This window comes from Sphaerodactylus townsendi, linkage group LG07 (assembly GCF_021028975.2).
Source record: "Sphaerodactylus townsendi isolate TG3544 linkage group LG07, MPM_Stown_v2.3, whole genome shotgun sequence".
Taxonomy (NCBI): domain Eukaryota; kingdom Metazoa; phylum Chordata; class Lepidosauria; order Squamata; family Sphaerodactylidae; genus Sphaerodactylus; species Sphaerodactylus townsendi.
Window position 1 is genome coordinate 121,591,462 of NC_059431.1, and position 134,730 is coordinate 121,726,191.

The 134,730-nt window shown below is 46.6% G+C and overlaps 1 protein-coding gene across 1 annotated transcript; it reads right to left on the minus strand.

Moving 5' to 3' along the window:
* Positions 1 to 12,100: 12,100 nt before the first annotated feature.
* CCDC180 (coiled-coil domain containing 180) lies at positions 12,101 to 110,712 on the minus strand. Its single transcript, XM_048504458.1, has 38 exons — positions 110,611 to 110,712; positions 108,736 to 108,852; positions 107,600 to 107,793; positions 107,121 to 107,209; positions 105,833 to 105,942; positions 103,198 to 103,326; positions 99,349 to 99,459; positions 98,215 to 98,310; positions 96,660 to 96,823; positions 94,997 to 95,116; positions 94,231 to 94,310; positions 91,237 to 91,325; positions 85,666 to 85,788; positions 81,797 to 81,970; positions 76,155 to 76,270; positions 70,898 to 71,024; positions 66,677 to 66,743; positions 65,575 to 65,882; positions 62,409 to 62,626; positions 59,844 to 60,019; positions 56,692 to 56,872; positions 56,255 to 56,401; positions 51,042 to 51,186; positions 50,828 to 50,944; positions 50,251 to 50,349; positions 49,176 to 49,268; positions 45,433 to 45,623; positions 43,632 to 43,762; positions 42,227 to 42,338; positions 29,041 to 29,124; positions 26,226 to 26,298; positions 25,350 to 25,491; positions 21,320 to 21,480; positions 18,683 to 18,820; positions 16,343 to 16,454; positions 15,961 to 16,066; positions 14,890 to 15,028; positions 12,101 to 12,346 (listed from the first exon to the last, which is right to left on the minus strand). Exons 1-38 carry the CDS (start codon positions 110,710 to 110,712, stop codon positions 12,215 to 12,217), a joined length of 5,013 nt encoding a protein of 1,670 aa, XP_048360415.1. The 3' UTR covers positions 12,101 to 12,214.
* Between the last annotated feature and the right edge of the window lie 24,018 nt (positions 110,713 to 134,730).

The following is a 134,730-nucleotide window of genomic DNA, read 5'->3' on the forward strand; positions in this document are numbered from 1 at the left end:
GGCATCAAAATTCAAGAAGGATATTGGCAAGCTAGAACCAGTCCAATGGAAGGTGACCAAAATGTCAACGGTCTGGAATCCATGTCCTACGAGAGGCTTAGAGAGCTGGATATGTTTAATCAGGAGAAGAAAAGGTTAAGGGGTGACATGATAACCATGTGCAGCAATGGCTTAGTGATTAAGAGCAGGTGCACTCTAATCTGGAGGAACCAGGTTTGATTCCCAGCTCCGCCACCTGAGCTGTGGAGGCTTATCTGGAGAATTCACATTAGCCTGGACACTCCCACACATACCAGCTGGGCAAACTTCAGGCTGACTTCCCGGAGTATTTTTTGCCGCAGCACAGGTCAGACATCCCTGCACGTACGCCTTCATGTCCTTGCGGAGCGATGGCCACCAAAACTGCCGTCGGGCCAAATGGAGTGTCTTCACCAACCCATAGTGTCCTGCCGATTTACAATTGTGGCACCCGTTTCGTACCCTAGCCCATAGGTTCTTGGGTACATAAACCTTGTCGCCCCTCCACCACAACCCCCCTTGGTTCGTAAGGTTGCCCTTCAAGCGGACGTTGTCAGGGACCGAAGATGCGGCACCCTGTAGATCTGCCTCCAGTTGTAGGGAAAACCTCTCCAAGGTAACTCCCCCCTGCATGCCCCGCGCTTGAGCACAAGTGACAGCTTGCAATCCCAGTTGGTCAGGGGAGAATACCGTCCCTGTGGGCCTAGGTGAGACCTGGGCATCCCCGGAAGGCGGGAGAGGGCATCTGCTAATGAATTGTTTTTCCCTGGGAAAAAATTTACTACAAAGTTAAACTTGGCAAAAAAAATCTGCCCACCGTAACTGTTTGACTGTGAGTCGGCTGGGCGTTTTTAGGTATGCTAGATTTTCATGGTCTGTCCACACTTGAAAAGGGTGTTTAGCCCCTTCTAGCCAGTGCCTCCAAGTGCTTAATGCCCGCCTAATAGCACATGTTTCTTTGTCCCCCACCATCCAGTTCAATTCTGCTCCTGTAAACCTCTTGGACAAATACGCACACACGTGTACTCTCCCATCCCCTCCCCGCTGAAGCAAGGTGGCCCCTAATGCAACATCTGAAGCGTCCACATGTACGATGAATGGTTTGTCTGGATCCGCATGTACCTGGAGTACACTACAGCACTGTTTGGAGGCAGCCGCTGGTTGGTTACAACAGAGCAGGTTAAAACTTAATCCATCGAAGACGGAGATCCTTTGGCTTGGTCAAGGAGGAGAGATTGGGGATTTCCAGCCACCGGTGTGGGAGGGGGTCACATTGGCGCCGACCTCCTCCGTCTGCAGCCTGGGGGTCCACCTGGATTTGTCTCTTTCACTGGAGACCCAGGTGGCCCATATAACCCGGGTTGCGTTCTTCCATCTTCGACAGGCCCGTCAGTTGGCCCCCTTTCTCTCCAACACTGATCTCGCCACTGTGATCCATGCAACGGTCACCTCCAGGCTAGACTATTGTAACTCGCTCTACGCGGGCCTTTCCTTGCGCCTGATCCGGAAACTGAAACTGGTCCAACATGCGGCGGCCCGGTTGCTCACAGGGGGCGCCTTTCGAGAACATATTCACCCTGTGTTGCGCCACCTGCATTGGCTACCGGTCGAATTCCAAATCATGTTCAAGGTGTGGGTATTGACCTTTAAGGCCTTACGCGGCCTGGGACCCTCGTACCTTCGGGACTGCATTACCCCATATGTCCTGGCTTGACCTCTGCGCGCAGCAGAGGCCAATCTACTGGAGATCCCTGGCCCCTCAATGACGTGGCTGGCCTCCACACAGGCCAGGGCCTTTACGGCTCTGACGCCGGCCTGGTGGAACACCCTACCACCAGCTGCGGGACCTTGGAGAATTCCGCAGGGCCTGTAAGACTGAACTGTTCCACCAGGCCTTTGGAGAGACCAGCCACTGATAGTGCCTCCGCCCCCCCCCCCCGCCTACAGGGGCCCCTAACATCATTGGGACCCATTCCTTTTTTCTGGGGAGGATTGTATATGGGTTTCGTGGTTTGCTATTTTAGAACAAAATTGTTTTAAATTGTACGTTTTATATATGATTTTATACTGTTCACCGCCCTGAGCCCTTCTGGGATAGGGCGGTATATTAAATCCAATAAATAAATAAACAAATAAACAAACAAATAAATAAATTAAATAAGACCCCAGAAAGGACTGTAGTTGTCTATGAGTTCGCGGGGCTGGCCAGTCCACTACTGCCTGTATCTTGCTGGGGTCCATCTTTATCCCCTTCTCTGATACCCAATATCCTAAAAAGTCTACTTGGGTTTTGTGAAACTCACACTTTGTCAACTTAGTGTATAATCCATGCTTGATCAGTCTACAGAGAACCTCCCTCACCAAACCAATATGCTCAGGTAAGATCTTGGTGTATATTAAAACATCATCGAGGTAGACGACCACCCCCTTAAACAGTAGGTCATGGAACACCTCATTAATCATGTTCATAAAGACTCCAGGGGCTCCACTCAATCTGAATGGCATGACCAAATATTCGAACTGCCCCAGAGGTGTATTAAATACCGTGAGATGTTCCTGGCCCTCTGCAATTCTGACTCGATAGTATGCCTCCCGCAAATCTAATTTGGTAAAAATCACTCCCCTGCCCAAATGTCCCAAGAGGTCTTTGATGAGTGGCAAAGGGTACTTGTTGGTCAGTGACACCGCATCTAAACCTCTGTAGTCTGTGCATAACTGTAGGGAGCCATCCTTCCTCTTGCGAAATAACACGGGGGCCCCATGTGTGACTTGGTTGGCCTAATAAGCCCCCATTGTAGATTCTTATCCACAAATTCTCTAAGCGCAGCTAATTCAAGGGGGCTCATTTGATACAGCTTACCCTTTGGGAGTTGCGCCCCTGGGATAATCTCTATCAAGCAGTCCAAACTGTGGTGAGGGGGTCACACTCCTTTTCACCAAATGCATGAACCAAGTTCCAATACTGCTTTGGGAAGGGGAGAACAGCATCATGGGCCGTCAATGCCCCTGCTAACAGATTAACCCCCTCTGTAGTGCCCCCCACCCTGAGGTGAGTCGCAGTAGGGTCACCCTTATTTGTCAAAGCTACTGTTCTGGCCAATCACCCGATCTCTGGGTCATGAGAAGCGAGCCAGGTAATCCCTAGCACTACTGGGAATCTCCCTAATGTGGCCGCTACAAACTGTCTTATTTCCGTATGCTCTTTATAAGTCATTAGCACCCCCTCGATTTTATTTGTGGCTGCCGTTCCTCCCATGAGGGGCCTGTCCATTTGTTCGAACGTGAGCGGCCATTTTAGTTTCTTAAGCCTACTCCCCAACACCTCCACCAACGTGGGATGAATAAGACAGTCTATAAGAACTTCAGCCCGCATAGAGATCTGAGATCCTGGGAGTGCAAGGGAGATGGAAATAACCACTGGGGTAACTGAAGAAGACTTTATTTACAGTCAATGACCAGATACATTACAAAACTCCAAAATATCTACAAACAAAAACAAGAATGCAGATCTCTCTCCCGCATTCCAGCACTATCCATCTATCCATCATTATACTTTGTAAACACACCAAACAGCATAAGAATACTAAACAAAATAAAAATATCTAAGGGGGATACCATATTCAGATCATTTTTTCTTTTTCATAATGAATAGACAGAATTTTGCTACCCATTTAGTAATATTCTCCTTCTTATCTTGTAATAGTTTTTCACAACAAACTTTATCAGAACAATATGTCATTTTGTGTAGTAGATGTGACAGGCATTTTTTCCTTGCCTCCTCATAAAGGGGACACTTTAATAACATATGCTCTACAGTTTCTACAGACTTCAGAGAGCAAGAACATAACCTTTGCAGCATAGGAGGTATCTTTTGATATTTCCCTTCTAAGACAGCAGAAGGTAAAAAATGTGCACTTCTTGCAAGAGTAAAAAAGCTCTCCTTGATGATGCTTTTGTTATCCAGATAGAAGTTAAATAAGGAGCAGGGGCAGGGATATATTTCTGTGTGTATTGCATAGAGGGAAATCTGCGGAATATGCTTGCCAGATCAGACTGTTCGTGATACATCTTTGATTCTTTGGAGTAAGTTCTCACTTTTTAAAATGATCCCAATTTTTGATCATATGGATGTTGTATGGAAGGCCACATTTATTAAGGCACTTCTCCATCTCTTGAGCCCACCTAGGTTTATAAGGATCTTTTGCTAGAAAGGGCCAGAGACCATTTGAATCAGTGTGTAACTGTATCCATTTATATGCCGTTGTTATTATTATCTTATCCTTCAGGCTCATTACTCCTGTTTCAAGCCTCATGAATGTATTTGGGACTCCTGGAGGGAGCTGAAGGATTGCTCTTAAAAATTTGGACTGTAGCCTTTCTAGCTGTGTCATACTCGATTGTGCAATCCCCAAATAGACACTGTATAGAAGTTGTGTCAATATTTTAGCTTGGTATAATTTTAGTGCTGCTGGTACATAGAAACCCCCTTTAGTACGGAAGAACTTCAGCACTGCATATATTGTCTTTTCTACCCGCTCAGTTATCATATTACAGTGAGTAACATGGCTCCCTGAAGCTTGAACCACGACACCTAAATACTTAAATTTGTCAACTTGTTCTAGTCTGTTTCCGTTTATTGACCAAGATCTTTTGGGAGGGCACTTTCCACATGCCATCACTTTTGTTTTATTTATGTTAATTGTCAGTTCTTCTTTTTCACAATAAGTTGAGAATGCACCTAATGCCCTCCGCATCCCAACTGGCCAGCTGAGTTCTCTCGATACTAGAACAGCATCATCTCGCGTATAATGTAGAATCGGAGGAGGGATCGTGTATGTTAATTTAGGTGGATGTGGAGGTCTACAGTTTTCATATATGTGCTATTATACCATTTATATAGAAATTAAATACAAAGCTGGAGATAATATACACCCCTGTCTGACTCCTCTATAGGTCCATATTTGGTCAGTAAGGTATCCTTGTGTGTTGCAATGAACTCTCAAGGCAGATTGTTCATATAGAAGACGGATTAGGGAGTACAATAATCTATGTTAGTCTCTTCTAGTTTCTGCCATAGTTTTCCCCTAGAAATTGAGTCAAAGGCAGATTTAAGATCAATAAAGGCAATATATAATGATGTTACCTTGCCAGTTGTATATTTTTCAACTAGATGTTGTAGTGTTAACGTATGTTCATCTATTGATCTACCTTCCCTAAAACCTGCCTGCTCTAGAGCGATCGTGTCTTCGTCCCTTAGCCATTGTTCAAACTTTTCTGTTAGATGTCTTGCATACAATTTGCTTATGACATTCAGAAGACTAATGGGTCTATAATTCCCCGGTTTATTTTTACTCCCTTTTTTATAGATAGGGACAACAACTGCTGTGTTCCACGACTTGGGTATGCTACTGGGGTGACTGAGGACCCACTCACTCTCCCTCCAGCACCAGCACTGGCGACCTGGTCTGTGGCGTGCTTCAGGCCAGGTCATACCCATTTCCTGATGTCGGTGTTGCCCTATGGTCCTTCTCCCTCTTGGAATCAGACGAGTCACCGGAGGAGTCACAAAGCTTGACAGCAACTTTAGCTGAGGCTGGACGTATGTGTGCCTGGTCTTTCGAAGACCTGCCTTTCTTGGTTGGGTTGAAGTTCCCTGCTGCTGGACCGTGCCATCCTGGATAGGTCGCCCTTCGGTGTCCTCCCTCCCCGCAGTGGAAGCATAGTCCCCTCTAACGCCGTCGGGTCATGAGGGATTCCTCTTTGCTACTATCTCTACCGCTATGCTTCACCATGGGCAGGGTTTTCCGTATTAAGTTCCAACGCGTTTCAGTTCGCTCCACCTGCTTAATCCGTACTTCAGCCTCCCCAGCACATCGAATCCAATCCATCAATGAGTCAGGGTCCCCTTGAACCAGCGCCCACTGTAGGACTCTCGGATGGAGGCCGTCTTTAAACATTTGCACTAATACCAATTCAGGCCACCCCCTAAGCCTGCTTGCTAACCTCCAAAATTCTGCTGCAAATTCACTGAGGAATTTCCCTGCCGTAGACCGTGTAGCCTAGCTCTAGCTCTCTCCTCTGCCAGCGGGTCTTTGAATCTCCTACGTAGTGCCAAAATAAAAGAATCTAGATGGTACAGTTCAGGTCCATCAGTTTCAACCAGCCTGACCAGCCAGGTGGCCGCTTCACCTTCAAGCTGGGTCCCCACCTCAAAGACTTTCTCCCGTTCTGATCTAAAGCTTGGCCCATAAACCTCCATATACGATCCAACCTGAATAATGAAAAAGGCAAGCTCCTCTGGATCGCCTGCAAATTCTGCCTTCAACCTCTTCCTCAGCAATCGCAAGTCAGGGTTTTGTATGCCACCTGGGGTTTGGGTGGAGCATTCCCCACTCCTTCCCTTGGAACCCTGGGTTTGGTGGCTGTTACCGCCAGTTGTCTGCGTGCTCTGCCTCTTCCATGGTTGTGCTTTCCCCTGGAACGTTTCTTCACTTTCCCCAGTCATGGCAACATCCGTTGCTGCAGCTTCACTCTGCATAGGGGTATTCACTGCTCTTTCATCCAGAAGAAGCACTACCTGCTGCTGCAACATGCCCAGCTCTTCCCTCAGCTGATCTCTCTCCCAACTCACACTTTCGGTGTGCACTTGGAGGGCTTTGTAATCTCTCTGTAGTTTCTCCACCTCCCATGTAGATCGTTTTGTGAGTGGCTGAGCCGCTGCCAGACCTACTGTCAATTTGGCCTGGTCGTCATCCATCTCTGCGTGATATGTCCCCACCCCCATCCAAGACATGTGGTGGCCTGGAGTGTCCGTTGCTACGTTCCTTGAGGAGCTGTTCACCAAGGTCCCTCGCCCTACTGGTGAGAGTCCTGGGTTGCGAAAATGCGATTCTGGCCCAGGCATGACTTTAAGCGATGCTGGGTACTTTATCAGGAGTTCTGGCACAACGTTAGGATCAATTCCACTCAACCACGCTGCTTCGTTCTCAACAGCTTTATTGAGTTGGTGAATCCAAGGCACAAGGTGCCAGGACTGAGAGCTCCGCCCCTCAGCTCTGACCTTTATATGCTAAACGTCACGATCACCACCAATTAGTGATCGGGCTCTTCTGCTTTGACAGTAATAGGACCCAATGTGGTAGCCTAGCAACACAACAACAGTTCCCACCAATCACCATTCAGCTCTTCCCCACTCCTCCAACTGCCATAGACTGCAGTCCAGCTCCTAATAGCTAGTCAGCTCTCTCAGCTCCACCTACCTCACAGGGTGTCTGTTGTGCAGGGGGAAGGGAAAGGCGTTTGTAAGTTCCTTTGAGTCTCCTACAGGAGAGAAAGGGGGGATATAAATCCAACTCTTTTTCTTCTTCTCCAGAGACTAGGACATGGAGCAATGGATTCAAGATGGAGGAAAAGACATTAGGAGGAACTTCATGATGCTCAAGGCTGTTCAACAGTGGAATATGCTACCTTGGAGGGTGGTGGAGTCCTCTTCTTTGGAGGTTTTACAGAGAGGCTGGATGGTGATCTGTCGGGAGTGTTTTGATTGTGTATTCCTACATGGCAGGGGGTTGGCCCTTGTGGTCTCTTCCAATGCTACAATTCTATTATTCTAGATCACTTCCTGGGGAGAAAATGGCTGCTCTGAAAAGTGGGCTCCATGGCTTCACTCCCCAATCAAGTTCTTCTCCTCTTCAAATCCTGCCCTCCTGAGCCTCCACCTCCCAAATCTCCTGGTATTTCTCAACCCACAGTGGGCAGTCCTCCCCTGATGCTCCCTTCTGGCCCCAAGAAAGCAGGGAAGCGGGGACAACTGAAGGGAACCCACAAGTCACTGCATGGAAAACCTCAAGTGCCAGAAACAGGAAGAGAAGAAGAGGTCTGGGGAAGAGAGGAACAGGTTGTCGCACAAGATGGCAGCCAGCAAAGAGCAAGGCTGGCCTCCCACTCCTCCTTCCAAGGTGGCCTTGAAGCTTTATTTAAAACTTCCAGCACAAGTGTGAACAAGAGGGGGTAGACTGGGCAACCTGGTCTTGTTCCTCTCTGGATCTCACATAGTTTCATTAATTCTCCATTAACAATTATTTGTTCAGTCTGTAATACACAAATGGATTTCACCCATTTTATACAGTTTTCTCCAAAGTTCATATTTTCCAAGATGTTACACAAAAATGCTTTCAAGGTGAAGGGATGCTGTCGCCCTGAAAGAAATTGCGAATGTCCTCAAAACCAATGTTGCAGTGGAGAAGCGCCTTTATTGATTCTTGAATGAAGGAGCTCACCTGTGCTCCATCGCATGCCAGGTCCGTAGGTTGGAGTTCGACCGTAGCCCTATTTCCAATCAAACATCCACTGGGAAACCAGGTCAGCATAGGGAGTTGCCAAAATTCAGGCCACGAGTCTCGTGTGGCCCCGTGTTCCCCGTTGGCTCTTTCGTCTCTCTGGCAGGGAAAAGTATTTTCTAACACCTGAGATCGTTTTAACCTGAGACTTCCCCCCTCTGCAGCCCGGCCATGCCCCCTCCACTGTTCTGCCCAGGACGACGTGCCCCACCCCCACTCATTGGCGCTACACCACTGGGCAGGGCAAAAGGTAATAGTACATCTTCATTCATGGGTTCTGTGTCAAATACTATTTTGCTCCACTCCCCCAATTTCCTGGTATCTCCCAAGCAGGAGTTGGCAACTCTGGGGCTTTTAGAGAAGGTCTGCGGGCAGAAGACCCCCCTGGAAGACCATCCCCCTGGGGTTTCTCCCCCAAGTGCTTCCCAGGTATCTGGTAGGAATAGCAAGTAAAAGGCAAGGCAAAAGGCCTCATGTCGGCTGGATCAAGGCCAGATAGAGTGGGTGAGTGGGCTGCCTCCCAATTCCACATGTCCCGTCACCATACCCCATGATCCTTGGGTGTCTCCAAACGCGGGTATTTCTTGGAAAGATGTCCTCGACTCAAGTTCCCAAAAAATGGAGGAGGGGAAAAAATCGCTGTTGTGAATTGTTAGAAGTTCGGGTGCAGAGGAAAGGGTCAATTGGGACATTTTTCTTTCAAAAAATCTCAGTCCCTGGATGGCAGCAGAGATCACCGGATCAGCAGCTTTGGGGAAGTCCAGAAGAGGAGGCCTTTTTTTCTGAAGGTGGGGTGTCCAGTGTAAAAGCAGTCTGATCACCCCTGAGGCACAACTCAAAAAAGCCAACATGAAATCCCCAGAGATTGATGCAAACTTTAAGCTTCTGCAATGGAAGATGACACGCATCAGTCTCCTAATGACCTCCTAATGACCTCCTAATGATCTCCAATCCGGAAGGATAAAACAGATGATCTCAACTTTGGGGAAATGAGGAGATAGTCAATGACACTGCAGCCACGAGGAGAAACAAAGGTATAATCTTGAGCGTGGGCATAGCACCTTAAGCCGTTAAGCCAAAGTTTGTTGTGCTTGATGGCCAAGTGAATGAGATTCCTGCCAGCAGCATTGGAGTGAGTATCCTTGGCCTCATGAAGGGCAGGAAGTAAGAGTGAGTGGTAGGGTTCATCATCAAAACCTTCCTGCTCAAGAAGGGAAGCTAAATTTGCACCTACTCTTGCATTAAAGTCCCCCATTAGAACAGTCTCAGAGGAGGGATGGCTACATTCAAGCTCCTCAATATAGACGGATCGGTTATCCCAAATTTCACACAAAGTATCTTTCTGAAGACCAGGAGGAACATAAACATTAACAAGGACTAGAGAGAGATCCTCCCAAAGAATTTGAACAGCCTGAGCTGTCTGAGCGAAGGGAGGAAGGGTCTGTGACTGGATTGACTGTGAAACTAGAATGCAGAGGCCCCCGGAATAGTGACCAGACCTAGACAATTTGGTTGCTGGAAGGCAGAAGGACTTACAGCTCATAAAGCAAATACGGTAATTGGCCCACGTTTCCTGAAGGAGGATCACATCAGCCTCTCTAAGGTAGTCACAGAAGAGAGGGTTTCTGAGTTTGTTCCCCCATCCTGAAATATTCCATGATAGGATGGAAAGGCCAGCTGGAGGTGTGCGTCATTCGGTGTGCTCTAAGTCCGTGATTCCAGGAATGTCAGGGAGGATGCAGCCATTTCTGGAGGGTAAGGCTGTTCTTGTGATAGGGTCTCAACTTCGGCATACAGTTCTCGACCAAGATGATCTCTGGAGGGCACAAAGTAGAAGGTGCAACAGAGCAGAATGCTGAGGCCTGACCCTCTAGAGTCGAGGACAAAGACTGCATTAGCTGAATGAGTTTGGAGGTAGTAGAGCCTAGATTAGCAATGACAGCTTTTTGTTCTGAACTTGGGAGGTCCTGAAACCCTGTAAGGACCTCCTCTTCCAAGGATTTGGACATATATTGGGGAGAAATATCATGATTCTCCTCACAGCACAAACACTTAACAAACTGAGCCACAGCTCCCCTTATAAATGAAGGTGGGGGAAAAGGCATGTCCAGGCAAAACTAACACAGTCAAACGGGGAAATGAAGCTCCGTTTCCACGTCCTGTTGTGTTTTATGCTGGCTCAGTAATTCATTCACTGCTGCCTCTTCATTCATAAATTCATTCATTCACCAGCCAGACGTTGCTTCGAATCGTGGATCTCAGCTCCACATTTTTTTAAAAAACAGTGAATGGAAGGTGTTTAAACTGTGCTGGGGACAGAAACTGAGGGGATTCAGGGTGGTGTGTTTTGAGTAAACCCGAATGACAGTGGGACCAGTTGCTTTCACACTGCTTTCAGCCCAAACAGAAGAAACTTGTCCTGTTCAAAAATCCGCCCCAATTCCTTCATACACTTTTTTTTTAAAAAAGACTCATTTGAACAGGACTAGAACTGGCGAGCTTTCACACTGCAGCTCAAGCAGACAGAACACTGCATTACCTAACTAAGCCAAAGAAACTCTAATAGCAGATAGAGAAAAATACTAGGCTTTCAGTGAGTGCTCCCTTGCATTGCTATATAAATGACCCTACGTTGCAACGCGGGGTCAAATACACGTTGATCTCTGTTCCCCGAAATAAAATAAAAGGGTGCTCGCTTGCGCACAGCCCACTGCTTCCTTATTAGGCAAAAGCCTCCACGTCACTGCCAGGGGCAGGAAACTCAAACCCGCAGTCACCCCCCCTTCCCCACCGTTTTTCCAAAAAGCTCTGTTCCAAACAGAGCCAAAAATGACGCGCGCTGAGGGGGCGCGAGAGTGGCAGAATCGGGCCTGCTTTGTTGTTGCCGCCCCTGTAGTGGGGAGTGCCGCTGGACCCCGCGTTACATGGCAAGAGTAATGCGCAACAAAAGGTAAGTGGGAAAACGGCCCCTGATGTAAATGCTATTTCTGGCCACTTGCTGAAATAGCCTATTAGAGTAATAGCATAGCGACACTCAATAGGGGCATTCTCAAAAGGTCCCACAATATCAATAGCAAGATTCTCCCATGCAGATTGGGGGAACAGAACTGGCTGCAATGGTGCTGGGTGCGTTTTTGCTGTTTTGTCATGAGATTGACAAGTAACGCAAGCCTTGATGGCCACTTCAACTTCAAAATCCACCCCAGGCCACCAATACAGATCCCTCAATCTCTGCTTAGTCCACACAATACCCTGATGTGTATCATGCGCAAGCTGTATCAGCGTAGGCCGCAACGATTCTGGGACCAGCAGTCGATGTGTTCCTTGTAATATACAGGCATTTTGTAAGGATAACTTCTCACATACCCTAAAATAGGGCAACAATTCTGGCTCAAGCCCCTTTTCCTTACTAGGCTATTTGGTCATCAAAAACCCTCTTAACTTCTGCTGGATTGAGCATGTTGAACATGCAGCCTGAAGCTTTTCCAGTGTAACTGCAATTGGACTACCTGAAAGGAGTGCCACTACTTCTATATCTTCCTCTAGCAATGTCTCTGAGGATGATTTTGTCTAGATCTGCAAACCACACGAGTTGCTCCAGGAAATCATCATAAGACAACAGAGACAAGACAATCAAAAATGCCCAAAGAGACCCAAACCTGCAATAACTGAAAGGACATTAAGATGTAGGAAAACGTCAAGTGCTGGGCCATAATTATTCCAAGAACCATGAATCCAAAATGTTTAAAAACACTGCAGCTTTATTTCCATTTGCATGAGAGAGACAGAGACAGAGAACGACAGAGAGCTGTTACCAACAACATGAGGAAGATACAAGTAACAGGAAAGTGAGGGACTCAGGAGTATAGTTGTTTGATTTTCTGCATCGATTTCTTCCACCAGTCCGTCCAGTGCTGAGCCTTCATTAGATGGGCTGTGTTCTCCTCCTTGGTTCTGCCAAACTCCGTTTCAAGCACTTGTTTGAATTTCTGCACCAAACACACAACCACAGAAAACACAACGTCGCCACAAATTAGTGTTTGGCATCTCCCACTCTTTTCATTCAGACAGAAGCATGAGATGGATCAGGCCCCATCACTTGCGAGGCTATCCTTTGCCCATCGTCGGCTCTAGATATTCAAATGGTAGGACAGAGACTGGCACTCTGAGGCCCACGAAGAACCTGCACAGGATGTCTGAAGAAGTTTGGCACCTCCCTAGTTGTCGCTTACTCTTGGTGCCCTGGCATTTAGGCTGACCAAAGGGTTTGCGTGACCAAGTCAGATCACGGCAAACGGCTTGGCTTCTTTGCAAAGAGAGTCCTCAACTGAAGAGAGTCCTCAACTTTGGCCGATCATACACGAGTGCCCCCCCCCCCCACGCTGATGGGAGATTCTTTTCGGGGCAGAGCTTCTGTTATGGACACCTTTTCCTCCTCTCACACTCACTGCGTGGCAGCTCCCGTAATCTCTGCAGTTTCTGAGAGTGTGCAAAGAGTGACCTTTTCCCCTGCTTCAAAGGGAAGACGGAAGAAATGGACCCGCGTAATTCTTTGCTTCAGGTTTTTGGGCTCCACCCCACCTCCCTGGCTCTACTTCCACTCTTCCCAATCAGGAGTTTTTGAAACCTTATTTCAACTTCAAGCGTTTTCACTTTATAATTATATTGAAATGATACTTCTAATACAGGAATATCAATATACCAGGAAATATCTAAATAAGAAGCTGTCAGGTGGCCTATTATTATGGGGATTTTGCTATTGCTGCTTTCTGTATGCTGAGGGGTGGTGGAATGGGCTAATGGCATTTCTAACTGACTTGAAACTGTCTTTTAAATAATGTTATACTGTACCAGGTGCTGCTCAAGGTCAGTGCCTGGCCGTCTCTACTGTTATCTCTTTCACAGTTCCTTTTGGGCGCGCTTTTCCAGGAGGGGGGTGCAAGCTGCTTTAACTACTGGGTTTTGCACGGGCAAACCTCAGTTCTGGCATGACCAGAGAAGATCATAAGAACATAAGAACTAGCCTGCTGGATCAGACCATCATTCTCTTGATCCATCACGTGCATCCGATCGTTTCAGAGGGCAGCCATGCTGGCCTGCAATTGAAGAGCTACAATACAGCCCTGCAGCTGCTTAGAGACCACTGAGATTTGGAGAATCGATTCTCCCTTCATTAACAAAGGAAACAGTGGGTAATTATACGCTGCCGCTCTGCTCTGCAGTAAGTGTACAGTTCCTGCAGGGCATAGAATCCTGTATTGGTGCCATTAAAGTTATATCACCGGAGATCCCTGACGCCCGGCCGTTTGCGAGAGCGGGGGAAGGGCAGGGCTTCCTTTCTGCCAGGTGGCTGCAGAGGCAAGATCGAAGGTTGTCTGTTTTGGTTTTTTGAAGCCCTTTAAAGGTAATATCAGTATTGCTTACATCAATATTGTGGAAGATGCTTTCGTGGCCTTTTCCTTAAAATGCAAAAGCCACAAAAGCAGCCTCCACAATATCGATATAAGCAATACTGATATTTCTTTTAAAGGGTAATGTTGATCTTTCCTTTTGCCAGGAGGCAAGACTGGAAGCGGAGGCAGGCGGGTCTTTTGGGCGGAGCAACGTGGGGGCAGGCGATCGCGAGCCCTGGCCAGACAGTGGGGCAACTCCTCAGATTTAAACAGGGAAGACCAAAGAGATCCCACTCCAGGGGGACCACAGGCTAGAAGCTCGGCAGAAAGTACTCTGTGCATAATGGTCCTTTGCTGCTCAAAAGCTTATACCCCCAAAATCTGGCTGGTCTCTAGGGTGTTTCTGGACTCAAATCTGGCTGTGTTCACATCAGTTTGTGTTGCAGGCTCCAGGAAAGATATTCTTCAGTCCAACCCAACTGCTAGGTGGACAGACCTTTGCTTTCCTCCTCCTGTGTCTCTCTCTCCCTCTCTCCCGGCAGCTTGGGCGGGGGACACTGCCCCCTCCCCGCTGGCAAATCCACCCAGGGGCTTCATCCCACTCTTCCCCCCATAGTTTATGCCCCTGAAAACAGTCCTTCCTGCAAACACACTGCAGAGAAAGCCACGTGAATGCATCCATTCCGTTCCATTTGTTGCCAGGTATGGATCTTCAGAGGCTGGGCCTTTTTTGGCCGAGGGGAAGGGCCATGAGTTGCAGTTTTACCATCACTGTGAATATCCTAGTGGAATTCTCAAATCCGTGTGACTCTGAAGGATTCCAGGAGCCTTCTCTGAGGACGGGCCCTGCATCAGTGTCTAGATCAGGCGTCTTTATGATTTATTTTGAAAAAAATAATGAGCTGCTTTATTACGGCAGAGCTGCCAATACACATGCTCCTACAAGGTGCCTGCTCTTATTAGAAATACTTACTGCAGTTCACCTGGGACTGCACAGACAAACTCAGGAAGCTCCTGCTACTGGCAGTGTAACCACACTCAGTGAGGGGGTGACTTGAACTTGCTGCCATTCTTTTTCCATATGCTCGAGCAGCTCCTTTTCCAAGACATCCACATTCCCAACAGCACCAATGCCCTACCAGGTAAGCAGCATCTCTTTCTCGTACAGCAGCCACGTGGCCCAGGGTTGTCTTGGCAGTCGTTACAGCAGCCGTCTCTCCGCACAGTATTTGGCCTGGGAGGCCCGCCAGTGCAGTTCTTGGGATTCCAGGACAGGTCCTTAAAAATTACAAAGAGATAAACGATTGCCCCACCCCCACCACCAGTCAAATTGTTTAGTGATAGCCTTATTAAAATCAATCACTGTCCTGGAGGAAGAGAAAGCAGCAAATGTTACCCCAATTTTTAAAAGGGGATCCAGAGTGGAATGAGAGAATCACCGGCTGGTTAGCCTAATGTCTGTCCCAGGCAAATTAGTAAAAACGGTTATTACAAAAATTATGCATCGGGAGGCCAGAATGGACAGAGAGGCTTTTCTCCCTCTCCCATCGTATCAGAACTTGGGCACTAGATTCAGAACAATCAAAAAGAAACCCTTGGCCACTCAATGGGCAACTGCTCACGGCTGGCTCTGCCCTGCCCTTGCCCCGCTCTGGGGCAAAAATCGCACCAGAAGTGCTCTCAGCTTCTGCGGGGAAAGTGAGAAGAACAGGCAGGGCAACAGGGAGAGCGCTGGCGTGGGAAATCTTGCCCCGACACACTTCTCCTCTCAGCATGCTGCAGGGACGAAGTGCGCCAGAACAAGATTTTTTCCGCCACATGCAGCCGCTCCTGGTGTGTGCCAGGGAGGAACTGTGTAGGGAAAAGATTTCTTGCCCCAATGCAACTGCCCCATGGGTAATTAATGAGTAATTAAATTGTGGGATTTACTGTCACGGGCATAGAGGAAGTTAGATGCACAGAGGGACAGGTCTGTCAGCGGCTACTTGCCATGGTGACTAAAGGGGTCCTCCATGTACCAAGGCAGTGCACCTTGAATACCAACATTGAGAGGCCATATCAGGGGAAGGTTTGGGCCCCTGAGCCCTGCTGGTTAGCCACTACATGGAACAGGATGGTGGACCAAATTGGTCTGATCCAGCAGGACAGCTCTAGGCGGTGCCTGGACGAAGAGCGCTGCAAAACCTCGCCTAATGGTTCTACGCCATTACCTGCTTCCGCGTTCAGCCACCAGCTTACATTCTTCCACTGCTAAGGAAAGGCCTGCTTGTTTACGGCGGAGCAGGGTGCTTGTCTTCTCCCTCGGGATCTCTTTTTCTGGGACAGGGCAAGATCAGACTCCAAATCAGCCGGACAGGGTCAGCCTTACTTCTTGGTTATTATCTCAAAGTGCTACTAGTCACATTTATTGCACGGGGCAAAGGCTAAACTCAAAAGTTAATGCATCAAATGCTAATATTAGGAACAACCAGAAAACCAAGAACATAAGAGCTGATTACAGAAGTGAGGATTTCCTCGCCTACAGCATGCTGAATTAAGCACGAAGCAAAGTTTGGCGAGGATTCTCTACACCTCCGGGACTCTGGGTCTTACTTCCAGTCTGCACATCGTCAACGGTGAGGCTGTTGTCCAGTTCCCCAAGGATCTTCTCTGTGCAGGCAGCCAATGCGGAGACAAACCTCTGGGCACTCTGGATGACGCAGGCCTGCAGGGGAAGGATTTGCGCTGACGCCTTTTCTGCAAACATGACCTTTCGAAGGTGCTCAGGCTCACCGTGGTTTCATCAGAGGACCTCTTGGCCTCCCCTTCACAGAGGAAACCAGTGACTCTCTAGCACAGAGGCAACAACCTTGTTGGTTATAAAGGCCAGATATGACAGAAATGTGGCTTGGTTGGGTTGGGACGGGGAGGGGAGGGGAAGGGGTGGCTGCCTCAGCGGGTGTGTCCCTAGGAGGCTGGCCAGCCCAGATCAGCACTGGGGTGTGTATGTGGGGCGGCCTTGCAGATCAGAACCCCTTGAGAGGACTTCACAGGCCTACGAGACAGCTGAGGCAAACCCTCTACCCCCAGAATATTTTATAACCCACCTTTCTCTCCTGTAAGGATTCTCAAAGCGGTTTCCAGACTCCTTTCCCTTCCTCTCCCCACAACAGACCCCTCGTGAGCCAGATGGGGATGAGAGAGTTTGGAGAGAACTGTAACTCGCCCAAGGTCAACCAGCAGGCTTCACGTGCAGGAGTAGGGAAACAAATTCAGTTCATCAGATAAACATCCGCTGCTCACATGGAGGAGTGGGGAATCAAACCCCATTCTCCTGATTAGAATCCACCTGCTCATAACCATGAAACCGTGTGTGTGTGGCTTGCAGGTGTGTTTGCAGGTGTGATAAGTCCTCTCAAAAGGCCAGATCCGCCCACCCCACCCCCACCCCCACCCCCACCCCAGGACTTCATGTTTCACACCTCTGCTCTAGTACCTGGTACCTGACAAAGGGAGCTTTGAGTCTCATCAGTTCATCCCCCCCAAAACCTTGTTAAGCCTCTCGGATGCTCCTCGCCTCTCCTCCAGCGCTTCTGCTGCAGATCAACACCGCTGCCCTCTATAACTACTCTAGCATCTCGGTAACTCTTTGTTGCAGGTCTCCTCTGTTTGCTCTACCTTGTAGGCAAGCTTGCCCTGCCCTTGGTTCAAAAGAAATCACCTGTTCATAAGTATTTCTAAGCTAAGGAACCTGTTAGCTTAACAGAATTCATGCTAGCAGCCCAGTCTTATTTATACTGACACAGAAGGGAGGGGCCCCCGGCCACCTTGGGGGAAAAGGAAGTGACACCTCAGGCCTCATTCATCCCAAGGTAAGCAATTGTGGCTGCCAGAGAGAGAAAATCCCACTGAACTGAATGGGCATGCTCCTCACCCAAAGGGACTGGCATTTGCCGCTGATGCCCCAAAGAGCTGGGATTCAGAAAACTGAAGGGAAACTTGATCCACGTACCCCAGCCCCCCCCCCCCCCCCCCCACAAACAAACCCACGCCAGTTGGGGACAACACTGGAAGGCCTGTGTCAAGGCTAGGCAGATGTGAAGAGCAGCACGCACGTGCACACGCAGAACTCGGTGCCAATCAACTGTTCCAGTCTTTTCAAAAAGCTGGCTGGCACATTCAGGTTTTGAGCTGCTCAGTTTGCTTCCTCAGAACATCTGAAGGACTCAGTGTCACACTGCGCCACACTTGGCCTGGCAACTCACACGTCCACCACTCCGCCACAGGTGGCCCAGCTATCATCATCGCCCAAGGCCACGGGGCCTCTTTCTGCTGCTCATAAGTAACAAGCTCAGTAATGCTCAAGTGTTTCTCCTTGTCTGCCTTCTTGAGGGAGTGAACTGTCTTGTCCCACAAACAATGTCCCTTTCCCACTGTCTTTTCTCATGCTGACACTTGGGGCATGCGAGGGTGGGGGGATGATGGGCTGAGTCAAACGGTAACCTACAGGTATATACCAAGGGCCAGAGAGCCAAACCCCAGTTTTGGCTATCTGGCCATTGGGCTGAAACAGTTCCAAATAAAGCTCTTGAGCCTTCCTTGAGTCTGACTGTTGACTGGAGTACCAGACCCTGACACTTTGCATCTCATTGTCTGAACTAAAATGAGAGTCATTTTTGTCTGCTGTTTTATTTGCTGCCATTCAGGTGGCATCGTCCTAGATGTGATCCTTGCCATTCGTCAGCTGCCCCACAGCTTTGGTGGTGTAGAAACTAAAACAAAAAACTTACGTTAAAGCTATAATGCTCCCTCGCACGCCAAACCTTCTCCAGTGCTGGGAGAGCAGCTCAAAGCTTCCTGAAACATCACTTCCAAAAGGCCCCAGGAGGCAAAGTCTGAACCCACCTCTAAGCAGAGTAGCCCAGGAAAACCTGGCCTGGTTCCCCAAAGTACCTCTAGCTTCTGCGTGCAGAGACGGATCCCATCCACTTGCTCCTTCTGCCTTTCCTCCTCCTCCTGGCACAGAGCTTCCAGCTGGGGTAAGTTGTCCGGGTGCCCCAGAGTTGGGCGTAGCTTGTTCTTGTTCTTGTTCTTGAAATTATTAATGAATGAATGAATTAATTAATTGCATTTCCAGGCCGCCCTTTCCCTTGCAGACTCAGGGTGGCTTACGACATCTAAAATCTAGAAAACCAGAAATCCAAGATGGCGCTAGTATCCTTTCCAATAAATCACCCTACCCCTAACCCTGTTAAAATCCCATTGAAGGGACCAAGCCTCGACCATCCTAAGCCACCCCCGTAGCTGCCTTGACCCTACTAAGCTGGGCAGACCAGCTCTGTCCTCCGGGCCCTGAAGAACTGCATTAGGCCCCGCGGGGCCCAGGTCTCACTAGACAGAGAGTTCCACCAGGCAGCAGCCAGAGCCAAGAAAGCCCTGCCCCTGGCTGAGGCCAGCCAGAACTATTTCAGGTCAGCACTTACTAGCAAGTTGTCATTTGCTGAACATAATGCCTGTTGGGGCACATATGGACAGAGGTGGTCCTGCAGATACGCGGGTCACAGACCCTTTAGGGTTTTAAAGATAAGCACCAAAACCTTGAATCTGATGTGGTTCTCCACTCGCAGCCAATGCATCTGGTGGAGGACAGGTTATGTCTGCTCACACCTGCAAGGGACCCCACGGCTGCTGCTCTGATGAACAGTCAAGCTGTGAGGGGTCCTGCCTGCCCTCCCCAGGCCACTGAAGCGTTGCGGTGCTGGGCTCTTGAATGGCTAGCAAACTGATGTGTGAGTTTTGCCCGGGCACACGGTCTGAGAGGCCGGGGGCTGCTCTCGGACACCAGGGCTCGCTAACCTTTTCGAGCCCTCAAATAGTTCTAGAATTCTGACACAGCCACAAAATGGCTGCCAGAGGAGCCATAACCAGCCGCAGTCACACAGTGAAGCTCCTTCGTGGTAGATGTTGACAAAGGTACATTTTAAAAATCTGCACAGCCAATCAGAAGCCTCTCTGGGTGAACCCTCCACTTAGCCTTGCCCATTTTCATGGGCTCTGGAAAAAGGGTCAGCGAGCACCACAGTGCCCCCTCCCCGCCACCCCGTTTTGCATGGTCCCTGTTTTCTAATGCTGGCTGTTTGCATTCCCAGCTCCAACAGCCAATAAGAAAAGCGCAGAGCCGCAGGCAAGGGTGTGCAAATGCCCGGACTTCCTAGAAGTGCTGAATATGCGAGCCGGGCCATGTTGGCTGCAGAATTCAGCTTCCTGTGAACCACAGTTCTCATTTTAAACTGCCATGGATTCCCTCCTCTTACAGCTGTTTGTCTCATGCCAGAACAGCTGCCAAACAAGAAGTCTCATAAAGTTTCAGCTTTGACTCCCTTAACTAGGGGATGCAAAATGAGAAAAGCATGCAGTCCAGGCTTTTGCAATATGGTGCTGATGGGTGCTAAGGTGACCACCAACACCTCACCTGGCACCTGCCAGAAAGTGGCTGAGGCCAGGTGGGGCTTCTGCTCAGCTGGGTTTCTGATTGGCTGTGCCAATTAAAGTAAGGTTGCTTCGGTGTCTACTGCGTTTGGGCTTCCTCTGTTTGTGGAAGTCTAACTCCGCCTCTTGTGGCAGCCATTTTGTGGATGTGTCCTCCACCCTGTGCCAAAATTCCAAAGATACCCACAGGTGTAAAACACTCAGGGACTCCTGACATACTCCAATGGTTTCAGGGAAGGCGCATGCAGCTCTGGGCATAGAGCACTGGGAGGCCATTGGGCACTGCCCTGTCCTTGATTTGGAAGTCAGAGATGCAAGGAACGCTAGCTTTCCCTGGCTCCCTGGTGTTCTACATGTGTATTGAGGAGCCAGGGGGGCGGGGGGTAGGGGTGTCTGCAACAGCAAGGTGCCTTCAGGTACCAAGCACTGATCTGCACGGGGGGGGGGGGGGGGGGCCTTCACCTGGGAAGGCAGGACTGCCATCTGAACACATCTGGACATGTACTTCCCATCTGTTTAACGGGGCTGGAGGTGAGAAATCTTTCACTACATTTTAGGACTGTCGCCAACAAGCCTCAGCCAAGAACCAGCAAGCAAAACCCCTCCCCCAGCAAACCCAAATCGAAGGTGCGGGAGAAGAGTCGAGGTTATCGTCAGCAACCCTTGAGCTGTGAAGACACGACCCAGGCGGAGGAGTCCCTGCCCCAGACTGCAGAGAGGAGGGCGGGTGGGAGAGGCTGTCTTCTTACATCCCAACCTGATTTCTCCTGCCTGGCCCTGCCTAGATCTCTCCCTCTGAAAGGAAACCTTTCTTTGAGGCTCTCTGCCTGCTTGCTGCACGTTAGCCTGCCTTTCTCAGAGTCACACTCCTGTCTGCAACCCTCACCTGATGCCGCACTCTGCCCTGATCCCAGGCTGAACCCTACCAGGATGTGGGTGACCTTCCAATCTTCAGATGCTCCTCTGCCTATGGCCCAGCATGGCCCAAAAAGCTCAGGAGGAAATAGCCCTGCTCCCTGTCACAGGGGCAGCCCAGAGAGGTCAGGTGATATGCAAAGGAAAGGACAGGCCAGAGTATCCCAGGAGGCTCACACACGGTACCTTCTCCATGTCCCACTTTTGCAATTGTTCCTGTAAACCTTGCCAGATCTTCTCTGTGGCATTTAGAAGTTGTTGCTCGTGGTCTTTCAAAAGCTTGCCAACCACCAACTGGACAATGTCGGGGAGAAGCTCCTCAAACTTCTTTAGCTGATCCCGGAACTCTGTTAAGTTACCGAAACAAAAAGAGAGGCCCAGTTGCTCCACCCAGATGCAGAACGGGGCTCCAGCCACCCGTTCAGGCATTCCGAGAGGCCTGCATTATGCATTTGCAGTTTTAGAACACGAAGCAAGTCTCTCGCTTTCATGACTGGGAAGAAAACAAACTCACCAATAAGGATGCCAGAGGATCCGGCACAGGTGTCAAACTTGCGGCCCTCCAGATGTTCATGAACTACAATTCCCATCAGCCCTTGCCAGTATAGCCAATGCTCATGTTGGGAGGGACTGATGGGAATTGTAGTTCATTAACATCTGGAGGGCCGCAAATTTGATACCTGGAAGGAATCCAGTGGTGAAGGGTGCCTTCTGACCTGGGTTTTCAGTCCTTTCTAGGCAGTGAATAACCTCCAGCCAAATGTATTCAAAGTGCTCCTGTCTGCATAATTTTAAGGTGTGTCTGCAGCACACACAGTTCACTCAAAGGACTAGTGAGACATTAAGTTGACCAGCGTCAATGTGTGTGGAACGGAACACACGTCCCAAGTGGATTTTTGTGGGGATTTTGCAAGTGTCTGTCACAATTCAGTCACAAAAGGGTTAACTGTTTGTATGTAAACAAGTTGCTGATGTCACTATTTATGACCTGGTCTAATGATTAGCTACTGGTCAGTCAGACAGCCAATGCTTGCAAGTTACAGAAGTTATAAAGGTAACTCTGTTTCTTTGAGAGGATGAAGACATGAGAGAAGTGAAGCATGACAGCAGCACATAATTAGCATTGTACAAAACTTTGGGGGCTGCCCTCCTTCAACGGAATTCAAATAATCATCTCCACCCCTGTATGTATCTCTCCCGCAAGTTTTCAAGTACTGAACTTAATTAAACTATTAATAATAAAAAACCCTATACTATCAAAGTCACTCTTACTGTGTAGAGGCATTTCTTTAAAAAAAGCAGAGCACCCCTTCGAGATCTGGATTGATCATAAAAACCTGGCTGCACTTTGCTCTCCGGGCCAGCTGTCTGCTAAACAGATCCATTGGGCGGACTTTTTCGCACACTTTCGTTTTACAGTTCATTTTTTCCCGGGGAAAACCAACCATTTGGCTGACGCCCTGTCCGCTTGCCAGAGGGGGAGGAGCGCAAGGCGGATCCTGCACTATCCTTTCCCCCACCCACTTGGGCTTGGCTGTTACCTGGCTGCAGGCAAAGGCGGAGCCCCCGCCTTCAGTATCTCCTCCCAGACACCTTCTCTCCGTCTTCTTGGAGGCGGGAAAGTCCCCAGTGCCTCTTACGGAGGGAGGCAATGGATTAGTATTAAATGACGGCATTTGGTGTCATGGCTCGCTGTTGTATGTTCCGCTCCATCTACGTTCTCAAATCCTCCACCAGGGGCACAATTCCAAGTTGGCCGGTCACTTTGACTTAGTAAAAAGCTTGCATTTGCTTCGTAGACAATTTTGGTGGAAAACCATGCATAAGGATATTGAGGCTTATATCAAGGGTGTCCTATCTGTGCTATGGCAAAAACAATTCCGGGCAGGCTCCATGGATTATTGCAGGACATTGCGTTGCCTAGTGGGCCCTGGCAGGTGATCTCCATGGATTTTATTACGGACTTGCCTTTGAGTAATGGCAAAACGGTGATCTGGACTGTAGTTGATCTGTTCTCTAAGCAGGCCTATTTTATTCCTTGTACCTCCATTCCCACTGCTCAGAAGCTGGCTGAACTGTTTATGCTGCATATTTACAGGTTGCATTCTGCCCCCAAGAAAATAATTACGAATAGGGGCTCGCAATTTGTATCCCGCTTTTGGAGGACCTTTATGAAGTTGTTGAACATTGAACAAGGGTTGTCTTCGGCCTACCACCCCCAATCTGACGGGGAGTCTGAGAGGTCCAATCAGACTTTAAAACAGTACCTGAGGTGTTATGTGAACTATCAGCAGGATAACTGGGTTGATCTGTTGCCCTACGCAGAATACGCTTACAATAACTCAGTTCATAGTAGTACGGCAAGACTCCTTTTGAAGTGGTTCATGGTCGTTCAGCTCTCTCTCTGCCCACGCTTCAGCCGGGGGACGCCCCTGGACCCGAAGTTAAAGAATGGATGCAATCCATTGCTGATCAATGGTCTCCTATCTTGAAAGCACTTCAGGAGGCTAGAGACTCATACAAGCAACAGGCCAATAAGCGCAGATGCGACTTCCCCCTGGTGGTGGGAGATATAGTGTACCTCTCCACCAAGAATCTCCAGGACATACATTGGCCCTCAAAACTGTGCGAAATATATTAAGCCCTTTACGATTGTCAGAGGAATAAGCAAAGTGACTGCCGAACTGGAATTGCCTAATGCTTTGCATAAAATACACCCTGTGTTTCATTGCAGCCTGCTGAAGAAGACATGCTCCCCCGATGTCTGGCATCCAGAGAAGAAGGTTCCTCCTCCGGTCCTGATTAATGGGACTAAACATTATGAACTATCTGACATTCTTGATTCTCACATCTATCGAAACTGCTTGCAGTATTTGGTCTCTTGCAAAGGTTGTTTACCTGGACAGAATCAGTGGATTTTTGCTGAAAATGTTAAAGCCCCCCGTCTCGTCAAAGCTTTTCATCAAAGTGACTGCCGAACTGGAATTGCCTAATGCTTTGCATAAAATACACCCTGTGTTTCATTGCAGCTTACTAAAGAAGATGTGTTCCCTGGATGTCTGGCATCCAGAGAAAAAAATTCCTCTTCCGGTCCTGATTAATAAAACTAAACATTATAAACTTTCCAATATTCTTAATTATCGCATCTATCAAGATCGCTTGCAGTATTTAGTCTCTTTAAAAAGTTGTTTACCTAGGCAGAATCAGTAGATATTTACTGAGAATGTCAAAGCCCCCCGCCTCATTAAAGCTTTTCATCAAAACTGCCCAAGCAAGCCGGGGGGAGGCCCCTACAGGGAGCGGAATGTCAGGAGGCCTGTTATTATGGGGGTTTTGCTATTGCTGCTTTCTGTATGCTGGGGGGTGGTGGAATGGGTTGATTGCATTTCTGACTGACTTGCAACTATCTTTTTAAAATGTTATACTGTACCAGGTGCTGCTCAAGGTCAGTGCCTGGTCATCTCTACTGTTATCTCTTTTACAGTTCATTTTGGGTGCGCTTTCCCAGGATGGGGGGGGGTGCAAGCTACTTTAACTACTGGGTTTTGTGCGGGCAAACCTCAGTTCTGGCATGACCAGAGAAGATCCTCAATACTCAATAAACTACTTATACATGAGTTTGTTTCAGTTTTTGAGATTCTGACAGCAGGATTGTAAACAAATGCATAGCAATGTAGACAAGTAACAGGATTTCTTATTTTATCTCCATGTAACCCTTCCTGGTAATTAGTAAACTTATATATAAAAAGCAACTGAGAATCTGTCTCTTCTATTCTACTCTGCTACTCACATCTATATATCCTCTAATTTTTACTGGACAACAAATGATGAAAGTCTGCTGACAGCCACAATAGGCAGATGAAACTGCCATGTTTAGAGGCAGCATACCTCTGAATACTAGACATTTAGGACAAACAGATACTATCTCCATACCCTGTCGATAGCTACTGGGAGGCATCTGTCTGGCCACTGCTGGCGTCAGGTGCCAGTCTAGATGAACCTGTGATTCCAATTCACAGGGGCTCCTTTTTATTTGTAGGATTTAAATTAATTTGTCACAATACACTTGTTCCCCTGGGCTACTGTAAATCATGCAAAGGTACTTCACACAAATGATGTTTTTGCTGGGCTTTTGGGGGGAGTGGGGCCAGTTTTGGTACAATCAGGTTACCATATACCTGAAAACAAAGCAGGAAAAATATAGCCAGGGGTTTACCAGAAATGCAGGCAATATGGTATTTGTTGACCTGCTCCAAATACAACAGGAGTTTCTGACCCAAAACCTCGATACACTGGTCATAGGTTTCTTGCAGGTATTCTGGCCTTGTGATTGGGTGCTTGTCCTTCCTGTAGAAATCCTTTGGAGGTTGGAGCAGGAGACAGATGAGAAAGAAAAGATAAAAAATACATGGATGAAGATTTCTGAGTACCAAAGCAGAGGAGCAGGAGGGAGATGTATTCTGAATAACAGTTCAGAAAGGAGGCCGACTAGGTCAAATTAAGGTCTGCTCCAACACAGCATCCAGCTCCCATTAAGGGCCAGCCAGAATTCCTTGGAAATTGCATTTGTGACATCATTGTGACACACGCATACACTTGTGCATTCCAAGGATTCAGTCACTGGACACAGGCACTGCCTCCGTGGAAAGTCTTATCAGGACCACTAGTTTATTATTCATTTATATTTATAAATTCGGTTTCTACCCCGCTGTCGCCCAACAAGTCACGTCCGGGGCAGCTTATAACACAATATGACAATTTAAACCACTATTAACATTGCATTAGCATTATACTCAGTGGTGCCCTAACATATACAAAATGGGGAGACCACTAGAGTGGAAGGGAAGGGATAACTAAACCACTAATTGGTCAAAGAAAAAGGAAAGAGGGAAAAGAGAAGGTGAAGGAAAAGGAAAAGGGGGAAGGGAGGCCAGTGAGATGGAACTGTCTTGGAAGGGGGGATGCAGTCAGGAGGGAGGGAAAAGGGGAAATGTCTTCAGATGGGGAGTCCCACCTGAATACCAAGGTATCTACGGAACAGTAAAACAAACAACTCTTCATTTGTAGCACCTTTTTTAAAAAATGCATTTACCTCAGCAACACTCATCAGAACATCAAAGTTATCCCAGAGAGTAATGAAGATGATCCCTTTGAGGTGGTGGCAACTGCAGGAAAAATTAAGCAGAAGCACTAGTGCTGTAGAGATTATCTACACAGAACAGCAAAGGGATTCCCGCGATGGTGGGATCAACCGGGGGAAGACTCTACCCATTCAGAGGTACCACCAGCATTGTGGAGAAATCTGGCTTTGGTTCAAAACATCCTTTTGGAAAGCTGGTGACATCTGGAGTCCAGGCAGAATCTGGGGTTTCTATAACAACACTCAAATAGTAGTCGCCAGGCAGGAATTGTTAGGAGAAGGGAAGCTTGAATTCGGCAGATGGGTAGGGGGTGGGGAGATTATTGCTTTTTTATTTTGCAAAATGTATTAGTGACTGGCTGCAGATTCTGCGTCTAAAAAGGAGAAAAAGCAATGCTTTATCAAGCAGTCCGTTTTATTATGATCCTACATCAGCTGCAGTTGAAAAATATTTAAGCTGAAAGTAACATGCAGGATAACAGGGCAGTAATGGGGGGAGAAATGAAGGTCAGGATTTTCTGTGGGTGAACTGTAGGGCTGCCAGCTCTGGGGTGAGAAATACCTGCAGATTTGGGAGATGGAGCTTGAGGACGGCAGGGCCTTTGTTCTGGGCATAATGCCATACAGCCCGCCCTCCAAACCTCTAGTTTCTCCAAGGGAACTAATCTTTATCATCTGGAGATCAATTGTAACAGCAGGAGATATCCAGGTAATGCTGATGAAATGTTCTTCGGAGGCATCAAGATCTCTGAAGATGCCCAGACCAAACCTGTAGATGGATCCTCTTGCTCTACTTAGCTACTTGTAAAGCCCGGCTCCAGTCCAGAGAGTCTTGCATTGGACCAGGGCTCCACAGTACAGTTGCCAATGTCCAGGTGGGGGCTGGAAACCTCCTAGAACTCAAGCTGAAACTCAAGACCTTCATTGATATATGAAAGGCTCCAATGAAATAAAATATTAGTAGAATAAAACAAGATCAATAATGTATTGTCGAAGGCTGCTAGAACACGGCCATACAGCCCGGAAACCACACAGCACCCAAAAGATCAATAATATTCAAGGCCTAGGCATTAAGAGAGTGATATACTACATTCATGATTTCTCATTGCTTACTGCAAGAACTCAGCAACTCAGTCTGTTATATCCGCATCCTAAGCAGTCACAGAAAAAATACCTTATGTTCATCAGGGTGCCATTTCTTACTCTCATGCAATGGGGTTATGAGTTGGGACTGGATTACTGGGTAGAACAAGCAGTAAAGGAACACACGCACAACCGATTCTATATGTGCTAGCTACCACAAGGGCACAGACTAGTTGCGGGCAGAATTTTCTGGAATCTCCCATATAATATTGCCAAGGGTAGCAAATTTAGTCTTGCTCGCGTGTACGCCCTACGTTGTTGGGGATCAGTCAAATGGTAAAAATAGGTTGCCAACAACTGACTATTTAGCAAGGTCCCCAGGCTCCAGGAGGAAATGTTTTAGGCTTGACTGCTGAGTTCTTGAAACTCTAAGAATCTGTGTTTAATTATATCAAACATTGGTCTCATCCCCCAGAGTTATACCAGATTTCCAGGCAACAAGAGTCCGTTCCCCTGGACAAAATGGAAGGATGGAGTCTATGGCGTCATGTCCCTGCTGAGCTCCCAACGCCACAGCTGGCGGTGCGGAGTGGTAAAATATAAGCCCTGCACCTCCACTGGGGGGAAAATAGCATCTGGATCAGGGGAGTTCAACTCTGGCCCTCCAGATGTTCATGGACTACAACTCCCATCAGTTCCTGCCAGCATAGCTGGAGGGCCAGAGTTGGACACCCCTGATCTAGAATATCAGGAAACGTGAAGACAATTCCCATGCTAGTTTACAGAAGGCATTATAAACTCAGGAAATGACTTTGAGATCTAAATTAAGTCACAGGGAGGGAGAGGGGAGAAGTCCGACATCCTTCGAGAAATTCTAGGGCCCGTCCTTGAATTTTCAGTTTTTGGTTTTAAAAACTCAAGCTTCCAGGCCCTCCCTTATCCAAATGTATCGCAAACCATGCAAGCTACATTGCTCCCAATTATTCCTCTTTCTTTTCTTGACTTCCAAGTGCTGGCTAAGAAGAACAAAGGGTCTGGCATAACCAATAAACTCTGACTTGACATTTCATAACGTTCGATACAAGTCTAGCTATCACATCCCGATCGCTGTATTTTTCTTCCAGAACTTGGGGCAGGGTGGCCCTTTATCCTCACAAAAGCTCCACAAGGTAGGTTAGACCAGCCCAAAGTCACCCAGGGAGCTTTATGACAGGGGGGGGGGATTTTAATCCAGCCCTCTGTAGCCTTAGCTGGACCCCCTCGGACCCCACACTGAATGTCAACGTGTTAGAACAGGCAAAAGAAGAGAACTGCAGGGAAATTAAGACAGAAACACACACGAAGCTGCCTCCGACTGAGTCCGACCATCGGTCTGTCAAGGTCTGTATTGTCTACTCGGACTGACAGCATCTCTCGAGGATTTCCAAGAGAGGCCCTTCTCAAGAGAGGCCCTTCCCATAGAGATGAGAAGATAAGGACTGAACCTGGGACCTTCTGTACGCAAAGCAAAGGCTCCTTCGCCCAATTACAGCCCCTCCCAGAAAGGCAGCCTCTTGCCAGCAACAGGCCAGAGTAGGTCAGCTGACACCCCCCCCCACCTGCTGTGCCCTGCACTGTTCAATAACAAGACTCTGTGTTCGAACGATTTCTTCTATTGAAAACAGTTTTAAGCATTCAGACTTACTCTGTCTCTTTTGGCCGGTCCCCAAAAATCAGGAATTTCTTGTCCCACTTTGTTTGTTTAGTGTATTTCTGTATGGAGCTGATGCTGTACACAAAAGAAAATTTTTGAAAAATGAGCTGTTTTCTTCCCACTGATCCTGACATTTTGCATTGTGGTGACAGAAAGTGTCATCCAGTCACAGCTCAGGGGTTTTCAAAACAAGGGAACAGTCAGAGGTGGTTTGCCACAGCCTTCCTCTATGAGAGCTGAGAGAGTTCTGAGAGAACCATGACTGGCCCAAGATCACCCAGCAGGCTTCATGTGGAAGAGTGAGGAAACAAATCCAGTTCACCAGATAAGAACCCACTTTCAGGTGGAGGAGTGGGGAATCAAACCCAGTTCTCCAGCTAAGAGTCCACTGCTCTTAACTGTCATATCAGCAAAAAACAAAAAGCCACATCCTAAACAGGTCTACTCAGAGTCCTATTCAAGCCTACTGGATGGAACTTACTCCCAGGAAAGAGATAGTAGGAGTGCACTGTAAGGGGCTTGCTTGAGCCACAAGAATTCATTGAGTGTCTTGCTCCCTCACATCAGGGGGCCCATCTAGCGCATGGTGAGGGAGATACATACCTGAGTAAATGAAATGAACTCTTGAAACCACTTAACTGACAGATATAACCAATCAGCGTCTCTTTGCTGTATGTAAGCAACCTGCTATATGTTACGACTGCCCTTTATGCATTCTTTCCTTGACCTATATGCTTTTCGGCTTTGCATGCTTTGTAGTAAACTACGTTCAAAACAATATAAGATACACAAACACGTGTGGCACATAGGCGCCGGCTCAAGAAATTTATATTACCTATTAGTTACTTGTAAAGTATGCCAAATTGTTGGCTATTAGACTTATCAAACTATTATATCTCCATAACACATATATCTCCACTTTAAATCCAATTCATGCAACAATTTATTACAAGACAACCTTCTCTCAAGTCCATAATCATGTAATTGTTAAACTAACAATGTCCATAATCTTATATATATTATTGCGTCAATGTCACCCACTGTGACTGCGATACAAATTCATAACAATTTATGAAAATCCTGCCTTGAATTACTTATAAATACCATCCCAATTCAAGGGCAGTCAAATTTCTCATAATTTTCAGTTGTATATATTTCAATCCGCTCCGTTGTATTTCCCAAACGCTTCGCGCTGATTACCGTGTTTTCGTCTGCCTTCTTCAAGGGAAGTGTTAATGCACTTGATAAGGAACCCTCAACAGTGTAATAGAACATGGCAAAAATGAAAAATATGCAATGATAAAGTTAGATGTATATAAAGCGTTTGATACAGTTAGTCATAATTACTTATTTCAAACTCTAGAAAATTTTGGGTTTGGAAAACAACTTATAAATATTATACGAGAGATTTACAAAGGAGGAAGGGCAAAAATAAGAATTAATGATGGGTGGACAGGAATTGTTAATATTGAAAGGGGAGTGAAGCAAGGATGTCTATTATCACAACATCTGTTTATATTGGCAATGGAATTTTTGGCAGAAAGGATAAATAATAATGGAAGGATAAAAGGTTATAAAGTGAATCAAGAAGAAATAAGGTTAACCTTATTTGCAGATGATATTTTAGTAATAATGGTGAATCCGGCTGATACAATGAAAGAATTAAAAATAATTCTAGAAGACTTTCAGGAATATTCAGGATTCAAAGTAACAGGGAGAAAACAGAAATAATGGGGGTTAATGTGGAAAAAAGACAATTAGAGAGAGATTAGTAAAAAAGAAGATTAAATGTTTGTTTGTTTGTTTTTAAATAATTTTATTAATAAATTTGCATATTCAAGTTAATACAGATTCCACATTTTCAAAATTTCAACTCAGCTATACATTTACTTTCTATTCTATATGTGATATAACCATAAATAAAACAAAACTGAAATTTATAAAGTTATTTCAGAAAATATGTAACACACTCCCCCCACCAACCCCCCCTTAAGAAGAAAAACAAGAAAAAAAGGAAAAAGAAGGAAAAGAGAGATATATAAAAAGAAAAATAGAAGAGAAAAAGAAAAAAACCAACCATCATTGTGTAAAAAGGTTCCAGAATAAGGAAGAAATTGAGAGAGACCTCCCCTTAGCTTCTTTTCTGTTAAATAAACCATATTTCTTGGAGTTATATTACATTAAATTAGTTAACATATTGTTTTCTTTACTTAATTCCTTATAATCTTCTTTTCTTTAAATCAACACTGTAGATATATATTTACATTCTTATATTCTTCTCTTGATTGAAGAAATTGTAACAATGGTTGCCATATTTCTATAAATCTTTCCATCGTATTGTTTTTAATTACATTAGATAACTTATCATAGGTTGCATATTCTATAAGTTGCGATAACCAGTCCTCTATCGTTGGAATTGTGGTCTTCTTCCATCTTTTAGCAAGTTGTATCCTTGCTGACGCTAACATATATAAAATCAATATTTCAGTGTTCTTACATATTTTCATTTCATATATATTAAGAAGAAATAGTTCTGGTTTGAATACAAAATCCCTTCCTGTTATTTTTTTCATTATCTTATATATGTCCTTCCAGTAGTTTTGGACGAGAGGGCATGACCACCAAACATGTATAAAAGTACCTTTCTGGGATTGACACTTCCAACATTTATCTGAGCAGTTATGGTTTATTTTGGCCAGTTTACTAGGATATAAGTACCATCTATGGAACATTTTGAAGTAGTTTTCTTGTAATCTGACTGCTTTAGTAAATTTCGTATTTTTCTTCCAAGATCTTTCCCACATTTCCATATTGATTTCTCTCTTTATGTCTATGGCCCATTTGATCATGCAGTGTTTCACTTGCTCGTCTATCATTTCTGTTTGAAGAGTGTGTTTATATAATTTTTTTATTGTTCCTTTTAATGGGTCTTTATAAATTTTTAATAGCACTGAATCTTTCAGCTCAAATCCTTTCAATTTATCCATTTTAAATTTTTCCTTAAGTTGCTGGTATTGAAACCAATGACAATTTTTTTCATTTACTTTAATATCTTGTCTTTCTCGTAGTGTATATTCACCTCTTATATATTTGACTAATTCGCTATATCTTAATGTGTTACATGGTTCTTCTATCCTCATCCTGGTAGCTTCTAGGGGTGCTAACCATCCTGGGGTTGCTTTAATATGCTTTCTTTTATAATCCTCCCATATTCGAAAGATAGATTTTCTTATATAATGGTCCATGAACAGCTTATATTCTTTTCCTTGGGCGTACCATATGTAAAAGTGCCATCCAAAAAAAGGTCCACTCCCTCTACATTAAGTAACTCAGTATCTTCTAATAGCACCCATTCCCTGAACCATAACAGTCCTGCTGCTCTATAATATAATTCTAAATTTGGCAAACCCAGGCCTCCTCTTTTAACGTCATCACACAATACCTTATAACTTATTCTAGGTCTTCCCTTTCCCCAAATAAATTTAAGCAAATCTTTTCTACAACCTTTGAAAAACAATTTATGAACTTCGATTGGTATTACCTGAAAAAGGAAATTCATTTTCGCCAAAACTGTCATCTTAATTAAGGCTCTTTTCTCCATCAGAGATAAATTTAATTTTGACCATATTTCTAATTTTTATTTCTTTTTTTTCCAATCAGACTCATAGTTGTTTTCAAATAATAGAATGTTGTATTTTGTCAGGTTTATTCCTAAATATTTCACCTTATTTACTGATGTAAATTTTAATTCTTTTTCAATTTCTTGTGTTCGATTTTGATTTGTATTAAAGATCATCATTTTGGTTTTATTTTCATTCACTTTTAGACCTGATTGTTTACTAAATATTTCAATCTCCATCTTCAAGTTCTTTATTGTTTTTTTTGACGGATTCAAAAACAGTATTAAGTCATCTGCAAAGGCTCTGATCTTATATTCAATTTTTTTTCCTTCATGCCTTTGATTCCTGAATTTTTTTTAATGTTTAATATAAGAGGTTCTAAGGATAATATAAATAATAAAGGGGAACGGGGACAGCCCTGTCTTGTTCCTTTTAGGATATCGAATGATTCCGATAACTCATCGTTTATTTTTATTTTGGCTGTTTGTTTTTGGTAGATTGCTTCAATCCAGGCTTGGAATTTTTCCCCGCTGTTTATTTTTAATAAATTTTCTTGCATGTATTTCCAACTCAAATTATCGAAAGCTTTTTCTAAATCTATGAAGATCATCGAGGCTTGTTGATTTATTCTTTTGTTTAAGAGTTCAATTATATTTATAGTTGTTCTTATATTATTTCTTAATTGTCTGTTTGGTAGGAATCCATTCTGTTCTTTACTAATTATTTAATTAAGAGCTATTTTTAATCTTTCCGATAGAATAGCTGCAAATATCTTGTAGTCACAATTTAATAATGATATGGGACGATAGTTTTTTACGTTTGTTAAATCGTACCCTTCCTTTGGAATAACCGTTATTGTAGCTTCCTTCCAGGAGTCTGGTATCTTTCTTTTTGTTTTTATTTCGTTTATTACATATAGTAAATTTGGGGAAATTTGATCTATTAAGGTTTTGTACATTTCATTTGTAAGTCCGTCAGGGCCTGGGGATTTATTTAGTTTAGATTTTTGTATTATCTTTTGGATTTCTTCTATAGTTACTTCTTGATTTAATATTTTCCTTTGTTCTTCGTTTATCTTAGGTAGTATATTATTATTGTCTAAGCTAATTTCCTCTTTTCCTTCCTGATTATATAGCTCTTTATAAAATTCTGTAAATTGAGATATTATCTCTTTTGAGTTAGTATATTCAATCCCTTCTTTAATTATTAAATTAATTTTTTTCTTTTGAATTTGGCGTCTAATTTTCCAGGCCATCCACTTATTGCATTTGTCTGCTTGTTCAAAATTATTTAATTTAGCAATTTTTATTTTATTTTCCATATCTGAGGTATAAATCATTGTTAGTTGATTATGTAATCGATCTAGTTCTGATAGTAATTTTTTGTCTTCAACTATTTGTAACTGCTTTTCAGTCTCTTTAATTTTTTCTCTTATTTCTTGTTCCATTTTATTTATTTCTTTTTTCCATCTGCTATGTTCTTTAATCATGATACCTCTTATAAATGCCTTATAAGTGTCCCAGATGGTGTTGGGATCTACTTCTGGAGTGTTGTTTATATCAAAAAATTCCTTTGTTTCTTTTTGTATTCTTTTTATTACTTCATCTTTTTTCAATAGATAGTTGTTCATTCTCCATATTCTTTGTTTATATGGAGGTTTGATTGTCCATTCTATTGGTTTGTGGTCAGAGTAAATTTTGGCCCCTATCTTTATATCTTCTGTTATTAAACATAAATCTTTTGTGACCCATACCATATCCAGTCTGGAGTGGGTATTATATTGTTTAGCATGAAAAGTAAATTCTTAACTATTTCCATTTCGCAGCCTCCATATATCCGTCAGCTCTAAAAAGTCCACCAATTCAAAGAAAGTTTTTGGGAGTTTCCCTCCTGTCAATTTGCCATCTTTTTGTGTCTGTTTATCTAAAGAAACCGAAACCACTCCATTCAGATCTCCCATAAGGCAAATACTGTTATATTCATAGTCTTTGATTTTTTCTAGTAATACCTGGTAGAACGTGCTTTTATTCTCATTAGGACCATAAACCCCCACTGTTAATATTTTTTTCCCCTCCCAGTCTATTTCTACCCCTATAAATCTCCCCTCATCATCTTTAAACAAGAGATTTGGTTGCAATTTTTCTTTGATATACATAACTACTCCTCTTTTTTTCTTATTTTCCATTGCTGAGACAAAACATAATCCTAATCCCTTTTTCTTAATCAGGTCTATATCTTTTTTTCTAATATGTGTCTCTTGTAAACAAATCAAATCATAATTATTTTTCTTTAAGTAATGAAATATTTTCCTCCTTTTTTCTGGTGCATTTAGTCCATTAATATTCCAAGAAATAAATTTCGAAAACATATTGGATATAGTTAACTAAATAATTAAATAATAATAATAATTTTTTCTCACTTACTATTTTAACTTATGCCAAGTCTTTCTTAATTTTTTCCAAAAAGTTCTCCGCTTGAGGAATTGTTTGTATTTTCACAAATTTTGAGTTATATTTTAAACGTAGTCCTTCAACTTCTTCCCATCTGAAAGTAATATTTTTTTCTCTCAAAAAATTAGTCAGTGGGTTGTAGCATCTCCTTCTGTTCAAAATCCAAATCGGGACCTCTTTTAGAATTACAATGTCTCTCGAATCTATATTCAATTTCTTCTTTGAGTTCTTCTTTAGCATTTCGTCTCGGGTTTGTAGTCTCGAGAAGAAGATTAGCACATCTCTATTTTTCTTAAATTCTTCATTCCCTCTTGGATTTAATCTTATAATTCTTATTATATCTTCTTCTAACATTTCTTCTTCCATATTCAAAAATTGAGCCAGATGTGGTATCATTTTTTGTTCAATCTTTTCGTCTTTTTCTTCCGGGACACCTTTAAGTTTTAAAATATTTCTTTTTTGTCGCAATTCTAACAGTGCACATTGTTTAGCAGCTCTTTCCGCTTCCTCCTCTAATAGGTTAATTTTGCCTTCCCATTTCCCGTTTAATTTATCTTGTTCTTCCCATTTCTCTTATATCTTCTTTATCGCAGTCTCTAACACCTTCACTTGAGAGAAATCTTTTTTCATTATATTAATTCAGTCTCTATTTTCTGAAATTTTATTTCAACACTCTTCTCAAGATTTTTCATTTTGTTATCTAGCCCTTCTAGTTTGGTGCTTGTGTCTTTTTGCATCTCACCCAACATCTCCAGCATCTGATCCATCTTTATCTCCAGTTCTGGTCTCTCCGTTTTGTCTGATATGCTTTGTTTTCTTGTTATAGCTTTAGACATTTTGGGTTCTTAATTTTCTTTTGTTTATTTTATTGCTTTTATTATTTCTATTTAAGTCTTCTGTCTTCTGTCAGACTTTTAGGTTAAATTTGCTCTTTCAGCCCCAGGGAAAGGGCTCTTCCGTAAATTGTATAACCACCACTTTCTGTATTCACTCCTGTCTTTGTTCTTCACTCCTCACTCTTCTCAGCATACGCTTCTTTTATTCTGTTATTTTTTCTTGCTCTTGCAGTTCCAGGTGCCACCACTATTCCGTCGCACTTATTTGCGCGTGCGCGATCTCGGATGTTTTCTCTGAGAGTAACTTCACCGCTATTATTCTAGGCGCTTATTTGCGCATGCGCGATCTCGGATGTTTTCTCTGGGAGTAGCTTTACCGCTGTTATTCTAGGGCAGCTTCGCCCCGCCCTTGTTTGCACGTGCGCCTTCCCACTTTCCCAAGTGCCGTTTACTCTCTTTATGGGCGTCTTCTCCCCTGCTACTCGTGAGCAACCTTGCTAGTCTCAACTCGCAAACGATCAGGTAATCCTTTTATTATCATACAAGTGTCGTTTGGTATCTTTTTTTATACTAAGCCCACTCCGCTTTTAAATCCAAAAATATTTCGTTCCTTTTGCTAAGTTCCTGCTGATTTGGAAGTATTGCAGAGCTTTGGGTGCTTTGCTTACTGTCCTGTGCTTTCTCGTCTCTTCTACCTGTTGAGGATTGAGTCCGCCGTCAGGGGCTCTCAACAGCAGCCTCTTTCCCCTCCAGAGGACGATGCCGAAGAAGTTGTCTTCTTCTTTTGGTCTCCCTTTTTTTCCAGGGAGAGTACCTCAGAAGATTAAATATTTGGGTGTTACAATAATACATAGAAAAGAGAAGATGTTTAAATATAATTATGAAGCAAGGTGGAAAAAATATTAAAACAAATAAAAGAATGGGATAAGAAGACCTTATCGATCACAGGAAAAATCAAAACATTAAAAATGTGAATAATGCCGAAAATGTTTTATTTATTTCGAACTCTTCCGTTGGAAATTAAGAAGAAACAAGTTGAGGTATGGGATAGAAAGCTGGGTGTTTAATAATAAAAAACCAAGAATCATGAATAAGATTATATATATGACAAAAAAATTCTTTAGGTTGGGGGATTCCAAAAATGCAAGAATATTATGAAGCATTCCAGATTAAGAGTCTGATGAGTATAAACGAGGATAATGTCAAAAAATGGGTTAAGTTTGAAAATGCAATAAATGAAGGAGTTGGTGCACATGGTATCTTCAATAGAGAGTTGAAGAAAGGAAATCAAAAAGCAATAGGACCAAGAAAGATCTTGCTAGATATATGGGAAAAATGGAGAGGTAAATGGATGCCTGGCACCCTGGATGTGGCACCTTTGGGAAGTGTGGCTGGCAAAGAAGGAAAAAAGTGATTAAAATATTGAAAAGAAAAGGAATTCAAACTGTGGCAAATTTGATTAGGGAAGGAGGACAAATTATGACATTACAAAATTTTATAGAAAGGAGGAAACGAAAACTGGTTGGTTTTGAGAGGCATATGGGAAAGGATAAAGGTTTCACAGATAAAAGGAGAATGTATAATGTTGAAATGTCTGGAACTATATGGAAAATGCAAAGGGAAAATTCTAGGGCATATATACAAATATATGGTAGATGATAAGGAATTCATGATAAGAACATTGAAACAAAAATGGGAGAAGGAAGGATTTCTAGACATTGGTAATACTGAAAAATTAATAGACAGTTGGAAAAATATAAAGATTGAGAAATATATGGAGTTAGAAAGAAAAGTGATATTAAAATGGTACAGAACACCAAAACAACTAGAATATACGATAAAAGGACTTAGTTCTAAATGCTGGCACTGTGGAGACCAAGAGGCATATTATAGCCATATGTGGATAGAATGTGCAGAAGTAAAAAAATTTTGGACAATTGTATTGTTATATATCAAGAAACTGGTGAAGATAAATATTGATTTAAATAATGACTTAATATTCATGGGTGTAATGGAAGACAGAAGGGTGGATAAACAATATAGTTATATGTTCAAAATAATGATTAAAGCAGCCCATGCAACAATAGCCTTGGGCTGGAAAGAAAAGAAAAAATGGACACTTCAGAAATGGTTAGAATATATCTGGGAACAAGTGACACTTGATATTTTCAATATATTAACCAAAAATAAGATGTGGCAAGATAAACACAATGAAATTTTGAAGATATGGATAATATACGTGGACTGGATGAAAGAAGTTTGAGTCAATGAAGAAATATGGAAGAGGCTACAGAGAATGAACTTACTGCTGTTTGTGTGACAAAACTATGAAGAAGAAAAATGGGGGGAGGGAGAAAAGGGGGGAAAAGTATTGTTTGAAAATGTATGAAGAAGGAAATTACTATAAACTGTAAAATTCAAATGATACAATAAAAAAAGGAACCCTCAACAGGTGATTCTGTACATAACAATCCTTATATCATCTTATTATCGCCATGAATGAAGGTTTCTACAACATAAATAATATACAGATGGAGGAAGTCATATCGCAAAGACTATTTACATTCATTACATTGCATATTAACATAATATGATTGTATACGTTTCTATATCCAGTCAATTAACTCTATATGATTTTTTTTCATACATGTATGTTTTTGTGTGTGTGTGTGTGTGTGTGTGTGTATATATATATTTATATAAATTTCTTATTTAAAACATGCTTGCATTTCTTTTTCAAAATATCTACATCCTTCTAGGCTTTTTACAACTTTCAGCCGAGTATCAGGACCTCAAACAATAATAAATAGTCAAGCTCACAAGACAATATATAGTAACTATATTATACATGCTATTACCATAGCCAATCAAATCCATAATCTATTAATCTCACATATATATCTCTATTTCTTAGTTGTAACAAACTTGCAATTCTTTTTCAAAATAACTGTATTCTTCCTGGCTTTTTGCAGCTTATCACTACAAGACAGGATGTTAGAGTATAAGAAGCCCAAACTCATAAAAAATTATATTATAGCTTTGTTTCACATACTATCACCATATCCTAAATGACTCATAGCTTGTTCGACTCATATATATCTCTGTTTGTTACTTATAATGTGCTTACATCTCTTTTTCAAATCTTTTATATATCCATTTCTTATTTGTAACATACTTACATTTCTTTTTGTAAAGTAACTGCATCCTTCCTGGCTTTTTACAGATTACAACTAAGTGACAGAATCTCAGAGTAAAAGTCAAGCTGACAAAAAATCAATTGCAGCTGTGTTTCAAATGCTGTCATCTTAAAGGAACCACCATAACCTATTGAACTCATAGATGGCAAGCAAACTCAATGTCTTTATTAAGTCCTATTTTATGACTACTGAACTGAAAAATGAATTTATTCTCTACTCTCATAATGAATTTATTCAAATCCATGTCCGTCTTGTTTTTCAAATGTTGAAAATGCTGTAACACTGCAAACCTCAGGTCTGAGTCCCTATGTTGCTTCTCTATAAAATGAACTACTAAGGGAGCATCCACATTTTTGTTTCCAATATTGCTTCAATGTTCCGATATGCGCGTCCTAATCGCACGTACAGTTTTTCCGACATAGGTTTTGTGACATGGGCAAATTATGATATAAATGCAGTGGGTTGTGTCACAATTGGAAAAACCTCTAAGTTGCCAGCTTTGATTAGTCCATGGTAAATCTATAACTTTCGTATTTAGTGACACTCCACACTCTGCACAATGTCCACATCGAAAATGCCCCACCAAAGAAATGCAAGCATATTTTAAATAAGATACACACACACACACACACACATGTATGAAAAAAATTCATATAGAGTTAATTGACTGGATATAGAAACGTATACAATAATATTATAAGTTAATATGCAATGTAATGAATGTAAATAGTCTTTGCGATATGACTTCCTCCATCTGTATATTATTTATGTTGTAGAAACCTTCATTCATGGCGATAATAAGATGATATAAGGATTGTTATGTACAGAATCACCTGTTGAGGGTTCCTTATCAAGTGCATTAACACTTCCCTTGAAGAAGGCAGACGAAAACGCGGTAATCAGCGCGAAGCGTATGGGAAGTACAACGGAGCGGATTGAAATATATACAACTGAAAATTATGAGAAATTTGACTGCCCTTGAATTGGGATGGTATTTATAAGTAATTCAAGGCAGGATTTTCATAAATTGTTATGAATTTGTATCGCAGTCACAGTGGTGACATTGACGCAATAATATATACAAGATTATGGACATTGTTGGTTTAACAATTACATGATTATGAACTTGAGAGAAGGTTGTTGTAGGGGTGAGCTCGCGAACCCGGCAGAACCGTAGAAGGAGCGCTAGGCATGCCGGTGCCCGCTACGGCCTTCCGGGCGCACACGCTCCCCCAACCCCCGCTCCCCCATGAGTCACGGGTCATGAACTGCCTGACTCGCGGTCACCAGGTGTCCCACACAAAGGGACACAAAGGCTCCTGCCCTCAGGTGAAGATTAGGCCCAGACATGGATGCTTCCTCCCGCACGTAGCAGCCCGATGAGATCATGCATCACATGATGATCTCCCGCTCTCCTGATCTCCCGACCTCCCGCCTGCCCGACCCCTTTTACACGCCCCCATTGAAACCCTAATAAAAGGTGTGAGGGGCGAGCGCACGGCAGAGTTGCCAGGATCACGGGATCCCGCGCTTCCTGCTTGCTGGCTCTCTCCACCAGATGAAATCTCCGCGTGTCGTCTCTTCCTTGGGGCCTCGTGGGTACGACTACAGTTGTCTTGTAATAAATTGTTGCATGAATTGGATTTAAAGTGGAGATATATGTGTTATGGAGATATAATAGTTTGATAAGTCTAATAGCCAACAATTTGGCATACTTTACAAATAACTAATAGGTAATATAAATTTCTTGAGCCGGCGCCTATGTGCCACACGTGTTTGTGTATCTTATTTTGTAGTAAACTAGGCATCCCCTGCATCTCCTGTCCCGTGAGAAAAGAGTTACAACTGTTATCTTGTTGTGGGCAGGAGACCAGGTGGCTCCTTCACTATCTGTTGGTGACCTTGGGGCAGTCTCGGTTCCGGAGGCTGCCTCTGGGAAGTTGGGAGGGGGGATTTGTTAGGGGATATATGGAACTGTAGATGCTAGCTTGGTTAGAACTGGCTTTGCCAAGTATGGTGCGCGATTACCTCATCAATAAACACTGCTGACACTTCAGAGTCTGTTTATTGGCTTAAGGTTCGAGACCAAACACCCATCCTGGTCAGTCATCAGAGGCCTCCATGAAGGTCACAAGTGAGGCCTGAAGGTGGCAGCAGCAGCAGATTAAGAGTTTGGATCTCTCTCCTCTCCCTTCGGTTCCCCACAACAGACACCTTATGAGGTAGGTGGGGCTGAGAGAGTTTGGAGAACTGTGACTAGCTGAAGGTCACCCAACAGGAATGTAGGAGTGGGGCAACAATTCTGGTTCCCCAGATAAGAGTTCGCTACTCATGTGGAGAAGTGGGGAATCAAACTCAGATGAGAGTCCACCTGCTCTTAACCACTACACCACACTGGCTCACCCAGCTGCCTGCTGCCTGGACAGGATCTCTCCAGCTTGGAGGCTCCATGAATTCTGTTTTCTGAGTGGAAACAAAGGGCTATCATATAGTTACTGATTGTGACCCAACTGTTTGTTTTGCAGTGGGTCTTTCCCACGGTTTTCTGTTTGAAAGGGAAGCTCCCTGCTGCAAGGCGTCCCCGGTCATGCTGATCCGATCTGCCCTACCAGTCGCTTCCTTTTTGTCCCCTCTGTTGTCTGCACTGCTGGCCGAGGCCTACTGCTGAAGCAATAGTCAGTGTCAATATCCTGGGCCTACTGCTCCAGTGAGGGACCCACAGTGTGAACATTTTAAAAAACAGCCTGGCAGATTCTGCCCAGAAGAGCTGCTGGGTGGGCAAGAGTAGGTGGAGAGGAGATGGAAAGAGTAACACTTCCTGATTTACTTTGCCTTCCCTGTGAAGAGAAGGGAAAGTCACACTTTGCCCAGTTTTAGGAGCTGCAAAGCTTCTCTCATCGGAGCATGAAGTGGTTTCTGAAGAGGTCAAAAATCGAGAATCCAACCTGACGGGAATGTACACTCCATGTGAGGCAGACCACAAGTGCACAAAAGGCCAAAGGAGCATGCCGTGGCTGGGGGGAAGATGAGCCACACCCCTGAAGAGCAGGAAGAACAGAGGAGATGGTCTTCACCTGGCCATTGACAGCTTCTTGCTGGAAACTGATTTTTTTGCTGCAGCAGTCACGGAGCTCTGACTGGTTCGGCTTGGGATGATGTCACCAGGGGCGCTTCCTGTGGCAATGACTGGCAATGTTGGAATCGAATAAGGCATTTTTCAAAACATGAAGGAAAGAACAAAGAAAGAATGTTACACTGTTGGCAGAGCTGGCTACTGAAACTGGCAATATCAAATATTTCTCAGTGACAAAATTGGCAAAGGGATTCAACCAACACCACCATCATCTCTTTGCATGGCTGTCCAGAAAGGAGAAAATCTGCAGGCTCCTTGTTCACAGCCGTTCCGAATCCTGCATCCCACCCAGAAAATACACCACACTCTTCTTTAAGTTGGGGGCTGTGGTTGATTGCAGCCCATGTGGCTAACAGAACGAACATTTAGAAATTTAGCTTTTGAGTTTTCCAGACATATGGCTTTTCCGCACAATTCAGTTAAAACGTTTTAGGGCAGGAAATAAAACTTCATGGAGTTCCATACTGTTTCTACCCCAAAATGTTTTATTTCCAGCCCTAAAATGTTTTAAACGACTCCCCTTTTAAAATGATTCTCTGGCTGAAACATTCTGAAAACGCCGTCAGTTGCTGTCAATCTACTGACCACATTTCCTATGATTCTCTGCTTCCCTGAACTTCCTGGAGGTCCAATTCACTTCAAATTTGGGGATTATTTAAAGGACAGGCACCAGCAGTTCCACTATAATTTTGGTGCATTTGCTTGAAAAACAGCTCCTTCAGCCCTTTGGAAATATTCCCCATACAGAATAATGGAACCAAAGAACATCAGAATCCTGATAAAAACCCAGATCCCAATACCAAATTGGGACTTGGAACCCATGAAACAAGAAATAGCAATAATTTCTGGCTCCATGATATCAGGACCCCCAACCCCAACCCCACTCCAATTTTTTAAAAGCTGCACATTCCAAGCTATCATACCTCAGTCACATGACGAGAAGACTCACTGGAAAAGTCACCAATGCTAGGAAAAGTGGAAGGCAGCAGGAAAAGAGGAAGACCCAACATGAGGCGGGTTGACTCCATGAAGGAAGTCACACCCTTCAGTTTGGAAGACATGAGCAAGGAATTAAAGATAGGACACATGTTGATACATAGGGTCGCCTTAGGTCCAAATTGACTTGGCGTGTGACACTTCTGCACACACAGAGACCCTTCCATGGATGTAGATATGAAAGTATAGTCAAAATTGCAGCCACAAAACTGCAGCCACAAAACTGCAGCTGAAGCAGGAGGGAGCAAAATGAACTACAACAAAGACTCTCTTGTACGAAGACTGTTGACTAGTCAGTGCTCAACTGCTTGTTTGCTAAACGGTCAGGATCAAATGGTTGTGTGGCAGACCTCCTCCTGCTCCTGCTCCTCCTCCGCCATCGCCGCCACCTCTTGCTCCTCTGCCGCCATTTCCTGTCACAAGCAGCAAGTGGTCTTTTTCATGCTGTTGCTCCTCGGCAGTTCTTTTGAAGCGCTGAGTTCTGAAAGGAAGTGTGAACACGTGCGCCTGCGTCCCTGAGAGAGCCTCCGTGGCCAAGGACTTCTCACCCTATAAAGGGATGGGGACGCACGTTTGTGAACATCGGAACCAAGTGGACTGGCTCTGGGAACATGGGCTATTCCCCCCAACTGCTGCCATGCTGGGAAGGAGGAAAACCCCTGGGTGCTTCCACACTAACAGAGACTAGCAGGGCCTTTGCATTGGGTCACCTGAACAGGAAGAATTTGTCAAGGCAGCCCTGCAATGTCCCAGGGCTAGAGGAGACCATGCTCAACTCTTAGTCTGGTGCGAGAGAGAGCAGGGCATGCTCTGGTTGTGGGAGAGGGGTCGGAGTAGTTGAGTTTGCAGCAAGGAGACACCAGTGGCCTAAAGAGTCCAGCAGGAGATGGCTTCCTGGCAATGGCCATGGCGACACCTGGACACTTGCACAGAGGCGACCACTTGCAGAGCAAGGAACTGGAAGCAGGAAGTGGATGCTGTGATAGTAGCATATTGGATATTGAGGAGATAGAAAAAGTGCAGAGAAGGGCAACAAGGATGATTGAAGGATTGGAGCACCTTCCTTATGAGGAGAGGCTGCAGCGTTTGGGACTCTTTAGTTTGGAGAGGAGGTGGCTGAGGGGGGATATGATTGAAGTCTACAAAATTATGCATGGGGTAGAAAATGTTGACAGAGAGAAATTTTCCTCTCTTTCTCACAATACTAGAACCAGGGGGCATCCATTGAAAATGCTGGGGGGAAGAATTAGAACTAATAAAAGGAAACACTTCTTCACGCAACGTGTGATTGGTGTTTGGAATATGCTGCCACAGGGGGTGGTGATGGCCACTAACCTGGATAGCTTTAAAAGGGGCTTGGACAGATTTATGGAGGAGAAGTCGATTTATGGCTACCAATCTTGATCCTCCTTGATCTGAGATTGCAAATGCCTTAACAGACCAGGTGATCGGGAGCAACAGCCGCAGAAGGCCATTGCGTTCACATCCTACATGTGAGCTCCCCAAGGCACCTGGTGGGCCACTGCGAGTAGCAGAGAGCTGGACTAGATGGACTTTGGTCTGATCCAGCAGGCTTGTTCTTATGTTCTTATGATAGTAACAGGGGGGTGAAGGGAGAGGCTGAGGGGAAACCCCCAACATCCATGTCTGCCCTGAACTAAAGGGAAAGCCATGGAAGGAAAGGCTGCAGGCTAATTCCCTCCCTCCACAGGCCGCTGCCTGGTCAGCCCTCAATTCTCAGAGGTCCCGCAGGCTGGGGCTAAAAAGGTCCTGCTGTGCCCACCAGCGACAACCAGGCAGCTGAACTCCTGGCCTTTGTCTCGGGCCTGGCCAGTCCATCCTGCCCACTCACCTCATGGTTGATGCGACATACTCCTCTTTCTTCCCCAGGACTCCAAGGCTGGCTCTGAGAATCCCGGCTCCCACCCCAGAGTCTCCACTGGGTTCAAAATGCATGCCTGACATCTTCTTGGCCTCCACTGGCATCAGTTCCCCAGCACCAACCTGCACAGCCCCTTCAAAAACCAAGCCTAGCCAGCTGCTCATGAACCTGTCTCTCACCCGGCTCCCTCAGCTTGGGGCTAGCTTAACCGGCACTCCCAGTGCCTGCCCCATGTAAGATCCTGGATTGCCCTGCCGGCATTTGCTTACCCAATCAGATGCTTGACCACACTGATTGCGGCGTCATCAAAGGCGGTCTTTCCCATCTTGCTCGGAGTCATCAACGACGTGTATTCGACACCCATCACGGCTGCCTTGCTGTCCTGCTGGAAACTGGTCGAGTGGCTTGAGTGTTCAGTAGAACTTTGAGTAAGGGCTTCTGGCTGAAGAACCGCAAAACCCTACGCACGGGGCAAAACACACAATGCAGGAAGGGCCCTGCTGGAGCCTGGCAAAGAGCCACGGAGGGAAGCATCTGGTTGGCTAGGTGACTCTGGAAAGCCCTCAAGCAGGGCATGGAGGCCATCTCCTCTAGGGATGGTCCAAGGTTCAGTCCATGAACATGGAGGATTAATGCAGTTATCATCTCATGTAGCTACTCTATTATCCAGGCTACCAGTCAAGATCTACACCCCAGGGTCTCTGTGCCCCTGCCTTCAGAGGGGAGATGGCTGGCAACCGGAGACAACGTTTGCACTGGGGTGGCAACTTGCTTGTGGGATGCCCTTCCCCTTGAGGCTTGCCTGGTGCCCGGGCTGCTCTCTTTTCGGTGCCAGCCCAAAATGTTTTTGAACACCCAGGCTTCTCATTAAGGCTTGGTCTGTTAAACTAATTTAACAATGTGTGTGTTTCGTCCCCCCCCCTTTTTTTCATTTACAAATACAGACCCAAATGTCATAAAATCAATAAAAAATCTGCACACAACATGCGATAAAAACAAATGATTATAAGCCACCCCTAAATGACCCCATCTAAAGAAACCCCAACTCGATGTAACAAAATAACCATTCCCTTTCTCTGTATTGTATTTGACCATAAATTATCTAATTTTTAAGCATCGAGGGTTTTTTTAACTTTACCAAAATATAAATATCTTTTATTTTACCTATCCTAGTCATGTCGGTTGGGAGCAACTTTTTGATTCCAATTTCTGGCAAAAATCAATCTTGTGGCAATAACCATGAGAACAATTATCCTTTGGTCTTTGGGGAAGTTTGGTAAATAGTTTAATAAGAGGGTTTCTGGTGTAAATGGAATTTATTTTCTTAAACCAATTGATAAAGTTTTTACTACTTATGACCGGAATGATGAAGCTCCAGCACATTTCCACCATATATGGGGGGGGGGGGGGGATCTGCTTTAGGTACACTATTTTCATTTGTTTTGTTAATTTTCACTAATCTTAAAGGAGAGAGACCATTATATACCATTTTCAATAGATTTTCCCTATACAAAAGGCTTATGGCAAAATTGGTATCCTGCATAAATATGAATTTCCATTTCAGGTAATCTAAGGTATCTCCAATGCTTTTATACCAATTTTTTTAAATTCATCTAATAATAGCAAATAGAGCAACATTCTACTCTAGCAAAAATCTTTTCGGCATCTAAAAAGATGAAGGCTGATTCTAGCTTATCATGCTTAACTATATCTAATAAATTTGAAATTTTACGTACGTTAGTTGTTATAAAACTCTGTGGAATAAAACCTGTTTGATCTACTTATATATTTTTTCAAACAAGTTGCAAGAATTGAGGTTAAGATTTTATAGTTTATGTCCAAAGACTAGTAGGTCTATAGGAGTTTGTAAGAGTAGGATCTTTTGCTGGTTTTGATATAATTATCATCTTGCTTTCTGCCCAAGGACCTCCTAGAAGGTCAAGAAAATGTTTAAAGGGCCACTAAACACACAACTTCTACATGTCAGAGCCACGTGCATATTTACGAAGCACTGAAATAATCTACACACATAAACAGAAACAGGCCCACAATAGCCTGTTTCATGCACACAAAATCACACTTACAAGGACACTTTTTTTACCTTAACAGGTATGTTTGGGCCAAGTGGCCTTCCTCAGCAGTCAAAATTGATACAATAACATAGTGTCAGGATTCCAGAGTACAAATAGCAGTTATAAAGCTTTTTTTTTTTTAATGTTGAAGAGTTGCTTAGACTGGTACCCAGGTCTTCCACAAAGAGTTATTTCCTCTTGCAACTTGCAATACAACCTGCCAATCATGCCCTAATGCCTCAGTCACAGGAAATCCTTCTAATCTGGAGCAAATGGAGCAAGTTCATTTCATTTCTAAGTCAACAGGTGAGATCAACCAAAAACAAAAAAAACACTGAAAGGAAATCCCCCCCACACACACACACACCAGGGAGAACTTTAGAAGATGCTGCTTCATCCCCCCTCCCCCTTTCAATGAGGGGGTTGGAGGGTGCCTGGTTTGCAGACAGGGGGAAAGGAGCCCTTCCAGGGGAAACCATTTGGGAAGCGAACAGGGTGCTGATGTGAAGGAGGGCCAGACCTTCCCCTCTCTTGGCCCACTGGCCCTCTTCAGGATTATTTTTTAAAACAGTGGGTGGTGAGTTCAGCAGAGGAGGAAGTAGCCGGAGGGAGAATTCAACAACCTCCCACCCCCACACTTTGGTATGTGTGGAGAAATGGCTCCTTCCCCCTCCCTTTTCTTTTTCTTTCCTCCTCCCCTTCTCCAACTAGGTACCATAGATCTGGAGGACTTCGAAATCCCAGATCAATATCAGGAAGTACCACCCGGCCTAGGGGGAAATGATATCTTGACCCAGCCTGACCTGGTCAGAGGAGGGAGGGGTCTGGGATCTGATACATTGAGGGGAAGAGAGAAGCGAGGTCTCTCTGGAGGAAAGCAGAGCTCTTGCCTGAACTGGGAAGGCGGCAGCCATTTTCTGGACCACGTGCCAGGTAATGTGAGCTCTTTGCAAATTGCAACATTCTAAGCTTTAAGGACCTACCCTGCTTTCCACCATCCACTAGCTAGGGTATGTAGAAGTGACAGGGGAAGGGGATCTGTGTTTTATCTCCTTTGCTTTGAAACCCTTGCTCCATCTCGTGCTATGATAAAACATACTAGCAATCATTTTCTTTTTAATAAATACTTTTTAAACCTTGGATGTGGAGGACAGTTCTCTGTACCACGTATGCCCCACTGTCTTGGACACGCTATTTAAACAGGAGAGAGAGAGGAAGGCTGAGCAGCTTTTCCTCCAGGACCTCCAATCTACCCTTTGGAACCCAGGAGAGGGGAACCAAGGGGGAAACTGAGGCAGGGGCCTCACACAGTTGGAAAGGAAGCTGGGAAATCCTGATCTTCCCCAGCAGGCAGTCCTCAAACTGTCAGGTGGTGGCAGCATACCCAAAGAGAAAGCTAGCCCTCCCCAGGAAAAGTTGGCAACTCCTGGGGGTGTGCAGTGCGCGAAATAGGGCCTGCCAGCCAAAAGCAAGCCTGTTTCGCCACAGTATGTGACCAGAGGAGACCCCCCTCTTCGGCCATGCACCACTTTGGTCCTGTGGCTCTGCGGCCCAGGGACAAGCGAGGGTGCGTCAGTTTTAGAAAATGCACAAAGGACTGCAACGATGGTTGAGAATAACAGTAGAGGGCAAAGAGGGGGGAGCTTTTGCCTCGCGAGGTTTGGGCTTTGCCTGTTAGTGTCTAAACTGTTCAGTGGACAGGCCACATGGGCTAACCCTGAGCATATTGGCTGTACAGTCCTAGACACCACCTCTTTCGCCTCGGCCTTTCTTCATGTCCGCTGCGATCTCCCTTTCAGACACTATTGAGACTGACAGCTTCTTGGGGCTGATCTGTTTCTGTTTCAATTTTTGCTTTTGCTGTTCTGGGAAGTACAGAGCTGACCCAAGGTGCTACGTGGATAACAGTGCCAGCATTATGACAGAGAAAGGGCATTTACCGGTCCCAACAAGCAGTGGAGATACTGGCTTCTCTTCTTCAGTTCCTCCATGACAGTCATGGCAAACATATACAGTTCGTCGGAAGTGATGGACTGGAAAGGAAAAACAAAGGGGATCAGGTGTCCTCAGGACTCCGTGTCCTTTTCTCACTCACAGATCGCCTTGTGCAGCATCCTCCTTCCCCCAGGGGGCCACCTGCCCCCAAGAAGCCCCACGTGCAAGGCATGAAGCTCACAGCCCTCCCTCTCCAATTCTTCTCAAACATTTATTTATCTGGATATTTATACCCTGCTTTTCTCTCTGATGGAGACCCAGGCTTGCACAATTGTTCCCTTTGGCTGTTTATCCTCACAATCTAGTAAAGCTGAAAGACATAACGGCTGGCCCAGAGTCACCTGGGAGCTTCCACGACCAAAGTCCACACTGCCCATCTCATCGACAACATGACCATCACAGGGACTTGCCAGCTGCAAATCCCCCATTCAGAAACACTGATTGAGCAGGGATGGAGGGGCTCCTGTCTCTCCCCTTTTCCCCATTTAAAACAGCCTCAGGAGTTGTGATCATGGTTTTACGTTTTAATTGTATTTTAATACTGCTCTATTGGTTGTGCGCTGCCCTGAGGCCTTAGTGGGAATGGGCGGCTTAGAAATCTAATAATAAATAAACAAGATAAATGAAACCCCTGCAGCCTGGAAAACCCCACTTTTCCTCGGCATGTCTTAGTAGGGAAATGGTAAAAAAGTTATTTCAAGGGCTGGTGGGATTCTGTGCAATCAGCAGTGAGCTGCCACAGACTCCGCTCCCATTGTCCCAAGGTGATACAATCCAAACCAAACTCACCCACATTTCCCCATTTAAACCATTTTATCTCCTGGTTAAAGGGGACAGCCGCAGAACACCACGAATTAGGCTTAGAATAAGGCTGACATCCTGTGGCCACCCTCAGGAAATCCCACAGCAGCCTGCCTTCTGTGAGAGGGAGAAATGACTGGGTGGAAGCAACCCCAACATGGAAGATGCTCCAGGACTGCATGTCTTCTCCCGCAGTGCCTGGCCAGAACAGGAACTCACTTCCTTGTCCACATTGGGATAAGCACAGGCATCAATCCGGCTGGCGAGCTTCTCCAAATGAGAGTTTAACGTCTGAGCCTGGAAATTTGATTTTGCCACCTGAAGAAGAGAAAATGGAAGAGAAACCAACAGACCACGGAATATACATGGAGGAAGGCTGCCTTGCCTGATGCCAGGCAGAACATCCAAAGTATACTTGCAAATGCATACTGATGCAACAAACCTCCGCAGGCTAACGTGAACAAAGGGACTTGCTGGATGGAATCAGCAGGCGGGCAGGGGAAAGGGGGCTCCCTGATAAGGCCCCTTATCTCCACCACCACCCCTGCCAGCTGCTGTGGGGCTTCTTTCAGCCTTGCGGATCAGTGTAGGGGAAGGGAAGCATTTGCATGGGTCAGTCAGCAACTACCTCACAACCACAGCAACTATTCACACAAAAAGGCATGTGGTGTGGGACCTTGCATGGGAATGTGCACCTGTACCTTTGAACCTGAGACTCAAAAGCACCCCTAGATTGTGGCAACTGAGATCAAGAGCTAAGTTGTGCTCCCCCTCCCCCCCCCCCCCAAATTAGTACCTCCAACTTGATTTTCACTTGCAGGTTCGTCAAAAAACGCTGGATTTTCTGCATGAAGACTCGGTCTACGGCCAGGTAATGAAACCTGCTTTCGTACTTGTTGATAATCTCTGTAGCCTGGCAGGGGAGGGGAGGGGAAATCACAGACATTTTCTCTTGCTTCTCCCAGCCCAACTCACCCGCACTTGCAATGGAGAGCCGAGACGCTGCTCACCTGTTCTAAGTGGCCTGACTCCATTTTCTCCATGTCAATCATGATCAAGCCTTCCACAAAGTCGATGCGCCCATTTTCCTTTTGCAGGCGTTTCACAAAGTGATCCAGCTCTTCTGGGGAAAAGTTACCCCCGTCTGAGAATAATCTGAAAATGAAAAGCACAGAGACTCGCTTATGGTTTGGTTGGATCATCTACATTTTTGAAATTTACCGGCAAAACATCAACATTTAAGAAGAACCATTGAAGGAAGGGGGTAGAGCTACATGCACCGTATTCTCTAGTTTACGCGCTCTGCCTTTCAAGGAGGCTCAAAGCAGCTAACAAGCTCCTTCCCTTCTGCTCCTTACAACAGATGCTTTGTGATGCAGGTGGGGCTCAGAGAGTTCTGAGAGAACTGTGATTGGCCCAAGGTCACCCAGCAGGCTTTGTACACACAAAGGGCTTTTTCGCACACAAGGTTTGCTCTGGAATTAATGCAATCCGCATCGACATCCTGACCTTTTTGTTTCAGTTTTGTCACTCGACATCATTCACACATCACTTGGTTGATATGGATCTTCTTCTTGCTCCACAATCCCCTGTGGTTTGCATTGCCGTGGAATGCAATACAAACAGAAGTCCTGATTAGCTGCTGTGCCACCCCTGGGTGTGTTGTTTGTGACGCTTGGCCCCGTCATCAAGTGCTCACGCTGTGATGTAGCAATGAGATGACAACACTCCACTCTTCCTATTGGCTACCCTGTCCTACTCGGCCAGGCCCTCCCCTCCCCTTCCCCTCTGCCTTAACGTTCCTGGCTTCGTCCGAAGCTGAGCCCATTGCAGCCGCCGCTCTGCCTGCACTTCCATCGCCTCCTGCGGCTACCATGGGCCCACTCCCTCCCACAGCGGCCACCGCGTCCAGGGCTCCTATGGTGCCCGCTGCTGCCCCAGCTGCCGCTGCCAGGGCTCCATTTTCTTGCTCGTCCCCGCTGCTGTTGGCATGCTTGTTCTTCTTGCCCTTGTTGCTCTTCTGGTTTGGCATCGCCGAGGGAGTAGGAGGAAGAGCAGGTCCCAGCAGGAAGCTGGTGGAGGCTGTTGCTACTTTCCCCGCTGCTGCTCCCACCAGCACCATGGCGGCTTAGTGCAGCCCCATTGTTAGGCGGCGGCGGAGCAGCAAGCAAGCTCTGCCTCTCCCCCTCCAGCCCAGCCGCATGCACCCCACCGCCACCAGGCCGCGGGAAAGAGCGCCAGCCCAGGGAAGGAAAGGCGTTTCTCGCTTGTTTTGATTCCGCTTCTCACCCCAGTAGCCCCAAAGTGTGGCTGACCGCTGATGCTGAAAAGACAGAAGAGTAAATCCCCCCCTACTTTCCCCAAAGTGTGGCTGAGTTATTGAGCTCTGGAGCTCTCTGTTATTATACACATTTTACATTTCGTCACCAGATAAGTTGATGAGCAGAGCAATCTTATGCATGACCGACCGCCATGAACTGGGGGAGGCAAGTAAGATGGAAACGAAACTTAAAAATCTGTGTGCATATCAGCAATTGTCTGGCACCTTCCGACTGGCTGGGAGAAATTGCATCACCATGGGGGCGTGATTCTTAAAAGTTGCTCATTCGCGTTGCGTTTTGCACATAGGCACTGGAATGTGGAGGGAATCCATTTTATCCCAAAAAGTTGCACAAGCATCGAGCGACAGGAAAAATCTGAGGTAAAGGTTCAAATGGGCGACAGATTAGGGGTCGAAGCACATTGCGGCTCAAGTGTGTGCAAACAAATAGCACAATCCGTGACGACCACATATATTTATTCCAGAACAAACTGTGTGTGCGAAAAAGCCCAATGTGGAAAATCAAACCCAATTCTCCAGATAAAAGTCTGCCGTTCATGCGGAGGAGTGGGGAATCAAACCCAGTTCTCCTTCATCACCACACCTGGCTGGCTGAGTTTATGACCTGCTTTTCCATAACTTACAATAATTATGATGGTGGTGGAGGGAAGCCAAGTCAAGTTGCAGCCGACCTACAGCAGCCCTTCATGGGGTTTCCCAGGCCGGAGATGAAAAGAGGTGGCTTGCCATCGCCCGCCTCTGCGTCATGGCCCTGGGCTTCCTCGGGGGTCTCCCCTCCAAGTACTCACCAGGGCTGCTCTGTTTCTGAGATCTGATAAAATTGGGTGAGGCTGAACCATCTAGTTCAGGGATATAACAACAACTCTGGCAGACAATCACACACTCCACATTGCGACTTGGCTTCCTCTCGCATGCCCCCTTCTCAGACAGAGGGCACCATCTCTGCTCATCCAGACAAGCATCAAAACTGACACACTGTTGGATGTAGTAGGCATGTCTTATGCGCAGAGGAATGGAGAAGAGGACCTAGCCGGAGGCAGGTAAGTGGTCAGCTAGAGAGGGCTGAAAAGGTAGTGACTCTCCATCCTTTTGTGCCACCTCTTGACTTTCTTAGACTGATACTAATATCCTGCTTCTTCCCAGAGACTCTTCCTAGCTAGTAAGATAGCAGCTTGCTCTCTCTCCCTCTTCCCTATCCTAAATGTACTCCTAATAAACATGTATCTCTTGCCCTTTCAGTCAGTGCATTCGCTGCTTCTCTGGGCAGTAAACGCCAACAGCTACTTCCCTGTCTGATTTGGTATTTAAAAAGAAATCCCAGAGAGGTCACCGCTTGTCACTGCAGGAGGCTCCTGCACCAGACACAGCAGAGCAGTCAGAGGAGGCTCCCGACACAGGAGGCCAAGCCCCGGACCAGATCCCACTCTTGCTCTCCTCCTCAGGGGTTAACTGTTGGTTCCTTTTTTAAAAAAATCACAGCTGTATGTACCACATGTATTTGGCACAACAGGCATCCTGCCTCGTACGAAAACAAAGCCAGAATTTCTCGTTTTAAATCTGCAAAGCAGTTCTGGAGGACAGGCAGCTACTGTGACCTTCTCAGAACCAACCAATAGATGCCTCCCACAACCAGATTTTCTTCCGGCTAAGGAGAAAAAACCAGAGAACCAGGGGGTTTCAAACAGAATGGAGACATGTGCTGTCATCAGAGTCTTCTGAAAGTGTCTCATCCGCTTTGCCCGGAGCCCCACCGGCTGCTCACAGGAGCTACAGCAAGATGCCAGTGGCAGCTAGGGGTGCCTGACTACACCCAGCATCCAAGTCTTCTCCAGGGAGTGGAGCTGCTGTATGAAATCTGCCGGCCGACCTTGCTGGCTTGGCTCTCCAGGACGACCCATCCCCTTGGGAGGGCCTGTTGACCAGCCTGCTCTCCTCTTACAGAGTCCTTTCTTTGTCTGAATTTCAAACAATTACAAGTGGGGGGGGGGGGAGTATGTGTTTAAACCCACGGGATTCATCATTGATGGCAGGTGGCTTTTGGAAATATAAACCATTCCAGCTTGAAATAATTTAATATAGATTAGTACATTTGGGCCTGGAGCAGTGCCTCCTCACAGCCCCACAACATGGTGGTCTAGGCCCCTGGTATTCTACAGTGCAGTTCCAGCAAGAGAGAATGCAGCAGCAGACCTCCGCCTGACAGTGCTGGGCGGTAGAGCTGGAGAAAGGCAGAGGAAGCAGAAATATGATCCTGTCCCCAGAGGTGGGATCCAACCAGTTCTCACCACTTCTCTAGAAGTGGTTACTAATTTTTTCTGAGTACCGAGAAGGGGTTACTAAAGCAACCTCCCTGCCCAATAGGGACTGGAGGCGCGTGTGTGCGGCGGCGCCACTGTTTGAATCCCACCACCATCGGGACCTGTTATTAAAATGTTTGGATCCCACCACTGCCTGTCCCCCTCTGTCTTCCCTCTTTTCAGACTGGTGATTTATCATGTACAACTGCTCACCTACTGCCCCTGCCAAAAGGGGCCCCCTGGTCTTTCTGCCTTGTCAGTCAGAGCGTTGAAAGGGTGAACATATTAGACTATGGCCCGGGAGACCCAGATTCAATTCCTCGCTCTGCCACGATACTTTGGGACTGCCATTTTCTTTTGGACAGTCATTATCTTTCAGCCTAACCCTGCTCACACGGTTGTTGTTAGGATAAAATGGAGGAGGGAAAACTAAGGTATACCTCCCCAAGCTCCCTGGCAGAAGGGCAGGATAAAACTCCATTAAACAAATGGTGGCTCAGATGAAAATTCTTATCTGTGATGCACTAAAAGTTGCTTCATGATGTACAAAAAAATTTCTCAAGAAGCCTGCTTGCATATGAAGAGTATAAGCTGCATAACTTGTTCTACACAATGTGGCTGGAGGCTGGGGGAGCAATCGGCCTTCTTTTGGAGCGCAGTGTGGAGTACTCTGTCTGTCCACATGCAATTCCAAAGATGGGCAAAGGATTTCTTCTCCTAGTGTTTCAGCTGGGGAGCTGGCATGGGGGGGGAGGCACTCTAACCCCCATACAGTTGTGTTCCTGAGGGATTCTAAAATTCCTTGCAGCTGCTGTATGACTGCAGCGAACGCAAGTTAGGTCACAAACAGATTGGGTCTGGAACAAGCATATTTTCATGTATATTTATTTAATACCCTGCCCTCCCCGAGTCTAAGCCGGGCTCAGGGTGGCTTACATACATGATTTCCAATACATCGGTCATAAAAACAGATTCCAAAAAATAATATATAGTTAAAAATTGTAAAATAAAACAATGCATAAAGATGGTAACTAAGATAGATATCCAAGGGGCCAGTGGCAGACTGGTAGAAAATGTGCCCTCCCTTGCCCAGCCCCCACCCAAACACCCCTTCCAGGGATGGGGGGGTGTTCAGGTGGGGCCTGAGTAGGGGGTGAGACAGGAGGGAGCAGGTGGCCAAAATACACCCCCTGGGTCATCTGCCCCCTCTAGATATGCCACTGCAAGGGACTCTCCGGCAGCCTAGATTCTAATGACCAGCCCCACCCCATTGTACATTCAATCCTAACTATTAGGATGGGGTGGAGGGGAAGACAAAACTTAGGGGGCCAGAAGGGTATCTCAGATCCACGGCTGCCTCAACCAAAGGCCTGGTGGAACTGCCCGGGTACTGCCAGGCCCTGACCTCAGCTGGCGAGGAGGATGGAGTCAGGGCCAGATACGTGAAGGCTGAAGATGCTTCCTGGAAAGCAACTTCCTCGAGAGTGAGACATCCCGGAGCCAAGAGGACGGATGAAATCAGGAAAGGGCAGACAGAAGAAAATGGACCTCAGGAGAGCCACGCCTTCCACAGAGTCCAAAGTACCTGCAGGCTTTCAGGAAGTCCATGTTTGCCTCCCGAAGTTTCCCAAGAGCCTCCTCCAAGTACTGCCTGTAGCTCCGCAGGGAGACCTGCATCACTTCCACATGGTCAAGCAGCTCACAGTGCAAATTGCTGCTGAGCGCCACCAGCCTGCAGATAAGGTGGGGAGGACAAGAAAAGAACGGGCTGCACAAACCATCTCCAACCCCCACTCAGAAGCCTGCAAAGAAAACTCCCCCCGGGAGTGACTCCCCCTTAAAGACAAGGTTATGCGTCTTGCTGCAAGAGCAGAAGGGAGAAGTAGCTAAGTGCACCGCCCCCTTCACCCCCGCCCCCCCCCCCATGTTCCTAAATACATCTGTGTGAGGCCAGCCCTTTTCCCAATGGAAAGTTCCTGGGACAGTCCCAGGTCCTGTGAGCCCCTGTGGAGCCTCACTGACTTTTCTGCCCTGCTCTCTGTCAGGAAGGTGGTCTCCATGTCTTGAATTTTCCTCTGGAAGTTCTTGCTGAGCGTGTTTTGGCCTTCTTGAAGCTTCTGAAAGGCAGCTTTCTCTTGGTTCAGCGCCTCGACCACCCCGGCACAATGGCGCACCAGGCGGTCATTGTGAAACTGCAGCTCCGCTAGGAAGGAAGAGGGGAGAGAGGAGAGAGGAGGCTTCAGGTGTTGCCCTTCCTGTTGTTTGAGAAGCTCCGGGATATGTACACCCCCCCCCCCCCCCCCCCCCGGAATTCTTCTTCATAACACCAACTGGATAGACATGCTAACAGCCTGGAGGAGAAAAAATTGTTCTGCCCCTGGAACAGAGGCAGAAGGGGTGTTCTTTACCTGGTGAGGTTGTTACTCTCCATGTCATGAGAAGGGTCACCTGATCATCCCCACACAGTAAGCCTCTGTTAAAAGAGGCAGGACATTTTCTGCTCCAGGCTCCTGAGGCCCTGCCCGGAAGAGGATTTGGTTGTGGAATGGTCACCCGGACACTGAAGGAGACAACCATTTCACGGTCTTTCCCTTCACATCAGCCCTTGGAGAAGCAGGTTTATTTATGTATTTATTTATATATCAGATATAATATACCGTCCCATCCCCAAAGGGCTCTGGGCAACGTACAATCAATAAAACCATCAACCTCCAATTCTGGGAGCAGCAGTGGCGTAGGAGGTTAAGAGCAGGTGCATTCTAATCTGGAGGAACCGGGTTTGATTCCCTGCTCTGCCGCCTGAGCTGTGGAGGCTTATCTGGGGAATTCAGATTAGCCTGTACACTCCCACACACGCCAGCTGGGTGACCTTGGGCTAGTCACAGCTTCTTGCAGCTATCTCAGCCCCACCTACCTCACAGGATGTTTGTTGTGAGGGGGGAAGGGCAAGGAGATTGTCAGCCCCTTTTAGTCTCCTGCAGGAGAGAAAGGGGGAATATAAATCCAAACTCTTCTTCTTCTTGAAATCAGATGATAACATAAACAATGACAAACTCATCAGGCGGTCAGCATAATATGGCCAAGCCCCCAAGGTGGAATATGGGGCACAGGGGATGGCACTTTCAACGGCCAATCTCCCCAAAGGCCCGGCAGAATAACTATCTTGCAGGCCCTGCGGAACTTTTCTAGATCCCACAGGGCCCAGATGGCTAGGAGGAGAGTGTTCCACCAGGTTGGGGCCAGGATGCTAAAGGTCCTGGCCCGGGTAGAGGCCAGTATCATGGAGGGGCCCGGGACCACCAGCAAATTGGCCCCCGCCAAACGCAGAGGTCAAACATGGACATATGGGGCCAGGCGGTCCTTAAGATACAAAGGCCCCAGGCCGCGGAGTGCCTTAAAGGTTAAAACCAACACCTTGAAGATAAATCGGAATTCTAGTGGAAGCCAGTGCAGGCGGCGCAGCACGGGCAAGATGTGATCTCGAGATGAACTACCCATAAGAAGTTGCGCCGCTGCATTCTGGATTAACTATGTTCCCACAGGATAGGTTCAGGGGTTGGTCTATAGTAGAACAGCTAGACCTGAGTCCTGTAATACCTCTGAGACCAACAAAATATTTGGGATACCAAAGAAGGGTTGGGATTTATACCCCACTTTTCTCAACCATAAGGAGTCTCAAAGTGACTTAGAATTGCCTTCCCTTCCCCTCCCCACAATGGACACCTTGTGAGGTAGGTGGGGCTGAGAGAGTTCTGAGAGAACTCGCCCAGCAGACTTCATGTGTAGGAGCAGGGAAACAAATCCAGTTCACCGGAATTGGAATCTACCACTTATGTGGAAGAACAGGGAACAAATCCTGGTGTCCACCCTCTTAACCGCTACACCACACTGGTTCTCTCCCTCCATCAGACAAAGGGTGTTCTGGATCTTGAAAGCTAACACCCCAAAAGTTTTCTTGCTCTCCAAAATATTACTGGGTTTGAATCTAAATTCCCAGAAGGTACGTGAATGCTAAGTCTGGTGGAGGACTGGAGCAACACCGACATGTTGCCAACCTGCAAAGGTGCACTGGGCACAGCTCCAGAGCATGCGGCCCTGCAGGTCAACATCCGGTAGACTACTTGCTGTGTCTTCTACCAGGGGAGTCCTGGCGGTGGTGGGACCCAGCGAATCTGCTGTACGGGCAACAATACAGCAAGCAGTGTATGCCTGTCACCAGACTCCATTCTTCACCCTGCCTCCAACCTGTTCCGGGTTTTCTTCCTTGCCCTTTCAGGACAGTGAGTTCCAGGGGGCAGAGGCTGGGGCCAGGTGTGATGGGCCCAGGTCCAGTCTGCCAGGAATCTTCAGTGGAAGAGAAGTGGCAGAAGGACCCAGCTGGTCAAAGTCCAAGAGCAGCCAGAAGCCTTGGAGGGGGACAAAGATGAGCCACAGACAAGCCGAGAGCAGGAGGACAGCGGGCTCGCAGAGGCCACGCCTGAGAGCTCACGCAGCTCACCCCTCCATGGCCATCAGCAGTGACACTTGAAAAGTCGCAGCATGAGGCACCGCAGAGGACACCCGGAGTCTTCCCAGGAGCAGGACTAGGCAGGCAGGAAGGAAGACAGCTGTGGGAAAGGTAGCGTTGCAGGAGCAACTCTGTAGAAAGCCTGTTGACTTGCCACTCCTGCTCATAGACTGCTATTTTTTGGAATTGACAATCCTGGACTAGACTGGTTTACCTGACCTACACTACAGCTGCTTCACCTAGACCTTGCACCTGACTTGTTCTGCCTGGACTCCCAGTAAGCATTCTCTCCCCTCCCCCCCCCCGCAGCCCCCCATACTTGCTACCAACTGTAATGTAATCCTCTTTAAACTCAGCAAAGCAGGGCCGGGGACCAACAGGGCCATACTACGGATGTGTCTGGCTGCAGGGACAAAGTTGCCCTGGCCATGGGATGGTCTCGTCTCTCATGAACCACCCTGTCACCCCCACAGTCAGGGAAGCGAAATCAATGGGCAGGACATTTTGGCAGTTTCAGGGCACCCTGCTGGGGACCGAAGCATCCCAATCTCCAGCGGTTAATGCAGAACAAAGAATTCAGAGATGACGCTTAAGGGACTAACTGTAGGGAGGAAGAATGGGTGGATTCCCTCTCCTTTTTCCAACACAGCCATGAAGAGACAAGTACCTGTCCTGACTTGGAAAACATCCTTCTCGATGCGCCCCCGCCTTGGTTCATGCAAGTGAATGCGCAGCAGCAGCTCCGAATTCAGCTCCTCCTTCTTGGAGGCCATCACAGCCCACGAGGCAGACGAGGTCTGAGCAAACCACTTCTCCAGGTGTTCGAAGAACTGCAGCCGGATTCTATGAGTAGCAAGGAGAGAAAAGAGGAACCATTGACCTGCTTACAGGGACAAAAGGCTATTCAAGTACTGAACGTCTCCATCGTTCATGGTTCTCTGGTGATGTCATGTTACCCACAAGTGAAGGGACCTATGTATACCAAAGGTCGATTCCTCCCTGGAAAAATTAAGCCAGATTCAACCAGGTTTGAAAAGAATCTGGAGCTTTTGAGCAAGGATTCATGCTCCCCACTGCAGCCTCTACCCCCTTGTTCCTAGACACACGGCAGCCACGCAGGATTCCCCACTGTCGGCGGATTTCGAGTTTGGATTTATATCCCCCCTTTCTCTCCTGCAGGAGACTCAAAGGGGCTGACAATCTCCTTGCCCTTCCCCCCTCACAACAAACACTCTGTGAGGTAGGTGGGGCTGAGAGAGCTCCGAGAAGCTGTGACTAGCCCAAGGTCACCCAGCTGGCATGTGTGGGAGTGTACAGGCTAATCTGAATTCCCCAGATAAGCCTCCACAACTCAGGTGGCAGAGCTGGGAATCAAACCCGGTTACTCCAGATTAGATACATGAGCTCTTAAACTCCTACGCCACTGCTGCTCCTTTTAGTTTGAAAGGATGGATCCACGTTTCCGCGAGTATTCTAAGAACTGCCTAGGGACGGGCGATTAGAACAAAGCCCCGTTTCCACGTGCCTTCGTCTGTAATCGTTTAAGACAGTGAATGCAAGGTAGACACAAGCATACACTTCCCCATTTCATTAAAACAGCTTTTCCCTGGTTGGAATTGAACCAGCAACCCTTTGACTCAGCAGGCAACCACTCAAACCACAATGCTATGGAAACACTGCTGGCTTAAGGCTGGGGAAAATCCTACTTAAGTCTCTCTGTGTTGCTGTGTATTTCAGTAAAACAACTTTTCCCTGGCTGGAATTGAACCAGCAACCCTTTGGCTCAGCAGGAAAACACTTAAACCACTATGCCATGGAAGTACTACTGGCTTAAGGCTGGGGAAAATCCTACTTAAGTCTCCCTCCCTGTGTATTTCTTTAGTGAGGAAACAAGTCACTTCATATTGACGTGGATCTTACTTCTGAGAAAAAAAATTTTTAAGGGGCTGCAAGTGCATCCCGCACAGCCCACTACATCCTGATTGGATGGGAAGCTTCACATCACTCACAAGGGCAGGTAGTTTGAATCTGGATTCACACACACACACCCCTTCCTCCCCACCACTCCACATTCGCCCCGTGTCTTTTCAAAAGGTCTACTTCCATCCAGGTCTGGAAAAAGCGCGCAGGGGGAGAAGCAGCGGCGAAACCTGGTTCAACCGGAACATCGTGGGTAAGTCTTCCCCAAACTGCTTTTGTTCGCTTCCTTAGCACGCAGTTTTTGGCCAGTGAGGAATCAACCAAAGTGTTTCCAACACATCACATGGCCATGGGGTTTCTCTCACATGCACCACACCCCTTCCTCCCAAAAGGCTTCACTTTGAGTATGTCAAAATAAGATTTACCCAGCCTTGAGTGCAATTGTGGAGGGGCCTCAGATGCAGCTGTGGGGGGGGGGGGTGAGTTGTGCAGGGTGGGCACACGCCCACAGCTTGTCCGGGTACCACTGCACGATGGTACGCCCCTGCATTTCACAAATCTTTACCACACCTTCCTCCTCTGTACTCTTTTGAGACGAGTGACTAGATCTAGCCATGGACTCCCAAATGCAGCCACACCATAGATTTATATCAAGGACTGGAATACTACTGGCTGCCTTATTTCCAGTTCCGACCCTAATAATCCCCAGTGGGGAACTTGTTTTTTAGTGGTAGAATGAGGTTTTCTGTGTTTGAGTGAACAACTGAGCATGCTTGGACATTGGGGGGTGTACATCACTCCAAGTGTGTATAAGTTATCTCCTTCAATGAGATGTTTCTCCCTTTGTCTGAACCCTAGAGCTGCTTTCTGAACCCTCCTCTGTGTATTAGTGTGTGTGCATGTGTGTGTGTTTGTGTGTGTGTGTGTGCACTGTTCCGCTCACTCTCCAGATGGACTTTTCATGGACTCACAACCAGCTCCTGTAGAAACAAAGCCTTCCACTCCCATTCGCATGATGCCAGATCAGCTGGGCATCTGTGACAGGGGAAAGTGCTCTCTATATTAGCTTTCTCTTTCTTCTTTTTAACTGCTGCCTAAATGTGAACAGAATCTACTTGAAAAAATGCAAGTTTTACTTTTTGCAATATAGTTCTTGGGATATATATTTACTGCACTCAATATCACATTTCTACAATTGGGCAAACACTGTTACACTAACCAAGTCTCCCAATAAGCTCGTGACCAATTGCCTGCTTCTGGCAGTGACGGCTCCTAGCCCCTTCTTAACACAGAAAAGTGGATTCTTACTCACTGTCTTCTCACATCTTGAATGAAACTTCGGGACAGGTACACTTGCTCCAGGTACAAAGGGAGCAGATCTTCTTTCAGCTTCCCAACATAATATTTCTCAGATCTCCTGGTCTTCGATTTTCTTTTAGCTTCAAGCACCAAGTACGTGTTTCCGCCTGAAGTGGTGAAGGATTCTAGCTTGCTTTCTGAGGGCTTTATTGATGTAGAAGAGAATTTCACCTGGAGACAAAGGAAGGAGAATCCATGGCTGTCCAGAAGACTTTTCAGAACCACACACAATAGGCACCTTTGACTCTTGGAGAACATTGGGCCAAAAGCGTGTCTAGGCAAACTGGAGCCCGGGGCCAAAACCTGAATTTACCCCCCCCCCCATATCGGCGGCCACCCTCCCCCACCACAAACTGATTTTTGTACCAGTTCACAAAACACCTCCCACCCCCAGCAAAACATAGATGGCTCTCTCCCCACCAACTCTCTTTCCTAATTTTGTCTTCACACCAACCCTATGAGGTAGGTTGTTAGCCTGAGAAACAGCTCCAAGCCAGTGCAAGTGAATCTGGGGTCCCCAGTTAAAACAACATTGAAAAGTGATGCTGTTTGGGGGTGGATTCTACCCCAACCTGAAACAGCATCACTTTCAATGTTTAAACTGGGGACCTCACATTCTCCCTTTAAGTCCATGCCGAAGGGGGTGAATTTAAAAGGAGAATCTGGGGAAATGTGGGGGATGCCTGCTATCAGGGGTGCAATTATTAAGCTAGCAGCACCAAACTTTCAGAGTATCTTTAGGAGACTCTCCTGATGAGAGTAACCCAGGTTTGGTGGTAACCCAGGTTTGGTGAAGTTTGGTTCAGGGGGTCCAAAGTTATGGACCCTCAAAGGTGTAGCCGCCATCTCCTATTAGCTCCCATTGGAGTCCATCACTTTGGACCCCCTGAACCAAACCTCACCAAACCTGGGTGGTATCATCAGGAGAGTCACCCAACAAATCCCTGAAATTATGATGCTGCTAACCTAGAATCTGCGCCCCCTGCAGGCAAAAAACTAAAAAAACACTAAAAACAACAAAAAACAACAAACGAACCTGAAATTTCTGCACGCCCCCCACCATGCGACCAAATGGGGATGCCCGGGGATATGGGATACCCCATGTCCCTAGGCAAATACGCCTCTGCATCGGGCAGACATCGCCAAAAAGGAATGACGATGCGTGTGAGCTGACCTTTAGTGCCCAAAGTGAGACCCGTGGACATGGTCTTAACCTTCCTGGAGAAGACAAAAGGGGAGCACTCGTGGTACAAAGTTAATGACAGGAAAGGCAAGTGTTATACAGAAATAGAAAATAGTAGGGAACCATCCCAATGGGTATGCCAAGCTCAAATCCACAAAGTTACTTAGGGTCCAAAGCAGTGCACCAGGATTTCTGAAGAGCAGCAATCTAGGAGTCCCCCTATGAATGACGACCACAATCAGCTATTGGACCTGAGGCAGTCTTAATACTATTTCACTGTTACAGTTTCCCACAACAAAGCCTGGGAATTGTAGTTTGCTAGAGGCTGTGAGAATTCTTTGTCAATTACCCTAGCCTGGCCCAGAAAACTACAATTCCCAGGATGCCCTAGGAATGACCATTAAGGAACTTTATAGTGCAGTCATGACCATTCCATATCTTCCCTAGAAGAACACTGAAGCCTTTGAACTCAAGTCAGTCATGTGACCAGAAGCAGGACAATTTACTAGTCCATCCTAATCCTGCTGATTTGGAATGAAGTCCTACTGACTCAAGTGGCATTTACTTCCAAGTAAATGTGCTGTGTGAGGATACGAAGGATCACCTATGACATTCCTGCAAGCAAGCTAGTAAAATGTGGACTAGACAATGCTACCGCAAGATGGATTTGTAGTTGGCTGACTGACCGAACCCAGAGGGTGCTCACCAATGGCTCATCTTCATCCCAGAGAGAAGTGACTAATGGGGTACCACAGGATTCTGTCCTGGGCCCAGTGCTGTTCAATATTTTTGTCAATGACTTGGATGATGGAATAGGGGGCATGCTAATCAAATTTGCAGATGACACTAAATTAGGGGAGGTAGCTAATATCCCAGAGGACATGGGCAGAATTCAAAATGACCTGGACAGATTAGAAAGCTGGGCCAAAATTAATAAAACAAATTTCAACCAATGCAAGATACTAAACTTAGGCAGAAAAAAATTAAATGTCTTAGTAGACCACAAACTGAACATGAGTCAGCAGTTTGATGAAGCAGCCAAAAAAGCTAATGCAATTCTGGGCTGTATTAATAGGAGTATAGTGTCTCGATCGAGGGACGTGATAGTGCCTCTTTATTCTGCATTGGCTAGACCTCACCTGGAATTCTCTGTACAGTATTGGGCACCAGATTTCTAGAAGGATATTGACAAGCTGGAATGACCAGAAGAGGGCAACCAAAATGGTAAAAGGTCTGGATTCCATGCCCTAAGAGGAGAAGTTTAGGGAACTGCGTATGTTCAGTCTGGAGAAGGCTAAGGGTTGACATCATCGCCGTGTTCAAATATTTGAAGGGATGTCAAGTTGAAAATGGAGCAAGCTTGTTTTCTGCTGCTCCAGAGACTAGGTAGGATAATGGATTCAAATGACCGGAAAAGAAATACCATTTAAACATTAGGAAGAACATCCTGACCGTCAGGGCTGTTTGACAGTGGAATGCGCTGCCTCGGAGTGCGGTAGAGTCTCCTTCTCTGGAGGTTTTTTAACTGAAGGTGGATGGCCATCTGTTAAGGGTGCTTGGATTGTGTCTTCCTGCATGGCAGGGGTTTGGACTGGATGGCCCTTCTCTTCTGTGAAGAACCTTGTGCTGTGGTGGCAGCTGCTGCCAAGGAAATATTTTTAACAAACAAACCTCCAGGGGTCAATCTGAAGCCTACCTGAGCCGGTACACTTTCTAAAAACAGCTGCAGGATAGCCGGAAAAATGGAAGCAGGCACCAAGTCGCCCATGGGCATCAAGTTGGGGTGTGTGTGTGTGTGTGTGTTATACATGTTAACCCAGGGGTCCCAACTTTTTAGATCCTCCAAGCAGATTTGGTATTTGCTCCTTGCAACCCTCATTCTCTCGCCCCTGTGAGTTCCTGCCCTGGAGCCCTAGTCCCGCCCCTCCCCACTCACCGGTGTGGGTGCCACGGGCTCTGCCATCACAGGGGCCTCCTCAGCCTCTGGCACTTCGCTCACTCCTTCAGATTTCTCCGTGTCGCTTTCTGGGCCCAAACTTGTCCCAGACTCCATTCTCCCGCTTTCTGGAGGAGATGTCTCCATCTCTCCCAGCTCCTCCGTCAGCTCAGGTCCCTCAGCTGCCTCCTGCTTGGCCTCTTCTTCAAAGCCCTCATTGGGCTGCTCCTCCTCTCCACTCTGGTGTTCGAGGACCCATTCTGACGTGTTCCCTGAATCTTCACCTGTCTCTGCTTCCTCGGCCATTTCTTTTGGAAGAGCATTAGGAAGAATACAAGTGGGAACCTGCAGGAGGCATCTCTCCCCCCACCCCCGCTTAACCACTGTTTCCCCTTCCCCGAAAGCCCCATGGCCTCTCCCCTTTGCCTGCTTCCTTCACTCCTTCTAGGGTTGCCAAACTCTTGGTGGAACCCAGACATCTCCTGGGATCTCTGGAGATCACAATAGATCTCCCTGCAACAGAGATCTGTTCCCTTTAGGTTTGCTAGTGCCACATTAGGAAGTTCCTGGAGATCCTGGGGTACAGCCTTGAGAGGGGAGTTAAATGACTTCAGCCTGGCAGAATGCCACAGGGGCCACCCTCCAAAGCAGCCATTCCCTCCACAGGAACTGGCCTCTGTCATTCAGAGAGCAGCTGTAATTCCAAGTGAACTCCAGCCTCCAATTTGGGGGGGGGGGGCACATTCCAAAAGAAGAGGAGTTGGTGTTTATACTCCACTTTTCTCACTCTTGGAGTCTGAACCAGTGGCCTTTCCTTCTCCTCCTCACAGCAGACACCTTGTCAGGCAGGCCAGGCAGAGAGAGTTCTGAGAGAACTGTGACTGGCCCAGGGTCAACCAGCAGGTTTCATGTGTAAGAGTGGGGAAAGGTAAGAATTCGCCACTCAAGGGTGGGGAATGAAAACCGTTTCTCCAGATTAGAATCTGCTGCTCTTAACCACGACCACCACTAAGGCAGCTTGATTTAAATGTTGAAAACAATTAATCAATTTTTCTTTATTGAAAATTATCAAGAAGAACTACGAGGTACAAACAGAAATTACCTTCTTCCTCTTCTTCTTCTTCCTCTTCTTCTTCTTCCTCTTTAGCACCAGGCTTCCCTATTGGCTTCTAAGAAAAAACAAGGTTGGAGGAGAAAAGCCACGCAAGAATTTCCAAAGAGAAATATACAAGAACGACTCCCTGTTTTCCTTCACTCAGAATAACAGTTAGATATTAGATAGTGACTTAAATACTTCAAAGTGTTTCACAAACATTGCCCTGTTGCAAATCAAACAACAACCCAATAGGATCGGTTAGTATTTTTCCTCCAAATGGCAGATCTGGAAGGCTGAGGATAAGAGAACCGCCAGAGACCTTGGCACAGGATAGATTTGGTCTAGCGACTTCCCTTTGTAACCTTGAAGCTGTACCCAGCCCTCTGGTGACCTGTGGGGAGTCAGAGGAAGTGTGGAAGAAACTGCGGCATGGATGCTTTGTGGCCAGCCCCCCACCACAGTATTTGCCGCAGCTGCAACCAGAGCTCCACATAGAATCACTGCCAGGTGGGAACAGCCTGCCTCAGGGTCAGAACTGGTCTAGACCAGGGGTGTCCTGCACCGGCCCTCCAGATGTTCATGGGGCTAATGGGAATTTTAATCCACGAACATCCAGAGGGCCAGCGCTGGACACCCTCGGTCTAGGCATTTTGGGGATTGGGGTTTTGTGGTTTCTCCATTGCTGGTGCAGCTGCAGAAGGCGCAGCGGCAACAGGACTTTCCTCTTGTAAGGTTCCGCAGCGGTTCTGTGCCCCCCCTCCTCCACTGGACCTCCAGGGCTTCAGCCATTTTTTAAAAAAATCAGTGCTAGAATATTGTTATAATATACCATTGTAGCTACATTTTCTGAATTCCCAAATCTCTGCAGCCAAATAGACTTTACTCTGATCTTTCCCAAAACTTCACAGCAAAGAAGGTTTGAGAAAGATTGGAGAAAAGCTGGGGACACACACACACCCCGGGGGGGGGGGGGGGGGCACAAAAGGACAACAGTATTTATTTATTTATTTATCTATCTATTTTGATATACCGCCCCATCCCCTAAGGACTCTGAGCAGTGTACAAATCAGTAAACACAGCTGCATTTAAAATTCCAATTAAACCAGTTAAAACCATTTCATGAACAACAAACTCTAACCTTCACTCTAAAAGAAAATCATTTCAACTTTAACAACACAGCTCATCAGGGCAGGGCAGTCTGTACAGTAAATGGGTACTCCGATGATGGAATATAGGATGCAGGGGATGGCACCTTCAGCGGCTGACCTCCCCAAAGGCCTGGCGGAACAATTCCGTCTTGCAGGCCCTGCAGAACTGTTCTAGGTCCCACAGGGCCCAGATGTCAAGCCTGCTTTTGGTGGGGGATTGGGAGTTTTTGCTCTGTGTGAATTCTTGTGGTTCCTAGCTTGCAGCCTGCCAATGACCAGGTGCATTATCTAGTTGTTCCCCGGCGCTGGCCTCTTGAAGGCCACATTCTCATAACTGCTTCTCTGCTTCTTTGTCTGGATGGGAGGGGAAAGGGGGAAACTGCATATATGAGTAACAGCTCTGCTAATTCGGCAGAACTGTCTTGCAACTGTTCTTGACCTGTCTGTAATAAAGAAACCTTTGTGCTTCCACAAGTGTCTTCATTGTCTGGTCAAGGGGGTCTTGACACCGGATGGTTGTGGGGAGAGTGTTCCACCAGGATGGGGCCAGGGCACTAAAGGCCCTGACCTGGGTGGAGGCCAGCCGTATCATGGAGGGGCCCAGAACCACCAACAAGTTGGCCTCTGCCAAGCGCAGAGACTAAGCGGGGACGTATGGGGACAGACGGTCCCTAAGATATGAAGGCCCCAGGCCACGGAGTGCCTTAAAGATTAAAACCAACACCTTAAAGATGATTTGGAACTCCAGCAGGAGCCAGTGCAGCTAGTGCAGCACAGGCGAGATGTGGTCCCATGAGAAGCTGGGCCGCCATATTCTGGACCAGCTTCAGCTTCCAGATCAACCGTAAGGGAAGGCCCATGTAGAGCGAATTACAATAGTCTAGCCTGGAGGTGACCGTTGCATGGATCACTGTGGCCAGGTCAGACTGGGAGAGGTAAGGGGTCAACCAGCGTGCTTGGCGCAGATGAGAAAATACCACCTGGGTCTCCATAGAGAGAGCTGAATCCAGGCAAACCCCCAGGCTTCGGGCGGAGGGGGCTTACAGGGGCCTCTTCCAGCAACAATGGCTGAAACCCCACTCCCCACTCCCGTAACCCACCCACAGGACCTCCATCTTTGATGGATTAAGTTTTAACTTGCTTTGCTTCAACCAACCAGCAACCGCCTCCAAACAATGCTGGAGAGCTGCAGGGGCGGAGGTCGGTCTCCCCTCCATCAGCAGAATGAGCTGAGTGTCATCAGCATACTGGTGACAGGTCAGTCCAAAACTCCGCATCAGCTGAGCAAGGGGTCGTATGTAGATGTTAAATAACAGAAGGGATAATAGGGGGCCCTGTGGCACCCCACATTGAAGTGGGCACCATCCTGAGGATCCATCCCCCAACCTCACTTGCTGAGTCTGGTTCTGGAAAAATGAGGCAAGCCATTGCAGGACAATGCCCCAGACCCCAGAAGCGGCCAGGCTTCAAAAGGTCATGATCAACCATATCAAACGCTGCAGTAAGATCTAGTAAAACCAGCAGCACCGATCTACTTCGGTCAAGCTGTATGCGGAGTGTATCTGTGACAGTGGTGAATACTGTCTCCGTCCCATGCCCAGCACAGAAATCGGACTGGAAGGGATTGAGTGCCAATGTGTCCTCCAGGAAGCCCTGAAGTTGCTCCAACACCACTCTCTCAATTACCTTCCCCAGAAACGCTAGATTCGAGATGGGGTGGTAATTGTCCAGATCACTAGGACCTAAAGATGGTCTTTTCAAGAGTGGCAGACCACTGCCTCCTTCAACCCACCAGGAAACACTCCTTGCTCAAGGGAGCAGTTGATGATATCCAACAGATGGGGTCTTGGCCCTCCTAGACAAGCTTTTATAAGCCAGGAAGGGCACAGGTCCATAAGACAGGTAGTAGGTCTAACAGCAGCCAGGATTCTGTCCACATCAGCCTCTGCAAGCAGGGGTTGAGTAGCAGGGGAAAAAACCCTTCCCAAAAGCATTTAAGACAGCGGAGATCACCCGTGTAGAATTGCAGAGTAAGGTTCTGGAAGACTGTTCTCCTCTGCAGCCACGGCTTCCTCATCTGGTGGCATCAGGGAATGACCATCCCTACGTCCTTGGCTGAGTCCTAACAAAAAGCTGACAAGGCCATTTGCAGTTGGCCAGATCTAGCAAAGCAGCTGTTCCACTCAACTGGATTGAGCAGAAAAGTTTGGCACAAGAAGCTGTGCAAAGACAGTTCGCTCCGTGAAGCACAAAAGATGCCTGTGCAAAAAGACAAAAATCTTCCCAGCAGCCTTTTTAGATTCAGAAACACGGGAGACTTTGTTACCAGCACCCCTCACTCTGTGTTTGCAGAGCCGCCGCCAGAGCTACGTGGAGAACAGCACTGTGTCTTTGCACCTGCACAAACTGGTCCATTGGACATACCTGAAGCCAACATTTCTTGTTGTGTTGTAGACATTTTTGCTACATTGGAGATTTGTAATATATTTGGTCATTGACCGTAAATAAAGTATTCTATTCTACCTGATGCCGATGATAGCAACAACCAAAGTGAACATGATGCAGATGTTCACAGCACCACTGGAGAAAAACAGAACCCCAAACAGTCAAGGAACTGTCCCGGTGGATGCCTGAGGTGGAATACGATACTCAACATGCCAGCCACACACAACAGAGGCAGTTACCACAAAAGCCACAAGGAAACAGAGAGCCACAAACGGTAACTAGGACAGCTAGGCCCAGCTAACTTGCTGCTGAAGCCCAGGGGTGTGACAAATACAACTGATCCTTTTGCCCAAGGAGATCTCAAGGTGTGAAGGCGAGACAGAACTGCACAGAAACATAAACCAGAAATGCAGCCCAGTGCATCGTTGCTGCAAGAGCCTCCAAGGAAACACATTTGTGTCAAAACATCATTTTCAGCGCACAGAGGATGTGACCGACCACCTTCCTCAGGTTTTTCCCTGCTTGGCTGACAAAGAATTGAAGGAAGGCCAAAACAGTTTAAGGGACAGAGCAGTGAGAAACCACTTCTCCTTGAAGGACAGTTTTCCAAAGAATGGACTGGTTTTCTACTTACCCCTTCATAGGTCTCCTTCACATTAAAATATCGGCTGACGCAAGCACTGTAGGCAAGTAGCTCTTTCAAAACGTCCTGTGGGTAATGTGCTATTTTGGCCTCCAGGTCTTGATAGAAGGCTTCATATCTGTCAATCAGTTGGTGAGCTAAAATGAATCCCCACTCATATCACTGCAAATTTCCAAAATTTGCAGCAAACGTTTTCCCGATATTCTCAGTCCATACAAATGCTTGCTGTTCATCTGGTATCAGATGATATTATGGTAGCAATGAACAACAATCTGAAAGCTGATACACAGCAGTAGCCAGAGTTTGTTAGTGTATTTAACATGTAATATTAACTCATCATAGAACAGTTTTAACAGTAAAATCCTTTTTTAAAAAAAAATTACACTAGTTTAAAATTGCTCAATTTTCAGTTTTAACATGAGTTATGTCAAACATATTGCATAAAGAAAAATCAAGGCAAACCTTATTCAGAATTGTACAAGACTGATGAGAGTCTCAAAAGCAGGATTATCTTCACCTTTCTCGCTAAGAGCACCATTTTTGTATCAGAGCCCATCAGAAAGCAGCAGAAACGTTCTCTCCCCCCTCCCACCCCAAAACCAGGTCAGGATTTCTGTGTATTTCGGGAATTTCCATGCTGTGTAGAAAAAGCTTGTGTTTCAATTAACGCAAAAACAGAGACCCCAAAGGGCCGATGAGAACCAGGCACGGTCACTGAGGCATGAAAGGTTGCAGGAGACACAGTGGGAAGACAAGGCCATGGGAGGGAAGTGGGTGGAAACCATAGGCAAGCTCGACCTTCTTCTGACCTTTGTTCCATTTTGAGAAATGGGTGTGGTGGGCCTAGGATTGCTTGCCCTTCTCCGTCACTGGTGTTGTTCAATGCCAGGTCCATAAACAATAGGACCGTGACCTTATGGGATTACTGGGGAACCTGTAAGGTGGACCTGGCATGTGTGACTGAGATCTGGGTCAGGGAGGGCAAAATTGTTGCCTTAAAAGAACTTACCCCACCAGGTTTCTCACCCCAAACAAAGGGTTGAGGTAAGGGGTGGCAATGCTCGTCCGGGAGGCTTTCTCTTTCAGGGCAATCGCCCTCTCAATGATGTCTGGCATTGATTGTATTGGCCTGGTGAGGGATACCATCGAGAGTTTGGCTGTTCCGCTAGTGTACGGGTCACCTAGCATGCCAGCAGACAGCCTGTCGATGCAGCTGGAGGTCGTTTCAGACTGGGCCTTGAGGTAGCCAAAGTTTACAGTTCTGGGAGAATTCCAACACCCCTGTAAACTTGTCTTCGTTGTCAAAAGCAGCAGACTCGGTGTCATCCACGGCAGCGCTGGTTGTTCCAGGGCCCACAACCAAGCAGGCCACACGTAAGATTTGATCTTCAGCATGGGGGAGAATGTGGTCCCAACCTCTTTAGATAGTACCATGGCCGGATCACTTTGCCCTGAGGGCCTGGGGGGATATCAATGCCCCTGCCCACCTAGCCAATGGGCTTATTTATGCCTACCCATGGAGACCTATGGATCCAATCGGAATGCTCTGCAGGATCCAAAGCCTACTAGCAGTTCCCTTGATGAGGAGGACTGGAATATCTGACTCTCCAAGGCTATCGAGGTGAACACTCCCCAGTGTCCTCTTCACTCCCGCTTGCACATGGTCCCTTGGTACACTGAGGAGCTGTGGCTGATGAAATGGGAACTGAGAAGACTAGAGCGAGGCTGGCAGAGAACTCATGATGAGACTACCAGGGCATCTTATCGGGGGCTTATGAAATCCTACGAGATGGCAGTCAAGGTGACAAAGAGGGTGCCATGAAAGGGAAGGGGAGGGAGGGAGGGGAGGGAGTGAGTGAGAGGTGACATGCAAGGGAGGGGAGAGAAGGGCCCAGCATCTGGACATGGCCCGCCCACCCTACTTTGCTACCTCGATTGCGTCCGCAAGCTCTCACTTAGCACAACTGTTTAAAGTTATTCAGTCTCTGACATCCCTACCTTGCAGACCTAAAACTAACGATATGGCCATTAGTTGGGAGGGTTTGAAAGCTTTTTCGCGGACTTTTGTGGACTGTTGCTACAGTGAGGGAACTGGAGGTCCCTAGTCCAGTTTTGCACAGAGTGATGGCAGCAGTGAAACCTGCCACCTGTGGCCCTTGTGGCTGGTTAAGAGGTGGCACAGCGCCCCCTGCTGGATATCATCAATCACTCCCTTGAGCAAGGAGTGTTCCCAGGGAAGCTAAAAGAGGTGGTGGTCCACCCCCTCCTGAAAAAGCTATCTTTGGATACTGCAGATCTTGCCAACAACCACCCGGTTTCAAATCTATCATTTTGGGGCAAGGTGGTTGACAGAGAAATAGCAAAACAGCTGCAGACATTTCTGGATTACTCATCGGCCTTGGATACTTTCCAGTTGGGCTTTCATCCTGGCCATGGGATGGACACTGTGCCGGTTACCATCACAGACAAGCTGCGTTTACAGCTAGACCGAGGCAGATCAGCACTGCTGGTGTTATTAGACCTCACCATAGCATTTGACATGGTCAATCACAATCTCTTGACCCACCGCCCCACTGATGCTGGGATACAGCCCTGAGATGGCTGACCTCATTTCTCCAGGATCAAGGACAGCAAGGTGACATTCAGGGAGGTGATGTCCCAGTGGCAGCCCCTGGTTTGTGGGGTGCCACAAGGGGCTATTCTTTCCCCAGTATTACTTAACATCTACACGTGGCCTCTGGCACAACTGGTTCAGAGCTTTGGGCTGAGTTGTCACCAGTATGCAGATGATACCCAGCTTTTAAAGTTGAGGGAGGCCAGATGGCCACTGCCCTCCTTGCTCTAGCTCAGTGCCTAGAGGCAGTGGCTGGCTGGATGAAACAGAGCAGACTGAAACTCAATCCATCAAAGACAGAGGTCTGTGGCTGGGGGTGGGGGTGGGGGGAGAGAGAGCTTCCAACTGCCATGTTTAGATGACATGGCTTTGATACCTGCTGCATCCATCAAGAGCCTGGGTGTGACTCAGCAGTCCCCACTATCTATAGAGGCCCAGGTCACACAGGTGGCGAGAGCGGCTCTTTTCATCTTTGCCAGGCCTAGCAGTTGCCCCCCACCTGTCCCGATTGGATCTGGTCACAGTGATCCATGCAACGGTCACCTCCAGGCTAGATTACTGTAACTCACTCTACATGGGCCTACCTTTGAGACTGACCCAGAAATTAAGACTGGTCCAGAACGCAGAGGCTCACTTGAACACTGGTGAGAGAACACATAACACCAATACTACACCAGCTGCACTGGTTACCAGTCTAGTTCCGGATCATGTTCAAAGTGTTAACTTTTTAAGGCCTTGAGCAGTCTGGGGCCCTCACATCTTCGAAACCACATCTCTCCATGCTGCCCTCAAAGAACCCTTCAGTTGCTCACTGGTGATCTGCTGGTGGTCCCTGGCGTGAAGGACATCCAGTTGGCCTCAACCAGAGCTAGGTCCTTTTCGGCCCTGGCTCCAGACTGGTGGAACTCTCTGTCAGCTGGCACTCGGGCCCTGCAGGGCAGTGATCAGTTCCATTGGACATTCTGTGAGTGAACAGTCCATTTGACGCAGCTGGCCTCCCTCACCCAATTAGATCTGGTGCCATAATGTCACCCGGAACATGACACCCGCTTTCCATCTGGAGTACTGACCCTCCCACACTTCTGCCTCCCCTCTTTGTCTCTGGCTGCCCCCCTTCTGGGAAACTACCATACAGTGTTTTTAGGCTTGGGATTTTAGTCGCCATCCCGATGAGATTTATTGATGCCGATTGTAGTATAGCTTTATTTTCTGTATTTGTAATTTTATCGGGTGTTTGCCGCTCCAAGCCCGACTTTGGTCAGCGGGTGGGAGACTGAGATATAAATTCAATAAAATAAAAATAAAATAAACAAAAATTTTCCAGTGGAGACCCAAAGAGACTTACAATGTCATTTTTCTTTCCTTTGTCCTATCCTTACCACAACCACCCTATCAGATGGGCCAGTCTCTCAAGCTATCATCAAGTCACCCATGAGCTTCCATGGCAGAGTGGGGATTCAAACTGGGCTCTTCCAGATTCTGGACCAATGTGCAAATCAATACACCATGCTGGCAAGCTTGGCTCGCTCCCGGCCTTCAGGAGCCCATGGGGTCATTTCCCCTGTGAGTTAAAGGGTCAGTCCATTCTTGATCCATTCTTGATCCAGAGGCCTGGAAAGACTACTTCCACCACTGTCTGAGATCAACACACAGTGACTTCCTGGGGAGACTTAAGTCAGATGGACTGATTCAGCGGGGAGGGGATCTTCTTCCACTGCTTCCCCCAGAGGTGGAATTCCCTCCCCCAGATGATGGCAGGCATACCTTCTCTGAAGGCCTTCTGCAGCCAACTTGAAACTTTCTTATTCAGAAGGCCTTTGCATTCAGTGAATTGGGAAACCCTGATGGTTTCAAGTCCCTGAGGCTTGGTTGGTTGAATTGGCTTATGTTTTTGTTGTGCACCTGAGTTTTGATTTGCTATGCATCTTGAGGAGCTGTATGGCCAGGAAGGTGGCATACAAGCACCCCTCATAAAGAATTCCTTTTGTGGGGAAGCAGAGTAAGAAAGTGGCTGCCTCTGAACACCGTTCTAATGTTTGCATTACTGTTCTAATGTCCTCCCAAAGAAGGAGAAGGAAAAAGAGGAGCACAACGACGAATTTGGATTTATATCCTGCTTTTCTCAACCTTAAGGAGTCTCAAATTGGCTTCCAAACTCCTCCTCCCCTCCCCACAACAGACACCCTGAGAGAACTGTGACTGGCCCAAGGTCACCCAGCAGGCTTTGTGTGTAGGAGTGTAGGATTAGAATCTGTTGTTCATGCGGAGGTGTGGGGAATCGACCCCAGTTCACCAGATTAGAGTCCATCTGACAGAGCTGTCTTTGAAACTGTACCTGATCTGTCATGCCTGCAATAAATAAACCTTTGTGATCCTACAAGTGTCTTATTGTCTGGTCAAGGGGATCTTGACAGCAGGCCCCTCACAGGTGCTGACACTCTACACGGCTTTTCCTTTCTGTGCCTTAAGAGGGAATCTCAGGACGGAGCACACTCAGCATCTACAGCTGCTCACGGGTCCCGTCAGTCCCAATCACTGAGTTCCAAGAAAACGATGACATCTGACAACCAACAACCAGCTACGAAAGGAAAGCAGACTTTGAAGAGAACTTGTCACCAAAAGCCTTTTACATACCCAGCTCGAATGACGTCCAAAATAGCATAAATCCTTTCCAGTTGGGCCTTCAGCTTTTCTTCAGTGCTCAGGGTCCTCAGTTTGTCAATGGACAAGTCCAGGTTACTTTCCCGTAACTGGTGCCATGTGGGAGGAAGCAATTGGCATTTTGAAAGGGAGCTCAACCGGCCTGAAGTAGCTTATATTGTTCTCCTTTCCTCCTTATACCTGTACAACAACCCTGTGAGGCAGGTTAGGCTTAAAGTAGGTCCAAAACATCACACAGTATGCTTCCACACAGCAAGATAGGGATTTGAAATTGGGTCTCCCAGACCTTGCCCTGAAGCTGTGACCGCAACACTCCCCTGGTTTTCATAGGGTGGCTGCCATTAAACATCTGCAGCCAGCATGTCCGGTTGAGTCAGGTGGCATCAAGTCACTCAGAGTCTGCTGCCAGGCCTAGTGCTGTCAATCTCCAGGTGAGACCCTGGAATCGTAATTGAACTTCAGACAACAGAAATCTGCTGAAGGTAAACTGGCAGAAACCAGGATACAGCTCAGTGGAAATGCTGACACTGTGTGAAGCAGCCATAGAAATCCAGGATTACAAGGAAAAGGGTTGAAAAGGGAAAGGCTAGTATTGCAACGGCCTTCTATAGCTCTACAGTGCAGTTGCAGTTAGAACAGATGCTTTGGAAAAGGTGTAAAAAAAATGTCTAAACCAATACGTTCAACAATGTTGACTGTTCCATTCATCTCATGTCCAAAAGGAATCATAGAACAGAACAGGTGTAGGTAAGAGAAGCCAAAATTATCAGAAGCCAAAACACCTAACGTCAGAATCTAACCCTTCTTGGGGGAACAAAGCCAAGAAGGAAATTATGAAAATGTGCCAAGGCAACAAGCCCTTGCGGAGTTTTCCAATGCCTTTAGAGCCTTGGCCAGCAGAATTCCCGATTGGCCAGAACAGGTGATCCTATATGCCTTCAAGAAGGCTCTTAACCCAGAACTACGACGTTGGGCTATGATAGCTGGTGATCCACCTACACTGATGGAGTGGATTCTGTTGGCGGGAACTACTGAAGCCCGAATGGTGAATTCCAGGAGTTTCGACAGTAAACCCACCTTTGGTCTCCGTCAGAGGCAAGAGGCCCCAACGGGACCCCGTAAAGGATCTAGCCGGCAACAGGCAGATTCTGAAAAGACCCCTTATGCTAGACATCAGTGTTTGGGACTTTGTCTTTATTGTGGTGAGGGGGGTCACCTAGCCACCAGCTGCCCAAACAAAACTACCACAAAAGAAACTACACCTCAATGGCCCTATAAGCAAAGTACACCAAAAACCAAAGGTTCCGCTAAGGCATTGTTTAAAACTGCACAGGGTGATACTGAATCGGAGGAAGAAACCACAGGAGTGGGTCGTGTGGCAGAGGCCACGCAGCAGGGAACCCCGAGTCAAGTTCTAGAACGGGTGAGTGTGAATTGGAGCTCTGTAGTATTACCCATCAGCCCAGGGGAACCCAAATGCTGGTCCAGACCCTAGTGGACTCTGGCTGCTCCCACTGCCTCATGAACTCCAGTGTGGTTGAGGGCTTGGGCCTCGCGACCACCCCGTTGCATAGACCTGTGCAGTTTTTGCAGATGGATGGCCGCCCGATGGACAGACCCCTGGCAGTGTTTAAAACTGAAAAGATCCTGATCCAGTGTGGCCAACATTGGGAATGCCATAGTTTTATTATTGCAAATATTGCCAAATACCCTGTTATTCTAGGGATGTCCTGGCTGGAAGAACACGATCCCACCATCAAATGGGCAGATCGCATCCTACAATTTACCTATCCTCCATGAGGCAGCCATTTCCATTCTGAGCTCCCCCCTTCCCTTGCAACAGAAGAGGGGGCGGCATCTGCGGTCTCCGCCGTTAGTCTGGCTGCTTCGGATCTCTTGGTACTGGTGTCCTATCGAGATTTAAGTAAAGTATTTGAAGAAAAAGAGTGTGATGCTTTACCCCACATTGGGTGACCGAATGTAAAATAGAATTAGTGCCTGGAGCCAAGCTGCCCAAAGGACGCCTTTACCCTATGAGTCCGGCAGAGGACATTGCTCTCAGGGAGTTTCTGGATAAAAATGTGGCTCGCAGGTTTATTAGAAAAACAACCAGTAATGCTCCGGTATTATTTGTAAAGAAAAAGGATGGCTCTCTACATTTATGTACTGACTACCGGGGCCTGAACGCAATGTCTAACTTGAATAAGTACCCACTAATGCTCATCAAAGACCTACTGGCTAGTCTGGGTACAGGATGGATTTTTACAAAGCTGGATTCACGAGAAGCTTATTACCGCGTGAGAATAGTAGAAGGCTTTGAACATTTCACTGCTTTTAATACGTGTTATGGCCAGTTTGAGTATCACGTAATGCCCTTCAGGTTAAGTGGAGCCCCTGGGGTATTCATGAGCCTCATCAATGACGTTTTACAAGACCTGCTTTTTAAAGGTGTAGTTGTTTATTTGGATGATGTGCTGATTTACTCTTGGAATGAGGAATCCCACATACGTCTGGTGTGTGAAGTCTTAATGAGGCTTCTGGATAACTCTTTGTTTGTGAAGCTCTCAAAATGTGCCTTTCATCAGGAGAAATTGGATTTTGGGGAATATAGGGTCTCTGGGGAGCAGTGGCATATTTGCCTAGGGACATGGGGTACCCTATGTCTCCGGGCGCCACCTAGTGGAGGGCGCAAAAAATTCTGGTTTGTGTGTGTTTTCTATTTTTTAGTTTTTTTTTTCAGTTTTCAGGGGCGCAGGGGGCGCAGTTTTTAGGCTAGCAGCACCAACATTTCAGGGGGCGCAGTTTTTAGGCTAGCAGCACCAACATTTCAGGGATTTTTCAGGAGACTCTCCTGATACCACCCAAGTTAGGTGAGGTTTGGTTCAGGGGGTCCAAAGTTATGTACTCCCCAAAGGGGTGCCCGCATCCCCCATTGTTTCCAATGGGAGCTAATAGGAGATGGGGGCTACACCTTTGAGGGTCCATAACTTTGGACCCCCTGAACCAAACTTCACCAAACCTAGGTGGTATCAGGAGAGTCTCTCCGAAATCTGCCTTAACAGCAAGAGAGGGTAGGTCACCAAAATGGAGAAGATGGCACCATAGGAACCGCCTGAGACCATATGCTAAAGAAACTGAAAATTATAAAGTGGTCCTTCAACGTATATCAGCTAATAACACAAAAGAATAACATAGAAAAAACATTAACGGGAGTAAAAACTAAAGTCGCGCGTCGCACAGAAGCGGAAAAGTTGAAGAAGAGCGACGCTCGATCGCCACAACAGACGCGACTGCAGCCACATCAGTAAAAGACTTTTAGCTAACCAGGACGTTGGATTGAGCAGAGGACAACCTTCCACGGGTGAGAATAGGCTGGAACGCGAGTGCGAGGAGACGTAAGTGATTTTGTTTTTGAGGAGCTGGAGCCGTGCCAAACTGACAGCCCCTTTAAGGAAACGTCCCTTGAGAAGTGTTGTGATCTTGCTAGCCCGGAAGTGTCCAATGCAAAAACCAATAGAAAGCAGATGGGAAGTGCTTGTGGAGCCAACTAACGAGTGGTAAACAGGAAGAAGAAACCATCGAGCCAACACACAGAGGGGAAAGCACGACGGAGAAAAAGTTACCCAAACCAGAAAATAGCGGAAGCCCGCAAAAATAGTGAGAGCGGGGAAAGAAGCAGTGAAAGAGGTGATACAAGCTGCAAAGCGGGGAAAAAGAAAAACGCGACCTAGCTACGCAACAAGAAGACAAACCAGCATTTGAAGATAAACGAAGGAAATAACAGAAGGTACGAAATCTTCTTCAACTTTATCAGCTTTATTGACTTTTAAATAGACGAGAAAGAAAGAAAGACTGGGAGGGAAAGGAAAGGAAAATATTACACCCACAACAATGACAATGCGCAAAAACGTTGCGGATAATAACATCTTTAAAGTAACAGCTAATCAGGTCCTGAGTACCCCGGATGGACCTAATGAAAGTGATTCAAGAACAGAGCAATTAATTGAAATAGTGATGAACTTCCAAAGTGAAATAAAGGCACAGCTGGGGCAAATAAGACAAGAAATGAGACAGGAATTAACTGCAATTAAGACAGAAATGAGACATGAACTGACTGAAATCAAAAAGGATATGACACAGTTTAAAAGAATTGATGAATCACTAAACCAGATTAAATAATGATGTTTGAAATATAATTGAGACAACAGCAAAATTTCTGCATCTCGCTATTCAGATGACTCTACAAAAGCTGTTGTTGTTGTTGTTGTTGTTGTTGTTGTTAATTTGATTTAATATACCACCCTATCCCCGAAGGGCTCAGGGCCGTGTACAACATAAAAACATCATATATAAAATCATCACAGTACTATTATCATAAGTACAGTTAAAACAGCAATTATTTCCTAACACAGCATCCCACAAAACCCTTGCTTAAACCCTCCCAAGAAAAGAGAGTGGGTTCCCAATGATGTTAGGGACCCGTATGGAGCAGAGGGGAGGGGGCAACTGTTTTGGTTCTACGAATTCCATTTCAGAATGGAATGGATCCAAAATGTACACAAATGGAGCTAGTTAAGAAAAGTAGAGTAAAACTTCTCAAGATCTCAGGATTCTCAAGATCTATTATATAAGGGGGGTGGGGGTGACTGTCTTTTATGCTGATATAACAATAAAGGTTGACTTGACTTATAATTGCTAGGTATGCTGGTTGCTAATGTTCAATAGCAGTCACCCAATGAAAACCAGGCTAGTTTAGCGGTTACAGCTTCAGAATTCAAAATTATCGGTCCTCTCTACAAGGAAAGAAGAGGAAACGTTTGGATTTATACCCCACCTGTCTCTCCAACAAGGAGACATATGAATGCCTTCCCTTCCCCAACCCACAACAGACACCTTGTGAGGCAGGTGGGGCTGAGAGAGTTCTGAGAGAACTGGGACTAGCCCAAGGTCACTCTACAGGCTTCAGGTGAAGGAGCAGGAAAACAAATGCAGTTCACCAGATAAAAGTCTGCCGCTCATGTGGAGGAGTGGGGAATCAAACGTGGTTCTCCAGATTAGAGTCCACTGCTCTTAACCATGCAGGCTCACATACACAGGGATTTTTAGGTTAGAAAGAAAAAGGAGGATCTGGGTGGGGGGCAAGTTGAAGGTTTATAAAACAATGCACAACGTAGATACAGCAAGTGACATAATACTAGAACCCAGTCAGACCAATGGTGACAAATCCAGAATGGACAAAAGCCATGCATAGCTACATGCATAGCATAAGTAACGTATGAAAGATGCTGCCATGAGATGTGATGAAGGTCCTCAGCTGAGGTGACTTGACAAGCAGGGTGAAGCCCAATTCATGGAGAGGAGAAAAGAAGCCATGACAGGTAAATACAGCTCCAGAGGTAATACAGCTTTTAACACTAGTTTCTCTCTACTGACTTTATTCCCTCCCCCACCACCCACCACCCATCTAGTGGGCTTCCATGGAACCATCATTGTGAAACACAGGATGCTGGGCTAGATAGTCATGTGGTCCAGTTTGGCAGTCAGGATTCTACACAGTGCTGTATATTTCCTTTTCCCTTTCCTGCCCCCATCAGAAATCAGACTGCTGTTCTGACCTTGTTCAGATTCTCGTGTTTGTTCCGCAAGTCGTTCAATTTAGAGTGAAGGTTGTTCTCCACTTGAACGAGGTTGTGCTGATGTACATCCCAGACAACAAGTGCATCCTGGAAATACTGGTAAAGATGACTGCAATTGAGTTCTGTGTGTTTAGCCATGTATTCAAAGTCATTCTGGAAGAATTGAAAGAAAAGGACTGGTTATTAGGGATGTAAATTTTAATTACATCTGTATTCATGGGGGAGAGGGAGAGTGTCTAGGGATAGGGCTGCCTCCAAACATCAAACACCTTGTTCCACCCCTCTCCAAGACACCCACCCAGGGACCTTGGAGCCCCCCACAACTGGCAGCCCCATCCTTGGATGTACCAGCAGAAGCAGGACCTCCAGAATGCCAGAAGCTGGAAGAAACTGCAGGGAAATGGCAGAAGAGTCTCAGAAAGCCAACAGTTCCAGGGGAAAAGGAGGCAATTGTCAGGACCAGGCCTGTCAGTATCTTGATGTCTTGCTGTGTGTGATTTGCAATTGTTTTCCTGTTTCCCTCTTCCCTTCCTAGCAATCTCCTGGTGCCAGCCCATCTTCAAAGAGTTGTGAAAGGTTCCCAGGTTCTTTGTAGCTCTGTAGTAATGGACATTTGGTGTGGGGAGAAACGGGGGGGATTAAAGGATATAAGTCCTGGATCTGAGCTCTCTAGCTCAGATCCTGCTTTACATTGTTACTCTTCGTATCACCTGGGATAAACTGCTTTTGGACTTTCCTACGGTCTCTGTTATTTCCACATTCGAGAGTCTGACAGCAATAGCACAGCCCTAGCCAAGTTGCAATCAGCAGCCCATTGCTGCCTTAGAGAATGGAGGGAGTTGGCACAGCCCCAACCAGGCTTCAATCGAGGAGGAGGGTCAGGAAAGCTGAAGAGCCAGTCCCAGGCTGGCAGAGCAAAACAGACAGCTCGACAGCCACTAGAAGATTGGAGCAGGATGCTCCCAGAAGGGACAGAACCTCCTGAGAGGAATAAAAGGGAGTCAGGGAAAGAAGGGGGTTGGTTGGTGTGATGCAGGGGCTCGAGCTTACAGAAGTGCTGTTAACTACCTGATGAAAGTAAAGAGTTTATGAACAGTCGCCAATGTCGTGTGTTGCTTCTTCTGAAAGGGTAGCCGAGCTCCTACAAGGCCAAAGTGGCCTGCCCTGCAGGGGAGGCTGGTAGAGGGTATGTTCCCAGAGGGTAAACCTCAGCCTGAGACATAAAGCAGCGTAGCAAGTGGAGCAGTGCCAGGTCCAAGATTCAGGAAGCCTGAGGGCAAGCAGGGAGTGTGACTTGGACTGAGAACCTGACCTGTGGCTAGCCTGGCTTCTGACCTCTCCTGGCTAATTCGAAGCAGCTTTGGGCCCTTCCCTCTTGCGTGTGCTGGAGCAAAGTGCCCCCCCTCCAGGCCCTTTCAGACCACTCTGATGGTGAAACGTGCTGTCAAGTGACTGCCTAACTGCCGTATGGTCTTCAATGCAAGAGTTCAACAGAGGAGGGCTGCCAATGCCTGTCTCTGTGCAGTACTGCTGGACTTCCTTGATGGCCTCCCATTTAAGCACTAATCAGGGCTGACCCTGCTTAGCTTCCGAGATCTAATGAGACTGAGCTAGCTGTCAGGACCATGCCTGTCAGTGCCTAGATGTCTTGCTGTGTTGGAATTGCAAATGTTTTCCTATAAATGCTTTCCTGTTTCCCTCTTCCCTTCCTGGCAACCTCCTGGCGCCAGCTCATCTGCAAGGAGGTGTGAATGGTTCCCAGGTTTTTTGAAGCTCTGTAGTGCAAATGTTATAGAAACTGTAAGGGACATTTGGTGTGGGGTGAAACGGGGGGGTTGAAGGATATAGTTCCTGGATCCGAGCTCTCTAGCTCAGGTCCTGCTTTCTAGTGTTGCTCTACGCATTGTAAGAAATAAACTGCTTTAGGACTTTCCTACGGTCTCTATTATTTCCACGTTCGACAGTCTGACACTAGCCCGGTCAGGGAAAGTTAGGTCGCTTTCCTGCCTCATAGGAAAAGCAGCTATCTTGCATCAGGTTGCTCTAGCCTTGCACCCAGTGGTGGGATTCAGCAGGTTCGCACCACTTCGGCAGAACCAGTTGTTAAAATTGTGCTTGTAAACAACCAGTTGTTAAACTATTTGAATCCCACCACTGCCTGCACCCCACCTCCAACATCGTTATACACCATGCAAAGCTCATCCCCCCCACCCCCACATCCTATTGTGTGCATTCAGCAACTGGGAGCATGCCGCCTTGAATCACTGTCAATCTGTCTGGCTTTGGCAAAGGGCAGTGGCGTAGCACCAGTGGGATGGGGGCGAAATGCCCCAGGTGGAGCAGTGGCAGAGATGTGCCCAGACTGCACAGGGGGCATGGTGGGGCATTCTGGGGCGGGGCAGATGCTGCCGCAGTAGGGGTGTAGGGCATGGCCACATCCCGGGCGCAGTTTCCCCTCACTCCACCTCTGGCAGAGGGCAGCTAATCAACCTATTGAGCCTTAATTTGAAAGATTTTGCCCTGGTGCCTAAAAGAAAGCAGTTAAGTGCCAGGCAAACTTTATGAGGAAGGGCATCCCACAAGCAAGGTGCCAATGCTGAAAAAGCCCTGTCTTTGGTTGCCATCTGCCTCTTGTTGCCTTCTTTTGCCACAGAAATAGTGGCAGGCCGAGTTGGTGGAACACCTTATTGACGCTGATGTGAGCTCCACCTGCTCAAATGGCTTCCCCGCCCCATGAGGAGCACCACATTCCAATCCATTCCTGACACCATGGTTCCGTGCCCACCCTGCCCAGATCTGCACCCAGCAAACTGCAGCAGTAGAAGACTATTAGCTATAATGCTATGCAACCAGACTAGATCCCAAAGCAGTTCACAAATAAACTCTATGGAAGGCTGTTATGGCTTTTCCGGGCTGTGTAGCAGGGGTTGGGTAGTTTTTGCCCCTGATGCTTCACCTGCATCTACGGCTAGCATCTTGAGAGGCATCTCATAGTAAGATGTGCATCTCACAGTGTGCCATTTTTAAAATTAAATTAAGACTGCGCCATTTTTAAATTAAAACTTAAATCCTAGAACCGTCAGAGTTTCTGTTTCTTTACATCTTTGCTTTGTATTCTTTCCCCTACTTGTCACAGTAGGTATGTTACTCATCAAGAAGCCAAAACGCAACCTTACAACTAATACATTGTTGTCATTCCTTTGATATCCATAACTGGAATACTATGCCTGATCTTGCATCCATCCATCTCACGTCCCATTCATCAGCTCATTGTTCATACTGCTACTAATAGCCAAATGAACCTGCTCTCCAACACAACTCCTAATTCCATTTGAGCAGAGACGTATGGCCTACTACCTCCATACCTTAACGAGCCCACGCGCAAGGAGAGCCCTTACCATTGCGCGCTTTAACGTTATGCCCTCTGCCCTATTAAAGGGTAGGTTCAGCAATTTAGATAAATCCGCAAGGTTATGCAGTTGCAAACTTAATGTGGTTGAAACCCTGACTCACCAACCCTTGCACTGCACCAGATTTGATAACATCAGATCTAAATATACCAACCTACACTTATTCTTTCAATCTGGGCTGCCTGATCTGATTCGGTTATCTCTATTGTTAAATAACTCGGTCTTTGTGAAGAGATCGCCAATTTCATTGCGGAGATAGTTGAGAGTTCCCAGTAGAACGTATTTGTTGTGCTCCCTGTGGGGCCTTTTATCTATCATATATCCATGCAATTGTTCCTGATGTATGTAACTTTTTCTGTCTATGCCAATACAGGCTTATGTATGTATGTACTGCTGCTAATACTGTCATGACAAACGAAAGATTACAATAAAACTTACATCCATCGTTTCCACCTCCTGTTCAAACTTCCTCTGCACCTTCCCAACTTGCTGGAAAAAGCTGGGGCTGATCATTTTTTCAGCCTCTTCTTCAGTACAAATCCTCATTGCCAACAGCTTTGCCTTTAAGAAGAAAATCACTTCTGCACATCTGGCCATTTCAGATGTTAACCAAGAATTCCTCCCACCAACCCTGAAGAAATTCTGCACTTTTTTCCTTATTATCAATAAGGTGGCAAACGAATGGATGCATATTCACAATGTTCATGAAGTTCTCTTACAAATATGCCAGAGCGCCCTCCTGAGACGTGGGGGGGGGGGGGGGGGGGGGGGACACAGCAGCTGGTCCAAGGACTGAGCCAGTCTCCACCTGCCACTATGTTAGGAGCTGGACTACAGTCTATGGTAGTTGGAAGAGTTGGGAAGAGCTGAATGGTGATTGGTGGGAACGGTTGTTGTTGTGTTGCTAGGCTACCACGTTGGGACCTATAACTGTCAAAGCAGAAGAGCCCGATCACTGATTGGCAGTGATCGTGACGTTTGGCATATAAAGGGCGGAGCTCTCAGTTCTGGCACCTTGTGCCTTGGATTCACCAACTCAATAAAACCAATGAGAACAAAGCAGCGTGGCTGAGTGGAATTGATTCTAACACACTATTTTCATGGCAAAAGCAGGAACATGAGGCAGATGGCGACCAGAGGCAGGACTTTTCCAACACTGGCACCTTGCTTGTGGGATGCCCTTTGCCATAAAGATTACCCGCACTTAGCTGCTTTCTTTTTCTATCTCTTCGATATCTTTTTTGAGATGTGGCAACCAGAACGGAACACAGTATTCCAAGTGGTGCGACCGCACTTGGAGTACTGTGTTCAGTTCTGGTCGCCACATCTCAAAAAGGATATTGAAGAGATAGAAAAAGTGCAGAGAAGGGCAACGAGGATGATTGAGGGATTGGAGCACCTTCCTTATGAGGAGAGGCTGCAGTGTTTGGGACTCTTTCATTTGGAGAGGAGACGTCTGAGGGGGATATGATTGAAATCTATAAAATTATGCATGGGGTAGAAAATGTTGACAGAGAGAAATTTTTCTCTCTTTCTCACAATACTAGAACTAGGGGGTATACATTGAAAATGCTGGGGGGAAGAATTAGGACAAATAAAAGGAAACATTTCTTCACGCAACACGTGATTGGTGTTTGGAATATGCTGCCACAGGAGGTGGTGATGGCCACTAACCTGGATAGCTTTAAAAAGGGCTTAGACAGATTTATGGAGAAGTCAATCTATGGCTACCAATCTTGATCCTCCTTGATTTGAGGCCAAATTCCCACTGAAAATTTAATCTAGATACAACCAAGTTTCAAAAGAATCAGCACCTTTTCATCCAGGTTCCAACATCCTCACTGGAGCATGTTTCAAGTGAAGACATCTAGGCCTGCCCCTTGGGTGGTGCCTGCTGTCAGGGGTGCAATTGTTAAGCTAGCAGCACCAACACTTCAGAGTATCTTTAGGAGACATTCCTGATGATGCCACCCAAGTTTGGTGAAGTTTGGTTCACGGGGGCCAAAGCTATGGACCCTCAAATTTGTAGCCCCCATCTCCTATTAGTTCCCATCGGAAACAATGGGGGATGGGGGCACCCCCTTTGGGAGTCCATAGCTTTGGACCCCCTGGACCAAACTTCACAAAACCTGGGCGGTATCAGTAGGAGACTCTGCTGATGATGCCACGCAGGTTTGTTGAAGTTTGGGTCATGGGGGTCAAAGTTATGGACCCTCAAATGTGTAGCCCCCATCTCCTATTAGCTCCCATTGGAGTATTTTTTTCAAAAAGGTGCATATACAAGCAGGTCCAGGAAAATCCTGTGACAAGGGTGGGGGAGGAGCACCAGAAACGGGACTGATCTGTGTTCCGCGGTTCGACAATGGGGAGATCGCGAGGAAACCTGGATATTTCGGGTGACTATCCCAGGATTAATCACCAGTGGGAAATCGCCCTGAGATTGCAAATGCCTTAGCACACCAGGTGCTCAGGAGCAGCAGCAGCAGAAGGCCATTGCTTTCACATCCTGCATGTGAGCTCCCAAAGGCACCTTATGTTCTTATGTTCTTTTAGACACTAGGCCAAAAAGTTTCAAATTGGGATTGATTTTTTAACATTATTTCAGCCTGAGGCCTTTTGTTTTAAGCAGTCTGTGGTTTGTTTTTATCTATCTATCTATCTATCTATCTATCTATCTACCTACCTACCTACCTACCTACCTACCTACCTACCTACCTACCTACCTACCTACCTGTTGTTGTTGTTGTTGTTGTTGTTGTTGTTGTTGTTGTTGTTGTTGTTGTTGTTATATATCGCCCTCCCCGGAGGGCTCAGGGCAGTGTACAACAAACAGATAGAGCGCAGTTAAAAATCAACAACCATAAATAAATAATATAGGCCCTATTCACATTAAATACTAACCCTATTAATAACAACGTATCAAAAATCAATACGTAACAGATGGCATCCAACAGTTAAAAACCTTCCTGGGAAGGGAACGGCAGGGTCCATCGATGTTATCTTAATAGCCCATCCTCCCTGGCCAAAGCCAGGCTTAGGGAGACTAACACACACATTCAAAGCAAATTACTCCATATTAATAAATTAATAGGCTAAAACATTCCAATGTACAACAAATACCCAGATGGCAATTTAGACACCTTACCCATATTAATTCTGCTCCCACCCTAATTCTAGATCTTATGGTTGACAGAGGAGGGATATGAACTCGTGGCCAAAATGTGTCAGTTTAGGACTGGCATCTTCAATTAAAGGTCCGACAGAACATTTTGGTCTTACAGACCTTGCGGAATTCATTTAAACCTCACAAGGTCCCAATGTCCACCAGAAGTGAGTTCCATCCATGACTGGCAAAATATATGCCAAATATTTGCACAATAAACTCTCTTCATGGATTACAGAAAACAAAATCATTGGATTCCAACATGGAAAATCTACCTTAGATCACTGTTTGATCCTTAGGACTCTAGTCACAAAATACACTAGCGCAGTGGTTCTCAACCCTCCTAATGCCACGACCCTTTAATACAGTTCTTCGTGTTGTGGTGACCCCCAACCCTAACATTTATCCATTTTATAGATGGAGAACACTGTTGCAGAGAGTCTTAGGCGACCCCTGTGAAAGGGTCGTTCAACCCCCAAAGGGTCCCGACCCCCAGGTTGAGAACCACTGCACTAGCGGAAGCAAATCATCCCTGTTTGTGGCCTTTTTGGATTTAAAGGGGGCTTTTGACTCTGTCTCCAGAGATCTACTGTGAAGAAAACTTGTTAACCTAGGAATTGACCGAAGGCTACTTGCACTAGTAATGGCCTTACATCATGATATTACCTGTCAAGTCAAATATTCTCCTAATGGTATACTTACTTCTCACATACCAATTAACAGGGGTGTCAAACAGGGGTGTGTTTTGGCCCCGACCCTATTTAATCTCTTTTTAAGTGATCTGGCTTCTTTTTTGCTGGAGGATTCCTCACACTGCCATATTTTTAATCATATGAGCATACCTTTACTTTTGTATGCTGATGATCCTGTGCAAACGTTCATTGAAATGATACTGTAGTCATAATAACCTGACGCTCAATTTAGCAAAGTCAAAAATAATGGTTTTTGCTTGTTCTTGGAGACCATTCAGTTGGCCAATAAATAATGAACAGCTTGAACAGGTCAAACATTTTAAATACTTGGGTCTCCACTTTAATTACAATTCCTCTTGGGTTACCCAAAGGAAATTGGCTATTGAATCAAGCAAACTTAGTTGCAAGGCCATCAGTCGCTATTTTCGCACCAAAGGTCATGAATTTGTACCTGCAGCCTTTAAGGCATTTAATGCTAAAATCACCATGCAATTACTATATGGCAGTGGTAGCGAACCTATGGCATGGGTCCAGAGGTGGCACTCAGAGACCTCTCTGTGGGCACACACGCACAGAGTTTGTCATGTGTGTGGGGGGGGGGGAAATCGCTCCCCCCACACACACACATCTAGGCTGGTCTGGACCACTGGGCTCGATGTGCGCGTACCTCAGCGAGCAGGGAGGATTCGGCTGGAGGGTCTGGTGCCTTTGCTCTGAGTGGCTGCTGCCTGAGGGGGGGAGCAAAGGTGGTGGAGATGCTAGAGAGGCGCAGAGTGGCACATGCAGGACTTGCTGGAGGTTACAGCAGGCTGGTCCCTGCTCGAGGGGGTGGGGTGGGGTGGAGGCAGAGGAGTGGGGCGGAAGCGCTAGAGCAGCACAGGGAAGAGCGGTGAGTGCACGTAGGACCTGCTGAAGGCTGGAACAGGATAGCTGCTGCTGTTCGAGGGGTTGAACAAACAAAATGTGTGCCTTCCAAACACCGGGGAAATGCTCAGACCCAAGTTTTTTGCCGATCGCCTGGGCAGATCAAGCCTAGGGAGGAGGAACCAAGATGCATTTAGGATTTTTTTAAAAGCAAGGTCTTTGCTAGAACTGCTTGTATTTTTCTGTTTCTGTTGCATTTTTGTGGGAAGTCAAGCGCTGTGATGACATGTGAAGGAAAAACTGCAGATCAGATGGCTGCTCCACCAATTTAGCTTTCCTGAAGTTATCCCACCCCTCGCACAGCATTCTTGCTTAGGATTGCCTTCCTTGACTGCCTTTTTACTTCTATTTTGTGGTGGGGAGTTTATTGGGTTTCAGAAAGCAAAAGTTTTACTTCCCTCTCCCTCCACACCCCTCCCCCTTCCCCCGCCAGGCCCCCAGTGTGATAACAGTGTAGTTATTTCAGGGAGATTATTAGCATTAAACCTAAGACCTAATTTGGGGAAGCAGTGTAGGTAACCCTGTTAAGCGCTGTTAAACCCCACTGATTTTCATGGGAAGAACTAAAGCGTGATCCTTTACCTGGGAGTAAGCTCGGTTGCTGGCAATGGGGCTTGCTTCTGAGTAAACCCTCCTAGGGTCGTGATTCATCGGTTCGAAGAGTTGCATGGTGGCTTCAAAGCAAAGCCACTGACTACCACCAAGCTTATTCCCAAGTAACGCACACCTTGGAGCCAACCATTTATTCTAAACTAAAACCTCAGTATTCAGGTTAAATTGCTGTGTTGGCACTTTGCCATAAATAAGTGCGTTTTGGGTTGCAGTTTGGGCACTCGGTCTCGAAAAGGTTCGCCATCACTGCTCTATCATATAACTTCACACCATGATCAGGCATCACGTGTGAAGCAGGACGTCTCAGGCTGTGCTCTGGCAACATCTTTTGAGAGACCCAGGGGCTGCTTGGGTGAATGACCCATATTCTTTCTTTGGTGGGAGGGCGGAACTGGATTAGAGACTCAGGCCCACAATACTCCTGTTTTCTATACACTGGCAAGAGTGACACCAAGTGAGATTCAGGGCTTTGAAGTCAAAATGACTCCTGCAGGAGGGTGAAATGTGTGCCACTCTACGGATCAGTTCAAAAAGGCTCACCTCGGGCTGTTTCGTTTCCACTCATCCTTTCTTTCCAAAACAAAACAGAAGCAACAGCACCTTGCTTCTCTCACTCACCCTGCACTCCTGCACGTACGACAAACACTCCTGGCAAACCTTCTCGTACTGGATGCGAATTCTCATCATGTATTGAACATTGTGAGTATCTCAACATGGTGGGAAAAACAGAGAAGGAAGAAAGAAATGAGATAGCAAGACACCCCCTCCCACAGCAGGAATAATTGCCAATACCAGCCCCACAGAATAGATTTGGCCTTCAGGTGAAGTAGGGCAGAATCAAGGGTGCCGCACAGACTAGCAACAGGTGTCTGTGTCAGTTCTTCGCAGGTACCCAAGCCCTGTCCTCGCCCAAACTCCAATTCTGCCACCAGCCACGCCCACCACCCTGCCCCCACCACACAGCCTGAAGGTGCCGCAGCCGCCTTTGCAGCTGGAGAGGGGCTTATCATTTATGGATCTAATTCATTGATCTCCTGCTTTTCCCTCCAAAGAGGGCTCAAAGCGGCTTACACTATTCCTTTCTTCTCCATTTTATCTTTACAACAATCTTGTGAGGTAGGCCAGGCCGAAACAGTGTGACTGGCCCAAGGTCACCCATAACCTGCCACAGCAAGAGTGGGGATTTGAACTTGGGTCTCCCAGAGGGTAGTCTGAGATTCTTAACCAGACAATGGCCTCAGTAGCAGCAGGCAGCAGACTAGATCCACAAATGCCCTTGTCCATGGGAAGAATTTCAGCCGAAAGACTCCTTCAGTGAGTGCGAGACCCGGATTTGGCCTGATCTTTGGGTCGTCACGGGATTCAGCTCTCCAAGTTCCCACATGGAGGGCTTTATGGCATAAACATCCCAGAACTCAGGACATTCAGGACACTGGCCAATGGACAAGACCCTGTCCTGCATCACGCAGAATAAGGCACTTTCAATCCACTTTCAATCCACTTTGCAGCTGGATGTTACTGTGCGGAATAGCAAAATCCACTTACAAACCATTGTGAAAGTGGACTGAAAGTGCCTTATTCTGCGTGTGCGGAAGGGGCCTTTGGCTTCTTTCTCTTCTCGGAAGGGTCACTGTCAGCCTTGCCTAGCAAACCCTTTTGGGAGATGGGTTGCAGATGGACACAGCTGGTCTTAGCCTCTGTGTGTTCGGAATCACTGTTGGGATTATTCACAACCCTCTCCCCACTTAAATAAATACTTTCTTATATTTATTTGTGTGGGGGAGTTTTAACACATCCCACCTTCCCAATAAAAAGTACTCAAATTGGCCAGCAAAATCAATTACAAGTAGCAAAACCACAAAACAGAAATCCTGTTCACCAGACTAGAGTCCACCACTCATGCGGAGGAGTGGGGAATTCAACTCGGTTCTCCAGATCAGAGTCTCCTGCTCTTAACCCCTACAACATACTGGCTCTCTAACTGAGTTGGATTCCCCACTCCTTCACACCAGAGTGGCAGGATCTTATCTGGTGAACCGGATTTGTTTCCCCATTCCTCCACATGAAGTCTGCTGGATGATCTTGAGCTGGTCACAGTTCTCTCAGAACTTTCTCAGCCCCACCTGCCTCACAAGGTGTCTGTTGTGGGGAGAGGAAGGGATGGTGACTGTAAGCGGCTTTGAAACTCCTTAAAAGGTAGAGAAAGTGGGGTATTAAAAACCCCAACTCTTCTCCTTTTAAAAATAAAACATAAATAATAGTGTACCCCTCCACACTCCTTCATAAACAAGAGGAGAGTAAGGGTCAGGTAAACTTCTCTGAGGAGGATATTCCAATATCTAGGTGCCACTTCAGAGAAGGCTCTGCCCATCCTCACGACTGGTGATCACCCAGTGAGTATTTCAACACATAGCAGGTCCACTTGGGAGCAGGCTGCCCTTCCACTATCGTGACCCCAGATTGAGTAGGGCTTTGAAGAGCAGCCCCAGGACCTGAAATTCTGCCTTGAAGCAACATAGTTCTTCCACTGTGCTGGTTCCCATTTGCTTCCCTCCATGGGTCTCTCTTTTTCACCAGCCCCATTTTGTCCTTCTCTCTCTGCTCTCCTTCACCTACCATAACGAGGGGGGGTTATACTCCACTTTTCTTTACTTTTTAAGGAGTCTCAAATGAGCCTCAGCTTGCCTCCCTGACCTTGGATACCAGCCAGACTTCTGGCCTCACTACAGATTATTCTTCCCCGGGTCCTCTCCAGGATCACACAGTCCTCACGCATTTGCAAGTTCTCTGCTGGGAACTCAATTTCCAGATGCTCAGAGCCTGATTCTCCTCATATGCTTTGGTCCCAATCCAAATTGGGTCCTGTCCACCTGGGAATTGAGCCACGCTCATCTTTTTATGGAGTTTTTGCTTGACAGTGGAAGGTAATTTGGGGTTCTCAGGACGCTGCTGCTTTATGCCTGATAGCTGTATATATGGCTTTACTTGGGATCTTGGAAGTTTTAATTGTGTCAGCTCTTTGAGCTGGAGAACTGGAATACATGTTTTTAGACAAACAGGTCTATAAAGCAGGGACAGTCCACAAAACAACTTTAAGGAGCAAGAACGGCTCCAGCCACATTTTAATCAAGGGGCAGTCACCATGTTCATCTCACAGGACATTTGTTCACAGACATTGGAAGGATGGGAAGCAGCACAGTACAGCGCAATCTCGAAAACTAAGCAGGGTCGGTACTTGGGAGATTGCCAAGGAAGACTCTGAAGGGAAAGGTCATGCCAAATCACTTCTGCTTCTCGCTTGCCTTGAAAGCCTGGGTTGCCGTAAAGTTAGCTGCAACTTGACGGCTCTTTACACACACACACGGAACCCAAACATGCCATGTTTGGCCATGGAACCATTTCATTTTTTGTGTGTAAAGCCCCAGCCATGCAGAGACTCCCAGATTCCATTCTTATGAATTCCTCACAGAAAAGACAGTCTTAGCTTGGACTTTATCGCACAGCCTGTCTCCTCGTAGGAAAGTCAGACTGTGGTTCACTGCAAGCCCTGCATGGAGAAACACAGCAGCCCTCCACGAAACAATTAAAAAGTCGGGCAGTTTTCTGGCTTACCTATACGTTTATTTAAAGCCACCACAGATTCGTACCATTCATTTATCTCAGCCTTTGAATGCGTCAGAGGCAATAAATTCCTAATGAAAGAAGAAACAAGAATCAGCCCACAGACGACTTTGTGGGCACCTCTTCACTCTTAACAGCACCTGTGTTTCCGTTTTCCCTTGACAGAAATACTGGTGTAGAGGTCTGCAAACTCCACCTACCGGTATAACAAATGATTCACCAGCTCCACAGAACAGGAAAAGACTCTCGAGTGCATTCGGAGCTTGGCAAAAGGCCAAACTGCATGACAACGCTCAGGTAGACTTTGGCACTACTCCTGTGGGTGGCTGGAAGATGGTCCTGCAGCCCCCTGCTCAGCATAGGTCAGATGACATCAGGGGCCAATGGGAGCGCACCTTGCTGGCAAAGTCACCATCACAAGGCCAGATCCTCACCATGATCAATGTCTTGCATGGATCAGAACTGAAATCCCATTGGAAAACTCATCCCTATGGATTTACTGGATAGCCTGCCCAGAGCCAGCCCAGGAAGGCCCCTGCCTCTCAGCTCTGTTTCTCAGCTGTTCTTTCTCCTCCCAGCTTTTTCTGGACTTGCATTTCTTGCAGATTTCTCGGCTTGGTCCCTTGTCCCTCGTTCCCTTTGCTGCCCACCCCCTTTTTTGGAGATCAGACTTGCTTCTACTGTGGTGCTGCTGGCTGGATACAGGACCCTCTTCCCCCCACCTGTGCAATAGCACCTTATTCTTCTGTCCACATACCCAAGGGAGTATAAAAGGGCCGTCCTCTTCTCATTGAGGGTGAGCTGATCTTGCCGCATGTTCTCCAGCTCCTTTTTCACAATGCTTGGGTTCTGTATTCTTTCATCTTCCATAAATTTTCTATAGGGCGCAAACACATATCAGATTAAATACCGTATATACTCATGTATAAGTCGACCCGCATCTACGTTGAGGCACCTAATTTTACAACAAAAAAAATGGGGAAATGTATTGACTCGTGTATAAGTCGAGGGTGGGAAATGCAGCAGCTACTGGTAAATTTCAAAAATAAAAATAGATACCAATTTAAAATGTTTCAAAATATTTATTTCAAAGAAAAACAGTCTGGTGTCAACAATAACGTTAAAAGTTCTGAAGTGGAATATGTAACTCTCACAGACAGTATCTCTTCAGAGTTTCATAGGGAAGATGCTCAACAAGATCCCCCTTTTAAAAAGTCCCTACAGGTTCTCCTTCAACACGGATAGCTTACCATTACACAGTGAGGATGCTTGCGTGGTGATGGCAGCCGCTGCCCCAAAGCAAGTCTTTTTTGCAGGTCTGAAGGCTCAGCTGGACAGAAGTCCCACCTGCTTTCCAAAAACACTGGGTTGGGGCCAAGAAAGGTGCTGGCAGTGGCTGCACCCCTGGGCACCCTGTGTGTGTGGGGTGGGGGGATTCCTGCCACTATGGGCTCCAATGGTGTGGATTTCCCAATGAGTATGGCTCCCTAGCATTCATGGAGCCTGAACAAAAATCCTGTAACATATACATTTAATATTAAATATTCACACCTATTCACTGAATATTCGCTATGAATGAAGCTACTGGCCACCTGTAGTGCAGCAAAGCAACAGCCCAAGGCTTACCTGGGAGCTGCCTTTGTGTCCACACAGCAGGGAGCAGGTGCAGAAAAACACCCTCAGCTCCCAGCCTTTTTTCGCTCGCCACCCGTTCCCCCCACCCGCTCACCACCTGTTCACTCACGTATCAGTCGAGGGGGGCTTTTTTCAGCACAAAAAATGTGCTGAAAAAGTAGACTTATGTGCAAGTATACAAGGTATTTTGCTGGGGGGTCCTTTGCAGCTGACACTCCAGACGCTGCAAACAGTCAGGGCAAGGGCCCAGCGCTGCCAGAGGAGAGAGCTGTTCTCTGCTGTCCGGCAGCTCCACACCCACAGGGCATCAGAAAGCAGGACTGCAGCTACCAACTGAGAAAGGATCAGTGGACTCGAGGGCCCAATCGCAGGTCTAGGTGCCCGAAGCTACTGGCTCTGGTCTGTTTCTTCAGACTGATCAATCTGAGCACTGACAGAGCCCCTTCTGGCTGCCGCTGCCTTGGCCTGCTCGCCTCCAGATCACCTGCAATGATATGGCCTCAATTCTGCTTGTCGAAAAGGCTCCTTGTCATTTCAGCCTTCCAGAACCAAAGTAGAACAGAAGTCATGCTCAGCTCAGAAGGTGTTGGGGGATGCAGGGTTTGAACCAACTCCAGCGCTTCTTCTCTGCACCCTTGGAGATGAAGGAGGGGACTGGAGCATCTCATATAGAACCCTGGAATTCAGAGTCTAGAACCCTCCCTTCCCCTCCCCAGGGAACCAGTTCTGGACCACTGCCCAGTCTGAACTTCATGTCGTTCGCCTTCCCTTGCCCAGTTCCTGACCTGAAACTGGCAACGATCAATTCCTTCTGTGTGGTTTTCCATGCCTGCATCCTCTCGTCCATTCGGCACCGCAGGAAAACATCCTTCTTCAGGTCAGCCTCCATCAGATTAACAAACAGCCTGGCTATTGCTCTCCGATTGGCCAGCAGAGCCTGGTTGATCATCTGCGCTTGGGCAGTGCAAACAGAATCAAGAAGCAGGACAAACAGTCAGTGACAACTGCGGAGAACACCAATTGTGACATAACATACATAATTGTCTGGTCAGAACAATAAAGCAGCCTTATTGATTTGATAGCTGTAGCCTCCAATGTTATTGCTTATTATGTCTATCCCCCTTCTATCATTTTTAACGTTTTTATTCCCTTCTAGAATCTATGTTTTTACTCAGTCTCCTTTGTGTTCCCATACCTTTGGTGTTCCCAACTTCCTTTTACCAGTAGGTTTTGTTTTTATTGCTTTTTAGATACATATTGTCTGTTTTAACATGTTTTATCTTTTAATATGTTATATCCTTTATATTATTTACCTTATGCAGGTCTGGGATAGTATTAAAGATTGGCTTGACTGGTATGGTGGGGAACAGAGTGTCAAGGGGATGCATACTTGAGTAAATAAGATGCATTTTTGAAACCATGTAACAGCCAGATATAACCAATCAGTGCCTCTTTGATATATGTAAGCAACTTGCTATATGTTACCATTGCCATCTGTGCATTTTTCCTTGACCTATGCTTTACAGCTTTGCTTGTTTTGTAGTGAAGTAGGCTTCCCCTGCATCTCCTGGCCAATGAGAAAAGCATTACAACTGTTATCTTATTGTAGGCAGGAGACCAGGTGGCACCAACAACATTGGGAAATGCAGCCGGGCGGTTCTGGAGGCTAAATTTAGGCTGCTAGGTAACAGGTTGAAGTCCAGGACCCCCAAGATGGCATTCTCTAAAATGCTACCTGTTCCACACACAGGGCGAGCTAGGCAAGCTCCACAATACAGGGTCTCAATGCGTGGATGAGAAGGTGGTGTAAGGCAGAGGGTTTCAGATTTGTCAGGAACTGGGGAACCGTTTGGGACAAGGCAGGCCTGAACAAAAGGGACGGGCTTCATCTTAACCAAAGAGGAACCAGGCTGCTGGCGCTCAACATTAAAAAGGTGGCAGAACAGCTTTTAAACTGAGCCCTGGGGGAAAGCCGACAGGAGCTGAGGTGACTTCGGTTCGGAATACAGTATCTATGGGGATGCACACAGAGAGGGAGGTTTTTCTAAATCAACTACATACAAGCATGGAACATAGCAATGAGTATGTGATAAGTGACAATGTCTACAAAGGGCTAGAGGGCAAAGCACATAAATCCCAGGTGAGGATCAGAGACAGGGTATACAGGTGTCTCTACACATCTCACTGAGCCCAGATCTGGCCCCCAGAGGTATGGCAAAGTTAGCCAAGTTCAATCACTGTATCAACTGACAGAACAGGTTTCCTAATCATAAGCCCAGGGATTTTCTGTTTTGTTTTTAAATGCAGAACGCTGGACTTCTATCAAGAAGAGAGACTTACCATAGCTTCTTTATGTATGACCCTGTGAACATCTGAAGGTAAGAGGTAAGCAATATCTTCCAACATCTTGGTATATTTTCTCAGCACGTCTTTGATCTGTAAATCAAAAGGAGAATAACCAGATTGCATGCCACCTTTCAGGTGAGATATACTACCAGTCACCAGCAGCATGTGCTGTGATTATGTTAGATGCTATTCCTCAGCTGAGAGGACAGTCAAAGGGAGTATGTGTGTAAAAAAGGAACAACAGGCTTTCCGGTGCCATGGGGTCTTGAACTTAGGACTCCGGCAGAAGGCACTGCACCGTAGGCCACCGAAGGGAGATACAGGCCTGCTCTGGGCTGCTCTCTAGAGCCACTAGTGTAGTGCAATGGCTAAAACTGGTGGACTCTGATCTGGATTGGATTCCCCACTCCTCCACAAGAGCAGCAGGTTTGCTTCCCCATTCCTACATTCCTGCTGGGTGACCTTGGGCTAGTCACAATCCTCCTCCTCCTCCTCCTCCTCCTCTCTTCTTCTTCTTCTTCTTCTTCTTCTTCTTTTACCCCTGAGAATGGCCAGAGGGTAGTACTGCAGCTACCAACTCAGCAGCTGCCACATGGAAGTTCATGGAGTTCCATCTGGTCCTATCAAACAGTTTGACTCAGCCTGTATCTAAGCAGCTCATCACTTGGGCCCAGGCTGAGCTGAGCAGCTGTTTAACAGCACAGCTGTTGAATAGCACAGACAATCTTACAGCCAGCTCCAATCATCTACTTCACCAAGGTGTTTCTAAACAGCCTCATCACTGCAGGACAAAGAAGGTCTTCTGAACACTCGAAGCAATCTTTCGACAGATCTTTAGTTCATCTGGTAGTGGCTGTCCAAAGATTGAGAAGAACGCATTCTCCTGGCTTGGCACTTTACATGCTGAGGCCTGAAATACAACGGATGTGCTCTTGTGCTGAGCGACAATCCCTCTTCTATCTACAGGCTCAATGCATCTCCCTTCCCCAGTTCAGGCACACAGTAACTCAGAGTTTTACCCCGGCCCTTCCGAAAGACCCAGGACCAGGAGTAGGGGCTCTTTGTCAACATCGTCTGATGGGGCTGACTCAAGCCCAGCGTTTAGCTCAGCTGGCAGCGTGGACTCACCAGTCCTGTGCGAGCTACTTCAGCCTGGCGCAAAGCTTCATCCAGTTCTCTGATCCACTGCTTTCTTTGCAAGGTCTCCTGAGAGATAAGATCCCACACCTCTTCAAAGTTCTGCAAAAAAAGAAACATATTGTGGATTCACTGCTGGGGGCCGGGGGAAGATCCAGGACACGACAAATATAGCAAGGAAAATCTGATGAGATAAACTAGCCCGGTGCTCCTTGGTGATCTTGGAGGTGCAGGAGGGATTCAACCAATGAGCAGCCAACAAATAGGGTGGTGGCTTTGTGTAGCCCTTGTTTATGTGTTAAGGTAACAATTACTTAATATCTAGAAAAGGGGTCCACAGTTGGGAAGGGGGGGGAATAGGATTGGGGAATACGTTTTTAGGGGGCTGTTCACCTTTTTGATTTTGGTGCGTCCAACTTGTTTCTTATAACAGTCTCCTACTATTTTTTAGAAAGCTCACCCGTTTTGATTGTTATGGTTATTGTGATTTTGTAAAGGTTTTGCATTGCAATGCTGGGCTGCGTTTTTGCCCTCCTTTGTATTCTAATCTTCTGACCTATGAAAAAAATAATTTTTAAAAAATAACCGTCAAGCTTCCCCAAGAGTCCGCTTGCCCACTGCTCTTGGCCTTCTCCTGGAACGTGTTGCCCTCTGGTTGAAGAAAGGGGAGGGGGGCTGGCTTCAGTATTGCAGAGTTTTTCCTTTCTGAACGACATTCAGCGTGGCATGCACCAGTACTTTTTAAATATGCAATGATGGGCATTTGAAATCTCTTCACAGTTGAGGCGTCCTTAGCCTACGTTGAGGGTGGATCCAATGTATGCAACTTTATTTGCCAGAATCCTAACAGCCAGCGTTAATCCTGTCTTCTTGAACCCTGACGGAATTTATAAGGGTACCTATGACAGAAACCCAAAAATCTTACTAGGGCAAGACCTAGAACATCTTGAACCTCTGGAGTCTACATTGCACAACCCATTCATTTCCATCCCTCAGTGGTCCATCCTGAGAATATTAATCTGTTTGGGACAAAGGACAATACTATTTGGGCCAGATCACCTATTTGCCTTAGAAGTTCAGAGCAATTTCCAGATGTTTGAGGGGGAAGGACTATATTTTATAAGCCTCTGATTGGTAACAGTCGTCTCTGACATGAGAGAAGGGGCTCCAGGTGGGATTCACTAAATCAGCACGTAGAGAGGAGGCTGACTTAGGCCCAGTGGGGGAAATGGCCGAGCATCTCAGACCCTCAGTGTACTAGAGACAAGGCCCAAGGACATTCAGCAAATCAGGGGAACAGGTCAGACTGAACTGGCTTCTTCTCTGACAGCTGATTGCCAGACTCCAAATAAAATTGCAAGAAAGGCCTTAGTAGCAAAATGATGCACACACGACTGCCAGACACAGACGGTCCTTGAGTCTCTGTCTGACCTTTCATTCTAGGGGGGGAAAAACCCTGTGTTTTAAGAAAGGTACTGATCATAGGCCCCAAGGTAAATGACTGGGATGGCACGTGCCAAAAATGGAATTCTTTGTAGAAACCCTCTTCACCCCTTGCCGTGGAGATGAAATATCATTGGCAACTACTCCTTAGGTGCGGCTCTCCAACCAGCTCCCTGTCCACCAAACTATCCTGGAGCCCAGCCCGCAGTCCCCCCCTTACAGGGACTTTTAAAAAAACCTCTCTCTCCTCCTTTCTCTTACTTGCGATTTTTCCCCTTCATAAATTAGAATAATAGGGGCCACGTAGGCCATCTAGTCCAACCCCTTGCTCAGTGAGGGATCAAGCGTAAAGCTTCCCTGTTGGGTGTCTGTCCAACTGCTGCTTGAAGATGGCCACCTCACCAGCCAGCTGATTCCACCGCTGAACTACTCTTATCGTAAGGTTTTCTCGCCCAAATATCCAGCCTGAATCATTTCACTTGTTATTTCAACCCATTCTTGCAAGTCCCATCCTGGTTGGCAGGAAGGAGCAGCTCCCTACCCTCCTTTAAGGGACACCCTTTCAAATACTTTAAGAGAGCAATCGTGCCCCCTCCCCATCTCCTCCAGAAGGAGCATCCCAAAGTCCCCCAGCCTCTCCTCACAGGGCTTAGTCTCCAGGCCTCTCATCACCCTGATCCCTCTCCTCTGCAGCAGCTCCATTTTGACCGCATCTTTTTTGGAGTGAGGCCTCCAGAACACAGTGCTCCAGGTGCAGCCTGACCAACATAGTGTACAGTGGGACGATGGCATTGTACAATTTGGATGTGATGCCTTTGTTGATACATCTCAAGACTGCATTAGCCTTTTTCATTGCTGAATCACACTGGCTGCTCTCACTGACCTTACAGTCCGCCCCAAGATCTTGTTCACACACAGTGTTACCCAGAAGTGTATCTCCCATGCAGTATGTATATGTCTCATTTCTGGTACCCAGATAAAGAACTGCATTTGTCCTTGTTGAATTGCATCTTGTACACATCCACCCACTTTTCCGGTGTGTTCAGACTCACTGAATTCTCTGTCTTCCAGTGTGTTTGCTGCTCCTCCCAATGTGGCATCATCTGCAGATTTCATTAGTAGTCCTTCCACACCCTTATCCAGATCATTTATAAATATACTGAAAAGTACAGGGCCCAGAACTGAGCTCTGTGGCACCCCATTGGACACCTCCCTCTAATCCAATGAAATGCCACTCCAACCAGTTCCCTCTCCACCTAGAGTCCAGGCCGCAATCCTCCAGTTTACCCAGCAGAAGAACGTCACCGGGAACCCTGCCAAGAGCCAAGGAGTCAATGTTCCCAGGATCGAACAAGCTCAATCATCTGATCGAAGAAGGAAACGAGGTTGGTCTGGCAGGACCTGTTCGGAACAGATCTGCAGGCTTTTGTGGCTTCCTGCTTCAGGCTTTGTGGTGGGGTTGTCCCACCGTCTTCTATTGGCACAAGAGAGGGGGCCAGAGTACTCAGTTTCTGGTCCATTCAACGAAGACAAGCTGGTCCATAACAACAGATTTATGTGCAAGGAATCAGTACTTGCTACCATAGAAGAACTGTACTCTGTTTCACAGAAAGATGATAGTTTGGTCAGTTGAGGTGCAGTGGTTGCGAAAGTTGTATGCTTCTTCATTAGAATATAGTTCTGAACAAATATGAGAATATCATTCATTTTCACACACCGCCTTTGTCAAAACCACTATTTTGTGCATTATTGAACATGATACTTTGATACAAGAGCAGTTACATCAAAATGTATTTTTACTTCCAAACGGGAGCAGGGCTAGGTGAACACTAGGACCGAGGTGGAGCATTCTACAACAAAGAAGGTTTGTTCTGTGGCAGAGGAATATACAACCCTACTATCATCTTTATGTGGAACAGAGGATAGAAAGTGAAACCAAGTGCTCCACCCAGTAGGATCAAACAAAACCACACAGACAATAGAGGAGGAGCAGTGTTTTATACATATATTCACAATAAATGTACCACCCAATAAATGTACCACCCCTTTACCTACACTATTGCATTTTAAAAGGGTCCTTTTCTTCCTAACTAGAGTACTCCTACCAGTCCAACAAGGCAAAAGTTTTAATCCTACATACCTTATTGTTTTCCAGCAACCACCACCACCCTTTTCTTTTCCCTGGCATCCAGTAGCTCAATAGACCAGTCCCTTGCTCCAACATTAGACCTCCAGCATTTACCACAACACACACAAACACAATAAAGTCCTTCTGATCATTCGGAAATGATGACATGGTAGCCAGAAGAGCCCATTTGGGGAGGCTGCCTCAGTAGTTTGGCCAAGTTATCTCCCCATTTAGCCAGCGTGTGGAGGACAGGTGATGCACAGTCTTACCTGTATGCTGCAGGTCTCCAGGTCGGAACCATTTTCAATTCTTTGGAAAAGGTGCACCAGGTTTTTATCAGACCCTGCTAACTTCGTCAAAAACCATTTCCCAGGCTCCAGAATGCTCAGCTCCCTTTCCTGAAATGCACACGGAGGATGAGACTGCTGGGCTTTACTTCTTACATATCAAAACTGGTGAATCCCAAGGAGATGACTCAATGCCAAGACCCAGGAGAAGATCTGCCTGCCTAGTTTTGTTCTGTTGTCTAACTGTCTTTGTTTTACTTACACTATCGCAACCCTCTTTGAAAATGACCTTCTCGTGACTTCAGACAATTTCTTATCAGAAGTGCAGGTGAAGACTGGGAAGATGGATTACTTAATAACAAGGGCTTGGGAGGAGGTGCTAATACATCTTTCGCAGAGCCTTTACACATCTAGTTTCAGATTTGACAAAAACTTTTCAAAATATACCTCTTCTGATTCTTTTTTCAATAAACAGTCTATTTTATTCGAAATATCAAAAGAACACAGCAGTTTGTGAAACCTCCCATTCTGCCCATCCTGGACATTTGTACACTACAAACTATGACAGACAACAGGGTGCCAGGTGGAGGGACTACCAACACTGGGGAGAAGACCCCCAAACCAGACTCAGAAATGCCCAGGTCCCATCCTGAGGGAGGCAAAGAGACCCCGCATTATAAGTTGCAGGAGCTGTGGATAGGGGCCATTCTAAAGAATCAGAGAGTGGTTCGGAAATGGAGCAGATTGGACTTTGATAAGGGAGGACAGTACCGCCGGCTCTCCAGAGCACTGGGAGAGGTGAGCTACCAGGTGGGAAGCGGCTACTTTCCTGACAGGGCTCATTCCGAGAGGGAAAAAAAGCCAGTTAAATAGAGGGAAGAGATGGAGGGGATGAGACTCAACTTCCAAGAGCTATTTCGATGGATGGATGGATGGATGGATGGATGGATGGATGGATGGATGGATGGATGGATGGATGGATGGATGGATGGATGGATGGATGGATGGATGGATGGATGGATGGATGGATGGATGGATGGATGGATGGATTAGATGGATGGATGGATGGATGGATGGATGGATGGATGGATGGATGGATGGATGGATGGATGGATGGATGGATGGATGGATGGATGGATGGATGGATGGATGGATGGATGGATGGATGGATGGATGGATGGATGGATGGATGGATGGATGGATGGATGGATGGTGAAGAAAGAATTGTGCCCATTCCAGCAGCAGTGCTGCCACCACCCAACAGCCTCAGCCTTGGCACTTCAAACACCAGGGTCCCCACACAACCGCTGGCTCCTGCAGGTGAGGGGGGGCATGGCCAGAGAACAGAAGACAAAGTATGATATAGCCCCACAGAAGCTACCTGCGAAAATGGGGGGGGACCTTCACCTCGGATGAGGGGGCAGCTGAGGGGGAGAGGGCCTTCGGGGGCAGAGCAGATGTCAAAACCTAATACCGTATCTACTCGCATATAAGTCGAAAAAGCCCCCTTGACTTATACGCGAGACAGGTGTATTAAAAAAATTTTTTTAGGGTTTTTACTTTGTCAACCACCAGGGGGCGCAGTTTTTAGGCTAGCGGCACCAAAGTTTCAGGGATTTTTTAAGAGACTCTCCTGATGATACCACCCAAGTTTGGTAAAGTTTGGTTCAGGGGATCCAAAGTTATGGATCCCCAAAGGGGATGCCCCATCCCCCATTGTTTCCAATGGGAGCTAATAGTAGATGGGGCTACATTTTGAGGGTCCATAACTTTGGACCCCCTGAACCAAACTTCACCAAACATGGGCGGTATCATCAGGAGGGTCTCCTAAAGATACTCTGAAATGTTGGTACTGCCAACATTAACATTCCTCCCCTGACCAAAAATCCAGTTTTGAAGGATTTTAACTCTTGTGTTTTAGCTTGGTTGCTGGTTGAGCTAAGGTTTTTGTACTTTTAAAGTTATTGTTGAGACCATATTGTTCTTGTTGACCCTCTTTTCCACTTACAGAGCTAGTTTACTGTTTTTCTTTGAAACAAATATTCAAAAACATTTAACCTACTGATACCTCAATTAATGTAATTTTATTAGTATCTATTTTTATTTTTGAAATTTACTGCATTTCCCACCCTCGACTTATACGTTTCCCCAGTGTTTTATAGTAAAATTAGGTGCCTCGACTTATATGCGGGTCGATTTATACACAAGTATATACGGTACTTTAGTCTTATAATCAATCTCCAGACGAAACCTTGAGATTCGGGGAGGGGGGTGTAATCTACCTACCTAATTTCATTTTATTGTCTATCTTTATTTTACCTACATTACTACAAACTTAAAAAAAATAACCTTCTCATGACTTCACACAATTTCTTATCAAAAACATACATAAATACTTAAAAAAAACCCTATTACTTAATAGCAAAAACTTGGGAGGAGGTACTAATACACTTTTCACAAAATCGTTACATGCCTAATCTCAAATTCAACAAAAACTTTTCAAAATATATTTTTTCTAGTTATTTTATCAATATATTTATCTATTTATTTACTTGTAAATAAATTTCATTTGCAACTAAATGTATTGCATTTTAAAAATAAAAAACACCACACTCACCCTCCCAAGACTCGCCAACTCCTGCCTTAGCGCTGCCACCATGTCTTCATGACGGCATTTCCTGGTGTTTGAGATTCGTTCAATTATGTCACTGTTTTTCTTCTCAGGAACTTAGAATGACAAAAACGATTTAGACTGCACGGGCAGCAGAAGAAGTTAGTCTGGGTGGATATAAATTAAGTATCTAACAGGTTTGTAAGAGCCCCATAGCATAGAGAGGCAAGAAAGAGTTCTGCAGTCAAAGTTCTGCTCATGACCTAAGTTTGATCCTGACAGAAGTCGGTTTCAGGTAGACACCTCAAGGTTTACTCAGCCTTCCGAGGTTAGTAAAACGACTACCCAACTTGCTGGGGGTAAAGATGGCGAGAGAGGCCATGGGCAAACCACCCCATAAATACAGAAAATGACCTGGTGCTTGCACAGATGACTACCTTTACCTGAAAGGTATGACAATGTCTTTGTGTGGCAAGAGTCCTCTTTGCAGAAGCAAAATGATCTTTTCTCTGCACTTGTCTACAGTTTGCTATCTTAATGACTCTGGCAACTACTGTAAAGTAAACCCTCCCTGCCCGAGTGAGGGTTAAAGGAAACAGCTTGGCAGTTTCTGAATGAGGCCCATAGAAGAGATTAAAGAGTGTCCAATTGGTATCCAAAAGAAGGTCTACAGTTGTCCCATCCATAGTGTGACTTTCCTGATCCCAGTATCTGTATATTGTGGGTCGAAATGAAAAACTACTGTAAATGGGAATTTTAATTACATTATTTAATAAAATAAATGAACAACTACACAATTCCTTTTTTTAAATGATATTTGTAGAAAAAGAACTGCAGCTCAAGGCGTGTTTATGACAATCTCTCACATAACATCTTGCGGTGATCTTTGTGTCTCAGGTTTTACATGGTTTTCCAGATTGCAGGGGGCACCATACCTCTAAACCCCACAATGTGAAAGGGACAATTGTAATTTTTTTCAAGCATGCATCATCAAGAAAAATTCACAAATACGTTATGAACACTAATAATAAAACTCTTGTGTACAACTTTTTTTAGACGAATCGTCTTATATTCAAGGTCATCTTCCTTTTGGGTAAATTTCAAAATAAACCATTCCTCACTTTTTCAAAGAATGGAAACAGATTCAAGACATCCAATTCCCCAGTGGAAGAAGTAAATAATCTAAGGAGTATGCTTTCAAAAACACAATCTTATGCATCATCCATCTAATCAAGACTATACAGATAGCATGATTATTAAGAATACAGGTCGCTGTTACATTAATAGTACTTACTAATGATTTCTGCAAGGCCTCGGACTTCTCGGGCAGCAGCTATGTCCTCACTTACTTGAGCCTTTTGAAGTGCCTGAGTTGAGATTTCTCTGAAATAAAAGGCAAAACATTAAAATTCAGCAGACAGCTCCCAGCAGAAACATCGGAACCACTCTGCTGGATCAGACCAAATGTCCATCAATATTCTATTTCCAGTAAGAAGAGATGTCTTGGGGAAACTCACTTAATAAGGACGATGCATGCTGGATGGCTTCAAATCTAATAAGCCATTTGATGCTAGGCTATCCCTTGGTTTCCTCAACATTTCCTGGCTTCCTCAACATTCTCTGGACTTTCCTTACCTTGTCCTACCTCCACAGAGGAAGTTCCAACAGCAAGTGTTGTGGTTAGGACACAGACTCCCATACAGGAACTCCTCTGCCCATGCTGCCAAGTACCCAACTCATGCTGCCAAGTAACCAAAGCGTATCATTCCTTACTTGTACAGCACGGGGTTTTCAGTGAAGTCATCGCTGGGCAGTCCCTCAACCCACATCTGCTGACGGTCCGATAAAAACCCGCTGCTGGAATATCCTTCCACTCGCCTCACCAGTGGGATCCTGCCTGGATTCTGTGGCAACTTGTGCTGGGCTAGCTTGCTTCTGGCCTCCCCAAGAGTACGCACCAGCTTTGTCTTGTCGCAGTCAAAATAAAGACAACAGAAATGTTCTGAGGGGGAAAGAAGGTGCTACAAAAACACAGCATGTGCACAGCCAAGTTAAGCACTCTGAGGAGATGAACTGCTGGAAGATTCATGAATAGAATACTCTGGTGTTTTTAAAAAGGGAAACATGAGCACCCTCCATCAAACTGACACACCTCACCTCTCTCCAGTGCTCTTCTTAAACTTGAAAGGCAAAAAAGAGAGGCCAAGAGGCAGCATTTGTCTTTTTCCCTCCCTGGGCAGTGTTGGGTCAGAGAGGGTCACTTTCAATACAGTTGTACTACACATTCCTTGATTGCAGATCATTTGTAAACAATTCAAATGTATTAGGTCTGCCAGCTTTTGTTACTAGCCCTCATCCTGTACCTTTAAAAGGGGCACAATGTGCAGAAATTAAACAAAGGAAGCTTTTCCTATGCCTACCTCTCTTCTCCAGGAAGCGTTTCACTTGCTTAATCTTTGCGATGCAAAAATGGAGTCAGTTACACAGGGAAGCCCCATTGCATGTCATAAAACACCTTTAGCTTTAGAGACCTTGATGTCCTGTGCCTGCACAACTACCCTCCAAGAAGGGCCACCAACAGTCCCATTCTAACCCCAAGAGTTGGCTACTAAGCAATAGCAAGGCCTGTCCTTTTTCTTTCTAACTTCAGCCTGTGCTTTAGCCTCATCCTGAGACACAAAAGGAACAAACAACGTTTCTCATCGTGCCTCCTCCTTTCTCCAGGAAAGGGTCCACCTGCTCTGCCTCACATTAGATGGATGGGAGGGAGGATGCTGCATTTCACTGAATTTCTTTCAGTAGTCAAATGCAAAAAAAAGGCCCCAAAGTCAACAAGTGAAGTGCAATCAAACTGAGTTGGCAAGACCTTCTTTCTGAATCAGCTCTTTCAGCATTTGCTACTCCTCTACCTCATCATCAAAGATCTGATTGTAGATTTTTCCACTGGGGACAACACGCGACACACCGACTAGCGTCATGTTGCACAGCACTCCTTCACTCTTGGTTGATCTGAGGCAGAGCGTTTGCTGGATCAATTGAAAAGGAAAGACAACAGGAAAGAATTATTGAATGAGTATACAAGCATTTCAAGAGTTAAGCATGCTACAAATCAGGGGGAGGTAGCAGTGTTGAATATAAATGGATTTTTATAAATATGGACTTCAACCTTTGCAGACCTGAGATTCTCCAATAGCCCAAGCATCTTCCAAGCACACATGGAGTATAGAAGAGGTCAGTGGGGGGAAAAGAGACACAGCACAGGAAGGTACCTTACCAAAGATCCATAAACAGCCATTGGACTTTCCCTATTTTTGTTGCTCTACCCCAGAAGTCTCTGATGCCTCTTGACATTTTTTTGGCACCCTGAGATCCCTCATCTAATCTTGTCTGCAACACCTCAGGGTCTGTCAAACTCCCCGTTCAGACAACAACTCGCTTGATGGGTTCCAGGATTTTATTGAAGGCATGAGAGTAACAGCAAAAGACAGTTCTGGTGAAAGGGCGCCAAAACTGTTGATAATATGTTGTAGCAAATTCCCACCAAGCCACAGAGCTCCAAGGCCAGATAAGCACCTGCAAAAGCAAAAGCTCTCCCCAACAGTTCCCCCCTCCCAGCAAATGGCATCCTGACAGGGTCTCCATTTCACAGAGACACCAAATTCCGTCGCCCTGAACCCTTTCTTCTTTCCCTGCCCTTCCTGCCTTTTCTTTTTTTTTTTTTCTGAACATTCAGCCTGATCCCAACTTCTGCAAAACACAAACGTTGCCAGGCTCCCTTGAATCCATCTGACTGGTCCTTCCTCATTTTAAAAAATGGCACTGCTGTCATCTTAAAGCAAGCCACAAATGACTGGGGCTGAACTTGGAAAACTTCTGATCGTATTCTACTTATTCAAGATTAGATATCGCAGTATTGCAAAGTGCATAATCAGGTGTACTTAGGATTATTTCCTTTCAGGCTGATCCTCTGGATACTTACCTGGGAGTAAGTCACATGACAGTCAGTGAGGGGCTTGTTGGGGATGCCAGCCTCCAGGTAGGACCTGGGGAATCCTCTAAAATTACAAATCATCCCCAAACGACAGTGACCCCTGGAGAAAAGGGGTGCTTTGGAGGCTGTGCCTGCCCTCCCCAGACTCCATCCCTTGGATCAGGCAACCCCAGGGATGCCAGCCTCCAGGTAGGACCTGGGGATCCCCTGGAATTACAGCTTATCTCCAGGCTTACGCGATCTGTTCCTCTGGAAGAAAGGGATGCTTTGGAGGCCGGACTCCGTGGCATTATGCCCCACTGAAGTCTCTGCTCTCCCCAGACTCCATCCCCAAATCTCCAGGAGTTTCCCAACCTGGAGTTGGCAACCCTGCTCCCCAGAGAAGGCCCAACCACCCTATGAAACGTGGCAGCATTGCAGGCTCCTCCTGGCTCTGGCTACCTGCGCAGGGGCAATTAATCCCTGCAAGTTCTTCCTAGCCTCTGAACAACTCCGCATTTTGCATGCATTTATGCAAATAGGTACATGCAAATAAGACCCTTGAGTTGGCAACGGGGGAAGAGAGTACTTGGGACTCTTTGGACCCCCTGATATGTAGAGAATAAGGGGAACTGCGGATTCTTCCCAAAACTGGAGGGAGGGGAGGAGGGGGAGGAAACTGTTTTCCCAGCATGCACAGCGTGATGATCCTCCCCCCGCCCCCCCCGCATTCACAGTGGTACGAGAATTGGGGGTAGTAAACCCCCCTGCAGTTATACCAGCAGCCCCCTCCTCACTGCGGCTCTCCCCTCACCTGCGCGCCCCCGACCAAACCAATCCTGCACCCGGCCTGAGGATGACCAGGCCCGGCAGCGTCTCCTGGTTTCCGTGGCAACTGGGCCCAGGAGGAAAACATCGCGAGAGCCGGCGAGATTCAACACGGCTTCCCCAGGGGAAACTAGCGCTGGTTGCTATAGAAACGCAGACAGCGGCCGCCGTCCTGGGCGGCTCTCCTCACTTCAGCGCTGCCCGCCTGACGCTGTCGGGACCTTTTGCTGTTTTTATTAGTGTTTGGTCGCTTTCTTAAAAAAAAAAAAAGGCTCAGAAGGGATCCTTCCAAACACATCTCTCTTTACCCGCCCCGCCCCCCCCCGTCTAACTGCACACAGACTGAGCCTGTCTGAAGAGCCGCCCCCTTCTGCAGAAAGCGGCTGTTCACAAAGCAGCAAAATCAAAGGAAAAGAGGCCTGTGAGAGGGGATGCATTGAAAGGAAGGACAGGACGGGCCCCTGGAGACCACGGGAGGGGGGAGAAGGCCCACTGAAGATGCGGGGGGGGGGGGGCAGGAATGCCAGTGGGCTCGCATGGGCGCCACTAAAAGACATGGCAGCACCGAAAGAGTTGCAACAAAAATGTGGCATGAATCTTCCAGAAAGGTTTCTGGGCCCAGGAAGACTGCTCTGGGACTGGAAGGACAGCACCCACCCACCCCCGTTGGAATTATGGTCCTAGGAACCGAATCCCTGGGGCAGGGGTCTGCAACCTGTGGCTCTCCATATGTTCATGGACTACAATTCCCACCAGCCCCTGCCAGCATGCCCTGGGGCTATGCTGACAGGGGATTATGGGAACTGTAGTCCACAACCAGAGATGGGATCCAGCAGGTTCTCACCCGTTCCCGAGAGTGGCTTACTACTTATTTGTGTGTGCCGAGAGGGGGTCACTAATTGGGTCCGCTTTTCCGTTAGAAATCCCATTAGGTCCAAAAATCATAAAGTCCTGTTGTTTCCTATGTGGCTGGTTAGCGAAGGTAGAAACCGGGATAATTCTCCCCGTTGGGCTGTTTTAAAAACATGTTTTAGAAATATGGCAAAGTTCCCTGTTTGAGGAAAGTCTCCTTCTTTTGATTTCTAGAAACAAAATTAAGTATTTGAAAGTATTAAGTATTTGACAGGCAGTCAATTAGAGGAGAAGTAGTCGTTTCTGTTGGCAGTAGACGATAGGACTTGCTATAATGAGTTTAAATTATGGACAGAAAGATACCAGCTGGAAATTAGGAACTTTTTTACAGTAACAGTTTTTTACAGTAACAGAGAAATTATTAACGCCCCGCCCCCGGAATGTCCGGCCACGCCCCCGTCATGCCCCGCCCAGCCCCATTGGCGCTAAGCCACTGTTTGAATCCCACCACCAGGGGAACCTGTTACTAAAATTTTTGGATCCCACCACTGTCCATAACATCTGGAGGGCCGTGAGTTTGACACCTAAAGGGACTTTTTGCAGAGTGGAATGACAACCTCTGGCAGTAGCAGAAGTGTTCTGGGAATGGAATGACACTCCCTAGGATCAGAACAGAGGTGTATTCCTGCGGAGAGAAGTAGCACAGCCTCCAGTGACCTGCTGTTAAAAGCTGGGGGGGCAGGGCTTGGGGCAGGGCCACCCCCCTACCCCCACCAACCGCTGTGCTAAAAAAATTAACTGGCCATTGGCAGGGGGACTTACCAGGAGCAAAAGGAGGCCATTTGCCGGTGTCGCCAGCAACCCAGGAATGACAGTTCCAGCATACCCCTGAAATTACATAATCAAGTCACTGGCAAGGTGGGGATGCTCTGGAATTTGGCCAAAACTCTGGTAAAAATGACATTTTGTCAGCAATACTGGCCAAGGTCTTTCTTTGGTCCCAGTAAGCCCCCCACCCCCACCTCACCTTACAGTTGCCAGTGAGGATCTGGCAACCCTACAAGTGTGTACTTCACCCTGTTCAGCAGCCTCTCTGCTGCTTGGTTGCTGTCTAGCAAAGTTTACCCTAGCAAAATAATCATTTCCATGAAGTCCTCAGTCTCATTTCCTACCCTTTCACTCCTTTTTTTTTAGCTACCCGCTTTATAATCAAAATAGTATTTTTGTGTCTTAAATTGGGATGTCTTCAATACTCTCATTTTGTTCCTAGTCTGCTAAAGTACAATTTCTCTCATGTTATAAAGCCGTCCACATGCTCTGGGCTAAGATTATTAAAACAAGAAAAGTGTGTTGCTATTTACAAAACCTTCAGTCTGGTTAGAAAACCTTTGGTCTGGTTAGGACAAAGCCTTATCACCACTTCCCCTTTATCTTTCCAGAACCTGTTAACTATCGTCATTCCCTGTAAACACCCCCCCTCCCAAATTTATAAAGGACACCCAGTGTATCTTAGAATTTCTATCTTAGAATATTACCCATCTGGGCATTATCCTGCTGTGAAGAGTCTAACCATTTTACTACACATAAGAAGTCTCATTACAAAGTGAATTCAGACAGTCTGCACCCCACCCCACAATACCATCTGCTTATCTGCCATCCACTCAGGCCTTCCTCCTACAAGTTGCTGATACACATAGATCTGTGTGCGTTAAAAACCTTAACAGCCGAACAAAGACGATGCCTGTCGTCAGCCTACATTTCTATAAAAAAGCATTCAATTTTTCTTATTCGCTGAACGGTTAGGAACCGGGACAAATAGCTCTGCAACACAGTATCCCGACATCCAAGTAGGAATGGTTCCTTCTTAACTACACATCAACCATTGAGTAGCTAAGATGTTAGTAGTAGTATAAGTGGCTGAGCAACTTGAAAGATTGGTTTTTCAGCGAGTAGATACGGTCTCAAGAATTGGTGCAATTCTGTATACAGTTACAAAATGTTTAAATGTGTGTGGATTTTCCTGTGGGTAGGGGGAGGCAGATGTTTAATATCTGCAACACAGTTCTACATTTTCCCCCATCCATTATTCCATATCGGTTAATCGGGGGTTCCCTATCGAGGACATTCAGTCAGAAAAGAAACTGACCATTGGGTCCAGACAGTAGGAAACAGTATTATAACATTTAGCCAATATTTATTATGCATGGTAGGAAGAATCAACTTTCTTGTGAGAACTAGTGTAAAAGAGATTGGAGTATAATACAATGGCCAACAACTTCTCTTATCATTGGAAATGATTAAACAAGTTTCTGGCCCTGAACTTATTTTTACGCAGACGCTTTGCCTATCCTGAGTAGGTAGAGTTAAGCTGCCCGGGGTCGGGTGTAAGCCTATGAAGATGACTGCGAGAGATCAGTAATGAAGAAAGATCAAATGCAACCTCTAAAAAGACAGAACTGGGATTCACCCCCCCCCCCCCCCCGTGGGAATGTCACTAATGCAGAAAATAACACATTTGATCAAGCCTAGGGATGTGACCGCGCTGCCTGGGTGACTTTTATTTCCCCAGATCCGCCAGCTCTCAGCAGCGCAGAGGAACAGAAACAGGACCCAACACAGCAAGAATATTGAAAATAAAAATGAGTTTATTGAGATGCTGACCTACGTGTCAGCACCTCCACACCACGGCAACTGCAGCTGCCTTGCAGCTTTACAACAACTTTTATACACGATCTCCTAAGGGATATAAAAGTTGTTGTAAAGCTGCTAGGCAGTGCAGTACAGGACAACCTACGCTAATTCATTCACAAAATACAAAGGAACAAATCATTCATCTACAAACACATAGGAACCAATTAGAGTCCAGTGGGCAGTCCCTTCTTGAATTTCGCGGCCGAAGCAGGGCAAGGCGATGACGTAGGCACAGACGGGAAAAACACAAAAGAGTCCTTTGGGTGCTTGGGGTCAGGAAACGAAACCTAACGATGACGGCACCCTTATCTGCCTGCTGGTGGGATTAAGGCAGATGGAGGCGCTTCTTCCGGGGTCCCTTTTGTCAAACGTCTATTCATGGTTTTAGCAAATGAAAGGGTCACGCCCAGGTGGAGCAGGGGTGGATTCCTCCCTTGAGTCAAGGAGGTTCCAAGCAGACACAAATAGAAAATACAGCTACAATTCCTACTTTCTACCTAATACAATTTGTTCCTACCTAACTTATACAGAAATAAAACATAGTTCCATCGTTATTTAAAAGCAAGATCAGAAATGGAATAAATCATTTCTGAGTCCGCTATCATTTTCCCCCTTTCTGGGCTTTCATGCCATGGAACCATGGCATGGATGCCCAGACAATTGCACAACCTGAGAATACGGGGGAGGGGACCCTGGACACGCTGGGTTGTCCATGGGTGCGAGGAGCATAATAGGTTCCTTGCAGATAGCAGGGTGCACTGGGGGCCTTTGCAAACATACAGCACACATTTTGGGCAGACATTGAATACAAAAGCATACAAGCAAACCCAGAACAATAATTTGGAAACCAAAAAACACCAGAGGATGCAAACAGGAAATGTTTGGTAGCCACCCCAAGAGGGAATCCCAGAAAGAGGATTGGCTAACAGAGTCCAAGGGGTGAACAAGGTCCTATAATTCGGCCACATCAGTGGTAATGTTACCTTCCAGATTAATATAAAAACAGCAGTGATCACCTAGCATGGCACAAGTTTCGCCCTGCTGTGCAGTGAGGATGTCCAAAGCTCTCCGGTTCTGCAGAACCATATCTGCTACAGACTGTATCTTGGTTTGCAGATCCGTGACTGCTAATGCGGTGGCTTGGAGACCAAGGTCCACTATAGCGGAGAGATTTTTGACTGCTTTCTCCAATTCATACACTCCAAATTGCGGGAAAACCATACAAAGAAATGTACTAAACCAGGGGTGTTGTTCTCCAACCAGGGGTTTTTCAATTGACCTTGGGTGCCTGCTTCCAAGATTTAAGACAGGGCGACCCTTCAGTGATTTGTATTGTTGGAGATCCCAAACTGCAGAGCCAAATGAGCAAAGACCTTTCCAATCATGGTGAATAAGTTTCCTTCCCACTGTCCCACATACGAAATACTGACTTTGTTCACTTAAAAGGAGGGCTCTTGAGCGGAATGGGTAGGCAGATTGCAAGGATTTACAGTTGGCAGATACGAGACTATTCCCGCTCCCAGTTGAAACACAAAATTGTAATACAGCTAACCGAGGCAGAATGAAGGTGGCGGTAGCCTCCCATGTATTATTTACATTTCGCCAAACATGACCCAAGGCTCCTGTCTCATGTACGGAGATTCATAAAGAGGTGTATGAATCCATCAGGGACGAATAGCTTTTGGGGGATTGACCGGCTATAGAGAGGTAAGAAACGGATCCAGCTTCTAGGACCCATTTTGCGTGTTGAAAAGTTATTACTGCTGCACAACTGCTGAGGGGGAGACTACCGTAGTCTAGCGCCCCCTCGGACTTGTGAATACACGAAGGGAAATGACCCACATGATCCGCCTGTACAGAGGTAGAGAAGATCTCCCTTCCCTTTGACCCAAAGCGAGAAACCTTGGATAAGTCCCAGTTGGCTGGCACATTCACCCATTCAAACTGCGGGGTCCTAACTAGAGGCCAGTGGAGCAAGTCAGTGGTTTCTGACGGTGAGGACCTGAAATCAGACCACCAGTTGAGGGGTTTCCCCAACTGTTTGTAGTGTGCCCAGGTTCCCGTGTAAGCATTTTGAGTTTTGTAACATAGCCAACAGTCAGACAGGTTACCGAAACTGGCCAGAAATTGCAAGGGAGGACAAAGGGGATGATCTAAAACAGCATAAGTCCCTGAGGGGAAGACAAACAGGACAGTGCATAAGGCGAAAAGTCATGAGGCGCCCTCAGACGCCTCCCCCTTCGCATAGAGAAGGGCCCCCGGGTGTTGTGCCCTCTCGGAGCAATTGAGCGAGGGTGGAGGGTAGATTCGCTGGGCGGCATCTTGCTTCCTCCGGACTGGTGAGCTGGATCCAGAAGGTCTTTGTTCTTCCTTCTCCTGACCCTGGGAGCAAAAGACAAGCCTGAGACTCTGGGCCCCACTGTGGCAATGCAGCCAGTTCCCTCATGAAGATTACAAGGAAAGCCAGGCACTTTCTTCGGTGTATAAGCTCAAAGACAGAGGTGCGGTAGTGTGGGCAGAGTCCAAGATAATACGTAGAGGCGTTTGAAGCTCTCCAGTGACCCAAAAGTCCGAGGCTACTGGGAGGAGGCAAGGTGAGCATTCAAGGTGATTTCAAGCGCTGCCCTCGGTGTCATCCTCTCGCTCAGCGTCCACAACTGGCACAGGCTGGGGGTCGTCGACGGGCTGGCAACGGAGGTGCAGGCGAAGTCCCGGCCCCAATTCAGATGTCCAGAGAACAGCCGAATCAACAACTCTATCCCTTCTCAGTTCCTCGAGCGCAGGAGGGGACGCTTGCTTCAGGCGACTGTGATGGACCCAAGGTTTCATCCCATGGAGCTTTACTGAGGAGTAGGTAGTGAGCAGAACCTGGTGAGGTCCCTTCCACACTGGCTTCAACGGGACCTTTTTCCAGGACCTGAGGTAGACCCAATCGCCAGGGTTGAAAGGGTGCAAAGGTGCGTAGAATCCCGTGGGCTTCAGCTCATTAAGGATCCGATGCGAAGTGGAAACTGTGGCTGCCAAGCGACACAGAAATTCAGCGGTCAGCGCATTCCCGACCTCTCCTGCATCCTCCAGACCTGGCCAGGTCAAGGGGTAGGGGCGGCCGAAAATGACTTCAAAAGGGCTGATTTTAAGCCGACCCCGAGGGGTCGTCCGGACTCGGAGCAATGCTAACGGGAGTGCCTGTGGCCATTTTAGGGAGTGGTATCCCCCAAGGATCCGTTTTGGGACCAGTGCTCTTTAACCTATTCATAAATGACCTGGAAGTAGGGGTGGGTAGCGTGGTGGCCAAGTTTGTAGATGATACCAAATTATGTAGGGTGGTGAGAACCACTAAGGATCGCGAAGAGCTCCAAGCGGACCTTGATAAATTAGGTGAGTGGGCTAAGAAATGGCAAATGCAGTTCAATGTAGCAAAATGTAAAGTGATGCACATAGGGGCAAAAAATCCAAACTTCACATACACGCTACAGGGGTCAGTGCTATCAGTCACAGACCAGGAAAGGGATTTGGGCGTCTTAATTGATAGTTCCATGGGAATGTCAACTCAATGCATGGCAGCTGTGAAAAAGGGAAACTCTATGCTGGGGGATCATTAGGAAAGGAGTTGAGTAATATTGCAAACTGCAAAGAAAGTTGTCGTACCCTTTATATAAAGCCCAGTTACGATGCAGCTGACCGCACTTGAGTATGTGTATTCAGTTCTGGTAAACCACATCTCAAAAAGGATATCGAAGAGATAGAAAAAGTGCAGAGAAGGGCAACGAGGATGATTGAGGGACTGGAGCACCTTTCTTATGAGGAGAGGCTGCAGCATTTGGGACTCTTTCATTTGGAGAGGAGACGTCTGAGGGGGGATATGATTGAAGTCTATAAAATTATGCATGGGGTAGAAAATGTTGACAGAGAGAAATTTTTCTCTCTTTCTCACAATACTAGAACCAGGGGGTATACATTGAAAATATATTAGAACTAATAAAGAATTAGGGAAGAATTAGGACTAATAAAAGGAAACACTTCTTCACGCAACGTGTGATTGGTGTTTGGAATATGCTGCCACAGGAGGTGGTGATGGCCACTAACCTGGATAGCTTTAAAAAGGGCTTGGACAGATTTATGGAGGAGAAGTCGATTTATGGCTACCAATCTTGATCCTCCGTGATCTCAGATTGCAAATGCCTTAGCAGACCAGGTGCTCAGGAGCAGCAACAGCAGAAGGCCATTGCTTTCACATCCTGCACGTGAGCTCCCCAAGGCACCTGGTGGGCCACTGCGAGTAGCAGAGTGCTGGACTAGATGGACTCTGGTCTGATCCAGCAGGCTAATTCTTATATTCTTATGTTCTTATCATGTAGAACACTGATTAAAAATGTGGCAACTGCTTCAGAAATTTCTACATTAGGGCTGTTCAATAGCTTAGACATTTTTAGTTTTGTCTGAGAAAAACAAATTCTAGAGGTAGTAAAGCTCCCAGAGCGTTTCTAATATCATTATACCTCGAACAGTAAAGCAGAATATGAGGAATTGAGTCCATAGTGTTGGGACAGTACCGACAGCAACGCTCACTTCGTGGGATGTTAAGGAAACGACCTTGAAGATAGACAGAGGGGAATGAGTTGCACCTTGCCCTGGTCATGACCCATCTGCACTTATAGTTAACAAGCTGTTCTAAACATACACCAGGGCTAGATTTCTGGGGTGTGATCCCAAAGTATAGAGGGGAACAAGAGCTTTGCGCAGCACTCGGGAGAGATTGGGATTCCTGGTCATACAGTCTGGTCTTTAGATGGTGGTAGATTTCCTTGGCGGTAAGCATATGAAGAGACTCCCATGAGAAACCCAAGGAGAGATTTTTTTTTTTCCAATATGGAGCCACTTTGAAATTCCCAGGTCAGGCACCAAACTAATCTTTCAGAGAACCCACATTCTGAGTCAAACCTAGCAAACCTAAGGTCCAGGCTGATTTCCAAAGCCAGACCCAAATCAATTCAATCCAAACCCTGAACTAAATCTAAACCTAAGACCCAAGCTGACTTCCAAAAGTCAGGTCAAAACCTATCTTGCCCAGACCCAGACTATGTCTAAGCCTGCAATCTTAAACCCAAAAAAAACCTATATCTAAGCCTAACAACCTAAACCAATTTCCCCCTCTAAGAATCACGGGGATCTCACCTGTCTTCAAAGTTCTATCGATGTCCCTGGGCGGTCCGTGTTGTTGCTCCAAGAATCTTGCCTCTGGTCTTGAGCGTGGCATGCAGCTTCTGACCAGCTCCTGTGTTTCGTTGCACCCTGAGAGTTCAGGGAATCTCGGTGGGACCTCCAAAACTGTTACCCACAGCCAGGGGTAACTAGAAAGTGATTTCAGAGTGATTTCAGCTTTGTCAGCAATGAGCAATAGTGATTTCAGAGTGATTTCAGCTTTGGCAGCAGTGAGTGGATGCAGAGGCAGGCTGCCTTCAGAGCAGAGGTTCTTTATTGTGATTTCAAGCTCTTTCCAGGCCAGACCGCCCAGTACAGAACGAAACACAGCCCTTTTTTATACAGTCTTTCACCTTGATCAGGAGGGAGGGCAAGGGGCAGTCCCCTGCCACATAATACTGTACAATTTAAAACAAAGAGGAGGAAGAACCAGTCTTTTGTTTTGCTGCTGATGGGATTAAGTCCCAAAAGAAAAGGCTGCCAATGAATCTTGCGATCCTAGAAGTGGAAACTTCAATAGTCCAATGGGTCTTGAGATCCTAGAATTGGAAACTTCAATAGTCCAATGAGCTTCTGGATCCTGAGAGTAAAAAACTTCAAAACAGATCCAATAGCAAAACAAGGGTGAAGCATCCTTTGTTAGTCAAAAGGTCCTTTTGTTGGTGAAGATGGGATTACCTGGGTGTTGGTCCAAACTGAATTCCAGGACTAGTTTCCTTGTCCCTTAATATCAACCTTTCTGGCCACTGCTTTGGCCATCAGACACAAATTTCAAAAATAACATTTCTAAACTTAAACGTTAGGGAAACCTTAAAGGATAAACACATGTACTTATACTTATGGGCAAGGCTTTACAAATACTTATTGGCATGGCTTTCTTAAATCTAACAATAACAAAACCTTAAACTAACTGAAGAACCTAACTAAACTAACATCCTAAACTGCAGGCACATCACAAATTCAACCATATAGCATTGGCACAAACATACATATGCGTTCTCTGTGAACCTTATGGAGGCTTCTGAACCACACAAGTCTCCGTGTCCAGGCATGGAGCCAGTGTAGCTAGGCAACCTGACTTCAGGAAAATATTTTGTTTATTTTCCTGTCGGTAACACAGGGAGGCTGGCTCTTGAGCAGGAGCTGGCCGGCGGCTGCAGCACAACAATAGGCAGCTCTGCCTCAGTTTCCCTTGGTCCCCCTCTCTCTGGGTTCCACAGGGCAGACCGGAAGTCCTGGAGGAAAAGCTGCTCAGCCTTCCTCCCCCTCTTGTTTAGATGGCGCAATCAAGACACTGGGGCATTCGTGGTACAGAGAACCGTTCTCCACATCTAAGGTTTAAAAGTATTTATTACAAATAAAAATAGTTACCAGTATCTTTTAGCACCGCACCAGATTGAGCAAGGGTTTCCAAAGCAAGTGAGATAGAAACACAAATTCCCTGCCCCTACCTCTTAACATACCCCTAGGGGATGGGGCGGTATAAAAATGTAAACAATAAATAAAATAAATAAATAAATAAATAAAAATAGCTAGCAGTTGTTGAACACAGGGTAGGCATGTAAAATTTAGAAGGTTGCAATTCTCAAAGTGTTCTCATTACCTGGCAGGCTAGGTGTGCTCCCTGGAAAAGCACCTGGTCCAAAAATGGCTGCTGCCTTCACAGCCCAGGCAAGGGGTCTGCTCCCCAGCAGAAGGAAAGAGAGAAGAGCCCTTGCCCCTCCAGGGGAAAGAGTGGCCCAGGGCAGCCCATGGTGGCAGTGGGCAGACCCCGTGGAGCAAGGTGGCTCGCAGGGAGGAGCCCTGCCCTGGGACAGCAGCTGCCTGGGCTGCAAGGGCCACACGGTGGCAGAAAAGGGCAGGAAGGCAGGCCTAGCCATGCCCAGGCTCAGCAGCACCACAGGCCCAGGCCCTCTGCAAGGGCGCGCAAAAATTGCAGGTTCATTTGTGTTTTGGGGGGGATTTTTAGTTTTTGGCCTGCAGGGGGCGCGGTTTTTAGGCTAGCAGCACCAAAATTTCAGAAATTTTTCAGGAAACTCTCCTGATGACATCACCCAACTTAGGTGAGGTTTGGTTCAGGGAGTCCAAAGTTATGGACTCCCAAAGGGGTGCCCCCATCCCCCATTGTTTCCAATGGGAGCTAATAGGAGATTGGGCTACACCTTTGAGGGTCCATAACTTTCAACCCCCTGAACCAAACTTCACCAAACCTGGGTGGTATCATCAGGAGAGTCTCCTAAAGATACCCTGAAAGCTTGGTGCTACTAGCTTAACAATTGCATGCCTGACAGCAGGCACCCTCCAAATTTCCCCAGATTCTCCTTTTAAATCCACCCCCCTCGGCATGGATTTAAAAAGAATCTGAGGTCCCCAGTTTAAACATTGAAAGTGATGCTGTTTCAGGGTGGGGGAAGTTCTAATAAGGATGGACAGACCAGCTAAGAGGACCCATTAGAAGGAGGTAGAATGACAGGCTGCCCTGGGCAGATGTTTTTGAGTTGTTCCTCCAACACAAAGTTCAAAAGATCTGGACATCTGGCAAAGTACTATGGTCTCCAAAAAAACCCCAAAACCTTCCTTTCAAATGTTTTCGGAGCAGCAGTGGCATAGTGGTAAAGAGCAGGTGCACTCTATTCTGGAGGAACCGGGTTTGATGCCCCACTCTGCCACTTAAACTGTGGAGGCTTATGTGGGTAATTCAGATTAGCCTGTGCACTCCAACACATGCCAACTGGGTAACCTTAGGCTAGTCACAGTTCTTCGGAGCTCTCAGTCCCACCTACCTCACAGGGTGTTTGTTTTGGGGGTGAGGGGGGAAGGGAAAGTAGATTGTAAGCCCCTTTGAGTCTCTTCACAGGAAAGAAAGGGGGGATATAAATCCAACTCTTCTTCTGTCGTTTGTACTTCAAAATCTTTCCAAATCACACAAAGATAAAAATTAATCCAGATACAAAATATTTAATGTGTAAGGACTCCCAGTTTCTTCTGCACTGAATATTAACCCTAAAAAACTAATTTATTTACACTTGATCATTAAGCATCTGAATCAAATTAAATCTTTAGTGTCACTGCTGATAAAAAGTCTTCTTTATCGATTCTTATTTTAACAGTCCTTAAACTTCAAAACCACTAGTCATCGTTCAGTTTTGTTTTGTCCAAAATATTCTATCAAGGAATTCTAATTGTCCATAAACTTAATTAAGTTCTTTTCTGAGAGTAGAAAAGTTAATGTGGCCGTGTCTGCCAACTCTAATACCTTCATCCTCCAAAACCTTTCCAGACCTCAGACTGCCTCCCATTCCAAGATGGTAGTGGATGAAGAAAGGACTTCATTCCGGGAGGGCCTCGCGCAAGCGCTGGAGGTCCTGACAAATAAGGAAACGGCTGTGCCTCAGTTGGCCTCAGGCAGGCGATGTCTCCTGTTCTTGGGCTATGAAGAAGAGTGTCTACGGTGCCTGACCTTGGAGGTTTAGGCTCTTGCCATGATCATGGCAGTTTGGAAACTGGAGCCAGGATGTCAGGGTGTGAGCATCAACAGCAGCAGAGCCAAGACTGAGCTGACTGGAATAGTCACTTCTCAGACCTAGAAGCCAACACAGAGACTGCCCTTCCCCACAAAGGGGTGGTTACAGCAAGCCGGGTTTTGGAGCATTGGCCGTACCAGAAGTCTACCTCACATCCTTCACTCAGACACAGAAGGAAACAATCATGCTCATTGGAATGGGGCAGTTTCCCACAGTCCTGGAGGCATCTTTGAGAGCTGGAACACGGCTCCCTGTGTTCTCTTTGTGTTCCACCTCGCAAAATAAACTCATGACTTCGTGAAGCCGGCGTCATGTGTTTATCTAATTCATTTGTACCTCACCCAGGGGTCTCTCTGTGTGTCTCTCTCCCTCTGGGCCCCTGACCATACGCAAATGGTGACACTATTCTACTCTGCCAACTCAATCTTCCCTTCAGTCATGTGGTTCTCATGGTTCTGTCCTAAAGACTCTCTTTGGCTCAGTCTTTTTGTCCCTTTAGTTTCCTTTTCCTTCCTTCTTTTGAGTTCCTTTGATCGAATGATCTTGAGCAGTAAATAAGGAGCATTTATTTCTTTAAGGAAAATACATAGCCACTGCCAGTGCAATTCTTGGATCTTTATCACTAACGACTAAGGGACTTTCGTGCTAATTCTATTGTCACTGTGGGGCAGTTTCCAAGAGATACTGATACAACCTGTTAGTGCATCAGAATCAGCTCCCCAAAGACTCAGGATGTCAATAAGAGACTGTCAAAGAATAAAATAATAAAAATTTATTTTACTGCAGCAGAATAAATTGGTCCTTAGACCAACTGACCCATCTGGGGGGTGGGGCTAAATCCGCTGGTGGAAGCGGCGTGGGCTTCCACCAGTGGAAATGCTCTCCTCGAGGCACTTGCCCCAGTGGCAAAACTGCCAGCTGGCAGCTACTGCTGGCCTCCCCTGGCACTGGGACATGCACAGGACGTGGCGCCAATGTCACGGCACCGCTGGCCCGGCTGCAGCAGTTGTCTCCGCAGGAAGCGCAGTTCGTTTCTCAGCTCACCCTCCATACTGTCCTCTACAGCTTCCTCCTCGGCAGTAGGGGCCTCGGGAGACGCTTTCTCCTTTTCTCGTTCAGCCATTAAGTAGGCCACTTGCTACTGAAGGGCCGAGAGGTCGGATTTTAGTTGGTCACTTTCGCGAGTGACCTCTTCCGCTTGGAGCTGCAGCGTTTCGTACACATGCCTCTGCTTGTCCGCCTCACAGGTTGGCCCTCTCCCGAGTGCTTGGGATTCAGTCAGGAACGACACCAGGCGAGCGAGCAACCTTTCGGTGTCCTCGCGGAGGGTGCCTACTCCTGTCCAGGATGAAGGGCAGGGGGGACTCCTGCCCACTTGGTCAGGTGTTGACCGCTTCTCCGCGGTCCACGGTCCAGGTTAGCGAGCATGTTCTCCTGACCCAGCCATGCTTACTAGTAGGTCTGGGTACATGGTAGAATGATAGAAAGCAGTTCCAGCACAATGTAAGGCTGACCACCACTCAAAGTCAACATAAAAAGAACTTTATTGATTTGGGTCACCCCAGCTACAGGGTGCTGGAACTGAGGATTCTTATTTTTATTCTATTTACAAAAACAGGCAGCAACCAATCAGCTCTTCCCCTCCCCCCAGTTCCTGGTCTCTCATTGGTTCAGACGGAGCTACATAGTTTCATTTTGCCGTAGCTCCCCAGCTCGGTTTCCTAATGCAAAAAGGTGGGAGCTGGTGATTGCTGGGAATTGTAGTCCGGACATGGAGAACCTTTCACGTGCTCTTGGACTGCAAACAAATCTGGGCAATCTGAACTGATGAGTAGGAGAATCTTGGAATTCACACTGAGCTCTGGTGGTATCTCATCTGCTGTAGATGCTGATGCTGCATTGCAAGGGTTCTTGTGGGAATCTGCCGTTCATCCTTGGGGATGTGCTGACACTTGATAAGTGCAGGTGATTTGCACTGCTTTGTCTTGCAGAGTGAATCCTGAGGCTGCCTTTTCTGTCATGACCTGGTCTCCACTGCATGTGGTCATGACACACTCTATTCCTTTGGACTGTTTGTCAAACAGTTAAAAAAACTCTGGGGTTGCTAACGAAGTGTCACTTTGTGTATCTAATGCCACATACTGTCAGGAGGCCTGTATTTGGGACTATGCTTATGCTGCTGTTTCATTCCATTGGGGGGAGGTTGGTAAGGGTTAACTGTATTTCTAAGGCTCATTCCGCGCATGCAAAATAATGCATTTTCAAACTGCTTTCAGTGCTCTTTGAAGCTGTGTGGAATGGCAAAATCCACTTGCAAACAGTTGTGATCCCCTCTGGGGATCGGGCGGTATATAAATTGAAAAAATAAATAAATAAAATAAATAAATAAACCATGGGGCTTGCCAGGATTAGGTTTGGCCTCTGCACAAGTGGGACCCCCTTTTACATATGCTTCAATATCGTTACTCATGGAACGCCACCAGAATTGGCAGTGTAGTAAATGCAGGTTTTTTAAAAACCCAAAGTGACCCACCTGCTTGGCATCATGACCGGCGAGCAGCACCCTCTTTCACAAAGAAGGTGGAACATTCCCACAGTCCCCCCTCTGCCACATCCCATTCTTCAAAACCAACAAAGGATCAGTGCCCTCATCTGGGACGGGGCTCTGCCCCGTGTCAAAGAGGTCTTGCAAAAAGGGTGAGACAATGTCCATGTGGGCGGAGGGTGCGGCGGGCAGTTGGGTCGAAGGCGGAGTTGGGCTAGACTGTGCTTTTGTTTGAGGCCTGGTCTACTTGCATTCATTCTCTATCTTCCCACTTTGACAGCTAGGATGGTGTGTCAGAGTGTTGATTAGACCAATGGAGACACAGGTTCAAATCCCCACTCTACCATGGAAACTCGCCGGGTGTTTCACAAATTCTGGGCTGCTGTGAGGCTCGAATAGAGGAGAAGAGAGCTATGTCAGCTGCTTTGGGTACCCTCTGAGGAGGAAGGCGGAGTGTACTAGAAGCAAATGTCTTTAAAAACCACAAGAATGTAGAGCTGTGGCATCAAAACACTAGAACAATTTTCGGGTGAATCTGGAAGGGATCTGACAACTATTGTGGGTTCCAGTTCAGCTGCTTGTCATTTTCTGTTTCATTGGAATAATCTTGTGTGTCCCAAATATTCCATTTGATTAATCTGACAGTAGCCCCAAGTCATCCTGAATCAAGCGACCCACCCCACAGATGTCCACATATAAAAGAATTTAATGTTTTCTTCCATCTCCCGTGCAAAGAGCAACATGAAATACAAGGAGAACGATTTATGGCCATGAGCAGGGCGGAGAGATTGTTCCTGGCTTGTGCATGTTACTACACACACCCATAACCACATTCCGAGGCTCAGCAGCTGAAGAAATCCTCCCCCTTCCCCCTTTCCAAGGCCCCTGTTCCTTGGATCTCAGCGTTGCCGCCTTGGTTCTCTGCCTGGAGGCACATGTGACAGCAGTTCTTGAAACTGCCCCTGCTCACAATTTGGACTGTTCAAAAGGTGTCTATATTATTTGCTAGACAACAAGAGAGAAAACAGATTACAACACGCCGGTCGTCACCTGAGAAGCCCCGGAGCTGAAAGTCTCCACAAGGGCAGCCAGAGGATCTTCGCCCTGAGCAGCTGCTTCCATAAGAACATAAGAACATAAGAACAAGCCAGCTGGATCAGACCAGAGTCCATCTAGTCCAGCTCTCTGCTACTCGCAGTGGCCCTCCAGGTGCCTTTGGGAGCTCACATGCAGGAGGTGAAAGCAATGGCCTTCTGCGGCTGTTGCTCCCGAGCACCTGGACCGCTAAGGCATTTGCAATCTCAGATCAAAGGGGATCAAGATTGGTAGCCATAAATCGACTTCTCCTCCATAAATCTGTCCAAGCCCCTTTTAAAGCTATCCAGGTTAGTGGCCATCACCACCTTCTGTGGCAGCATATTCCAAACACCAATCACACGTTGCGTGAAGAAGTGTTTCCTTTTATTAGTCCTAATTCTTCCCTAATTCTTTATTAGTCCTAATATATTTTCAATGTATACCCCCTGGTTCTAGTATTGTGAGAAAGAGAGAAAAATTTCTCTCTGTCAACATTTTCTACCCCATGCATAATTTTATAGACTTCAATCATATCCCCCCTCAGACGTCTCCTCTCCAAACTAAAGAGTCCCAAACGCTGCAGCCTTTCCTCATAAGGAAGGTGCTCCAGTCCCTCAATCATCCTCGTTGCCCTTCTCTGCACTTTTTCTATCTCTTCAATATCCTTTTTGAGATGTGGCGACCAGAACTGAACACAGTACTCCAAATGCGGTGCAGCACCACTTGTCTTTATATAAGGGCATGACAATCTTTGCAGTTTTATTATCAATTCCTTTCCTAATTATCCCCAGCATAGAGTTTGCCTTTTTCACAGCTGCCATGCATTGAGTTGACATTCCCATGGATCTATCAACTAACACACCCAAATCCCTTTCCTGGTCTGTGACTGATAGCACTGACCCCGGTAGCGTGTCTGCAAAGTTTGGATTTTTTGCATCACTTTGCATTTTGCTACATTGAACTGCGTGCACCATTTTCTTAGCCCACTCACCCTAATTTATCAAGGTCCGCTTGGAACTCCTAAGCAATCCTTTGTGGTTCTCCTTACACCCTACATAATTTGGTATCATCTTAAACTTGGCCACCCGCGCTACCCACCCCTACTTCCAGGTCATTTATGAATAGGTTAAAGAGCACTGGTCCTAATCACGGATCGCTTGGGGGCCACCTCTCCCTACATCTCTCCATTGTGAGAATTTCCCATTTACACCCACTCTTTGCTTCCTGTTTCTCCAACCAGTTTTGAATCCATGGGAGGACTTCCCCTCTTATTCCTTCATTGCTGAGTTTTTTTCTCAGCCAGTCTCTGGTGAGGAACTTTGTCAAAAGCCTTTTGGAAATCCAAGTAGACAATGTCCACTGGTTCCCCCTTATCCACATGCCTGTTTACATCCTCAAAGAACTCTAGTAAGTTTGTAAGACAGGATTTGCCTCTGCAAAAGCCATGCTGACTCTTTCTCAGCAGGTCTTGCTTTTGTACATGTTTTATAATTTTATCTTTATTGACAGATTCTACTTACTAATTTACCAGGAATAGATGTCAAACTGACTCGCCTGTAATTTCCCGGGTTCACCCTAGGTCGCTTTCTTAAAGATTGGTGTGACATTAGCCATCTTCCAGTCTTCAGGGTTGGAGCCTGATTTCAAGGATAAGTTGCATATTAAGGTAGGAACATCAGCAATTTCATGCTTGAGCTCTTTAAGAACTCTTGAATTGGAATGTAATCTGGGCCAGAAGATTTGGTAGCATTTAGACATCAATGGCTGCCAGAACTGCTTCCTTGTCTACCACTATCTTACGTTTAGTTCCTCAGTTAAGCCTCCTAAGAAGCTTGGTTCAGGTGCAGGAATTTTCCTCACCCTCCTCTTGGGTGAAGACAGATGCAAAGAATTCATTCGAAAAGCTTTTCTGCAATCTCCCTGTCATCTTTTAGCACACCCTTTGTTCCTTTGTCATCTAACTTGGCCTACCGCTTCCCTTGCTGGCTTCCTTAGCTTTTGATGTAATTTGAAGAACTGTTTGTTGCTGGTTTTGATGTCTCTTTCACAGCCATGCGTTCCTCATAATCCTTTTTTGCCTCCCTTACAGCTATGCTAACTTCTGCTTCTCTTTTGCCACCATTTGTGGTTCTCTCTGGTATTCTTTTAATCAGTTAAGTCGAACTTCCATTTTCTAAAAGACATATTTTTTCCTAATAATTTCCTCAACCGCCCTTGTTAACCATGGTGGCTTTCTTTTGGACTGGGCTGCCTTTCCTAACTCCTCGCGGAACACATTCCAGCTGAGCTTTTTAAGACTGTGTTTTTTAAATAACCTCCAAGCATCTTGGACATTTTTTTTGACTCTCTTGATTTTCCCTTTCAGCTTCCTTAGCGCACTATCCCCCTCATCTTTGAGAAATTTCCCTTTCTGAAGGCGAATGTAACTACATTAGTAGTTGTCACTTCTGATTCGCGTGATTCAGAGATACTGAATCTGACTTAGCATTGTAGTCGCTGTTCCCCTGTCGGCTCAAATAAACAACACTGGACTCTCCCGCGCACCAGGTCCTGGGTCCCACATAGAATTAGATCTAGGATCACATCTCCTGGTTGGTTCTACAACCATCTGCTCTAAGCCACAGTCATTTAGCAAGCATATCCAGGAATGTTCTCTCCTTACTATGACCTGAACATGCATTTTTTCCAGTTTCTTATATGGGGATAGTTAAAATCGCTTCCTTATTACTCAAATGCACATTTTTTTTGCTTTCTTGTTGGCCTCTCTAATTTCTTTTTCCATCACAGAATCCTCTTGTGCTTTCTTTTGGTCAGGGGGGGACGATAATATATTCCTAATGTTAAACTACATGCTTCACCCCTGGTATTGATATCCACAGTGCTTCTGTGAGAGGAATCAGCTTCCCCTGCATTGTCTATTTTATGTGACACTATGCCTTTCTCTCTTTTGATGTAGAGGGCCATCCCACCCCCAATACGCCCTGTCCTATCCTTCCTGTAGAGCCTGTAACCTGGGATAACAGCATCCCACTGGTTCTCCTCATTCCACCATGTCTCTGTGATGCCCACTATATCAATGTCCTCCTTCAAAACTCTGTACTCCAGCTCCCCCATTTTAGGTCGAATAAATTGTTCCTGGCTTTTAGGTCTACTATTAGCATAGAGACACTTGTATACTCTGTCTCTGTCCCTAACCTGGGATTTATGTGTTTTGCCCTCTAGCCTTTTGTAGACACTATCACTTATCACATTGCTGTGCTCCTCACTTGTATGTGGTTGATTTAAAAAAACCTCCTTCTCTGTCTGCATCCCCATGGACTCTGTATTCCGAACCGAAGTCACCTCAGCTCCTGTCGGCTTCCCCAGGGATCAGCTTCTTCTAAAAGCTGTTCTGCCACCTTTTTTAATGTTGAGCCAGCAGCCTGGTTCCTCTTTGGTTAAGATGAAGCCCGTCCCTTTGTACAGAGCCTGCCTTTATCCCAAAAGGTTCCCCAGTTCCTGACACAAAGTTGAAAACCCTGCTGCCCTTACACCACCTTTCTCTCATCTGTTTCACGCATTGAGGAAACCTGTATCTCCGCTTGCCTAGCTCTCGCGGCTCTCAAGTGCTAGTGGAACAGAGTAGCATTCTCGGGCAGAATGCCGCACCCTTGGGGGTCCTGGATTTTAACCTGTTTCCTAGCAGCCTCCAAATTTAGCTTCCAGGAACCTCCCGGCTACATTTCCCAATGTCATTGGTACCAATGTGGGACTTTGGCCACAACCGCTGGACTCCAATTCCTCTCAGCACTGTCTAACAGCGCCTATCTTAGATCGATAGCGCGGTGACATCCGCAAGAACCTTTCAGCAGACCAGGCAGGCAAGGTCACCATGTCATCAATGCCTGTCAGCAAAACTCCAAGTAACTCTCTATATTCCTGATGATCAATCACTCCACTACAAGGAGCCTCTCCCACCTCCCCGAGGGGTATCACTCGAGTGCGCAGGAGGAGGATATCCTGACCACTAGCTAAGTGAAGGGGGTCCCATCTAAGGGAACATCTTCCCCACCTCCAGACTGGCACCTCCTCCGGCCCCCCAGGACTCTCATTCTCTCCATGACATCTGAAGAGATGTCACCTTGGGAGATGGGGACCCGGCTGCTAAGGTCCCTGAAAGCCTTGTTTGTTGCCCTCTCTCAGCCTCTCTCAGTTTTTTTTTCCAGGTCTGCCACCTTGGTTTCAAGAGAATCGGGACACGCTCTCTTGAGTGCCAGGAGCTCTATTGCAGCTGCAGGGCACACCCATGACTTCTCGGTCCTAGTAGCAGATAGTCATGCATGTGACACTCAGTGCAGAGCACTGGAAAGCCCCCATCCCCCTGCTGGCTTCCTGCCTTCATATCTGCTTTTGTTTAGATATTTAGATATTAAACTTTTAGTCAGTGCCCCTTGGAGCTATCTGTACCTACTATCCCTCAAGAAATGTCCTTATTAGTTTATTTTTTAAAAAGGGGGGGGAAGGGGGGAAAAAAGAAAAGAAATTATGCGTAGCGCGCCAAGCTGAGGCGCCAGACCGCTGGTTCCAGAGACTGGAATCCTAAAGACTGGAATGACTCCACCCTCAGGAGGCTCCCACCTTTAGCAGCCCAGGACAAAGAGTAACCCCTGTTAAGCCCTGTTAAGCCCCACCTCCAGCAGTCTCAGCTCTTAGCAACCTTACAAGGAGAAAAGGAGATAACCCCTGCAAACCCCTGTTAAAAATACACTGTTTTAAAAGATGTGGCTTTGAGAAAAGCCCTCCAAAATGAACACCAGAGTCACTCTGCTCTTCCTGGCCCAGTTGCCTTGTCCACTGCTGCTCCTTTCTGCTGGTTCCAGAGACTGAACTAAAGACTCCATGGTAGACTTCCGACCAAACTCACAAAAATGGGACACTGGCCCTGCTGCTTGGCTGGCTAATTAAAGCCCCCTTTGAACATACCTCAGTGGGTCCTATGCCCCCCCCCCATTTCTCCTCTTCCAGTTGTGGTCTGGGATGCTGAGGACCCATGTGGGTAAATTGCCGATCTCCAGAGATTCCCTGGAATTACAATCAATCTCCTGAAGGCAGAGATCCATCCCGCTGCAGGACATGGTGGCTTTGGAGGGTGGCCTTTAGGGCTTTATGTTCCCCACTGTCCAAATGCTGCCATCCTCAAACTCTCCTCCCCCAATCACCAGGGACTTCTCAACCCATAGGTGACAATTCAGTGCATGGGTAAAACGGTGCAGCTGCTACTTGGGGTCTGTGCTTAGGACAGAGCTTGGGAGCACCATGGAGAATTAGGGGCAGAGAGGACTCACCGAGTCTTCTAGGCCAAGCCAGTCAGCCTCCTTGTCCAGTTCTGGAAGAAGGGGAAGCAACTGGGAGAACAGCATTCGTTTTGGAGGTGCAATGAGTTGGGTGGGGGAGAGACTATTTGATCTCCCCTTTGTTCCACAGCTGGCGTTTTTGTTAATCGGGCAGACGAGGGCCAGTCCCAGGTGTGTGTGTGGATGGGGGGGGGGGAGACTGGGCAGACCGTGCAGTCACCCTGTCCATACTGCCTGAATACTCCTTCCCCAGTTGCCCGAGGGAGTGGGAGCAGGTGGGGACGGCACCAGGAAGGTGCCAGAGAGCTTTGTGCACCACCCACGTGCCCTTCTCTAGCAGCGCTAGGCAGCACACGCCACTTAGAGCACAGGCAGCAAAGCACTCCCATGCTGCAGCGGAAGGGTGTGAACATGGGCATTCGAGGAGATGGGTGAGAAGGAATCTGCAGCCACCAGAGCCCATGAGCAGGTGCCCCACCTGCTGGCTTCCTGACGCTGGCTCAGCAGCAGACACACATTTGAGAACCTTGTACGCGTTGGTGAGCTGGGCTGGGCTGCCCTAAGTGTTTGCCCACTGCCTCCCTTCCATTCCTCACCCACACTTGGCAAATACACAGAGCTGCTCCTGAATGGCCAGGCCAGAAGGAACCCGTCTCAGTTCTCTACTGCAGCAGCAACAGACCAGGGGAAGCAAAAACAATTTTAAAAGGCCTGATCAAAATTCATCCCCCCCCCCCCCACTTGTGTTCCACGAGGGTGACGAAAGCACACGAACACAGGAGGCTGCCTTGATCTGTGCAGGCATCTGTGCGAGAGGAAGAGGGGATGCTGGTCCACTTTGTGATGGGGGACCAGTACCTGGAGGTATCTGGGGTTTCAATCACACATTCAGGTGTGCATGCATTGAATGTGAAATCAGAATTACTCAATGCATGCCTTAGGCAAAAACACACAAGCACACCCTGAACAGGGCTAGTTTGTGCCTTTGCTGTCATTTGGGGACTGGGCCATTGCTGGGTCCAGGTCAGAGTTTCGTCGTCTGGCGACTGTTTTCCAGGTGCTCAGGTGGACCCAGCGGGGAGAAAAGTGGGACATTTAATTACTTATGTCTCTCCAGTGAGGACCCAAAGCAGTTTCCATCATTTTCTCTGCACAATGACCCTGTGAAGTAGGTTTGGCTGAGAGGGTGGGGCTGGCCCAAGGTCACCCAGAAAGCTTCTGAAGCACAGTGGATGACTTGAGCCTGGATTTCCTAGGTCCGTGGGGGCGAACCTTTGGCACTCCAGTTGTTATGGACTACAATTCCCATCAGCCCCTGCCAGCATGGCCATTTGCACCCCCAGTTGTCATGTAAACCAACAAATTTGTTTTTAGGTCCACTTTGAGATGATGGTTCTCACCTTTGTAGATCTTCTTGAAGCAGGAGCCACACCACTGCGGAACCATTTCTCCTCATACTGTTGCTCCGACAAGCAACCTGCAGCCCACCTTTTTCCTCCTGGCAGGGGGAGGCGAGGAATGCCAGGAGATAAGAGACGTCAGATAACACATTTTATTTGTGAGAGATTCCAGTGGCAAACAGGAGAGGACTGGACTGGCAAAGAACGTTAGTCCTTTTTTATAAGAAAAGGCTAAGAATACATCTCTGTTCAAAACAAAACCATAAATCTCACATATGTCATGATGAAACTTTACACTCCAATATAGCACTTCCAATTAGCCCTTTAAGAGTTCTCTCCCATTCTGGCCATCCCCACCTTATGTAATATATCACATTTAAGGAGATGGCTAAATCTCAGTAGGAGTCTTCAGACAGGTTCCGAATTCTTCCTGGGCACAGAGGTGTAGCTCCAAGGGGGAAGGGGCGGGGGGCGTGACACACTGGGGGCGCGCCCTGTGGGGGTGTGGCGAGGGTGTTCCAGGGTGGGACGGGGCGGAGGATGCACCAGTGACTGGGCGCTTTCCCCCCTTGCCACGCCTCTGCCTGGGCAACTCGGCTTTTTAAAAACAGTGTGAAGCGGAGGCTTATCAACTTTCAAAGGCACAAAGAGCACAGTTTTCTCTATTCATTCATAATCAAGAATGTTATATATTCCATTAATATATTTATTAATATTACACAGTATAGCTAGTCTCTAAATCCTTATAACCTATTTAAACAAACTTTTAATACACCTTCAGCAAAATTCATAAACTTCCTGAAACATTACATCAGACCTTGTTACAAAAAGCTAACAGCTTGCACCCTGGCATTTTAATCTCCTTTCCTTAGAGAAATTATCTATCAGACAGAAACAAAGGGGTGTACATCAAGTCTTTCTCTTCTGGGTTTTTTAATTATATTGGTCTGGGTGTATGTCTTGCCTGGCCTATGTTAAAACCAGAAAACTTTGGCCAGCCGCAAAGGCTTCTGGACCGTATTTTACTTCTGTTACGACAATATGAACTCCCCTGCCCAAATCACACCCACCAACTTCTCCTTCACGGTTTCTCTGTCCAGGGGAGGTGCCTGTCCTCCACCGCGAGGGTGGCCAGCTCTGGCTCAGAAAACTCCTGGAGATTTGGGGCAGAGTTTGGGGCGGGCGGCGAGCTCCACCGACGGGTGAGGAGATGAAGTCCTTTCTCTGAAGGTGACACTTTGGCCCAGGAGCTGGTCACTGCAGTCTGCAGATTGGTTGTGATTCCCGGGGAACTCTAGCGAGTCTGCCACTGGATGTGTCAAGGGCCTGGCCTGGCCTTTGGGGTGGCAGCAGTGCCGAGCCGTGGGCTCTGGACCAGAACGCCAAACACAAAATAGATTTTACAATTTTATTAAAGACTGTAAAATATAGGTTTAAAAGCAGAAAAGTGGACACAAAATTAAGGTGCAGAACAGTTACACA

Bases quoted from the DNA above. Each gene is read 5' to 3' on its own strand.
- CCDC180 (XM_048504458.1), bottom strand. From the start codon at position 110,712: ATGTTTTCCTCCTGGGCCCAGTTGCCACGGAAACCAGGAGACGCTGCC. The intron at 56,402-56,691 runs GTCAGTGAGGCT...CCTTATCTGCAG, and splicing joins ACAGAGAGCAGGGCAGAAAA to GCTGGTGGCGCTCAGCAGCA. The intron at 21,481-25,349 runs GTAAACCCCTGG...GTAACTTAACAG, and splicing joins CCATATTGCCTGCATTTCTG to AGTTCCGGGATCAGCTAAAG.